At 42.5% G+C, this 144,179-nt stretch overlaps 3 protein-coding genes across 8 annotated transcripts; all 3 read left to right on the forward strand.

Moving 5' to 3' along the window:
• The first annotated feature begins 26,281 nt into the window (after positions 1-26,281).
• LOC119658286 (protein tailless-like) lies at positions 26,282-100,415 on the forward strand. Of its 5 annotated transcripts, none has more exons than XM_038065580.1 (4): positions 26,600-26,736; positions 98,920-99,150; positions 99,213-99,550; positions 99,614-100,415. In XM_038065580.1, the coding sequence occupies exons 2-4, from the start codon at positions 99,084-99,086 to the stop codon at positions 100,304-100,306; spliced, it is 1,098 nt and encodes a 365-aa protein (XP_037921508.1). In that variant the 5' UTR covers positions 26,600-26,736; positions 98,920-99,083; the 3' UTR covers positions 100,307-100,415. The 5 variants fall into 5 exon arrangements, with proteins under 5 accessions (XP_037921507.1, XP_037921508.1, XP_037921504.1 ...); XM_038065577.1 differs by lacking the exons at positions 98,920-99,150; positions 99,213-99,550; positions 99,614-100,415 and adding exons at positions 33,015-33,168; positions 40,094-40,276; positions 40,340-41,917 and having other exon boundaries at positions 26,661-26,736; XM_038065579.1 differs by lacking the exons at positions 26,600-26,736; positions 98,920-99,150; positions 99,213-99,550; positions 99,614-100,415 and adding exons at positions 26,282-26,301; positions 40,094-40,276; positions 40,340-41,917.
• On the forward strand, positions 64,599-66,121 carry LOC119658288 (protein tailless-like). Its single transcript, XM_038065581.1, has 2 exons — positions 64,599-64,873; positions 64,939-66,121. The coding sequence occupies exons 1-2, from the start codon at positions 64,807-64,809 to the stop codon at positions 66,039-66,041; spliced, it is 1,170 nt and encodes a 389-aa protein (XP_037921509.1). The 5' UTR covers positions 64,599-64,806; the 3' UTR covers positions 66,042-66,121.
• A 9,120-nt stretch (positions 100,416-109,535) lies between the features above and the next one.
• Positions 109,536-110,461, forward strand: LOC119658289 (nuclear receptor subfamily 2 group E member 1-like). 2 transcript variants are annotated; one of them, XM_038065584.1, is made up of 3 exons: positions 109,536-109,823; positions 109,887-110,108; positions 110,188-110,461. In XM_038065584.1, exons 1-3 carry the CDS (start codon positions 109,757-109,759, stop codon positions 110,190-110,192), a joined length of 294 nt encoding a protein of 97 aa, XP_037921512.1. In that variant the 5' UTR covers positions 109,536-109,756; the 3' UTR covers positions 110,193-110,461. The 2 variants fall into 2 exon arrangements, with proteins under 2 accessions (XP_037921512.1, XP_037921511.1); XM_038065583.1 differs by having other exon boundaries at positions 109,538-109,823; positions 109,887-110,461.
• Positions 110,462-144,179: the final 33,718 nt, after the last annotated feature.

Consider the following 144,179-nt stretch of genomic DNA (forward strand, 5'->3'; position numbering starts at 1 on the left):
CTTCAACGTGGTCAGGCGAGAGGTCATCGACATCACGGTGGCATCTCCTGACATCGCGGCTCTGGTCGAAGAGTGGAGAGTATCAAATGATATCACACTCTCGGATCACACACACATTGATTTCGTTATGGGCATCGATCCACCTCCACCCACACCATTTCGGAATCCGAGGAAGACAGATTGGGTGATGTATCAAATTGAATTGACCGCCCGGATCCCTGGGAAGCGCATCAAATCCATTGCTGGAATTGTGAAGACAACCCAGATGATCACAACTAGCATTAGATAAGCTTTCGAAGAAAGCTGTCCACTCAAAATGCCAAAGAAGGGTAAAACACCATGGTGGAACTCGGATTTGGCAAAACAGAGGAGAACGACAAAGATGCTCCTTAATAGTGTTCTGAAAGGTAAATCAAGCACTAGTTGCAATCGCTATAAAAAGGCACAGAACGCTCTAAAGAAGAGCATAAGATCGGCTAATCGATCATCTTGGAGACGCTTTTGCGAAGAGACTAACTCTCTTGAGGCAACCTCAAAGCTGAAGCGGATTCTGGTCAAAGAACGTAGCCTGAGTGCTCGGAACTGCGGCTCCCCCCAGTTAACTAAACTAGCTAACTAACTCCTGCCATTTGTCTTCCGACTGAAGTGTACATTCCGCCAGAAGTTGCATGCTCGGAATATTGGAATGTTAGTCCTCCACGCCGCGAAGGGACTGCAATAGAATAGTGCATGCTCTGCGTCTTCTTCCCCGCCTGGGCAGCTTGGGCATGCTGGCGAGTCACCATACACAAACCTGAGTAGATATTTGCGATACCCACCGTGATCAAATTGAAACTGCGTTAACTGGTAATTACAGGCTTCGTGGCGAGGATTGACCCACATACGAATGATCGAAATTAACTTGTGCGCTTATCGGCCTTTCTACTGATGTATTTCGGTCTGCCAGCATTCGCGAGGGTGCTGCTAGCAACAGTGCTGCCTTTTTTTCGATGCACTCTGCATGCACATTGAATTTGAGTATTTTACCGCCTCCTTCCTCCTTATAGTCCGGCTTCCAACTCGAATTTTGAAGTACTCCAGCGTCTTCCGGCTTGTTATCAATATCGCTTCAGTTTTGTGATCTGCGAGTACTAGTCCGGCAGTTTCCAGCCTACTATTGATCGAGATCGCTTCATTAGCTACTACCTCAATGTGAATGTGCTTTATAACTACAACCACAGCAATAACGTCGACAAAATTTACTCTTTTGCTCCTTGTGGTAAAAGCAAGCGGAATACTCCATCATACATGATGATCCTCAAGAGTGGGCTCAATACCTCTGAGATACGATAGTAATTTGTGCCTTTGTCACTCTCGTACTTTAGCTCCCTGTCTGCAAATGTATGTTTCGCTGGTACCGTAGAGTACTCATTCGGATGGCGGACGTTTTGATGACCGACCAGTTTACTGAGTTGAAAGCATTTTTCATTCCAACGAGACCACTGCACAGTGCTCTTTTGACCCCCATTGTCGTCTCTCACCTTCTATGGCAGTGGCAACAGTGTCTACCACCACCTTTATTGCATCGGCGGTGGATCAACCTTTCCTGAATCCTAACTGCATACCGGAAAGAGCCCTTTCATTTAAGCGCAATCTGTTGGCAATTATCCCCTCCAATATGTTCCCTTTCGTATCTAGGGTTGTTTTTTTCCTTTTAGCAGCAAAACCATACGCTGCTATTTCCATTTTTGGGAATATCCCACTGTCGGGCATTTTTACATTGCTTGTATAAACATGTCTGATTCTGTGTGGGCGGCCGCTTTCACTGCTTTGTAAGGAATACCATCAAGTCGCGGTGCTTTCTTGCCCTATATATTGGAGCAATTTATCTTCGGTGACACGTAGTATGGTATCTAAACCAGCCGCACCGATTGTTTCAATGACTGTGTTCGGTCTTTGCGGGAGCAGTGTCTTCATTATCGATGCCAGCGTTGTCGGACAAGTGATTTTCGGTGATTTCTTTGCCTTTACTTTAGACATCACCACTCTATAGGCTGTGAACCAGGGGTTTACATCAGCAACGTTGCAGAGATTTTTAAAGCTTCTGTCTTTCCTTTGTTTGATGGCTTTCTGCAAATCCATTTTGGATCTGTCAGTTTAAGATTCTGCGCCATTCTGGGCCCCTGATTTTAAACACTACCGCTTGATGATCGCTGTGGCCGAATTTTTCCCTAACCCACCACCTCATCTTGGTCAGTAGTAAAAACTGTCGAAAGTGATGTCAATGATTGAACCCATACCAGCTTTACGACATGGGTTTGCCTCACTGTTATTTGCAATTTCTAATTTCAAAGACGCAAGCGTTTCCAGTGGCCTTCGACCTCTCATGATAGTACGTTTGCTCCCCCACTATGTTGCCCACGTGTTGAAGTCAATGTCGATAACTAGTGGACCCCTGCTGTTTGCGTTTGTCGGCACATTGTTTACCATTGTCTGGATTTCTTCCATTGTCCAACTAGGTCGTACATACTAGCTGTAAAAGTTGATTTTATTTATTTTAGCCCGGATGAAACCCTCCAATCATCATCATCAACGGCACAACAACCGGTATCCGGTCTAGGCCTGCATTAATAAGAAACTCCAGACACCCCAGCTTTTAGCCGAGGTCCACCAATTCGACATCCCTAAAAGCTGTCTGGCGTCCTGACCTACGCCATCGCTCCATCTTAGGCAGGGTCTGCCTCGTCTTCTTTTTCTACCATAGATATTGCCCTTATAGACTTTCCGGGTGGGATCATCCTCATCCATACGGATCAAGTGACCCGCCCACCGTAACCCATTGAGCCGGATTTTATCCACAACCGGACGGTCATGGTATCGCTCATAGATTTCGTCATTGTGTAGGCTACGGAATCGTCCATCCTCATGTAGGGGGCCAAAAATTCTTCGGAGGATTATTCTTTTGAACGCGGCCAAGAGTTCGCAATTTTTCTTGCTAAGAACCCAAGTTTCCGAGGAATACATGACGACTCATATAGTCATATCATAGTCTCTACAATAAGAGTTTTGACCCTATGTTGAGAAGTTTCGAGCGGAACAGTTTTTATAAGCTGAAATAGGCTCTATTGGCTGACAACAACCGTGCGCGGATTTCATCATCGTAGCTGTTATTGGTTGTGATTTTCGACCCTAGATAGGAGAACTTGTCAACGGCCTCAAAGTTGTAATTCTCCTATCCTTATTCTTCCTGTGTTCGGTGTTGAAGTTACCACCATATACTTTGTCTTGCCTTCATTCATGTGCAGCCCAAGATCTCGCGCTAATCGCCTCCTGCTCGATCTGGATGAAGGCAGGTTCTTCCCATGATGTCGATATCGTCAGCATAGGAAAGCATTTGAGTGGACCTAAAACGGATCGTCCCTCTTGCATTTACCTTGGCATCAAGGATCACTCTCGAGGGCCAGGTTAGAGAGGTCGCATGATAGGGCATCCCCTTGTCGTAGACCGTTGTTGATGTCGAATGGTCTTGAGAGTGATAATGCTGTTTTTATCTGGCCTCGCACATTGGTCAGGGTCAGCCTAGTCAGTCTTATTAATTTCGTCAAGATACCGAATTGTCTCATGGCCATGTACAGTTTTATCCTGGCTGTGTTTTCATAGGCGGCTTTAAAGCCGATGAATAGATTGTGCAACTGGTGTCCATATTCCAACAGTTTTTCCGTCGCCTGCCGCAGAGAGAAAATCTGATTTGTTGCTGATTTGCCTGGAGTGAAGCCTCTTTGGTATGGGCCAATGATGTTTTGGGCGTATGGGGCTATTCGGCCTAGCAAGATAGCGGAGAATATCTTATAGATGGTACTCAGTAACGTGATACCTCTATAATTGCTGCACTGTGTGATATCTCCCTTTTTATGTATGGGACAGATAATGCCTCGTTGTCAATCTTGGTGTAACTGGTCGCCTTCATATTTAACCAATTCGGCTGTAATTCCATCGGCTCCAGGCGACTTATGATTTTTTAGCCGATGAATTGCACGGATTGTTTCTCCTAAACTTGGTGGTGGCAGTATTTTTCCGTCGTCGTCAGTTGACGGGACCTGCAACTCGCGGATGTTCTGGTTGTTCAGTAGTTCACCAAAGTACTCAAATCATCGCTCCAATATGCCCATTCTGTCGGAAATCATATTTCCCTCTTTGACTCGGCAGAATGAACATCGATTTGTGTAAGGCTTGATCCTGCCGACTTTTTGGTAAAACTTCCGCCACCACCACACACCGTCATTCGCAGCGGTCAGTAGAGCTACTTTTCAAGTTGACGGACCTGTTAGCTCTCCCAGGCTTCCCTTCTTCCGTCTGAGAAGTCGTTTCTCCGCTCGCTGCAGTTCATGATAAATCTGCGCGCGTACTCGCGTTCTTTGAGAATGCAGCATTCTTCCGTTCCATTGCTAGTTTATATTCATCTTCAAACCAGCCGTTCCGACTCTTTTTGCAGATGGGCCAAGTATGTTTGCAGCCGTATATATGATAACGTTCTCCAGGTGATTGTGAAGATCATTTGTTTATGCTTCATCTCCAGGATCTCTGTTGACTGCGGTTATGGCGGCATCCATTTCCCTCTCATAGGTGTTGCGGAAGGCTGTGTTGCGCAGGGCTGTGTTGTAGATGGCTTCAGTGTTAACTCTCACCGTTCGATCATGGCGTTCGATCAACACGTGGTCAATTTGGTTGAAAGTGATCCCATCTGGAGAGGCCCATGTATGTTTGTGGACCGCTTCCCGCGCAAACCTGCTAATTGAATGATCTGCAGTCCGTTATCACTTGTATTTTGGTGTAAGCTATGGGAGCCAAAGTATCGCCTGAATACGGGCTCCTTCCCTACTTGGCTGTTAGAATCCCCAAGTATGATTTTGATATCATATCTGGGATAGGCTTCGAGGGTTCGTTCTACTGCCTCGTAGAAGCTATCCTTCTCCGACTCTGCAGTCTCCTCTATAAGGCCGTGAACGTTAATGGGGCTTATATTCCTAAACTTGCCACGCAAGCGCAGAGTGCATAGCCGTTCGCTTATGTTTTTAAAGCCGATAACAGCAGGTTTCATTTTTTGGCTGACTAAGAAACCTACTCCGAGCACATGGTTTACTGGATGACCACCATAATATATGGTGTAGCGGCTCTTCTCCAGGAAACCGGTCCTTGTCCATCGCATCTCCTGTAACGCTGTTACATCAGCCCTATATTGGGACAGGGTATCGGCTAGCCGCTCATCAGCTTTATCTCTGTACAGGGAGCGCACGTTCCATGAGAAAATTCGCAAATCGTTATTCCGTTGTCGTTGCCGGGTTCATAAAGTCCATCCTGTCCGAGGCTCCTTTTGTAGCTCCGTAACATCGGTTTTCCGTGTAGGGCTGTCAGCCCTACCCACCCCCCAACCTGGAGGACAGTTGGTACAGTTTGTCCCGTTTTTAGGCGCGGAGACTCACCTTCATCCTTCTCCGTCTGCAGCTTTTCGTTAAGAAAGAGCTCCCAGCGGTCACCGCGTAGAGGTGGAGATATTGTTTGGTAGTAGAGCTGTTGGTGTTGGTTCAGCAGGCATTTCCCAGGTTTTATGCTCCATCGTGGGTACCAATCCACGTTTCGCCCTGGGACCTATACTACTTTTGACCACTCCCCTCCAATCGCTCGTCGATTTACAGAAATGCTTGCTCCCCGCAAATTCACATACCGGCCTTTTTGCTCTTGTCAAGAATTCACGCATTATTATCTGGTATTTTGTATAATTCACTGATTAGAACTACGACCGCTCTCCCGTATACTTCAGTTTGTGCTAGGAGATCCTGAGCCGCTTCGCGGTAAATGAGGTTTATCTGAGTTATCTTCATGTTGATTTCGCGGTATTCAAATCCCTCCCGAACACCGAACATTTATTACTGCGGGTATGTCTGCCCTTCATACAGAACATAAATGACGGTGTTTTATCGCAGTCTTTCCCTATATGACCTTCACCTCCGCATGGAAAGATCTTCCTCATTTTTATAATGTTTGGCAAAGTGTCCAAATTCTAGACATTTGAAACATTCTGTAATCCTCGCCTGGGATTTTTATGTTCAGAGTAGAGTCCGCCAGGTTTACATCCTGTCTATTATTTATTCTGGTTACCGGAGGACGCTGATGACACCTGTTTGCTGTCTCACCGGGTCATGGACCTTGGCCAAATGGCTCTGCACTTGGAAAGAGAGGGAAGTAGGGTTGGGCTGAAGATAAACACCAAAACCAAGGTTTTCTATTTGACAAATTACTATACTCTCTCTATCAGTATTAATGAGCAGGGCATCCAATGGGTCGATCCGTTTGTATATTTAGGAAGCGTGGTTTCTACAGATGGTGGCGCCGAACTGGATGTGGTCCGAGACATTAACAGCTTTCGCTGCCGTGTCAAAAATGTGGCAGTGCAATTATTTCAACATCAAGTTGAGACTGTTATGTGTTATTGTTCTTTATTTGTTGCTATATAAGAGTCACATATGCCAAGTGTACCCCACTGTATCACCCAAGTACCCTGACTAGAAATTATCTTAAACGAAGAACCTGGTCGTCACAGGGGGTGAATGGCAACCATATGCATATAAATTTTGATCCTACTGGTCAAAGTAACTTATAACAAGTCGAGAAACGCTAGACGCTTCCAGTATGAAAGGTTTTGTGTATTTCTTTTATAAAAAAATATTTGAGTGTGCATTTACCACATTAGTAGAAGCACGTAATATATGCATGTGAAAATATCCACTTTCAAATGATCTTGACATTTAAAGTCTTGAATTTGCATTTTCGTGGAATCATGCTCTATGCTGTAGCCTACACTGCTGCAAAATTTCCTGATTCTACGATGAACTTAAGGGTGGTTCTCCTGGGAATTACAAAAATTATAGTAATGTACTATTATTAACTTCATTTGAACAGATATCGATATATAGGGTATTTCGGAGTCTTGGCACCATATAGTCGATTTTTTTCAGATATTTGGGCTGGCTAGTTTCTGGGAATGGGTCCGTTAAAGAAGTGACAACTCCGCACTCCTTAACTTTCTAACAAATGTCAAGACTAAGACCGGCTTCGGAAAGTACTAATCGAGGCCTTTCATGTGATACATATGATACTCACATGACTATATTTGATGAAAAAAGTGTTCAAACCACTTTTGCATGCTTGGGGACCCCTCCTTAAGTTTGACCTAGAATGAAGTAATTCACTGTATGCGTGACCGTTCGCAATTTCCACCTTCTCACTTTTTGGTATTAATCGCTATTACCGTCTCCGAGAAAAATGCGTGTGGCACAAAGACAGACAGGCAGGAAACCGATTTTATTAAGGTTTTGTTTTACACAAAACGTTAAAAATGCAGTTTCTAATTTTTGAATACTTTATTTGACATTGCTTATAAAAAAGGCTTTCTTTCTCAAAAACACCTTTGCTTCTAAAATTTAAAACATACTTGGTGAGACATAAGTAAATGCTTTTGAAGTTGTAAATTATATAAGTAACCCAACATGTACATATGTATCTAGATGCACGGAAAATCGGGAAATCAAAAACCTGCAATGCCCAGAATTCGGTTACCAGTACTATCAATTACGTCATGTCAAAATTTAAGACGAGAGGCAGAAGTGTGAAGTAATAGCTGTGTCTTCACATGATAATGAGACAATGCTTCATTAATGCCATAATTACCGCATACATTTTCAGATGAATATATATATCTAAATGCGTTTTGCCCATTCTTCTGAAAATTTGCTGTTCAGGAGAATTTCGGCCCAATGTACTTAGCTAAAAGATTTTACGAAAGCATTCCACGCGAGTAGTAACTTATCTGTGTGGGATTGGAACATTATTTAAAAAGTATATCTTTAGTGCATACGTGCATATGTTACCGAAAGACAGTGGAATATGCGTACGTAATGTCCCATTTTAACCTAATTTTCGAAAATGTATTAATGTAATATGTTTTTATGTTGAGGAAACGTTACACCACTGCCAGCAACTCATAAATACTACATTTGTACTGAGCGTGCAGTTATGTAAACCGCGACATTACTTGTGAATATAACCAAAATTCGGTGTAAAAAGAACTGCAATGGATGTCAAGTTGTAACCTTATATCATATAATATATCACCATGCAATTAATATCCTAATAATGTTAAAATTCAACGCAATATTACGTTGATAAGTCTTTACGCGTAGAAATATATTACATTCAAGTGTAAGCGCGTAGGTGTGAGCTTCAATGGAATGGAATATTTCCAGAAAAAATCACTGTAATCTCCTTATGTTGCCAACAAGGTGAGGTGGTACGTCTTACGTGAGAATAGATGGAGTACAATTTTAACTTTAACACTTCTGAATTCATCCATAATTCGAATTTGATCGTTCAATCGACTTATGAAAAGTTAAAGTATGAATATAAACCAAATTGTACTGGATCAATAATAAAACAGCAGTAGACGCAGGCGCATCAAGGTGCAATAAAAGTGCTAATTCAGCTACTTTTCACTCGATTAAAATCCGATCATTCTTTTGTTCAAAGTTTGTTCACCAATTTGGTCATGAAGAGGAAAAGTGTTGCTAAAAGTCTTAGTTAGAAAATCTCTTTAACCTTGTACCGTAAATAGATAAATCGTATATATTTGCGGCTCTAAAATTAGCGCATACATATATTCGATACTGCCGCATCCCTGTACGAAGTCATCCGACCTTCCATCAAGGCGTCTCTTAGTACGAAAAAGTAGTGCTAAATCAAAGGAAAACACCCACCGTTGCCAAAACTACCAATGAAACGGATAAACGAGATCAGGGAAAAATGGAACTTAAATCTGGCCTGAGCCGAAATCTTATACCCATTTAAGTGGAAATCTTATCAGGTCGTCACCGATAAGTAAGAAGACACAAAACTCATCAAAATAACTAGCCTTTGATAGCAGGTATTATGATAAATTGTTCTAAATTAAGGCTTTGGAAGAGTGAAACGCCCATATGGAAACCGCATGTTAAACGGGGAGAAACTAATAAAAGGCATGGAGGCGGGCCTACTGAACCCTTATGATGTCAAAAAATTATCAAGTTGGAAAAATTCATATTGCAGTCTAAAAACTGAATAAAGGTCAGCAAAAAAAGATTCGACTGGAAATATATTATTAATTATTGTTAAGAAGTAGGATATGTCCCACGCTTATACTATCCGAAAAGTGAAAATTGATTCAGAGCTGATTGTAGAATTACTACATGAAATATGATACTGAAATTAAATAAATATATGTAGTCAATGTTAACTTCTGAGAGTGATAAGTCACCAAACTGAATAAGATTTTGACAATAGGATGAAACTGTCTAATACATGCTCGCAAAAATATCTGCTTATTTGTTAGAGAGCTGGGCTGCTGTAGCGGAAGATCGCGGTTCAAATCTCGCTGGTAGCAGACAGTTTTGTTATCATGTCCGATACCACTCGACTCAACTGCCAATGAGTACTTCAGTCAAATTAAGGTAATAATCTCTGGTGAGCGCAATGCCGACCACAATGCCTCCCACAATGTACTGTAGGGTGCGGTGCCTTTATGGTTTTGAATGAAGTGCTCTAACAAGACCAGCGACTATTACTATTATTTGAAAAATAGCTCGACCTTTTTAAGGTTTTGTGTAAACACAAAACCTTATTAAAATCGGTTTACTGTCTGTCTGTCCGTCTGTCTGTCTGTCTGTCTGTCTGTCTGTCCGTCACACGCATTTTTCTCGGAGACGGTTATAGAGATTAACACCAAATTTGGTAGAAAGGTGGGAACTGTGAACGTTCACGCATACAGTGAATTACATCCTTTTACGTCGAATTTAAGGGGGGGGGGGGGGGGGGGTCCCCATACATGCAAAAGGGGGGTGTAAAATTTTTTTTCATCAAATATAGTCATGTGGGGTATCAAATTAAAGGTCTCGATTAGTACTTTTCAAAGCCGATCTTAGTTTTGACATTCGTTGGAAGAGTGGGGAGCGCGGGGGGTTGAAAGTGATCACTTCTTTAAGAGGGCCATTCTCAGAAACTACCAAACCGAAAAATCTGAAAAAAATCAGAAGGTTGCCACTATATAGTGCCTGGGCTCCGAAATACCTTCCATGCCGATATCTGTTTAAATAAAGTTAATAATAGTATATTACTACAATTTTTTGTAATTGGTTAGAAACCCCCCTTAAGTTCATCCTAGTATCATGAAAGTCGTATAGGCCATAATATAGAGCATTATAGAGTTTGGTGGAAATCGCACTATTACTAACAAAGTTATAATACCTCAAATTTGCTGCTTCTTCGAAAATTGAAGACTATGAATGTCAATATCACCCGCAAGTAGATACTCTCACATAATATATGAATATATTACGTGCTACGTACTAAGAAATACACAAAACCTTTCGTACTTGAAGCGTCCAGCTTCCGGTTTCCCGACTTGTTTTAATTTAGTTTCATCGGTATTCCGCAGATTCGACCACTCAAGCGTTTTGTTCGACCCCCGGAGATCGCCTATTCAATGGCTTCCCGCCTACTTAATTCACAGGCCTTTGCGAATCTGAGAACCTTCTACACTTTACTAAATCCTATTTGATCACTCTTCGTGACAAGATTCAATGTCGTTGAAAACAGAAATGATCGTCAATCAACATGGTTCTGTCGAAAAAATTGTCAAGGATTCATGTCTTGATGCTAATGCCGTAAAAATCGCTCGATTTAACTCTTGCCTGCATACTCAACACAAATAGATTGATTTGATACCGAGAAAAATGCCTTATATCAGCTGTTTGGTACGAAGACCCGTAACGTGCCTGCTGATGGCTATATCGTCATTGAGGTTGACGTTAATGGTCATGTGGGTGAAAAGGCAGATGGCAACAGATTCCATGGGGTTAAAGGGTTTGTAGCACGCAATGAACGTGGTGACCGTATATTCAATTTTGTGGGTACTGTCACTGACTGCAAAGGCGTTCCCTATGAGACCTCAACATCGGCCGTTGATCGCGTCTTGCAAATCAATAATAATAATAATCGTTGGCGCAACAATCCATATTGGATTAGGGCCTTGAAGTGTGTTAGAGCACTTCATTCAAGACTGTACTCTGTAGTGTGCAATGTGGTCAGCACTGCGCTTCCTCGAGATTATCACCCTGATTTGACTCAGGTACTCATTCACAGTTGCTTCGGCTGGTATCCGACATCCAGTCACGATAGCAAATCACTCCGCCACCAGTGAGATTTGAACCGCGACCTTTCGCTACGGCAGCTCAGCGCTCTAACCACTTGAGCCGTTCGGATACACACACACACACTTGCAAATCAAGCGAACGATAAAACTGCTTTAGGAATGCACAGAAACGACGCGCATTAAATGGTGGCGATTTCGATATTAACCGGCGAAAGGCCGACCGAAACAACAGTGGCTTGATACACTAGATATGATGGGAATACCTCGCAACTTCAACCAGATTAGGCCTTTGATAAAGTAAAATGGTGCTACCGATCACGATGAGCCGACCCCGCTTCTAAACGGGGCAAAGAAGAAGATTTCGTGAAAAAAACAGGGAATAATCTCCTTTTCGCGAATACCAACCACTACGAATGTCAAAGAATTCTGGAATAAACATAATTCACAAAGCGGCGTATGCAATCCTCGGAGTCACCAAGCCTAACAAGCGGTTCTTCAATCGAGATACTGACGTTTGGAAACACGATGATGTTCGAATTAAGATCCGTGAAATACAATGCCTCTACCACAAATTTCTTCACAATAAAATCCTGGCCTACTGGCAGATTTACAAAAACACCAATCGCTGTTAGCCGAGCGTTTCATCACAAAGATGTGGACGCTCAGAACGGTGAGAAACATCTATATAGACTTGCCTAAACCCGGCAACAACTCATACGGGGTAGCATAGACATATGTTGTGTTCATAACAACAACCATGCGGGAATATATCGAGCAGAATTTAATAGGGAAATTTGCGCATCATTCACTTACACAAGCACTGCCAACATTAGGAGCAATTCCACCTGTCAGTGCCCCCGAAGCCGAGAAATAAATAACACGAATGAAATCGGGGAGAGCAACATGACTGGACGACACCGAATCTGAGCTGTGGTAAGTGAAGAGTTGGGACCCAACATTAGGACTCAGTGGGTTATTGAAAAAGGTATAGCACCATCTCAATGGTAAGACAGCATGTAGCTGTGACAGGATATACCAAAGACATTTTTTCAGATTTTTAGGTAGGATAAGCTATGAGAACGAGACCTACTACACTCTTTAGGGCAAACATTTTGAACCCTCACTCCCCTATGTTTCACCCAATATCAAAAATGTGATCAGTTTAAAAAAGTACTAATCGAGCCCTTTCATTTGATGCCCACATGACCATATTCTACGAACAAAAAAATCCACACCTCCCTATCGCATATATGGGGAAGTTCCTCTTAGACTCGGTGCAAAATACAAAATGCCATCAATTGTATGTAAAGAGATTCACAGACCACACGTTCTCACCAAATTTCGTGACAATTGGTTCATCCATTTCCAAGTAAATCGGGTGTGACAGACAGACAGACAGAGAATCGGTTGTAATGAGGTTTTGTTTCACACCAAACCTTAAAAAGAAAGGTAGTCAAGAAGAATGTTCAAATTACCGTCCAGTCTGACTTCTCTCCCATACCATGAAGACTTTTTAACGCATTCTTGGCAACCGGATTTGCAACATCGTTCAAATAACCTTGAATCAAGCCGTATTTGTCAAGAACTGCGAATTATTGACGCAGTACACGCTGCGTGAGTATTCATGGAGACACACCGTGAGAAGCATCGCTCTCTTTAGATTGCATTTCTATATCTAGGAAAGGCATTTCACCTTGTGCCACACAACCTCATTTGATATACTGTACGGTAATACCTAGTACCAGAAGAATTCGTGCGCTCGTTTAAACTGTTCTACCATGATAAGAAAAGCAAAGTACGAAGTGTGGCGGCCATATCAAAACAGTCCCGTGTGTCTGCCGATGTTGATAAAGGAAGCGCCCCTTCACCACTTCTTTTTGCTCTTATTATGGACATTGTTACACGGGACCTCCAATGTCCAACACTCTACACACAGCTTTCTGCAGATGGTGTTTTACTAGCAATCCTGAAGAAACAGGCACTATCACTGTCAGTGGCAGGGACCTACCTAGAACTGAGTAATATAAAAATTTGTTAAGAAGAAGAACTTCGTAGACATGCAAGCCAAGGATCCTTCGACATATTTATAAGAAAGCGCACCCATCAGAAACTCATCATTTTTATTTGTTATATTAAGACGAAGTTTAGAGGCAGAATATATTATCTTCTCAGATTTGTTACCCAACTTTGGGTTCCAGATGTATTGAACGTTGATGTTGAAAACGGTCATTTGACATATTTTCCAAATTAAGGTTCATTATAACTGAAATCAATTTCTGGATTTAACAGAGGGGATCAGAAAAAAAGACGAAAATGGTTTAAATAATGAAATGGATTATCTAAAGTCGCCACGGCAATTAGAAGCCCAAAAGAGCGCAATAGAACGTTTCGAGAAAGCCAAGTTGATTCAACTCCTGAGAATATCGGGGAAGAATTTATTCAATATAATGCTGAATTAAATAAAAGATTTTATAGAGCTTCTGGCGGATGCCCGTAACATAGGGCTTCCAGTTGGCACCAAAACTTATAACACCTATTCAGTCACTGTAAACAAATTGCTGGAACAACAAGTTTGCGTAATTTTCTAGGTGGACATCTTCGATTGGCTGCCCAAACATCTCAAGCCGTTTCTACTGTTCGAGCAATGCGGCTTACCTAGAAAAAGGCTCTATAATTTTTGAGGTTTTGTTGAAAACTAATAATAAGGTAGGTTCGTTGATTTATTGTCTGTCTGCCGGTCACATGCATTTTTCTCAGAAATGGTTACAACAACTGATATGAAATTTGGTAGAGAGCTTGGAATTCTTACCCCCACATATACGTTGAATTATATTGCTGTGCGTTGAACTTGAGGGGAGCACCATACACCTGAAAGGGGAATGCAAAATTGTTTTTACCGACTGAAGTAATGTTGGGTATGAAATGAAGGCCTCGAGGAGAACTTACCGAGCAGGTATTACTTTTGACATTCGTTGCGAAGGGGATGAATTCGGGGGTCCGAGAAGAGCCAATTGCATTAAGTAACCGTTCTTAGAAACTACACAAGAAGAAAAAAACCTGAAAAAAATATGGTGGTCCAGGCACATGGCAGCGTTTTTATATACGAATCCCAATCTGTTCTCCTTAGATTCAGTATTTTCTTTTCTATTTCTGAGTTCCCATATAACGAAAGGTCATCTGGAATCCTCCAGATACTGACCAGCTCACTCGTCAGAGTATTTCCCAGGGTTATGTCGACCACCTCTTGCCTAATGGTGATCACAAATATTGGTGTGTTCTCTACATTATATTGTATATTCCCACCCTTTTAGTAAGGATATATTCGATCGGTGTTGCTGCTTATCCAGATAACATTAGTGTATTGCCATTGTTGTCAAGCCAGTAGCGCGTCCCTTTCGTAGTATGACTAATTCCCAGGATTATGGAATGGAATTATTCCAGCTGCACCTTTTGTATGATGGATATTTACTTGGGTCTCTTAGTACAGGCCAGTTGTTCCAATGATGCTTGGAGCCTTTGTTCTGCTGTCCACCTTAAGCTCTAGAAAATCCATGTTTAGGACGATCTACTTCTCCTTCCCATTTCCTTGCTCGATCCCGACCTTTCACATGAAAATAGCGATGAACGTAATGAGGAATAGTCTCTATTGACCGCTATGAGTGGTGACGGTCGTGAATGCGCTGGTACTCCGATACCGAGTGAAATCCCGAGAAATTCAGCATAGTGTGCGCCGTAGTGGCGAGAGAGAATTTTCTATTGTGCTGGTCAGGAAAGCGGATGATACCGCAAAACGAATTGACCTGAGGAGTGTATACCGCACATGAAAGATCACACACATAGTGAATCTACATAAATGGCTGGAGTAGCGAAGGTGTCATCCAGGTCGTACATCTACAAAGCGTGGTTTCTGCCGACGAAGGCACCAAACTGCATGGTGTCCGACGCATTAACAGTTGTAGTGCGCTTTCGCTACCTTGCCTAAAATGCAGAAATACAGTTATCTCAATACAAAGATCAAGTTGTGACTGTTCTGTTCCAATGTTCTTTGTGCATTGCTATATGGGAGAAGCACATGGAAACTGACCCCCACTGCTACTCAAAAGCTCCATGGTGGATGTAACATGCTAGATTCGGGAGGGATTCGGATTCGGGTTCGTCAATCTTGATCCGCGGCGTTTTAATAGTATGGTCGTCTCAGTATAGGTCCCAGGGCGAAACATGGATTGGTAGCCACGATGGAGCATAAAACCTGGGAAACGCCTGCTGAACCATCAACAACCGCTCTACTACCAAACAATATCTCCACTTCCACCTGGTGACCGCTGGAAGCTCTTTCTTCACGAAAAACTGAAGACGGAGAAGGGTGAAGGCGTGTCTCCCAGGCCTAAAAACGAGAAAAAAACGCACCAACTGGTCCTCCAGATTGGGAGTTGGGTAGGACTGACAACCTTATATGGAAAACCGATGTCAGGAAGCCACAACAGGAGCCTCGAACTAGATGGATTTCAAAACGATGAACCCGCCAACGGTAACGGATTAACGAGTTGCGCATTTTCTCATGGAACGTGCGCTCCCTGTACAGATGGAATGCTGCTGAGTAGCTAGCCGATACCCTGTCCCAATATAGGGCTGACGTAACAGCGTTACAGGAGATGCGTTGAACAGGGACCGGTTTCCTGGAGAAGAGTCCCTACACCATATGTTATAGTGGTCATCCAGTGAACCATGTGCTCGGAGTAGGCTTCTTAGTCAGCCAAAAAATTAAACCTGCTGTTATCGGCTTTGAAAACATAAGCGAACGGCTATGCACACCACGCTTGCGAGGCAAGTTTAGAAATATGAGCCTCATTAACGTTCATGCCTCTACAGAGGAGACTGCAGAATCGGAGAAGGATAGCTTCTACGAGGCAGTAGAACGAACCCTCGAAGCCTGTCCCAGATATGCAATTGAAATCATACGTGGGGATTTTAACAGCCAGGTAGGGAAGGAGCCTGTATTCAGGCGATACGCTGGCTCCCATAGCTTACACACAATTACAAAATACAAATGATAACGGACTGCGAATTATTCAATTAGCAGGTTCACACGAAATGGTTGTTGGAAGTACCTGGTTTGCGCGAAAAGCGGTCCACAAACATACGTGGGCCTCTCCAGACGGGACCACTTTCAACCAAATAGACCAGGTGTTGATTGAACGCCGCCACCTCTCAGTCTTAATCAATGTCAGAACATATAAGGGGGCCAATATAGGCCCGGATCACTATCTCGTTAGCAGAGGGAAATGGATGCCGCAATAACCACAGTCAACACAGGACCTGGAGATGAAGCATCAACAAATGATCTTCACAACCACCTGAAGAACGTTATCATTGATACGGCCACAAACATACTTCGCCCCAGCCGCAAAAAGAGTCGGAACGGCTGGTTTGACGATGAATGTAAGCTAGCAATGGAACGGAAGAATGCAGCATACCGAGTAATATTGCATTCTCAAAGAACGCGGGCAAGCACGGGGACCTATCTCGAATTCCGTCAAGCGGAGAAGCGATTTCACAGACGGAAAAAGGAAGCCTGGGAGAATCAACAAGTACAGGGAACAACCGTACCAAACGCGAAAATTTTACCAACAAGTCAGCAGGATGAAGCCTTATACACCTCGATGCTCATCTTGCCAATACAAAGAGGGATATCTGATTTCCGACATATTGGAGCGATCGGTTGAATACTTTGATAAACTACTGAACAACCAGAACGTCGGCGAGTTGGAGGTCCCGCCAACTGAAGACGACGGACAAATACTGCCACCACCACTGCCACAAACAGTCCGTGCAATTCATCGGCTAAAAATCATAAGTCGCCAGGATCCGATTGAATTACAGCTGAATTGGATAAATATGGAGGCAACCAATTACACCAAGTGGTTCATCAACTTGTGCTCAAGGTAAGGGACAGCGAATCAATGCCTGACGATAGGTAACGAGGCATTATCTGTGTCATAAATAAAAAGGAAATATCACACAGTGCGGCATTTATAGAGGTATCACGTTACTGAGTACTATCTATAGGATTTTCTCCTCTACTTTGCTTGGCCGAATAGCCCCATACGCTCAGAACATCATTGGTCTATATTGGCCCCGGCGACGGCGTTCGATCAACACGTGGTCAATTTGGTTGAAAGTGGCCCCTCTTGGAGAGACCCACGTATGTGTGTGGACCGCTTTCTTCGCAAACCTGGAACAACAACCATTTCGTGTGACCCTGCTAATTGAATAATTCGCAGTTCGTTATCATTTGTATTTTCGTGTAAGCTATGGGAGAGACTTCATTCCAGACAAATTAGTAACAGATCAGAATTTCTCTCTGCGGCAAGCAATGGAAAAACTGTTGGAATATGGACAACAGTGGCAAAATCTATTCATCGAATTTAATGCCTCCTATGAGAGCATAGCCAGGGTAAAACTGTACACGGCCATGAGAGAATTCGGTATCCCGACAAAATTGATAAGACTAACTAGGCTGACCCTGACCAATGTGCGAGGCCAAATAAAAGCAGCAGGATCACTCTCAAGACCATTCGGCACCAACAACGGTCTACTACAAAGAGATGACCTATCATATCGTATAAACTACCTTCATCCAGATCGAGCAGGCGGCAACCGGCGCGAGATTTTGGGCTGCACATCAATGAAGACAAGACAAAATATAATATATGGTGAGAACATCAGCACCGAAAACCAACCAACCAACAACATCAAACCACATAGGTCAAACGGGAAGAATAAAGATAGGAAAATACAGCTTTGAGACCTTTGATAATTTCTCCTATCTAGGGTCGAAAATCACAATCGATAACAGCTACGATGATGAAATCCGCGCACGGTTGTTATCAGCCAACAGAGCCTATTTCAGCTTACAAAAACTCGTCTCACCATAGGGTCAAAACTCTTATTGTGCAAGGCAATAACCTTGCTAGCCCTCATGTATTCTTCGGAGACTTGAGTTCTTAGCAAGAAGAATTTCGAACTCTTGGCCGCGTTCGAGAGAAAAATCCTCCGAAGAATTGTTGGCCCCCTACATGAGGATGGACGATTCCGTAGCCTACATAACGACGAAATCTTTGAGCGATACCATGACCGTCAGGTTGTGGATAAAATCCGGCTCAATAGGTTACGGTTGCGGGGTTACTTAATCCGTATGAATGAGGATGATCCCACCCGGAAAGTCTATAAGGGCAATATCTATGGTAGAAAAAGAAAACGAGGCAGACCCTGCCTAAGATAGAGCTGTGGCGCGCAGGATTCGCAGCATTCGAAATTTATTTCGAATGTTGCGAATGCGGACAAATAGATGGCGCGGAGCTCTCCACTTTTTTAGAACTCGCCACGGGAGTGGAGGACTAGCGGTGAGAAAGTGCCGTTGGTTGGGACAGGAAAAGACCGCATGGAAATAAGCCGGTCTCTCCTGTCTTGACCACCAGCGTGTGCAACAGCACTTTTTCGTATTAAACAAAAAAATTCGTCCACTATCTATTCAAATTAAAGTATTCATTGAATGTGTAGTGTTTTAATAAAATCGAGTTGAAATTAAATTTAATAACTAACTAAATTCACTGAACGCATCAGGCCCCAAGAATAGTAGCGCTGCCGTGTAGTTAAAGTAGTGACCCCGACGTGATTTGAACACGCAACCTTCGAAATAAATTTCGAATGCTGCGAATCCTTCGCGCCACAGAGCTATGGCGTAGGTCAGGACGCCAGACAGCTTTTAGGGATATTGAATTGATGGACCTCGGCGCAAAACGGGGATGTCTGGAGTTCCTTATTAAGGCAGGCCTAGACCGGATACCGGTTGTTGCGCCGTTTATGATGATGATGATGGTCGTCTCGTGCAGGGTGTGGCTATCATCACTCACTAATTGCCTTTGTAGACGAAATGCTTGAGTTCCAGAGTATAATATATCAGTCAATTAATCAATTTATCCAGCAGTCCTCTTTTTAACCACTCGCCCAAGGCTGGCGGAACTGGACTATCAAAATTTTAATTACAATGCCTTCGTGTTTGGTGTTACCTGGATTGACTGTCATTTTTGGTCATCCAGGTTCTTGACGGAGTTGTCTTGAAATCGCTCATTATATCCGTGGGTTGAGGATCGATGCCAAATGGAGTTTTTGGCGGAGCGGGCAGCAGCTTCAGGCTGTTCGTCGCTTCGTCATAGTAAACTAATCCATTCTGCTATTTGTATTGAGCTCATTGGCTTTATGAAGGCTTCTTGAAGAATAAATTCATGCTATATCAGTCCATAGGAGCTAGTAAGAAAGGATTGTACAGCAGATGTTAGCAATGGCGGAGCAACTCTGAGAAAAGTTGCTTGCGAAGTCGATTTGAAAGTCAATATGCACCAGTAAAACGAGTTTATATCACTGCTCCCAACCACCCTAATGAGCGATGTTCGAGTCATCAATTAATTTGTAGACTTAGGTAGTGTTGCTCCTGCTAACAATGATGGTACTCTATTTATTAACGCCCTAAATTTTCCATTGATTCTTTATCGGCTATCTCAATGTTTTTTCCTCGAAAGCTTTCATTGAATTTTACACGTACCGTGTCATCGGAACATTTTGATCGAATCCAATCTAGAATGAAAAACCAACTGTGTGTACGGGCCAGATACTCGTAGATGTGCTGATTAAGAGGCAGAAGTGACAGTTTATAGATCACATATTGCGAAAGATACGTCATACGAAAGGCATACCCTAGAACTATATCGCGATGAACACTGACGAAGGAGGGCAAGCTGTCGACAAGTGTTGTGGGTAGATAAAAACCATGGTCAGAATCCGTCAACGCGCAATTGATATTATATGTCATATATATAATGTTGGCTTATACATCAATCTTTTTAAGAATGCTTATATCATACATGCTATGGTTTAGGTTTCGATGAAAAGGGCAGATCTTATCTATGTTTTTATATTAATTTCCTAGATCACAAACTAATAGTCAACAACTTACATACATTCAACTCATTCCCGTGGAGTCAAAACAATCAATTGCTTCAGTTTCACGTAATAGTTATAAAAATGAATGCATATAGTTCAATTTTGGTACTTCAACTCCAACGTTCCTAAGTTCATAACTGTTACGAAATCTCAGTTTTTTATTTGTTATCTTATGGTCTACTCATTATACTCTTCACTACTCCCCAATTGTTGGTGTGCTGCACGAAAGAAAGTGAATTTGAAGTAATAGCTCGTCAGATAGCAACCATGCGGATAGTTACGTTGATCGGAAGTGAGGTTAGCTATAAGTTAAGGTAAATACTTATACGGACGGTCCAATGAAGGTAAGCGCTGACCTGTAAAGCTAAATCATCTTCGGCGGACTTCCAAGCACCAACAATCGCACGAATCCATGAAATGGTTTAATTTTACATTCACTTAGAGAGGAAGAAAAGTTCGTTGCAGTTAATGATATCTTTTTTTCGAGAAATGTTGCAATCTGCATTGGTGCATGCTCATTAAGTGGGTAGAATGGTAAGTTTAGTGCACTCTTGACAATGCTGATTGAAAGGTTGACCGAAAAGGAGTCAAATGTTGCACTAGCAACATTTGGGAAAATTTGGGTGAATATGTTTACGAGATAAATCAAGAATGGAAAGAGTATTTTGCTTCGAGGAAACAATCCATCTATTCAGTTTCATCATACTAGCCGCCAGAATAAACTCCCCACTCTCATTTTTAGTACCATCTAAGTCCAAATATTTTGGTTAATTTTCAAACAAAAGGTCAAATTTATTTTCCAAGACTTCCAATTAACTTTCTGTTAATTTCAAGAAAATTTATCCAATTTAGCCCTAATCTCCTTCCTCTAGAATATATCCAACAGGCATTTCATCCTTTTGTCACCTAAGAAATAATTTATCAAAATATTACCACATTTTTACCTGTCAATCTTGCCCCTAAGCAGGTAAAATATCCTGTCATTCATATTCCTGGCTAGAACAGCAATGTATTTATGTTTGGTGATGTTTATATTTGAATGTAATATTGTGGGTATAATAATTGCTCAAAATTTCTTTCTAGTCAGGTAAGAGGCTAAGAAGCTCGTTTTATTAGGCTATGGTTTCAATTTTTGTTTTACGCCAGAGACTATACCTGAAATCGATTACGAAGTCTGATTACATCAATAAAAGGATTGACTACCATTCATAGTTAAACCAGAGGTGAAACTTCACTAGGTTTAATTGCTTATATTTAGCACCTTCGCATTGACACCTGAGACTGGCGACAGTCTTTATGACTTCAAAGGTGTTAAGTAGTGCGACTTCTGGTTTTTCCCGCACTCAAGCAATTGTTTTGTTATTTTAGGACGAGTTTCTGGAGATATCGCTTGGGTTTTGCATTAGGCGTGTTTGGATGATTGCAGGATTACATAAAAGATTTTCAAAAAATGAGGAGTGAATAAGCCTTTTGTTTATTGCACTAAATCCTGAAGAAACAAAAAATTTTCCTGCCATAACGTCATTCAGCGATGACAGACACCAAACATCAAATAATTTGAATAACGAAAATTCAAAGGAATTGTTCTTTTTGCATTACCTTTTAGAATTCTCAGCCTAACATGAACCTCAATTTGTTTTTTTAACCATTTATTGCATTATACCTGGCAAGAAGAAAATGGAAATGGATAAGGACATTTGAACGATGGCTAAGGGGAACCTGTTAGAAAAATCGAACGGGTTCCCCTCTGTAAAAGTGGAGTAAAAGTCCATGTAGTTTTTATGGCATTATTATCAGCGCCTGGAAAAGGAGCAGACGCAATAAAGTTTATGTACCGTAAAAATAGCTAATCAAGTTGACCAGAAATCTCAAAAGCATTTGCTGGGAAATGATCATTGTCGATAATTGTTTGGCATTTTATAATGCCTAAGTCCATAAGTCTATAAGGAATCTTTACTGCAGTAAATTTGCTTTCAGTTTTGCTTAGAATATGTTTTTGCTGGTACCCCATGTTCTACGTTTCACTTTAATCAACACTAGTCCTATAAAAAGATTGCCAAATACTCAGCATGCGTATTGCCCGAAATTGAACCTACTAAAACCAACCCCACTTTTCTGCATATTTTCCCGCGTAAGCACCTGCCGAGAGCTTTGATCTATACCAGAACATTTAGGTCATGAATCCGACGCATTTTCCGACTTCGTTTAAGTTCTTCGAATTTTTTTTAAGGTTTTTGTGTGCAGCTAATCCTTATTGAAATCGATTCAATGTCTATCTGTCCGCCTATCCGCGAATCCATCCTGCCCCGTGGAACCACCTTAAGGTAATATCGGGGTGGAATTAGCCCACTTTAGCTATTTCTCCTATCTTCTATGCACGACGTTCATAACAGTGCCTTCCTCACCTCTTCTGTTCTTCGCAATTTGCCCTGGATTAATGCCATGATTCAGTTGATCGCATCCAAATTCTCCTGCGATGCTAACATCCTCCTCACCATATTTTCTGGTATCAGTACTTCATCTAAAGTTTCCTCTAGGTTCCTCCTCTTGTGCATGAATCTCAGACGGTCGAAGAATACGTGTTCTCGGTCCTCCTCGCAGTTTGCCATTGTCCTCTAAGGAATTATGTTATGTTAGATGGTATTCTAGTTTTTCTGCCGTTTTCTATTCAGTTCCTTCTCGAGTGGCTCTTCGGATAGATTCACCCTACTTCTTGAGTAGCACACCTCACTCAGTGGAAGAAAGAATCTTTCCCGCAATGAGATACACTGACTAACCCGATGCTAAGCTGTAGGCACTGCACACCTTCATCGCGATTGACCGATTGAACCCACCTTCCTTCGGCTCACAACGTTATTCAATACTAAGGCCCGATAGTAGCCTCGTATACCAGGAGGAATATTCACCACCTTTGGGACAAGGGCTTATTTTGCCCCTTTGACATCATCCTTGCTTTAAATGAAAAGGCCTTCGCATCTATTTCTACCTCACAGTCCAAGTTATACTTAAAACTCAACTTCATCAATTGAATCAATCATCACCACATATATTTAATGATTGAGTTTGAGACGACTTTGTGATAATCAACCCGGATGTTAACTCAATTGTTCTTCCTGCGATTGGTAATGTGAACTGTTTTCATCCTTCCGTACACAGGTCTAGCTTTACCATTCATTACCATGATTTGATGGCATGGATGATTTCATTTACATTTAATTTCACAGTTTTCTGCAAACCAATCAACGTTGCATGTTCTATCACGCGAAGGCCAAGTACTCACAAAAAGGCTAGGGAACATCTGCTGACACAATATACTTTATTTGGATCTTCATCCGTCTCGTACCAGAGACGTCCCTCCAAACCCTTTTTACCAAACGAAAGACATTCCTGACATCTATCGTCGCTCATTCCTAGCGATAACCAGCGCAAGTCGGCTCTCAAGCCAAATCCATGACCATTGCTATCGCATCAAATGCAAAATCAGCTCACCGTAATCCATGCTGTCACCCTTTTAGACCACTCGAAAGCTCGATGAACAGAAGCAATCATTTGTATATTATCCCCTCCGACATAGTATCTAAAAGGCAACTAGGGCGATAGAAAGAAGGCATCCCAAGCCCTTTTTGGGCCTTTCGTATCAGAACTAACTCGTTCTTCTTCCACTGAGTAGGAAGCATCTCCTTCACTATGTAAGATTAAAACGTACTGAAGAACCATTCGGAGCTGGCTAACTTGAGAGTCTTCTTCGGAATCCCCTTCAATCCCGGAGCACCTCACCGGCTCGTAGTGGGATCGAGGCAAATCTGCTTGTAGAAATACCATTCGTTTCTCCATGTTAGCTTTCTTGAATTTACTTTTAAGATTCCAGTATTCTCCCTTCAACTCCCGACACTATTGTTAACATTGTAATTTCTTGGTTCAACTAGTTGTCGGGCTTTCTGTTGTGATGTAAACACCATCGAAACATTATAAAATGACAAGGTTCCACCAATACCCCATCAGTTGCCGCTTTGTCCATTTCCAATATCTCTCTCACCAAGAATTTACTGAGGCATATCAGATTAACGATCGAGTCTAACCCTCTACAGAAGGTCGGCGAACATCCAATATTGGCTAACACAGTGAGAATTCGGTCTCTGATGTTCGTCATCTGGCTTCCCTTTCTAAGACCCATCCATTGAAATCATCAGAAATTATTTTAAAACTATGATCTCTAGCGCCTAACACTGTGCTCAGAGGCGACATGGCGATGGCAAGATTGAGTGTGTACCTGAATAGAGATATTTACCACATAAACAGAATACACATAATTCTTCCTATCTCCCTATTGACTTTTTATGGTTTAACTGACACTGTTAACCACATAGCCTGGGGGTCATTTGAAACGACCATGGTCGAACGGGATCCAGTACCTTTCTAACTTTTCCAACAATATTCTGCAATAATTGAGCCAATGATCCATTACTATTGCACCTCGTCTATACTTTAGATGAAGACTCCGTTGGCGTTGGCTTCTCTTCTTAGAAGTCAACACACAACCTGGCTTATAAAAGAGCCTGCAGTGCGTCTGTTCTCTAAGCTTTTCGACGCCAAAGTTACAAAATCGCCAGATAGAGGAAACGCGCCCCTTCAGACTCAAAACAAATCTTAATACCTTGTGGTAATGCAATCCTTACAGGTAGGAGGAGTTTCATTCTAAGCTGGTATTGCGATATGAGTCCCATTTACTTCAATAGCCTTCGCTGCTAATAAAGATCTAGTCATCAGTGATCAAGTCTAATTTGCTGCCCTTTGGGTTGTTAAACTGAAATCAGGAGATCGCTGCCGCTTTGGTTTATTGTTATTCGCAGATGCTACGGGCGATCCTTTTTACCTCGACTCTAGTCCAATGGTTCGCGCGTAGGTGGTTTGTCCAAGAAGATTTTGCCAGGAAGTAAATGCTTATCCGTGGGTAGGACTTTGACCTCAGCTGGTGACGCCGACTAGGCCTAACTTCCTTGGGTTCGTTTGTTAAGGATTACTTCTCTGTTGAGTAAGGCGTAAATCGGTTAGATAGAGAACCTAAGTCTAGACATAGGCTGTTTATCGATATACTCAGGGCTATATTGTCATCCCTGATCACTCAGCTCTAGGCACAATACACATCTTTGCTTGTAGTTTGATTATCGTCTAGCTTCAAGCTTTTCCTCTACTGCACAGGGACTCTCCCTACTTAGTTCTCTCACCGCGGTAAAAGAGAGATAATTATCAAGAGAGATGTATGTGATATAAACAATAGCTCTTCCTGTTTACGATATAAGAATACCTGCTGGGGTGATTTTCGAAGACATTTGCATCTGATATGGAAGAAATCAAATGCCTGTATTTCTAGGGTATACCAGCATTTATCTAAAGCATTAGCATTGCTCAATGGAAAAAAACTGGTCTTCAACATTTGCAAAGGATGACTCACTCATCATTTAAAAAGCTCCTAGTAGAGAGGGCGAATGAGGTCTGACAACTTATGCAAGATGACAATGGAATTGAGGAGATACTTTCAAGGAAAGGCAAAAATATAAAAGATTCACAGATTCACAAAGACAAGGAAGAAGCATAGGAAAGAAAACCCATTCATGGAGTATTTTTGGGGTATTTCATTCACTCCGATGTGGACAAATCTATGTCTAACTTGGGGTTGAACAACTGTGGAACATACGAGTACTCGGAAACCGAATGGATTATTTTCCCAACACAGAACGAAGTAGTAATGACTCGAAATTAATAAAATATCCTCAAATTCGTCCTCACATTTACCGAAAATGTGGCTCGTTTCTGGCAACATTGGGACATAACATCATATGTATATATACCTGTGCGCCCGGGGCTTTCCCAAGCCGACTACCCCAAAAGTCACAATGATGTCTCAAAAATAATACATCTTCAACTTGCCCATCAGTATAAGAATGTACAAACGGGAAAATTAACGATTTCTGTGGATGGATTAAATTAAGTGAATCAGTCAAAGTAAAAAATGTCAAGCTATCGAGTCTGATTTGTAAATTCCACAATTCGTCACCTGCCTTGCTCCAGCTAAGGTCAAAAGTTGGGTAATAAAAATTGCAAAATGTCGAAGAAATCAAAGCGACAATCAAACAACCCAAATGTTAGTCCTTGGGACAATCATTTTCAAAGAAGTTACCCTAATCCCAATTATCAATATAGTGTCAAAGGGTAAAATAGTAGGTAGGACATTTTCTACGTAATATTTACCTGGTACGAATGGTTTATCACAATTCTAAACGCCCAGTTTTGAGTTGATCTGTGAAATTTAGTTGGAAGCAATTATGATGTCTGATAACGGCAATAAACCACTTGGCTACCATTCATGGCGAAGATGGTAGTAAACATTGCCATTTTGACACCAGAGAAAAGGCGGCAATCGATTTAGTGCTGGGTAAGGCGTAAAGGTGAGAAGGTACGGCTTTGCTTTCATCTGGATCGAAGTGTTGTTTTAGGATCAACGGGGCATAATCCTTCATTAGGTATTTATGGTATTTTGAATAATATTTAAAATTGCGCATTTTTCGAAAAAGTAGGCGTGAAAATGTCTGTGTTTTATTGTACCTAAATCAGTGGAAAATAGCTGCCAGTAGGTGATTTTTAGAGGCACCTACCTCATGGAGTAACTGTGCTTCTAACACGATGTTATTTTGCTTGATGATTGGAACAATGAATCGCACGAGTGATAAGAGATAACGCTATAAAATATTAGCGGGTGCAGCAGATATCTGTTATCGGAGCTCAAACTGAAAATATTGTGCATTAAACTATTGTGTATGAAACACTGGAAATATCTTTACGGCGGACTATGAGATGAACAACTACCATAGTTCCTTTCGTTTATTTTACAGAAGCGCAAGTGTATGTGTATATATAGCGGTATTTGGTCAGACCTGCCATGTAAGGCAACATGGCACTTTCCAAAAATATGCCGTGGTCAATCTGCGCCGCCGCATAAGTACATCAATAATTTGACTTATATGAACAATTCTGGATCATATAATAAGACACAGGTTTTATGCCCCATTTTTTCGGCTTCATCAAGTTTGACAGCTGAAATAACTCCTCTAGTTATTTTTCTTAGTAAACCAGGATCAAACTTATTTTCATATTGACACCGAAGACTGGCGACAACGGATTTATGATGTGCAAAATACAAAGGCAGAAGCAATTACCTCTGGTTTTCCCGTAGCTAAACAATCGATAGTGTTATTTTAGGATTAATTGCATGAACTGTTACGAAATAACTTCGTCTGGACTTTATGACACCCAGTCTCAACAAAACAACAAAAGTTATTGTCATAATGCCACTTTGTTATGTTAGACGCCAAACACAAAGGAACCCATCCAGTTTTCTTATATTTAGGAGGAAATCCATTTGGCCTACTTTATTGTGGTGCTGTTGAGACTTGAGAAGTCTCTTTGTACATAAAATTTTATTGAGTGACTTCGAGAAGGTTACCTACAATCATCCATGATAATGACATCTGCAAGCCTGTCAAGAGGGTAATATTGGAATTCCCCATGCTCGGGAGTTTTCTCGATTAGAGATACCAATTACACTAATTATGTAACTTTAGGGGGACTGTTTTTTTCTTTGTATTACCCTATTATTGCCTCTAGCCAATTAAATGGCCTTTGCAAGTGCTTGTAAATTGATTATTATTTTAGGAGGAAAGCGTAGATTGTGGTTGCAAAATGGCTTCTGAACCTTACCGCCTTGAAATTATAACTTCTTTGCGATAATTGATTAATAACACTTTTATAAATGTCAGTCTTATGGACAAAAACATGATCCTTTCATTCACTTCGGGACTCATACCACTATACTATATGATGAGAGTGGCCTACACACTATTCCCATCTACTCTTTCAATGCTAGGCAGTTAGTACCACCAGTTTTTATATATATATATATTTTCTTCATATATCGAGGTGTAAAAATCAGTTCAGCCGGACCAACGTCTGAACTAAACAGCCCGCATGTGGTGTTCGGGCCTATTGAAAACCACCTTGGGTTTCTTCAGCCCCAGGGGGATGTGTTTACTTTTAGCACTCGTACTCCAAGTCTTTTGAATTTCTTTTCTTCTTATTTCCCTGAATAGCTCGTTCTTTATTTTTGCGATTGTAAAGGAACATGGAAGCTACTTCTACTTCGATCTCAGCACCTCCACAAATAGTATATTCTCCGGACTAACGATTCCTTTCGGCGTTTGGTTCAGTTTCTTTCTCTTCGTTGCATCCTCTGGTATGTCACCACATACAAAACAATTTAGGGATTCATCTAGCCCAAAGCAGCGCAGATATTGCCTGTGGCAACCGCTGTGCCTCATGACGAACTGGGAAATGGTGTAGTTGATCTCTCCATGTTTCCTCTCAAGACACACTCTAACATTAGCAATTAGCCTGTGGAAGACTTGCCCCAACTGCATCGCCAGAGATTGAACAACTCTGACCTTGCCGCATACCTGGGTTTTGTATACTCCTCCATACGTTTTACATAGTTTTGTACCCCCATTTATCTCGCCAGAATGTCGACTGCGATCATGCCCGCTACTACCAGTAGTGGATCATCAGATGATGAAGTCCCTGCAAATACTCAGAACCATCTGTCGGTAAACCGAATTCGCCTGCTTCCTTCTCTGGGAGCTTGCAAACGCTGTTGCCCATACAGGAGACGCATAAAGCAAAACAGATCGCATCACTCCGGGTAAGAGGTGTGTTTCGACCGGCCGACATTTGGCAGGTACCAGAGTGGCACTAACCACCTTTTGGTAAGTGCTCAATTACCACCCTCATGTATTTAATAAGTGGCCTATAGACGACCACTTGCGCATTAACTTCCGCATTTGCAGTCTTTGTCTCTCTAGAGTTTGCTATGAAGTTTTAAGTTTAAGTGTTTTCTGATCGTCCAGCGTCAGCCCAGCCCTTTTCATCCAGTACACTTCCACTGCTTTAACAACTACATCCAGGCAATTCGCAAAGCCTCCTGTGGGATGGGAAGAACAAGCAGGGGTGTTAGTACTGAGCAAGCAATATCATTGCCTGTTGTTGTCATTGCCTTCATCCAACTGGTAATTCTTGACCAGATTCACGAAATGTCCGGTCAAAGCACCTTTAATTCGATGAAAACGTTCTTTACATCTAATACCAACACGGAACAGAATCCGCAAATAATTATCGCATCTTTTGCCAGATTTATCACTGTTCCTATTGCATACATTGTATGGTGGGCACCGCGAAACTCATACTGGAACTGCGACAAGCCATTACCTCTTTCGACTATGGATGAACGTCTGGTTTAGATTACTCTTTTTTCTTGAGGGGGCCTATTGTTGTTCCAGAACCTACACCAACTTGCACTTTTTCCATTGCACAAGGAATATTACTTTCTTTAAAAATGCCTTGGAAGTGTTGACGAAAAGGTTGGGCCTAATTTTCTCCGCTCGCTTCAGTTGATATACATGAAGATGATGAGATGAAATCACGGTGCAACATGACTTAGGTTCTATCACTTACTTCCATCATCTAATTCCAAGGTTCACCTTCCGTTTGCTAAATAGTATTCCACTTTCCGTCAATGTTAGCCACACCTCGACGGGTCACAGGGGCCATGCTATCAATATGACCAACGAGTGGAACTTACCACGTAACCGCGTAGTATGTGGTCCACATGACATTAGAAAATAATGGATCTAAAATATTTGCTGCTAGCTTACTAGTTGCAGTTGAGTCCGAATAGCTGAGTGGTTAGAGCGCGAGGCTGTCGTACGGAAGGTCGCGGTTCAAATCTCACTGGTGGCAGTGGAATTTGTATCGTGATTTGACGTCGGACACCAGTCGACTCAGCTGTGAATGAGTACCTGAGTCAAATCAGGGTAATAATCTCGGGCGAGCGCAATGCTGACCACATTGCCTCCTAGTGTACCGTTACGGTCTTGAATGAAGTGCTCTAACACACTTCAAGGCCCTGATCCAACATGGATTGTTGCGCCAACGATTATTATTATTATTATTACTAGTTGCAGATTAATCCCTAATTTTTCTCTGTATATCATGAGTGCAAGTTACCCCACGTGAAGTGGTATACCCCATATAGGTTGAACTATCCTATATAACAGCATAGCATTTGCTGCAATGAAAAATTCCACCGAGTGATAATCAAGACCGGCGGTTTCGTTCCGCTTACTTGCATTGATGGCAGATGTTACTTCTCTTTAAAGGAATGGTCCATATCTGCATGTAGAGGTGACTAGCTATTTCTTAAATGAGAGATGAAAGTTCAAGGGATGGTGGACGATCGAACATGATGATGAAGTGATCCTTACACCTCTCGACCTGCTCATCATCATTAATGAGGAGGCAGCGGCTGAAAGACCATTGGAAGATCTGCGAGCACCCACAAGTTTTTTCATAATGCGGTAATCCATGGCAAAATCGTTGCTTTTTGGGTAGAGTTACTGTTTGCCTATAAAGTAAAACAATAAATTTTTATTTGTCGCACCCACTTACAATGAACATCTGAGTCTTAAATTAGCTATCATCATCATTGTCATATCAACAGTATCTGGTCTGGGTCTACCTTAGCAAGAGACTCCAGACATGCCGGTTATACACCGAGATCCACCAATTTGATATCTCTAAAAGCTGTCCGGTGTGCTGGCCTTCGTCGTTGCTTCATCTTAGGCGCAGTCGCCTGTATACCTTTCGGACTAGATCATCCTCACCCATATGGATTAAGTAACCGCTGGATTTTACCTACAACCAGACAGGCATCCAAAAATTCTTTAGAAGATTCTTCTATCTCTTGCCAGTCCGGTCTACATGAAGGCAAATTGTACACTCCGAGTTGTTTTTTCCATAATGTCAATATGGTTAATATTGCCCAGTAGTTGGGCGGACTTAAAGAGGATGGTGACTCTCGTATTAAGATCACTTTTTGCAATGCCAAGTTAAAGAGGATGTATGATAAGGCATGCCCTTGTCTTAGACCATTGTTGATGGTGAACGGTTTCGATGGCGATCTTGGTGCTTTTCTCTTATCATCGGGTTCGGTATAACCTGCATATTTTACGAAAGTCTTTCACGATTTCACGCATCTTCAGTATGTGCCGACGATCTGAGCTGCGCCCCACGCGTGGCAAGGTGATGAAAGCCCCAGATATTCGCAAACCTCTCCAGGCCGCCCATTGGATTAAAATATCACATGTTGGATGTTATCGCCAAGAGGTTATTCTTAGTTCCTGTGTTCAAAAGCGAAAAAAAACGGCTTTCAATTTTTTTTTATTTCAACTACAATACCACAGCTTTACTCAAAAGCTTTATTGAGGTTTTGTTAGCTTCGCCAATTGTTTCCTTGTTGCTGAAGATATTGCTACTGCGTGTAGGGACCCTCGAATAATCTTCTTCACTTCCAGGTTAGTCTTCTCTATCGCTCTCTAGGGCGTTAGCGGACACGTTGATATGCCGACAAAATTAAGATAGGTCGTACGAATTGAACCTTTTAATGAAGGATTGGTACATCGCTTCGATATATATAGATGAACTGTACACTTTTGCGATTCGCGGCATTTTATGGAAAAATTTCTATGAGAGTGTATTTATATAACAATCTTTCATAAATGTTTGCTCGTCCATAGCCTGAAGCCTTCGCTAGTTCGTTGATATCCGAGAATACAACAATTGCTCCTATTCACTAGCTGGAGACGCACCTGATGGTGATCTGCTTATACCCTGTCCCCATCTTCTCTGTTTTCTTAAGCCTTTCGGTCGGCCTGTTAGTCATTTCCCATCGACTAATCAGACTAATCCTGACAAGTGAATTTTCATAAGTGCGAATTATGTGACCATACCGTCGAAGGTGTTTCTCATGCAATTTTTCCGCGGCCGGTGCAAACCCATTATAATCACGGAAATTCTTATTTCGAATGTGATCATGGCGTGTTTCGCCACTAGTCCAACGAAAAACATCTTCGTCTCCATTACAGCGAGGTGTCGTTCGTTGTCTTTTAATTTGGCCAACACCCAGGACTGTAGAGGATGCATATCCTGTTCCAAATTACATATTACAACAATACAAGCCATATTGAGCACAATACTGGAAAATTTGTCGTTTATCCTATTATTATTAGCAATGGTATAGTAGGACAAACTGACATTTTTGTCATTTGTGTAACGTCACTCAACAGAAACAAATAAATTAAATAAAACCACCCATTTTCATCCGCTAAGAGTTACCTGCTTCCGCTGCACCGCGTGACTTGTTATTTTAACTTCGTGTCAGCTATTTCCGTAGCAGCAGAACAAGTGAGCAGATTCAGTATATTTACGGAGTGAAGCAATACTTGTTGAGCATGTGAGATCAGCGACACGAAATTGAATGTTCCCATATTTAATTCCATAAATTGATAAGCTCGCCCGCTCGCTTTCTTTGTCATAAAATTGACGATCGAAAACTATTTTAATTGAGGATGTTCTATGGCAAGATCAGATCATTTCTCCCTCATCAGAGGGAATATTTTGGCACGACCTCCAATGAATTCAATAAAAATAGGGTTCAATTTAACTACGGACCTTCAAGCGTCTCGTAAGTACGCTTGAAGATCCGCATCTTTGAGGGTTTTTAGTAATGGCGGTATACATTAATTGTACCCAACGCTCACGGGCGTTTTCACTCTTTTTGATGATAGTTTTATAGAATTAGAAGAAATAGATTTGGAGGGTACTCGCAATTTCAATACTAATATTTCTTTCCCACCAGGGCATGTACTGTTGTTTCCTCCTTTACCTATATTTTCCACGAATTCTGTGTTCATACTTTCGATGGACACTGTTCGAATTGGCGTCTGTCACGTGGATGGTAGATTCTTACAGTGCAGGCCGAACATAATAAGTAGTACCTGAAACTTGGAATTGTAAGTATTTTATTATATCTCTCAATTCGCCATCGGATCTAATCAATCTGATTCTATTGGAATTTTTTCGGTGCACCAAGCTTCTTATTGTCCCCCAATAGATCGGAGTTCTCTCTGTTACCGAGCATAGAAGGCATGGTCAACTCTTCTACCATAACATCCTCTGGGACATTATAGATAAGCGAAATTTTTTGTCATTGCTTTCTTTCTTCCTGTTCTTGGTGCCGTTTTTGGTTAACTGGAGCTAAAGATTTGCAGAGAAATCCAGTCATTAGAAGTTAAACAGATTTTTAAAATAATTCTTCTGATTGCTAAGCGTATAATGCACTAAGCGAAATATATGGATCTAGAGTCACTATGCCAACAAATCTCTAGAGTCAGTAGTGTCATTACCATAGCTGGAAAATCAATGAAAAGACTACCCTAGGCTGGGCTATTCACTTAAAATATTCCTTTTCTTTTGGCAGATAAAGAAATATAAAGAAATAGATAGAGTCAACGAACTGGCTAAGAGGAGGTTCCGTTCTTTATTTACGCCTCCTGTCTCAATATAAAAGTCACCGGCTTGGTGAGGGCGACAAAATTACAACACTCGAATTCGGGACGGTTTATGAGCCAATAGTTAGAGGATAATAACGATCAGTGCCGGACACGGGCCAATAATATTTTAGTATTTGATGTTGGTGATGTAACATCACAGTCATGTGATATCACATTACCTACTATATGTGAGAGTGAGCCGGAGTTTACTTCTGTATATAGCAGGTATCTTGGGGATTGTGATATCAAACCAACAAGGAATTCAAAATTTCCGCATTATCGTCATGTATGGTAATCAATTAGCGGACAGTTTTTTTTGTTCGTACGCGGAGTTGGGCAATCTTAGAAGACAAGTCCGCTTCAGCTACGCAGAACAAACTTCGGAGTTAGAGCGGGTACGTGTCGGATTCGCATCTGCTAAGCAGTCCCGCGGGCACCATGTAGGTATTACTTTGCGGGATGGGCTTACTTTTAAGCACTTACAATTCTCGTCCTTTGAGCGCTTCTCCTCCAGCTGTAAACTGGTTTTTCTTAACCTCAACATCCCCCCCACTATATTCCCCAAGCTCACGTTTTCTCCTAGGCTTTGGTTCAGGTTCCTTATTTCAATTGCGATCCTCGGGCAGTGAAACATCGCACGCTATGCATCCACCGGTGCGTCACTGCATGTAGGACATATTATCCAATCCAAACCGGTGAGATACTGCCTATAGCAACCACCGTGTACCGTGCGAAACTGGCTAACGTGGTAGTTACTTTCTCCGTGTTTCTGCCCAAGACACAGGCTAACATTGAGAATGTGCCTGTGCATCCACCGGCCCCTCGAAAATACGCCCAATCTCCGTTGGCAGAGATTATGCGACCCTGACCTTGCAGCATTCCTACATTCCGTGTTCCCTCCATACATCGTGCATGATTATAGTATACTCATTTCATTCGCCAAAATGTCGACCGAAACCGAATTCACTTGCTTTCGTCTTTGAGAGTTTAAGAGCGCATTCGCCCATACAAGTGCGCGTTGAGCAGTACGGATCGCACCACTCCGAATAGAAGCAATATCATACAGTGTTTCGCCACACCGATATTTGGCAACAATTTTGCAAGTGCCGTGGTGCCGTCAACTGCCCTTTGGTATGAATACTCTAGGTGCTCCCTATCACCCCTATGTGACTAATAACCGACAACATCTCCACCGTCTTCCATTTTTACGATGTCCTTTTTTCAATGGTTCATTATTAAGGCCACTTCCGTTTTTTGTCCGCCAGGGTCCCACATCCTCTGGGTGTTTTGCTATAAAAACTACAGCCAGGTCATCGGCAAAACTTATAATCGTAACCCATTCTGGGTGGGTTATCCATCAGGCAGATCAGATGGTACGATGCGGCTTCTCCAAGTAACTCATTGGGTTTGGAAAGCAGCACCACCGGTCAAGAAATAGGTGTTGGCAAAAAGTTCGGACCTAGTCATCACTGCCAGCTTCAAAGCTGTGTTGGGGATGCCAGCCAAATCTGGAGCTTTATTGTCACCGATAATAATAACCAGTAACGCAACAATCCACATTGTATCAGGGCCTTGAAGTGTGTTAGAGCACTTCATTCAAGATCGTAATAGTACAGTACAGTACACTGTAGGAAGCAATGTGGTCAGCTTTGTGCTGGCCCGAAAGTAATACCCTGATTTCACTCAGGTACTCAGTCACAGCTGAGTCAACTGGTATCCGACATCCAGTCACGATAACAAATCTCTCTGCCACCACCACCAAAAAATAGTTGTGCGAAAGTGTAAATATAAACTCTTGGAGTGGGCCCATCAGCGTGGTAATGAAAAGACTGGGAAGATCACCTCAAGCGCCTTCTGGAAGAAATTATTACCGCTCACCACGAAAATAGCGGAAGAGAAAGGATGGTCTAGGTCAACGAGTGCATGATACCTCCAGTTACCCAGAAGGAGCTGCGGGAAATATGTGGTGGGATGACTCAAGTGGTTAAAGCGCTGGGCTGTTGTAACGGGAGATTGCAGTTCATATCTCACTGGTACCAGTGACATTTGTATCGTAATTTGACATCGGATACCAATCGACTCAGCTGTGAATAAGTACCTGAGTGAAATTAGGGTAATAATCTCGGGCGAGCGCAATGCTGACCACATTGTCTCCTACAACAGAACATAGTGTTGTAGTATACCGTTACGGTCTTGAATGAAGTGCACACTTCAAGGCACTGATCCAATTGGATTGTTGCGCCAACGATTATTAATAGTTTCCAAGTTGTCACAATCTCGGCAGATGCCGGATTTTACCTAATACTAGCACTAAGTGCCAAACATTTAGGCCTGGACGATCTTACCTACTTAAAATATAAAAGGGCGCTGGTGGTGGTGGCAGGTAGTACGTCAACGGGAGAATTCGCTGAGGACTCCTCGTAGCATCGGGCACGTATGCAAAATGGTGTACTTCTGCATAGTTTGAACCAGACTAGATGGGAGTTCGAAGACATCCCCTTCAGGGCTTCTCTGAATGGTACAAATGAACCCCTCCGTCTCCGCAAAGAGCTCCCCAGCACACAGCCATCTGTTTGACAAATGCAAATCGACAAATGGTTGCCACAAACAATTCACGCGTTTACCGTGCATTGCTTTCGACTTCCATTCATCGATCCGCTCTTGTCCGACTTCACCCCACTCAGAGGATTGAAGGATCGATCCTTCAAGTTAAATGGAGTCAGCCCACAGACTGCCTTACAGACAGCCGCATGCAGGGTACTTGCCTGCTCTTGGCTATAAAAATAAGGGCACAGCGAGTCCACTTGGTGATGATGTTGTGTCGCCATGTCAACCCCGCCTCTACCTCCGATGTCACGAGGCAGGTTCATCCGCTCCACGGCAGAGTTTGGATGATGCAGTCGGAATTTGGACATAGTTGTCCGTATCCCGTAGGCCATATTTACTGGCAAAACCAAGCGCTCTAGCATCATTCAGTAGCCATGAAAGGGGTTCAGTGTCACGCAAAACCAAAGAGGACTCAACGAATCTCCCTGAAAGATGCCCCTCCGTATACGGATGGGCTCTGAGGTATTAGCACCCTCAAATCCACGTACTAATGTAGCATGCCACCCTTCCATGACTGTCGCCAAAAACTTTATTAGTTTCGGATCAATGCGATCGATTAGTCAGGTATGCGGGACGCTATCGAAAGCCTTGGCATAGTCGATATAGTAACTGAAGAGGTTTCTTTGGCCTCTAGTTGCTTGTCCTACAACTACCCAGTCGATAATGAATTGCTCTTTGCAAACCCTTGACCCAATTCGGCAGCCCTTCTACTCCTCGGACAGTTGTTGGTCTCGAGATGCGCATTGACCCTTCCGCTAATAATGGACGTTATGAATTTGCAGAGAGTTAGCAAGCAAATAATAATAAGGTAGGTAATCCCCACAGTGAGGAAGGGTGAAAATTCCTCTGGCCGACTCATGACTTGATTTATGCTGTGTACTAACCGACTGTGTACAGTGATAAATTTCTTATACCAGAATTTCTGCACCCGATCCAAACCTCGACCCCTCCAGTTCCTCGAGCTCTTTATGGCTCGTCGAACTTCTGTAATGATAAGAATGGGATAGGAGATCAGGCCGATCATCCTGAGTGGCCGATAACGACCTAGAGGGCAGAGCTATCCCAAAAAGCTAAACAAATTGGCAAAATTGACCGTGAAGGTCCGCCCACAAAGATTGAAGCTCTATCAAAGTGCTCGATCGACACGTTCTTGCACGCCTCTGTGCTAGCCAGGCTCGGGAATGTGGGGGGGTCCTTTGAGCGCTTTGATCCCTCACGCTTCATTACTTAAAACAACGTGCCTTTTCCGATGCGTGAGTCCGCACCGGATTTTAAATTCGATTTTACAAGGAATTTCGCGACGGCTTATCGATGGACAAACAGAACGCGAGCTAAATTGGAAAATAAAAAAAAAAACCGGCTCGACCGCGCGCGTGGAGCCGTAAGTCTCCGGACCTGAGTGCCGCGATCAAGGAGGGGAAAATCCACGACGGATCACCGTATCGATTGCCGTCTCTTCCGCCTCAGATCTTGTACGAGGCGCGGCCTCTGAGGTTCGGAGACTTACGGCTCCACGCGCGCGGTCGAGTCGGTTTTTTTTTTATTTTCAAATTTAGCTCGCGTTCTGTTTGTCCATCGATAGGCCGTCGCGAAATTCCTTGTAAAATCGAATTTAAAATCCCTTGCGGACCCACGCATCGGAAAAGGCACGTTGTTTTAAGTAATGAAGCGTGAGGGATCAAAGCGCTCAAAGGACCCCCCCACATTCCCGAGCCTGGCTAGCACAGAGGCGTGCAAGAACGTGTCGATCGAGCACTTTGATAGAGCTTCAATTTTGCCAATTTCTTTAGATTTTTGGACCTGAGTGCCGCGATCAAGGAGGGGAAAATCCACGACGGATCACCGTATCGATTGCCGTCTCTTCCGCCTCAGATCTTGTACGAGGCGCGGCCTCTGAGGTTCGGAGACTTACGGCTCCACGCGCGCGGTCGAGTCGGTTTTTTTTTTATTTTCAAATTTAGCTCGCGTTCTGTTTGTCCATCGATAGGCCGTCGCGAAATTCCTTGTAAAATCGAATTTAAAATCCCTTGCGGACCCACGCATCGGAAAAGGCACGTTGTTTTAAGTAATGAAGCGTGAGGGATCAAAGCGCTCAAAGGACCCCCCCACATTCCCGAGCCTGGCTAGCACAGAGGCGTGCAAGAACGTGTCGATCGAGCACTTTGATAGAGCTTCAATTTTGCCAATTTCTTTAGATTTTTGGGATAGCTCTGCCCTCTAGGTCGTTATCGGCCACTCAGGATGATCGGCCTGATCTCCTATTCCACACTTATCATTACACTTCCTCTTCGGTAACATCCACAAAATTCATGCCAGGCATATTGGCATGGCGGGTATCGTCGGTGGTGATCCACTCAGCATGCTCAACTGAGCGGGTAACCCCCAAAGTCCACCCCCGTATTCTTTCGCTTCCGTTACCGAAAACTGCACTGTCTGGACGTTTTGTTGAGATTCGTTGAGAGATCTGGAAAAGCTCCACTGGTTCCTCGCGTATGTTGCATTCTGGACACATCTGGAGTGATTTTTGCCATACCGTCGTAGCCGATTGCATATGACAGAAAGTTTCTGCTTTAGTCTGGACACACTAATTTCAACTACAGGTGTCTTATTGGGGATGGCATAGTTTCGTGCGCGTGGTGTTGTTGATGGCGCCGCCTCTGCCCCCATCGACTCTCGGTCACCAGTTTCCGCGGTGACTTCAAGTCGAACACGCTCGCTGATCGTGGCCGGGATTGTGTCGTTGCGAGTTATAAAGCGGTACTGTTATGCGACTGGCTGCACAATCACATGCGCCATTTGCGGAAAACGTTCGATGAATCTCTGATCAAGGGCCGTAAAGATGTCGGACCCGCCTCCGCCATTATTTCGTAGTAGGAACGGATGATGAAAAGGTTCATTTCTTAAGCTCACTTCTTCCGCTACCTACGCGAACCTGCTGAAGTGGTCGCCACAGATTGTGGCAAAACAGCTGCAGTAGGCGGAGCAATGCCCCTGGTTGTCGTGGCGCCTAGACGTCGAACCGCCCCACGACTAGCGGTTTCGACGCCGAGCTATCCATAACGGGAGCTCGACCCAGTCACCAAATCAAACGACTCCCGCTGGTTATCCGTGCCGGACGTCAAATTCCTCCTTCTTCTCATTAGATGGATTTGCATTTTATACCTAACTGTCAGGTATTGGAGTAGCTTCCTCAGTGAGTAAACTGCAAGACTGAAAAGTTCCTGCACTGTGCTCATCTAGCCCTTGAGACGCTGCTGTGGCGTGCAGCCATTCAAACTGAAGCTATCCATCCCTCCTCCATTTACAACCGGGCTTAGGACCGGCTACAGGTTCCAAAAGGACCCCTCCCAAAAGGGGTTTCCAGCAAATTTCCAAACAAATATAGTAGTATACTATTATTAACTTTATTTGAAAATATATCGGTGAGGAGGATATTTTAGGACTTAGATATCTTATAGGGTCATCATCATGATTAGATTTTTCTTCTGGGAATGGGTCCTTCATTTAAATGACCTCTTTCTAACACCACCACCCCTCCACTTTGCAACGGATGTCAAAATTAAAATCCACTTGGGAAAAAAATCCGTCCTGAAAACCCGGCGATGCGATTTTACTTTCCACAAAACGTTGAAGTTATTTGTTTGATACATGGTAATTTAGAAATTTTCTTTGAGTTGATTGAGAAAACTAATTTCCACTTACTACTATTTACCAGTCCAGTTCATTCAGTTGAATACCGCTCAAAGAGAGTGATGAATGAAATATATCTTGTTTACAGTGGAGGTAACTATCGCATCGAACATCTTCAAAAGAGACCGTCCACAGACATTTCGTGATTTAGAATAGCCAATATTCTTTGTTACCAGTCACTAACGAATTCATGTAATTATGGTAAACGACAGTCCACCATCGTGCAGTTCCCCAATCATCGACATAGGATCCAATGAATGTCCTGCAAAAAGTAAGAACACTTTTTTCAATTTATCCCTTTACGCCAGTTACTCCAATCCACTTTCTTATCCAGTGCAACTCCTCACCAACATTGCTTGTGAAGTATGTTGTGACTACAGCACTGGGAAGCATTATGGAGTTTACGCTTGCGATGCATGTGCGGCTTTTTTCCAACGATCAATCCGGCAGCGTCGTCAATATGATTGTACATTAGGCAACCTTGGCAGCTGCATTGTTGATAAAGAACACCGAAATCTATGCCGAGCATGTCGACTTAGGAAGTGTTTTGAAGCTGGTATGAAACAACAAGCCGTTCAGCGTGAACGAGGGCCTCAGGCCTTCGCAATTCAGCGCCAGATCGACTTACAAAATGAAATCATCGCTTCTGAAATGGCTGCCAACCTTGATAGTGACGCTTGCGAGGTGTGTCCAGTGACTACCCGCAACAATACGGTTCCACCTCCTACTATGCAGAGGTTCATGTACCGCCGCGGCAGTGTTATTCACCGACCTTATCTTATGGAACCAGCTCCTAATGCGGATGATATAAGTATTCACGAAATAGCAGCTGAACTTCTATTCGACAACATTCGTCAATCCAAAATCGTGGGGAGGTTTAGAGAGCTCTGCATTTCAGATCAGCTCCTCCTAATCGATGGATCTTGGAAGGAGCTATTCGTTTTGTCGATGATCCAATATATGATGCCAGTAGATATGGAACAACTTCTACGTGATTACCTTGCAGAAGACAGATTCGATTTCTTTATTCATCGACTAGGGGATGATGTGAAAGCCATTAGTTCCTCTCTGCGATATATTCAGAGCTTACAACTAAATGCCCAAGAATATGACTTACTACGTCCTATTTTCCTATTTCAAAGGGTTATCATGGAGGGGTTAATAACGACTTATACCATTTGTGAGCAATTAGGTACGGAAACGAGATTGCGGGAAGGACCAAAAATATATAAAATGTTCGAAATAGCTTGGGCCAATCTTACAAATTATTTGATGTGCTTACGGCCAGATAGAAATCGCCTCAATGAAGTGATCCAAGTCATCCAACAATTGCGAAAGGTCCCTCTTTATGCAATCGAAGAATTGTTTTTTCGAAAGGTAGCAGGGACTAAACCCTTAATGCAGCTAATCTCTGACTTGTATCTGGACCACAAGATGTAGTATTTTCTCATAGTTGTATATTAAGCAACAAAGTCTGTCTGTGATAATAATAAGTACATGTAGTAATATTAACTCAAGTGTTAATTAATAGTCCAATCCTTTTTCCAAAAGATAGGCTGTTTTAGATTTCGAAAATAGGACTCAGTGGGGAGTATTTATTGGAAATATTTAAAAAAATGTATTTAACTAATCTATTCAACTGTTACCAGATAATTGTTTACGTAATAACTAAATTCGTAATTGTATACAAATTAATGTAAAAATTTACAGCAGACTCGGTTTGGTTTTTAAAAATCTAGAAAAAATGAAGCACTATCAAGATACTTTCTAAGTATGCTTTGGGACATACATACATTAAAAGCATGTTAACTAATTCTTACTATTTTTTCATAATTTTACTCACTAATTGAAAATTTGTAAACTTTTTGCTTTTAAGAAAATAAAAATAAAAAGAATGCAGTTTTTCGGTACATTGAGATACAAATTTCTTGCTGCTCGGCACTACAATGCAAACCACACCCACTGGGGATCACGTGCTTCCGGAAAACAAAAGCAGTTGTGGACTATATTGATTGATTTCGATATTATGGAGAACTTTGATAATTACTAATTGACTTCGATATTTTCAAAATGTAGTAAAGACAAAATCCTTGTGATTCCTTGTAGGCCAATAAGTTTCCTTCCTATTTTCTCAAAGTTTTTGAGCAATTGCTGCTGACGTGAATATTTCCATTCGTATCTAAAAACGGCTTCATCCCCCACCATCAGTTTGAATCTCACGAACAGCATATTGACAAAATCTATTGGATCGTCTTGGAAATTAGATCTGATCTGAAAAAGGGGAACATTTTCGCAGACTTATTCTACGACATCGCATAGCCATTCCATATGCGACATGGGTTTGGGGAGATTCATAGCCTCCGAGCACTCAGACTATAGTGGTTCATTGTACCCGACTACCCCGTCTAACGGAATGTCTCGAATTCGTTTATGTATACGAAACTACGCTCTGCAGCCGAAGCATATTAGTACAAAATACATGATGCGTCCATACGCATAGCACATATATAGAAAATATTGCGCAGATTCCACTTCCCCATTACAGTATGGATAGGAGCCATCTAGGTGAATCCCTATTCTGAAGATTGCTACTGAATTATGAACAGTCAAAATGGTCAATGGTCAGAAGAATAAATCTTGCAGTATGTTCGTCCTTTATCTTTATGGGAAGTTTATTCCCAATTTTTGATAACAGCATTTGTAAATGTTGCTGACATTCCCATGCTGGTTAATTTTCACCTACCTACGGATAATAATAATCGTTGGATTATCCATTTGGATCAGGGTCTTCAAGTATGTGTGCTATATGGTCAGCATTGCCTTCGCCCGAGATTATTACCGTGATTTGACTCGGTTACTTATTCACAACTGAGTCGACTGGTACCCGACCTCAAATCGCCATCAAATACAAGTACGTCATCCACATAAGCTTGGACTCCCATTTGCGATTTTTGCGTGCCACATAACAGTCACTCGATCAACTTATCCCAAAGAAGTGACGATAGCACACCTCCTTAGAGGCACATCTAGTCACTTTTGTTGTAGCTATGAACTTCTACTTCAATAAAAACCTCTGTGTAAGCACAGAATAGATGCACTTAAGTACCATCGATAATATACTCCCTGGCGGCATCACGAAGTATTTAGAAGTTTGCCATAGTCAAAAACTCTTCTGTGTCCACAAACGCCCTCATTACACCCTCCTCTTTTAGAGTTGCGGCCTCTAACCTGGGAACCAATTATTGAAGAGCCGACCGGTAAACGAGAGCGTAGTTTACAGTTTCTCTTGCAACACTTGGTTTCCAGATTCCATCAATTCTCTCCGGCCCAATTCAATCATCTGTTAGATAGTGTGCTTTGAATGGAGTCTGCACTGGTTAACTTTAGAGTTCATGTGTGCCATCCGGTTTAATAAGATAATGCAACTGTGCGGACTCACCACTTTTAAGGAGTCTATACATCCCTCAGGGATCGTCAACGATCCTTCATGGGTCGTTTACGATACGGGGAGTGGCGTCCCCGAGGTGCCCGAGCAAGTAGTTCTGACCCCCTAGCTGGCATAATACTTGCGTCCTAGGTAGTAGCCTCGAGAAAGTTTCTCGGTGAAGAGCGAACTGCTAATGACCGATACACGCTGGGACACACTGGGAGTCCCCGGAGCCGTCGACAACTCCCTGTCGACGTCGATGGGGTGATGTGAGCCTAGCTCTGCCAAGGTGGTAGTTGTGGCGTGTATCAGGAGCCAGCCCCTTCGGGACCCTGGTCGGGTAGTGTGCATTGAACCGGTGTTAGTAGACCGCGTTGCCCCGAGCGAGCGCTGATCCGTCCGTGAATTCCGGGATCAGCTAAGCGTAGGTCAGGCCTCAGGGAACTGGGGTAGGGGCTGTGTCCCCGAGGGTATACCCGTTCCTGACTATTGCGGCCCGCTCCCTTGCACACGATGCGCTGGTAAACAACTCAAATGGAGAAAAAAAACGAACAGAACGAGGAGATAGTGGAAATGGAGAGTGAGCTGACTGCGTTTATTCGCAGCACGAAAATGCGCCGTTCGCCCCAGCGCCCAGCGAAGGACGCAACAAGGGCTGAAATACCCGACGAGACATCGGGACGCGCAGACGGAGAGAAAGGCTCGGAAAGTGATGCAGCACCTGCAACACAGATAGGAGGAACCCAGACCATACAGCACAGTGCTGTAATTGGGGAAAGAGGCACAGTGGAAACTGCCGAAACTAATAAAATGGTTTCGAATATAAGCCGAGTGGGAGGACTGTCGATTACTCTGGCACAAGCGGAAGAGGAAAGACTTATTAAAAAATGCACAGCAATTGTGAAGCACATGCGATCTTCGACGTTCCTTCAGAAAAACGTCGGTAAGGGAGTGAAAAACGGGCTAATGGAACTGGAAGAGCTCCTGGACAGGATTTCATATTATAGGCGAACATGGAAAGTAAGACAAAATCCGCAGGAAGCAGAAACAACCGCGCTTCCCGAGGAGAACACCACGAGTACCAAACGGATCGCTGACAGCCCATTGCAGAGTGAACTTGGTAAAAAACGAAAGGAGGAAGGGACATCTGAAGGAGACTTCACTCAGGTACTCTCCAGGGCTGGAAAGAAGAAGGCGAAGAGGATCAAAAGACAACAACACGTCGCGCCATCAGAAAAACCTCTGCCTAAAACTAAAGCGGACACGAAGGATGGAGTGTCAAAAGAAAAGGTGGGGAGACGAAGGAGGACTAGACCGCCAGCTTTGCTTATTAAGCCGACGGAAGGCAAGACTTTTGCGGAAGTCCTCAGCGAAATCCGTTACAAAATCAAACCCGAAGACAACGGAGCGGAGGTGTCTTCCATACGTAAAACGAAGGGTGGTGGAGTCTTAGTCGAACTAGGCCCGAAGACTATAAATAAAGTCACGTTCTGTGAAGCAGTCAAGGGGCTTCTAGGAGAAAAAGCTTTGGTTTCTAGCCTGGAACCCACGTGTGCTTTAGAAATACGAGACCTTGACTGTCTCACGGAAAAGAACGAGGTAGAAGAGGCCATCAAACGCGAATGCCCGGAGGTAACCAATGTCCGGATTGGTATCACCTCCGCAAACTCACGAGGCCAAAAACTCGCTGTGGTGGAAGTTGCCGAGCACTACGCGAGGAAGCTTCTAAACAGCGGGAAAATAAGAATTGGTTGGGTAGTGTGTAGGATACGAATTCGGGCCGCCCCAACCAAATGTTACAGATGTTTGGATTATGGGCACACATCTGCAAACTGTCGGGGACCTGACAGAAGGGCAACATGCCGTAAATGCGGTCAGGCAGGCCATAAAGCGAACAGCTGCAATGAAAAGGAAAGCTGCGTTCTATGCAAGGACCGTGGCGCGACTGATGAGAGCATTGCGCACACTGCGGGATCGGGGCGGTGTCCAGTTTTCAGAGCAGAACTGGAAAGAGCTAGGATACGGTCAACATGATTCGCATCCTACAAATCAATATGCACCGGAGTGCAACCGCTCACGAGTTGCTAGCGCAGTTCGCTGCGGAGACCAAAGCTGATTTAGTACTCATCAGTGAGCAGTACCGAAACAAGGGCCCAGTTTCATGGCACCCAGACATATCAGGTACCGCTGCCATCTGGGTTCGGGACGGCACCCTCCTGGGGGTTCTTGCCCAAGGCCGAGGGGACGGCTTTGTTTGGATTCGGTGTTCAGGGATAACGTTTTTTAGTGTCTATCTTACGCCGAATGAGACGATGCCGGACTTTCGTCGGAGGCTTGAGGCATTGGAGGACGCTATCTTAAGCACGGATGGGCGGATCCTGGTCGGAGGTGACTTCAATGCTAGGGCACTTGAATGGGGCATGCCTCACACAGATTCCAGAGGGAAACGAATTTTGGAAATGGCGGCGAGAATAGGACTGGTAGTTCTAAACACCGGATCCACCCCAACGTTCCGGCGCCCGGGCTGCGAAGGAAGCATTCCAGACGTAACCTTCGCATCGGAATCACTGGTGTCGCTGGTGGACGGGTGGCGAGTTCTGGAAGAGTTTTCGGCCAGTGACCACCAATACATTGCTTTTGAAGTGGTGGACACAAACTCTCGGTGTGCGCCACCCCAGCGATCTTTCTGTGTATGGAACGTCGCGAAGGTGAACACCGGGAAGTTTGTCGAAACTCTGGGAACGGGTGGGGCCACGCTGAAGGGTACTCCTGGGGGCGGTGGCGCCGCTGCTGACACTGTCGTAAATTCAGTTATGAACCTGATAACGACGGTCTGCGGAGCCTCCATGCCCAGGAAGACATCGAGGCGCGGCAAACCTTCCATGTATTGGTGGACAGTGGAAATCGCAGAGCTCCGGAAGGAATGTCACAGGCTCCGCCGCTTAACACAACGTCTAGGCGACCGGGAAGAGGCATGTACCATAATGATGGAGTACAAATCAGCCAAAAGGAGACTCCGCAGCGCAATAAACAAGAGCAAAGCTCGCTGCTGGCAAGATCTGATCGACGAGGTGAACGGGGATCCGTGGGGACTCGGTTACAAACTTGTAACCCGAAAAATCGGGGCTCTGCGGAAACCCTGTTCACTTAAGGCCGAGCAGATGGACCGCATTGTGAGGGCACTCTTCCCTGCACACCCCGTATGGGATGGTGACGTCGGCGCGGAGAGCGCAGAGGACTGTCCACTTTTCTCTGTAAAAGAGTTGGAACAGGCAGTCCTCTCTATGAAAAACAAGAAGGCGCCAGGACCCGATGGTATTCCAGCAGAGGTGTACAAACTGGTATTCCAACACCGGCCAGGCCTACTGCTCGGTGCATTCAACGCTTGCCTGAAAGAGGGCATTTTCCCTGCTCGTTGGAAAGTTGCGAGGCTTGCGCTGATCCCTAAAGGGAAAGGCGATCCCGAACTGCCGTCTTCATACCGCCCGCTATGTATGCTTGATACTGCTGGGAAAGTGCTCGAAAAGCTCATCAGAAGTAGACTCGCTGAAGCGATACGCGCTGCCGGAGATTTATCTCCCCGGCAGTTTGGTTTTAGGGCAGGGAGATCGACAATTGATGCTGTCATGCAGGTCGTGGACGCCGTTCAACGAGCAGAGGCACATAGCCGCCGAACTCGACGGGTGGTGCTCCTCGTAACGCTTGACGTCAGAAACGCCTTCAATTCCGTAAGATGGAAAGACATTCTAGGCACACTAGACAATACCTTCAACGTGCCGAACTATCTCTTACGGATTTTGAGGGACTATCTGAGGAATCGCTCCCTGCTCTATGAAACACTAGAGGGTCAAAGGTGGATGGAGGTCACGTCGGGGGTAGCACAGGGATCCATCCTAGGGCCGGACCTCTGGAACGCTACCTATGACAGTCTGCTTAAACTCGACATGCCAGAAGAATCGCGCCTGGTCGGCTACGCAGATGATGTCGCAGCGCTTGTTGCTGGACGCACTGTCGAACAGGCGCAAAGCAGACTCGGCATATTGATGCGACGGGTAAGCGGATGGATGACTACTCATGGTTTCAACCTTGCACTGGAAAAAACCGAAGTAGTCATCCTGACTAAGAAGAGAATTCCGACCCTGTGTCCCATATCGTTCGGCGAGTCGATAATCGAGTCAAAATCAGCGGTAAAGTACCTCGGGTTGACTCTTGACTCAAAGATGAGCTTTTCTGAGCAAATCCAAGCAGCAGCGAACAAGGCTGCGGTTGGAGTTTCGGCGTTAAGTAGGCTAATGGCAAACATTGGGGGTCCTACGTCTAGTAGGCGACGTCTCCTGATGAGCTCAACGCAGTCTGCCCTGCTCTACGGCGCAGAGGTATGGGCTGGCGCTCTTAACAAGGAGGTATATCGTAGACGCCTCGCGCAAGTACAGAGACGGGGAGCTTTACGAGTGGCGTCTGCGTACCGCACAGTCTCTGAACCGGCCGTGATGGTGATCGCGGGAGTTATCCCCGTTGCCCTTCTTGCTAGGGAGCGTCAGGCCATATACAAGCGCAAGGGAGATGAGCCAAGGGAGGTGGTTGCTCGCGAAGAACGGCAACACACTCTAGACGAGTGGCAGCTCTCTTGGCAAAATGAAACTAGAGGCAGATGGACTGCGCGGCTCATCGGCAACCTAGGTGCGTGGCTGAATCGGAAGCATGGTGAGACTGACTATTTCCTTACCCAATTTTTAAGTGGGCATGGAAGTTTTCAGTCTTACCTGCACAAGATTGGAAAGGCGCATTCTCCGGACTGTGTGTTTTGCAATGGAGTTGTGGACGATGCCCACCACACTTTTTTTTCTTGTGGAAGGTGGGATGGGGTTCGTCAGCAGCTCTATTTAAACACAGGGGATCTCTCTCCAGACAACATTGTGGAAGAGATGCTGAGGACTGCTGACAGCTGGAACCGTGTTGCCCATTACGTTCGGGCCCTTCTCGTTGCTAAGAAGATAGAACTCGACCGGTGGAGGAGCCGGATGGCAGGGAGTTCCTTGAACTGACAGTTCCCTTCCTCCTCTCCCCTCCCGTTGGTGAAAGGAATTCCCTGATTTGAAGGCTCCGCAAGGCGGGAGAGATCGGGGGCTGGCCCGAAGTAATGTGACAAACGGTTCCAGGCTAGCTCTCTGACGATGGGGAGGTGTTTAGTTGGTAGTCCGACGATGTACCGAATCGGGAGTCCAACACTGTGTGCGTAAATGCATTCACCTACCCTACCCAAAAAAAAAAAAAAAAAAAAAAAAAAAAAAAAAAAAAAGGAGTCTATACAGCCTTCTTGCTACTCTTTCATTTTCTAGTTCCTTACAACATGTTCTAAAGGAGTCTGGTTCCGAACTTCTAATGAACCTTTCATGTCCACGCTGTGAGTTCCTAAAGTTTAACAAGTCTTCAATATTATAGCTTTCACAAGCATGAGAAGTCACCTGGTTCATTTGCTGTGTTTGCAGTTCTCGATTCCACAAGAGTTCGTTAGAGAGTAGAATTTCATTTTGTATTGCATTCTGTTCGCCCATAAATTGAGTTGTTAGAGCACCAACACAAATTGTTCACTTCTTCACTTTTTAGCCCATCTTACGTGAGACCAATCAAATAGCATTTCTCCTCTGAGTTTGCATTTGCTACTTCCCACATCAATATGTCGTCAATCGCATCACAACCTATTAAGAGTTCAAAGACATATGACTCCGCATTCGCAACTGGGCTCAAAACCGGGATGTCTGGAGTTCCTTATTAAGGCAGGCCTAGACCGGATGCCGGTTGTTGCGCCGTTGATGATGATGATATGCTACTGGGTGCCTTAATTGTTATATCAGTGAAGAATATATTGAATCATTGGGTTGGTTTATAGAAATAACTATGACACGTCACCACTCAACTATCCAATGCCATAGATTTTGTTGAATCGAAGCCATAGATCTTCTACCAGAAACATAGAAAGGCAATTCTGTACCTTCCCCATCCTTGCTGCCAGTGGATAGAAAAATATTTGGCATTCTTGATATGACTAGCCTTTAATTTCTTAGACATAGATGTGGCCTTATTCAGTGAATAGTGACGGTCTCACTGAAGTTGCCAGTTTGTTCCGTTTCCTTGTGTACGATTCCTTTGGATATTACCATACCAGGTAGGACAGCAACGCCCACAAGAAACGGCTAGAAACTTTTTGAAGCTGAAAATGTCCGACTCCCAGAGATCCATTTCTACACACGGTATTAGACCAGTTGGGTCCACATCACCAGCTTGCCTTTCTCTCGCTTTTACTGATAGATCGGGAAGAAAAAATTCGAATGTGCAGCATTTACCCTCTCATTCCCTCTCCTATGAGGTTGAAGTTTCCTTTTGCCATGTGATCCTTTTCTTTTTTCTGGAGATTTTCGCAACAATACCATGGACGAATCGACCGTAATTGGATCTCTAGTTTCTCCCGTCCCCCGGTTTCCTATTTAAGTGAAGACCGTGTTTTCAGCAGATTTCACAGTGGGACAACATGAATCGATCGCGTTTTGGTTACTCAAAATTGGCAGTAGATTCGAAATCTCTGACGTTTTAGTACTTGGAGAGCCAATATCCATAGCATCCATATTCATGTTTCGGTCAGAATTATTGTAGTAGTATGTATTGCGGTGACCTCAACACGACAATGTGGTGTCTGAGGCCTTGCATTTAAAGAAAACAAGTCGGGAAACCGGAAGCTGGACGCTTTAGGTATAAAAGATTTTGTGTATTTCTTCTTTAAAAACATTTGAGTCAACATTTGTCCCATTAATACCTAACACGAAATATGTGCACATATTGTATTATATGGGAATATCCACTTTAGGGTGATAATCACATTCAAAGCCTTGAATGTGCACAGAAACGGCAAATTCGAACTATTATAACTTTGTTAGTAATAGTGCGATTTGCACCAAACGTAGGTAGGATCATGCTGTCTGTTATAGCCTACATTGCTGCAAAATTTCATGATTCTAGAATGTACTTTGGCAGTCAATTACTAAAAATTATAATAACATACATTAATTAACTTTATTTGAACAGATATCGGTATGAATTTTATTTCAGAGCCTAAGCACCATATAATACCAGCTTTTGATTTTGTTTTCAGATTTTTCAGTTAGGTAGTTTCTGAGAATGGGTCTATGAAAGAAGTGATCATTTTCGACCCGCCACACTCCCCACTTTTCCAAAAAATGTTATAACTAAGACCGGAATCGTAAAGTGCTAGCCGAAATATACCCCCCCCCCCTCTTTAAATTCGGCGTAGAATGATGTGGCTCACTGTATGCGTGAGCGTTCCCGGTTCCCACCACCACCAAATTTAGTGTCAATCGCTGTAATCGTTTCCGAGAAAAATGCGTGTAACAGATAGAACGACAGCAATCCGATTTTTAAAAATGTTTTGTTTTACACAAAACCTTAAAAAGTTACCCCCTGGAGAAATATATTGCACAAGTAGGATATTTCCAATGTAGTACTCTGTTCAACGTTCTGCAAATCATCATCATCATCATCAACGGCGCAAGGAACTCCAAACATCCCGGTTTTGCGCCGAGGTCCACCAATTCGATATCCCTAAAATCTGTCTGGCGTCCCGGCCTACGCCATCGCTCCATCTTAAGCAGGGTCTGCCTCGTTTTCTTTTTCTACAATAGATATCGCCCTTATAGACTTTTCTGGTGGGATCATTCTGATCCATACGGATAAAGTGACCCGCCCACCGTAACCTATTCAGTCGGATTTTATCCACAACCGGACGGCCATGGTATCGCTCATAGATTTCGTCATTATGTAGGCTACGGAATCATCCATCCTCATGTAGGGGCCCAAAAATTCTTCGAAAGATTCTTCTCTCAAACGCGGCTAACAGTTCGCAATTTTTCTTGCTAAGAACCCAAGTTTCCGAGGAATACATGAGGACTGGCAAGATCATTGTCTTGCACAATAAGAGCTTTGACCCTATGGTGAGACGTTTCGAGCGGAACTGCTTTTGTAATATGAAATAGACTCTTTTGGCTGACAACAACCGTGCGCGGATTTCATCATCGTAGCTGTTATCGGTTGTGATTTTCGACCCTAGATAGGAGAAATTGTCAACGGTCTCAAAGTTGTATTCTCCTATCCTAATTCTTCTTCGCGTTTGGCCAGTGCGATTTGATGATGTTGGTTGATTCGTCTTCGGTGCTGACGTTGCCACCATATATTTTGTCTTGCCTCCATTGATGTGCAGCCCAAGATCTCGCGCCGCCTGCTCGATCTGGATGAAGGCAGTTTGTACGTCTCGGGGGGTTCTTCCCATGATGTCGATATCGTCAGCATAGGCCAGTAGTTAGGTGGACTTAAAGAGAATCGTACCTCTTGCATTTACTTCAGCACCACGGATCACTTTCTCGCGGGTCAGGTTAAAGAGGACGCATGATAGTGCATCCCCTTGCCGTAGACCGTTGTTGATGTCGAATGGTCTTGAGACTGATCCTGCTGCTTTTGTCTGACCTCGCACATTAGTCAAGGTCAACCAGTCAGTCTTATCAATTTCGTCGAGATGCCGAATTCTCTCATGGCCGTGTGCAGTTTTACTCTGGCTATGCTATCATAGGCGGCTTTAAAATCAATGAATAGATGGTGCAACTGTTGTCCATACTCGAACAGTTTTTGCATCGCTTGCCGCAGAGAGAAAATCTGATCTGTTGCTGATTTGCTTGGAATGAAGCCTCTTTGGTATGGGGCAATGATGTTCTGGGCGTATGGGGCTATCCGGCCTAGCAAGATAGTGGAGAATATCTTATAGATGGTACTCAGCAACGTGATACCTCTATAATTCCTGCACTGTCTGATATCTCCCTTTTTATGTATGAGACAGATAATGCCTCGTTGCCAATCGTCTGGCATTGATTCGCTGTCCCATACCGTCGCCTGCACATTTCACTAATTCGGCTGTAATTCCATCGGCTCCTGGCGACTTATGATTTTTTAGCCGATGAATTGCACGGACTGTTTGTCCTAAACTTGATGGTGGCAGCATTTGTCCATCGTCTCCAGTTGGCGGGACCTCCAACTCGCCGATGTTCTGGTTGTTCAGTAGCTCATCAAAGTGCTCAACTCATCGCTCCAATATGTCCATTCTGTCGGACATCCGATTTCCCTCTTTGTCTCGGCAGGATGAGAATCGAGGTATATAAGGCTTGATCCTGCTGACTTGTTGGTGAAACTTCCGCCTTCTGCGCCTGGTGCGGTTGTTTCCTGTACTTTTCTAGTTCACAGACTTGCTGGTTCTCCCAGGCTTCCTTTTTCCGTCTGTGAAGTCGCTTCTCCGCTCGACGGAGTTCGTGATAAGTCTCTGCGCGTGCCCGCGTTCTTTGAGAATGCAACATTACTCGCTATGCAGCATTCTTCCGTTCCGTTGCTAGTTTACATTCATCGTCAAACCAGCCGTTCCGGCTCCTTTTGCGGCTGGGGCCAAGTATGTTTGCGGCTGTATCCATGATGACGTTTTTCAGGTGGTTGTAAAGATCATTTGTTGATGCTTCATCTCCAGGTCTTCTGTTGACTGCGGTTATTGCGGGATCCATTTCCCTCTTATAGGTGTCGCGGAGGGCTGTGTTATGGATAGCTTCAGTGTTCACTCTCACCTGATTGTCAGAGGGGATTCTAGGTGGTATTGTTATTCGAGCTCAGAGGACCATGCCAACGAGATAGTGATCCGAGTCTATATTGGTCCCCCTATATGTTCTGACATTAATCAAGGTTGAGAGGTGGCGGCTTTCTACCAACACGTGATCAATTTGGTTGAAAGTGGTCCCGTCTGGAGAGGCCCATGTATGTTTGTGGACCGCTTTCTGCGCACATCAGGTACTTCCAAAGATCATTTCGTGTGACCCTGCTAATTGAATAATCCGCAGTCCGTTATCATTTGTATTTTCGTGTAAGCTATAGGAGCAAACGTATCCCCTGAATACGGGCTCCTTCCTTACTTGGCTGTTAAAATTCCCAAGTATGATTTTGATATAATATCTGGGACAGGCTTCGAGGGTTCGTTCTACTGCCTCGTAGAAGGTATCCTTCTCCGACTCTGCAGTCTCCTCTGTAGGGGCGTGAACGTTAATGAGGCTTATATTTCTAAAATTGCCTCGGAAGCGCAGAGTGCATAGCCGTTCGCTTATGTTTTCAAAGCCGATAACAGCAGATTTAATTTTGTGGCTGACTAAGAAACCTACTCCAAGCACATGGTTTACTGGATGACCACTATAATATATGGTGTAGCTGCAAATCTCCAGGAAACCGGTCCCTGTCCAACGCATCTCCTGTAACGCTGTTACATCAGCCCTATATTGGGACAGGGTATCGGCTAGCTGCTTATCAGCTTCATCTCTGTACAGGGAGTGCACGTTCCATGAGAAAATTCACAAATCATTATTCCGTTGTCGTTGCCGGGTTCGTCATTGTAAAATCCGTTCAGTCCGAGGTTCCTGTTGTGGCTTCGTTACAAATTGTTTTCCGTGTATGGTTGTCAGCCCTACCCAACCCCCAACCTGGAGGACCAGTTGATACAATTTGTCCCGTTTTTAGGCGCGGGAAACTCGCCTTCGTCCTTCTCCGTCTGCCGCTTTTCGTTAAGAAAGAACTCCCAGCGGTCACCACGTGGAGGTGGAGATTGGGTTTGGTAGTATACCTGTTGGTTCAGCGGGCAATTCCCAGGTTTTATGCTCCATTGTGGGTACCAATCCACGTTTCGCCCTGGGACCTAGACTACCGTTTGACCATCTACAAATATGTTTCATTTTTAATTCAGACGTGTCTCTAGTAATGAACGTCAACGTTCAGGCCAGATATACATTGATAAATTTTTGAATTAGGATTTAGAGGTGGCAGAGAATAGTGTGATGATAGTGAAACTGGTGCACAATCTGACTGTGTGGGTGCCCTATACTCCAACGAGCAGTGAACAGGAAACACTAGAAAATAGTTCTTTATTTAAAAGGGTGTGATATTCCCTGCTATTATACTACTATCTCAGAATGTTCCTCGAGAACATAGAGGAGTCCAGGCGTCTTGGGAAGAAAATTAACATTGAAGGGTTCGATTTTACTTGGCCCGAGATATTACAAAATTGCTTCTCACTATAGGAATTTATTGAAGCAACTAGTCTTCACAACTAAGGTAATCTGATTACTTGGCATCTTCGTGTGCTGGACTCCTCTAAACATGTATTGTTTAAATTTGCCGTAACAACCACGAAAACTTGACTTTAAAAATAAGCTTAGGTGCATTCTACAGGGCTGCCTCCCTGGGAGCCCAATTAGCACTGTGGTACGACGTTTTGAAGTTAAAAATTCCTAAGACTCTCCCTGCTGTAGTAAGAATAAGGGGGGCATCTTCAAAGCCAGGGCGAGCAACTTTCTTATCATTCAATTAGAGATCTTTCTGAGGTCGTCAAAGAATTTTGTGCCTAGTGTCAGTAGCACGATTATAGCTAAGGCATGGAAATCGCAAAGGAGGTGCCTGAGGGTTTCTCTCTCCTCTCCGTAGCTTCAGTAATACGAATCGTAGAATATGCCGAGTGTGGCGGCAAATTCTTCTTGACTTGCCGCAGGTGAACCTTCTTCATCTGAAGTCAACAGCTGCTAGTAGTGCGAGGATATTCAGCTGTTGACAGTCGCCAGCGTGTCTCTTCCAGAAAATGGTTGGATGGGAAAATAATAGAACGGGGATTCTTGATAGATAGCGAACGATAAATATAATTCTTTTATTATTCCAATTCCTTCAATTACCTTCACTTCTAACTACTTTGAAGTTACATAAGTCGATTTCCCGATCCAGCAGCAATGAGACATTATGCATAATAAACGCCTTTTTCGATACTCCTGTCAAGGGCATTATAAATATGTTTCTCAACTACGATGATTGGCAGCCTAAAAGGGGAAAATCATCATAACATTTGCTCTAACCGACAGTGGGTATCACTCGATACATTAGCTGCACCTAGTCTGCCTTCATTATTAAATCGGAAAATACAACTATTTCAACCGGAACAACAAGTTGAATTTGTGTTGCGCAATTATTCCCCTTGGGTGGCACATGGAAGGGATCCGTCGCTGTCACTAGGTAGGTTCAAACTGATATCAAGTCCATCCTTGTCGCTACGCTTTTATCGACCCTTTATGATCGGGTTATCGAAGCACCCTCGCTTGAGGCAATATCAAACACGGAACTATATGGGGATAGAGGGAAGATATTTGTAGATATTTTGATTAGAAAGCTAAATAGATAGTGGATAGGTCACATTCTGAAGAAGTTCAATCCAGTATTCCAGGATCTCCAACAAGTGGATCTTTTTAAACATTCAACGATGTCATGAAACTATGGCTGATGGACAACAAATGGCGGACCAGACCAGTTGAAAAGCAACATAGTTCCTCGGTTGTAGTCCACGGAGCCCTCATCCTTAGGCAAGCACCCATGTTGCAAAAAATGTGACTTGCGGTTTCGTCTAGCACAGAGGCAACTCATAACCTGCCTAACTTCTGTCTTGGTAGCAGCGTGGTCAAAGTGGTTACAAGTTGGCATTTGCTCCCTTATATTAATTCAAAAACATTACATGACATGAATTAATATAAGGGAGCAAATGCCAACTTGTAATCACGCTGCTTCCAGGGCAGAAGTGCGTCTTATGAGTTGCCTCTGCCCTGGACGAAACTACAAGTCATACATTTAAAGCTTTCCATAAAATTCCTCCATTTTCCAGATATTTTTCTGACACTCACACCAACCAAACTATATACCATTTTACAGCTCTAACTCTCCCCAAAAACCAGTAATCACAAATTGCACCACCTTTTCCCAAATTCTGAATATTACCTGAGATACAAGCGTTTAAAGTTTTCCATAAAATTCCTCCATTTTCCCGCAATTTTCCTGGCACCTAGGCCCCCCCAACTTATATATCATTTTGCAGCGCTAACTCTCCCCTAAACCCAGCGATCATCATCCTCGAAAAGCTCGATATTAACGAAAATAGAAAGCTTTCCACAAGATTCCATCATTTTTCACCAATTTTCTTGGCACCCAGTCCCCAAACTTTTATACAAGCGTTAAATAGTGCGACAATGCTGCAGGAGTATTTCTCTGGTGCTAGAGCTATGGGTTTGATCTAACAAAATTTATAGTATTAGATCAGTAAAGGGGGTAGCAAAGAGCTAGACTATGGTAGGTGTCTAGCACTGGACCCCAAGCATGATATCGCTCTTGAAGATTGAGAGGGCTTATTGGGATTTTCTCTTTCTTTTGGGCTTGGCGAACTTAATTGTTGAGATGGAGTCGGTAATCCTTTTTAGGACAATTAGGTGCTGAAATAAACCAAATTCGTTTTGAGAATGAAGAGGGGTCCTAAGTCCGCATCAACTTAATGCAGGACCGGACCAATTGAGGAGCAACTTACTCCTTCTTTTCTGGTCCACGGACCCCTCGCTGGGCCTGCACCCAAACTTTTTTTAAAAAAAGTGAAGTGACGGCGGCTTTACGGTTTCTTACCAGGACAGAGGCAAATCGTCAGACGCTGCCTCACCTCTGCCCTGGGAGCAGCGTGACCGTAGCGGCTCGCAGATGTTGAATGCTCATTTATATAATTCGTAAAACACGACATGCCTACGAATTATATTGAGCGCAAATCCGCCTTGCTGACCAAAGCTGGCCATGGCTGAAATATTCGTTTTGAGAATGAAGAGGGGTCCTAAGTCCGCATCAACTTAATGCAGGACCGGACCAATTGAGGAGCAACTTACTCCTTCTTTTCTGGTCCACGGACCCCTCGCTGGGCCTGCACCCAAACTTTTTTTAAAAAAAGTGAAGTGACGGCGGCTTTACGGTTTCTTACCAGGACAGAGGCAAATCGTCAGACGCTGCCTCACCTCTGCCCTGGGAGCAGCGTGACCGTAGCGGCTCGCAGATGTTGAATGCTCATTTATATAATTCGTAAAACACGACATGCCTACGAATTATATTGAGCGCAAATCCGCCTTGCTGACCAAAGCTGGCCATGGCTGAAATATTCGTTTTGAGAATGAAGAGGGGTCCTAAGTCCGCATCAACTTAATGCAGGACCGGACCAATTGAGGAGCAACTTACTCCTTCTTTTCTGGTCCACGGACCCCTCGCTGGGCCTGCACCCAAACTTTTTTTAAAAAAAGTGAAGTGACGGCGGCTTTACGGTTTCTTACCAGGACAGAGGCAAATCGTCAGACGCTGCCTCACCTCTGCCCTGGGAGCAGCGTGACCGTAGCGGCTCGCAGATGTTGAATGCTCATTTATATAATTCGTAAAACACGACATGCCTACGAATTATATTGAGCGCAAATCCGCCTTGCTGACCAAAGCTGGCCATGGCTGAAATATTCGTTTTGAGAATGAAGAGGGGTCCTAAGTCCGCATCAACTTAATGCAGGACCGGACCAATTGAGGAGCAACTTACTCCTTCTTTTCTGGTCCACGGACCCCTCGCTGGGCCTGCACCCAAACTTTTTTTAAAAAAAGTGAAGTGACGGCGGCTTTACGGTTTCTTACCAGGACAGAGGCAAATCGTCAGACGCTGCCTCACCTCTGCCCTGGGAGCAGCGTGACCGTAGCGGCTCGCAGATGTTGAATGCTCATTTATATAATTCGTAAAACACGACATGCCTACGAATTATATTGAGCGCAAATCCGCCTTGCTGACCAAAGCTGGCCATGGCTGAAATATTCGTTTTGAGAATGAAGAGGGGTCCTAAGTCCGCATCAACTTAATGCAGGACCGGACCAATTGAGGAGCAACTTACTCCTTCTTTTCTGGTCCACGGACCCCTCGCTGGGCCTGCACCCAAACTTTTTTTAAAAAAAGTGAAGTGACGGCGGCTTTACGGTTTCTTACCAGGACAGAGGCAAATCGTCAGACGCTGCCTCACCTCTGCCCTGGGAGCAGCGTGACCGTAGCGGCTCGCAGATGTTGAATGCTCATTTATATAATTCGTAAAACACGACATGCCTACGAATTATATTGAGCGCAAATCCGCCTTGCTGACCAAAGCTGGCCATGGCTGAAATATTCGTTTTGAGAATGAAGAGGGGTCCTAAGTCCGCATCAACTTAATGCAGGACCGGACCAATTGAGGAGCAACTTACTCCTTCTTTTCTGGTCCACGGACCCCTCGCTGGGCCTGCACCCAAACTTTTTTTAAAAAAAGTGAAGTGACGGCGGCTTTACGGTTTCTTACCAGGACAGAGGCAAATCGTCAGACGCTGCCTCACCTCTGCCCTGGGAGCAGCGTGACCGTAGCGGCTCGCAGATGTTGAATGCTCATTTATATAATTCGTAAAACACGACATGCCTACGAATTATATTGAGCGCAAATCCGCCTTGCTGACCAAAGCTGGCCATGGCTGAAATATTCGTTTTGAGAATGAAGAGGGGTCCTAAGTCCGCATCAACTTAATGCAGGACCGGACCAATTGAGGAGCAACTTACTCCTTCTTTTCTGGTCCACGGACCCCTCGCTGGGCCTGCACCCAAACTTTTTTTAAAAAAAGTGAAGTGACGGCGGCTTTACGGTTTCTTACCAGGACAGAGGCAAATCGTCAGACGCTGCCTCACCTCTGCCCTGGGAGCAGCGTGACCGTAGCGGCTCGCAGATGTTGAATGCTCATTTATATAATTCGTAAAACACGACATGCCTACGAATTATATTGAGCGCAAATCCGCCTTGCTGACCAAAGCTGGCCATGGCTGAAATATTCGTTTTGAGAATGAAGAGGGGTCCTAAGTCCGCATCAACTTAATGCAGGACCGGACCAATTGAGGAGCAACTTACTCCTTCTTTTCTGGTCCACGGACCCCTCGCTGGGCCTGCACCCAAACTTTTTTTAAAAAAAGTGAAGTGACGGCGGCTTTACGGTTTCTTACCAGGACAGAGGCAAATCGTCAGACGCTGCCTCACCTCTGCCCTGGGAGCAGCGTGACCGTAGCGGCTCGCAGATGTTGAATGCTCATTTATATAATTCGTAAAACACGACATGCCTACGAATTATATTGAGCGCAAATCCGCCTTGCTGACCAAAGCTGGCCATGGCTGAAATATTCGTTTTGAGAATGAAGAGGGGTCCTAAGTCCGCATCAACTTAATGCAGGACCGGACCAATTGAGGAGCAACTTACTCCTTCTTTTCTGGTCCACGGACCCCTCGCTGGGCCTGCACCCAAACTTTTTTTAAAAAAAGTGAAGTGACGGCGGCTTTACGGTTTCTTACCAGGACAGAGGCAAATCGTCAGACGCTGCCTCACCTCTGCCCTGGGAGCAGCGTGACCGTAGCGGCTCGCAGATGTTGAATGCTCATTTATATAATTCGTAAAACACGACATGCCTACGAATTATATTGAGCGCAAATCCGCCTTGCTGACCAAAGCTGGCCATGGCTGAAATATTCGTTTTGAGAATGAAGAGGGGTCCTAAGTCCGCATCAACTTAATGCAGGACCGGACCAATTGAGGAGCAACTTACTCCTTCTTTTCTGGTCCACGGACCCCTCGCTGGGCCTGCACCCAAACTTTTTTTAAAAAAAGTGAAGTGACGGCGGCTTTACGGTTTCTTACCAGGACAGAGGCAAATCGTCAGACGCTGCCTCACCTCTGCCCTGGGAGCAGCGTGACCGTAGCGGCTCGCAGATGTTGAATGCTCATTTATATAATTCGTAAAACACGACATGCCTACGAATTATATTGAGCGCAAATCCGCCTTGCTGACCAAAGCTGGCCATGGCTGAAATATTCGTTTTGAGAATGAAGAGGGGTCCTAAGTCCGCATCAACTTAATGCAGGACCGGACCAATTGAGGAGCAACTTACTCCTTCTTTTCTGGTCCACGGACCCCTCGCTGGGCCTGCACCCAAACTTTTTTTAAAAAAAGTGAAGTGACGGCGGCTTTACGGTTTCTTACCAGGACAGAGGCAAATCGTCAGACGCTGCCTCACCTCTGCCCTGGGAGCAGCGTGACCGTAGCGGCTCGCAGATGTTGAATGCTCATTTATATAATTCGTAAAACACGACATGCCTACGAATTATATTGAGCGCAAATCCGCCTTGCTGACCAAAGCTGGCCATGGCTGAAATATTCGTTTTGAGAATGAAGAGGGGTCCTAAGTCCGCATCAACTTAATGCAGGACCGGACCAATTGAGGAGCAACTTACTCCTTCTTTTCTGGTCCACGGACCCCTCGCTGGGCCTGCACCCAAACTTTTTTTAAAAAAAGTGAAGTGACGGCGGCTTTACGGTTTCTTACCAGGAATACGAATATTTCAGCCATGGCCAGCTTTGGTCAGCAAGGCGGATTTGCGCTCAATATAATTCGTAGGCATGTCGTGTTTTACGAATTATATAAATGAGCATTCAACATCTGCGAGCCGCTACGGTCACGCTGCTCCCAGGGCAGAGGTGAGGCAGCGTCTGACGATTTGCCTCTGTCCTGGTAAGAAACCGTAAAGCCGCCGTCACTTCACTTTTTTTAAAAAAAAGTTTGGGTGCAGGCCCAGCGAGGGGTCCGTGGACCAGAAAAGAAGGAGTAAGTTGCTCCTCAATTGGTCCGGTCCTGCATTAAGTTGATGCGGACTTAGGACCCCTCTTCATTCTCAAAACGAATATTTCAGCCATGGCCAGCTTTGGTCAGCAAGGCGGATTTGCGCTCAATATAATTCGTAGGCATGTCGTGTTTTACGAATTATATAAATGAGCATTCAACATCTGCGAGCCGCTACGGTCACGCTGCTCCCAGGGCAGAGGTGAGGCAGCGTCTGACGATTTGCCTCTGTCCTGGTAAGAAACCGTAAAGCCGCCGTCACTTCACTTTTTTTAAACCAAATTGTTATTTGGGAGAACTATTTTCGAATTGTGCTTATCGGAACAATTTGAGATCGTCTCTAGGTAATATTGAATTCGATAATTCCAACATCCAAGTTTGGATGCCAAAATGCTGAACATTATCATAAATTGCTGCGGTTAATTGGGGGGTGCTTCCGGAGTAGATGAGATTGAGTCACCCCACCGGTATGAAAGGCCCGCTTTTGGGCTTTCCTCTTTGCCATTGTTCTGACGAAATTAGGACACTTGTCGTAGTTCTGGGGTTGGTCGCTTGCCTTGCAATTATGAATTTGGGACTTTAATTAGGCGACTAAGGATAATCAGCTGGCCGATATTTTTCTGCACATTTGACGCAGCAAAATTCAGGAAGGCAGTTTGGTACCTCATGACCGTTTCGCTCGTAGTTTTTGCACGACAGAACCTGTTTATTCAGCGTCAAAACTGACTATTTATATTATCATTCCATGCCCCTCTCCTTCATCTTTTTGGTGAAGAAGGGTCTTACGGAAAGCATATTAAAAATATTTTGGATTTTCAGATCCTCAATAACCTCTTATGCAAAGCAAGTGTGACTTAGGCCATAAACTCTAAAAGATATGGTTTTCACTGCGTTGTCCTCTTTATTCTTAAGCATGTTTGATAATCTGAACTTCCCGACTTTTAACGAGGGATTCCTTCGTTGCAGAAGCTTTCCGTAACCAATTGGAGGAATTCCAATACTCACCTATTTCTTGAGAGGTAGCTAAGGTGGTTGCCGCTGTAGTTTAGATTACGTTGGAGCCCACTGTTTGTTGCCAGATTTGGCTAAAGCAGTGGCATAGGATATCTGCTCCCATAGGACTGATGTCGGCTAATTGACATGGCTGGGCCTGCGTCCACAGTATGTTGATTTGATGAGGCAGCAGACAATCATCCCCCGTAAACTGCAACTGAGGTCCACGGACTTACTCTCATTGAGAACTTCTTATAATTTACTAAGAAGAATCACGTTTTATTTCCTTAAAGAAATAATTTCCTCGCTTACTGGCTCGTTTTTCATGGTGCTAACGGGGTTGTCTGCGTTGGATTCCAAACGTGAAGTAATTGATCTAAAACGTTACGCTTCAAATATGTTATAATTGACGAGAAACTGCTAGAGTAAGGCGAAGTAGCATAGACAGCCTACTGTTATTTAAATTCAGTTAGATTTCAGTTTCAAATTACTACGGGCAAACAGACTATACCACAAAGGCAGCTATGGACGTTTTCGGGAAAAGAAGCTCAATTGGAAGAGGCTTGTCTTATTATCCGAGGTCAATGCAATAGAGCAGTTCCCTGATGAAACCAAAAGCTGCAATTCAGGAAATCAAACCGACCACTTCTAAACCATGCTTGTTACAATAATAACAATGGAAACTAGTCAAACTACGGGCACTCCAATCGTGAATATAATTCCACACGTAACTACTTTAGAACATTCTGGGAGGAACTGTAAGGTAAAGAAGAAATTTAAGAGCATCCTGGGCCTTTCAATGGAATAGGGAAGCAAAGTTGAAACCCCTTAGAAACCCAACTGGTACTTTAACAAACTACAAAAGGCAGAGCAGGCTCCCTTGCAAGTACATCATTGGGGAGAAGGTATTTGACCGGGTGGAAATGAGCTGCCTGTGATAACGACTATTTGCAAGATAAACTAGAAAAAAGTTTTTTGTTATACTGTCCTTTGAGGATTTTTGCGGACGGCAACAATCTAACCAGCACTTTGGCTTTTAAAATGACTCCTGGGAAAAATATTTCTGGCAAGTCTTGCTCTGGTCTGGTGGTCTTTATATCAAAACCTGACTATTCAAACACAGGCAAAAATGCGTGGCATACCGATCGCTTAAACATAGAACCAACTTATAGAACAGAGGTCCACCTATTGAAGGAAGCTAGAAGTTGGTCTATTTTTGGGACAGTCTGAGTCTTTCCGACTGAGATATAAAAAGAGCGATAACCTGATTGAGAAACCGGCGCATCAAGCTTGAAGGCGTTCAAGAGTTCTTAAATGCTTTCAACAGCTGCAAACAGGTTATCCCTTAGCACAAGCACAGAGCCAAAATGCCGAAGGATTAATCAAATTTTGCTTGTTTGAAGCAATCAAGCACACTGCAAAGTCTGTCCTGTTGAGAAGGAGGAAGCTATACGGAACTACTGTCGATATTTTGCATGGCCATTGCCCACTAGCTGCACATACTATGTTTAGAATGAGAGGGTTACAGGATGATACATATTGGTGTTCCTCAAGTGGATGCGCTAAGCGCAATGTAGAGCTATGGTCTGAGTGGCCAGAGGCTGTGCTTCTCCGCCACGCTGTACACGCAAAAAGGAGACAGTACCGAAAACCGCGAATTACAATCAGAGATCCGCGGAAGAAAACTTCCAACATAAAATTTGATACAGAAAGAGTCGTGGATTTGGAAAAACATTTTAAAGCACATGTGGATCCGAATTGACGCTAATAACATTCAATATATTCACAAACTTCATTTCCCAACAAAACGGTTCTGGCTTAGGCATAAAATCAAGGAAGAGAGGATGAACATGATAACTGTTCAACAGAAGTTTCGCATATAGAGGGCGAGGATAGTTTTTGTCAGTAATTTTACACAATCTGCCTAACAATGGAAGTATGGCCATATTAGGGCATTTAGACATACTCAAACTGATTCTTCCTGACCGATAGATAATAGTTTCAAATGGGGCCATAAAGTAGACTTTTGTTTATGCTACCAATAATGTTATTCGCTAATTTAATAGGGTAGATTTGAATATAAATAAAGTTCTTTTAGAAAATAACGCAATAAATGCAAAATAAAGAAAAGGCAAAACGAAACATAAAAGTACTTAGTTGTCATATGATATAAAATAGTATCACTATCCAAATATCCTGACTTTGAGATCAACCCGTATGTGTTACGCGAAAACACGAATCTTTAAGTTATCAAGAAAAATTTTAATATGATAGTTATGAAATATTATCCAACAAAAAGTGATGAATTATGAAAATTTCTTCTAACTACGCTATCACTCAAATTAAGTTACGCCAGACACATCACTTATTTTGGCAATTAATTTACAGACGTCCTTTCAGTCCATTGAGACAACAGGTAGTCATACAAGAAATGTCAGTTTTCTTGAATTGTGTCTTATCACTTTTCATTGATTATTTACGAAATCATACATATTAGGTAATCCCCATTTCAGGCGAGACAGAGCAATAAAATGTCGCTCAAACAGAAAAATTCATGAATGAATGATTTCATCCTTTGCAATTCAGGTATCTCGTACAGATTTTCCAAATGGTATATTAACCAATGCACTCACGAGACAATTGCATTAAGCAGTTTGCTTTCAAAGGAGTGAGTCCTCAAGAATTTACCGCGTTAGAGCACCTAATCTTAGTTGTGTTTCTTTGATACAAAAAATCGAAATTTTTAAAATGGAAGTTCTAAGTTGTCCCAGTTCTCCAATAATCGACGTAGGATCCAATGAATTTCCTGCAAAAAGTAAGTCTCTCCTCATTTGATCTCAAGTCTGTGTATCTATTTCTAAAATTCATTTTCTTTTTTAGATCGAATCCTTGACATTCCTTGTGTGGTATGCCGGGACTATAGCTCTGGCAAACATTATGGCATTTATGCTTGCGATGGTTGCGCGGGTTTTTTCAAACGATCAATCCGACAAGATCGTCAATATATTTGTAAGTTAGGCAACCCTGGCAGATGCGTTGTTGATAAAACACACCGAAATCAATGCCGTGCATGTCGGCTTCGGAAGTGCTTTGAGGTTGGTATGAACCAACAAGCCGTTCAGCATGAACGTGGTCCGAGGGCCTCCACACTGCTCCGTCAAATCAGCTTACAAAACGAAGTCATCGGTGCTGAAATTGCTGCAAACGCTAATAGGATCGCTTTTAGCGTAATTCCATTCGTCACCAACAACAATACGCTACCTTACTCTACCATGCAGAGAACCGTATATCACCAGCCCAAAGTTATTCACCAACCTTGCGTTGTACAGCCAGCCCCAAGTGTCGGTGAGACAAGTATTCAGGGAATAGCAGCTGAACACCTATTCTTCAACATTCGTCAGTGCAGATCCATGGGAAGGTTTAGCGAACTCTGCATATCAGATCAACTCCTCTTAATCGATGGATCCTGGAAGGAACTTCTCGTTTTGTCCATGGTCCAACATATGATGCCAGTTCCTCTAGTTCAACTTCTGCGTGAATATACTGCAGAAGAAAGATATAACCACTTCATGCATCGACTAGCAGATGATGTGCAAACTCTTACTTGCACTCTGCATTACATTCAGAGTTTGCATTTCAATCCTCAAGAATATGATTTGCTACGTCCTGTTTTCCTATTCCAAAGGGCTTGTATGGAAGGGCTAACAGCGACTTACATGATTAGCCAAGACTCCCGTATAGAAACGAAATTGCGGGAAGGGCCAAAAATATATGAAATGTACGAAATAGCTTGTGCTAATCTATTGAATTTTTCAAGCCGTATTCGTCCAAATGGAGTGCGCATCAGCGAGATATCGCATGTCATCCAACATTTACGGGTGTCACCCCTCTATGTGATTGAAGAATTGTTCTTCCGGAAGGTAGTGGGTAACAATCCTTTAATGAGGTTAATCGCGGAACTTTATCTTGATAAGAGATTGTAACAATATTGTACTGTTGTGAATTTAGCATTAAGTCTTAAGGAATTCAAATCTGTGATAATAATAATGAACATTACAAACAACCCAAGTCTTTTTTCCATAAATAGGTCATATCAAACGTTGACAACACCAATCCTTAAATTAAATTTTCCGCTCTGAATTCCAGGAAACCTCGATGTGAGTTGGCAAGAAATTTTAAATAGCTTGGTGCATTGTTAAATTCATGACTCATTCTTAATAATTCCTTATCCGGACAAATTATCATGATACCCCTAAACAGCAAGTCTGAGAAGGTTGACTATATCACAGTATATCAACATACTTGAAACCACCTTTAACTTTGCCTTAAATGTGCGAATTTTGACTATAATGAGAGTGCGCCATATACACTCTGGCATGCCTGTTAGTGAAACCTAACAAGTCCGTAGCCAACCGACGACCGGAGCATTTGCCGGATGCGGCTGGCCTGTCAGTTTCGACTGTAGAGGGGTGTCATGATCCACTGAAAGTTATTCGGGATTAAAGGCTTGAAAGGAGATCAACCAAACCGGTAAGAGTGTGAATTCTATACATGTATCAACTTTACGTTTTAACGCCTTTCACGTTCAGAGTTGAACTGATGGTGCCGTCCGGCTTTCCTGTACGTGTATGGTGTGCCCAGTCAGGGCGTAAGAGATACCCTACACGATCAACATTTCATCAGTCTGACATATGTCGCCCTTTTTTTCGCTTACTATCCACTACGATGTTCAGACCAATCTTAGCAAGTGAATGGATGTCCCGTGGGGCAATGCCCATAACAAGAATAAATAAGAGATGCAAGAGATCGCTTCCTAGATAAAAACCAACAAAGATGCGAGACAATTTTGGTACACCCGCCACACTTTGCACTGTAGCTACAGAGCATACCAGACGGGCTCCTGTGGTGCACTGTCAAATGCTTTCTCCACGAGTAACCGCGCAACGTGTATTGCGTTCAGCAGTTCTTGGCAAACCTGGCTTGATACACCGGTTTTTAAACGTTTTCCCGAATGCAATTGTCAAGAATGTTCAAAAATCTCGACGGTATGGGACAGCAACCGGATTGGACGATAATTTGAACATTGTCATATTGGAAAAGTCGTGCTTTCTTGCTAGCCAGATGTTGTTCTACGTTCCTTAATAATCCGGTTGGAGAGTTCACCGAGTCGCAGTGTTGGGTCCCAGCTGTTTGGGATGCTTAGGGTGTTCAATTTGCCATTGTTTTCAACAAGCAAATATATAATCGAATGTCTGTAGGTAGCATGTCAGGTTTCGAGGGTAGTACCAGCTTTTCTTTTTTCCACTGAACAGGAAATATTTCATTCAGACAAGTGAAGTGTATGAGCGAATAAAGACTTGAAACTGTGTTGGGATAGTCAACGGAAAGCAAGATACCAACTTTCTTTTCGAATCAAGTGGGTTTTATCTCGACAGTTCTTTTGTTAGTACTGTGTAACTCACCCCAGGGATCGATGCGGGGGGGGGGGGGATTTCCGCTCTAATATTTATATGTTGCATCGCAAAAAACCTAGATGTCACGTTGATTTGACACGTGACCCGCGCAACGATTTTGAATTTCAATAAGGTAAAAAACTGCTGTTGCTGCGGAATTTCAGTCAATAGAATTTGTCTTCAAAGCAAAATTCCGCTTTTCTGGATTTCTGTTCTGAATTTTTGCAGACGCTTCGTCATCAGTTTACCTTAATAAAAGTAAGGTGTATTGTTTTTCGAGTGCTCAGTAGTTCAGCCCGTCAATAGCCTTGTCAGACACAGAGGTGTCTAGATTCTTGTGTTTCGCAATTAGGTACTTTTTGTAATTAAGTGCTTATTATAATTAAGTACTCTTCGTAATTGTTAATTAACAAATAAAAAAGTAATTACTTAAAAGAATGCAAGTCTTTTAAAACACTTCGCTGGAACTAGTTACAAAAAGGTTAGTTCCACCAAAAATGTTCCTCTCGTGCTTGGACTCTCCTTTTTTCCTCCATCAGGATTATAGACACTTGAAGATAACCAACAAGGAGACGAACAGCAATTGTTAGAGAAAGTTGGCCGACTTCTCGTAACATATATATATATGGTCACCCTTCACCGCTTGGTGGAGTATCGTACATCAACTATATCTACCCACCACCGTTCGGAGGCGGGAAAATTATAGTATTAGTAGCTTTTAGTCAAGCTACTAAAGGGTACACTTTTATGGGCATACTTAGGTTCAAAAGTTAAAGAGGAAAGATTGTTACCTCTACTGCTCTTGTATTTTGTGGCATACTGATGTGTATTGTGTAACGTGGCTCTCCTTCATCTCCCCCTACGACTTCCGGAATCGCTCGCACTTTTCATTGTCGCTCCTCCTTAATGTGTGAACTATCCACTGCCACGTCCTCCAACCTCAGCGGGTACGAGTGCCAGGCCCGCACGCCTACCAAGTTCTTCGTTTAAGATAGTGTCGGGTCAACGTACTCCGCTGGGGTCAACGTACTCCACTGTTGTGGAGTTCACTTTTCATGTGCTACTTCCATATAGCAACACAAAAAGAGCACTAGCACAGAACAGTTTCAACTTGATCTTGGTATTGAAACAACTGCATCTACAGATTTTAGACAGGGCAGCGAAAGCATATCTAGCGCTATTAATGCATCGGACAACATCCAGCAGTTTTGCACAGTGCCACCGTCAGCAGAAACTACGCTTCCTAGATATATAAATTGATCGATGACGTCGATGCCTTGGACACTGATATACCTGCATTAGATCAGATAGAACAATGACTGAGAACCTGAGTTCTTAGTGTAACTATGCGGTATTTCTAGCGATTAAATTATTAGAAATAATAAACACTTGTTTTTTCCTACTCATCATCATCATCATCAACGGCGCAACAACCGGTATCCGGTTTAGGCCTGCCTTAATAAGGAACTCCAGACATCCCGGCTTTCTACCGAGGTCCACCAATTCGATATTCCTAAAAGCTGTCTGGCGTCCTCACCTACGCCATCGCTCCATCTCAGGCGGGGTTTGCCTCGTCTCCTTTTCCTGCCATAGATATTGCCCTTATTGACCTCCCGGGCTGGACCTGCTCGCAGTAACCTATTGGGACAGATTTTATCCACATAGATAGACAGATTTCGTCATTGTGTAGGCTACGGAATCGTCCATCCTCATGTAGGGGGCCAAAAATTCTTCGGAGGATTCTTCTCTCGAACGCGGCCAAGAGTTCGCAATTTTTCTTCTTAAGAACCCAAGTTTCCGAGGAATACATGAGGACTGACAAGATCATAGTCTTATACAGTAAGAGCTTTGACCCTATGGTGAGACGTTTCGAGCGGAACAGTTTTTGTAAGCTGAAATAGGCTCTGTTGGCTAACAACAATCGTGCGCGGATTTCATCATCGTAGTTGTTATCGGTTGTTATTTTCGACCCTAGATACGAGAAATTATCAACGGTCTCAAAGTTGTACTGTCCTATCTTTATTCTTCCCGTTTGACCAGTGAGGTTTGATGTTGCTGGTTGGTTGGTTTTCGGTGTTGACGTTGCCACCATATATTTTGTCTTGCCTTCATTGATGTGCAGCCCAAAATCTCGCGCTAATTACCGCCTGCTCGATCTGGATGAAGGCAGTTTGTACGTCTCGGGTGGTTCTTCCCACAATGTCGATATTGTCAGCATAGGCCAGTAGTTGGGTGGACTTAAAGAGGATCGTACCTCTTGCACCTCAGCATCACGGATCATTTTCTCAAGGACCAGGTTAAAGAGGACGCATGATAGGGCATCCCCTTGTCGTAGACCGTTGTTGATGTCGAATGGCGTTGAGCGTGATCCTGATGCTTTTATCTGGCCTCGCACATTGGTCAGGATCAGCCAAGTTAGCCATACCAATTTCGTGGGGATACCGAATTCTCTCTTGCCGTGTACAGTTTTACCCCGACTATGCTATAATAGGCGGTTTTAAAGTCGATGAAGGATGGTGCAACTGATGATATTCCAGCAGTTTCTCCATCGGTTACCACAGATGTGAATTTATTGGTCTTGCAAAAACCGATATTTTGGGAACTACTTGTTCTATTCATCAGTGCAAACAAAAGCAAGAGACTTGTAAGCACTGATGCAAGACCAATAAGTTAACACTAGCGAATAGGAAAAAACAACTTTTTATTATTTCTAATGAGAATCTTAGTTTAGTTGGAGTTTATCTTGAGTCCAACTCTACTTGCCTCTCTTACCAAATCCAGAGCCAGGACTTCGCTTCGGACCTCAAAATCCTCCGAGATTTCACCTCGGTGCACTACGTGACAATATGCGCCTGCATATGGCGCTCTGATAATAGCTATTGTTGACGCTACCGAAAGCTTTCTCGAAATTGATGAAGAGCAGGTGCAGCGAACATCTAAATTCCGCGCACTGATCCTACATGATCCGCAGGGTGCTGATCTTTTCAATGCATTAGATTCTGGAGCGGAAGCCAGTCTGCTCTCTATTGATAAACCAGTTCGTTGCGTTCCAGAATTATTTTAGCTATCAACTTAGCGACGACAGGGAGCATGTAAATGCGCCTCCAATTGTCACATTCAAAGCGGGTCCCTCTCTTTTGGATCACGACAATCATCGGCTTCTTCCGCCCTCTGAGGAAGGTTTCGACTATCCAAGATTTCCATATGAGTGGCAGCAGTAGATCTGCAGTAACTGCAAGTGCAGCGATAAATAACTCTGGAGGCAGACCGTCAAGCCCAGCTTTACTCCGTTTGAGTGCACGATGGCCGAAATGATTTCTCTTCTGCTTGGAGGAACATTCCGTCTCTAGGCTCCGCATAAAGTCGCCATGCCACCCAGAATATTGCGACATAATTATCCGATCGATAATTGAGCTGGTTACACAGGACTCATTGCATTATCGGAACGACGTTTCATTTTCTCATACTGTTTCAGAGACACCTTAACAGCCTTTTCGGTCTATTAGAGCGGCGCACTCCCCTTATGCGAAAGATCTCTTTGTACTCGATTCCCTTTTGATCCCCTTGTGGTTCCTGTAACTCACTAACATACCAAACGATTTTTCTGTCTCAGGCTCAAACTGGAACCGTGTACAGTGGGGCAGAAAACGAAAGTTGACGCTTTACTCACCGCTGCCATCGCTGTCCCACTATACATGAAACATTATCCCTTGGAATGGATATTACCTCTACCCTTTTTCGGCTACCCGTTAAAAAGAAAACGTGTTGAAGTCCGCCCCTAGAATTTTCGGGCCAAATTCTTCCGCGTTCAGCATCAGCGCTTTCAACATTTTCTCAGATTGGGAAGTGTAACGTTAGCAGAAGCATAGCAAATGTCACCATAATGAATCAAAATAACCAATGTTCCATTACCTCTTGAAAGGAGTACTTTCACAAACTTGGAACATTGCTGAACCTCAGTAAGCTTCACCTCGTCTTGCATTGATTGAGATTGTTTTGTTACAACCATTTGCGATTTGCGTTAAGGATTTTGCTGTATCCCCCTCACAGCAATGAGCGGCCTCCACTAGTAGGCTATTGATAGCGGGCTGTGTACCCTCGTAGGTTTCGAACGAACTGCCTGCCGGGCTATTACAAGCATATTTTCAAATAGTTGAACCTATTAGAATGACATTTAGTGGACATGTAGGAACTATAAATTCCTGCTCATGCGGTACATTTAAAGGGAGGTCAGAAGGAGAATACTAAATGATAAAGAAATACAGAGTTGAAACGATATGACAGCCATTCTCAGGAACTATAATAGTTATACCACTGAAAAATCAGTGAAAATTTAAAGTGTTGCCCCAATAAAAAATGTTGGCCAGAAATCCCATTAGAGCATTAACTGAATAAAGTGAATAATATTATATCACTCCTTCTCTTCAGCATTCTAGGAGAACAAGAAAATGCAGCATAAATCACATAAAGCATAAATGTATGACAGTAAAATTTGGTGCAGATTGTACCATTGTCAATATCCTACATTTCGTATATATTTGACCTTATTACACCTTAAAGCATAGAGCATAGCTTAAAATGTCAGCAACGCATCATAGTGAACATTCGGATATACTAAGACCCAGTCAAATATCGTCATAAAAGCACCTGGGCTATTGCCAATACGGTGTTTGTTTCAAAAAATGCTAAATAATTAAAGATTTGACAGCAAAAACCCAGAAAGATGCTTCGGAATTACAACTAGTTTTCAATTGTTTTCATGATTCATATGAATCCATAATAGCATCATCGATTGTAAAAATATTACACACATTACCATCAGGGGCTTTCTAGGCACGTAATTCGGGTGTTACACAAAAAATATATTTGTCTTAATATATCTTTCAAGCGGTCCAAAAAAACATTGGCCCCAGGTGGAGTCAGGACTTTTCCTTTCAGGGAATTTTCATAGAAACTCTCTATTGACTGCAGAATGTTAAAAATGCAATAATAATCATGTGAAATCTTTTTGAAAGAATCCGAGGTTAATTAATCACTGCTATTTTTTAAAGTCAGTTCGGCTTGTTAATGCTCCCCGTTAAAAGTCATATCATAATAATTACGGGCCCCGCAGTTTTCCTAAATGTGAATTAGAATATTTCTGAGTAGTATATCCAAAATTGGCTACAAATTTTATTCGAAGGTGGGGGTTCTAAGTGTTTCATCCGATATCCACCAGCCAGTTTTGTTTTATTCTAGAGTCTGTATCAGCAAATGATTTTTTCAATGGATAACCGAGGAAAAACAAGGATTTGTCTTGAAAACGCATTTTGGTTGAATACGCCTCGGCTAAAACTATCTAAAATATAATAGTTTAGTCTTTTAGCATAGCAAAAAACTCACTTTCCCATGATAAAGATACTAGATTGGCACTAGCATGATTCGTGCAACAAGCACCCCTTTATAACGATGCCCAAAATTTACTAAGGTATGCTTGGTAGTTTTCCTAGGTATTATCTTCTTTTTCTTCAGCTTTTGTCCCGCTCACAAGCGGGGTTGGCTCGTCGCGACCATCCTTGCCATTTGATTCTATCAAAAGCCTGATCTGGATTTTTAGGTATTATTTAACTAAAAAAGATATTCTGTCACTGTCATGACCTAGTGCTGTTATAAGCAGCTAATGAGAAGTAGGCGTTTTAGGCGTGAACATTTTTGCGTCGGTTCGTGTTCTGTTAGTCCTTGAATTTTGTATTTGGCACAGCTTTATTAACATGAAAGTATTAATAGAAGTAAAAAAAAGAATTGACGAAAAAATCCAACAAAATCGACCATTCACTAAATTTGGCGCTATCTACTAAGTACCTACCTAGAGATGCCTAACCCACCCAACCCGAAACAAAAGTCGAAAGCTGAAAGCTGAGCGCTTCAGGGATGAAAGGATGTGTGTATTCCATCTGAAAGAAAATTTAAGTAAAGAACTGTTAAAGTCAGCGTCAAAATACTATTCACCTTAGTGTAGTTGTATGAACTTACGGAGAATTTTCATTCACTTTCCTCAAAGCAACGTAACATTCAATTATTAACTTCATTTGCACAGATATCGGTATGAGGGTACTTAAACATTGATGTCGTTTAGGAGCAGCTTAGAGACTTTTTTAAATTTTTAGATTATTTGGTACTTTTTGAGAGTAACCCCGTGAAATAACTGATTTCCTTCTATCTATCGTATTCTCCAATTTTCAACTGATGTTAAAACTCAGTCTTAGTTTGGGCAAGTCGTAAATCGGGGCCTTCCCTTTAATAATGATAGTAATGTATTGTGGTGCAGATACAGCTGTCAAATTGCACGGTCAGAAGATTCGCTTTCACGTTATTGGTTTGAATGAATAAAGAGATCCACAATGGAAAATTCGTCTGAAACGTCGACTTGGAAGAATAAGACAGGACATTGCTCGGATAATTCAAATCAGCACTAGCAATCCCAGCAGACGGGTGCAGATGGTTTTCAAGAACTATGAGTTGAAATTCTGGACTAAAGGAGAAACTTTCTGTCGTATGCATTCGGTAAAGTACGCGAGGAAATAGTGTATTTTTTTCAGATTATTCAACGAATTCCAACAGAGCGTCCAGATTGTACAGTTTTCGGTGACAGAAGCGAAAGAAAGCGAAGAAAGCGAGTGGAAGGGTCAATGTGCATTTCAAGGCCAATAACATTCTGTCCGAGGAACAGAAGGGCTGCTGAATTAGGTAAAGAGCAATTCATTATCGACTCGGTAGTTGTAGGACAAGCAACTAGAGGCCAAAGAAATCTCTCCAGTTGCAATATCGATTATGCCAAGGCTACTGGATACCGTATACCTGGCTAATCGATGTTCTACGTCTGTACCGCATTGGTCCCAAACTAATGATGCTTTTGGCGACAGTCATGGAAAGCTAGCGTGCTTTCTTATCAGTGCATGCACCCGAGGGTGCCAATACCTCAGAACGTATCCATACACAAAGAAGCATCTTCCAGGCACTGCACCCCTTCTCATGGGAAATGAATGATGCTGGAGGGCATGGTTTTGCAATAAAATATGGCCTACGTACTAAGTGCGAACTGACACACTTGATGTACTTAGATGGCATTAAGCTGTATGGTCTGACGTACTGACGACCACCTTAGAAGTCTTTTGCGAATAGCAGACATATGCAGGCGTGATATTCGGATGGAATTTGGATTAGACAAGAGTCGAATCTAAGCCATCCGCAAAGCATCAAGACGAGCCGCATGCCGGACATTGGTGACCTCCACATCGAAGCTATGACCGAGACACACTTCTCCAAATACCTAGAAATTCTGCAAGGAACCCATGCTCGAGTTGGTGATCTGAAGAATGCTCTGCTCTCCGAATTCCGGCGGCTTAACTGGCTTATGCATTCGGAATATTGCCGTGGACGAAAACCGATTTGGAGAACGTCCACCGGCGGATACTACTATGTCCAAGTTCCGAATGCATCATCCAAACTCTGCCGTGGAGCGGATGAACCTGCCTCGTGACATGTGGGGAACATGGTTGACGTGGGGTTAGAAACGTTGGACCATCTTATTTCTGGCAGGACTATTATGGCACCGGTACAATACATTACCATGCGTAATGCTGTATGTTGTACGCTGTATGCAAAAGCTTGTATACAAGCATGGGCTGATCACGGGAACTTGGCCAGTTTACCGATATGAGCCGCAGGCAGTCTTTGATGGTTCTGGTACCAACAGCATTTTGGGACCGGCAAGTTCTAACTGATCGTCACATACCACACAACAAGACTGACATACCGTTAGTTGACAAGACGGGCCGCTCCGTGTATATTGTTGATGTTGCTATTCCCCATAATAGCAAGATTGAACGAAAATACGGGAAATGAAACAAATTTGGCGTCTCGAGAAAGTGGTTGTAGTTCTCTTAATGTCTTCAGCTACAGGTATTGTATCTAAATTCCTCACTGGTTCCCTTGATGTCCTGGGACTCTCATACAGTTTGGTTCAAACCATGCAGAAATACACCATTCTGCATACTTGTTCAATATTGTGGGAAGTTCGCGACGAATTCTCTCACTTACCAACTTAACAACGGCCACCACCACTGGAGCGTTTCTTTTAACTGGGATCATATTAGTCTTAGTCTTAACATTTAGTGCCTCTTCTAAGAAACTGCACAATCGGAAACTCTGAAATGTAAGGTTGTCTCTGTATGATAAGTCGGCCCCAAAACACCTTTCGTAGCGATATCTGATCATATAAAGTTAATAATAGCGTATTATAGTATTTTGGAAATTAAATGGCAATTTCCTCAAGTTCACCGCGAGTCCCAAAATTTGGTGAAAAACCGACTACATTTTGTTTAGAGAGTTAAAAAAGTCAAAGATCTCAAAGAATCAACATGCAACCGGAAGCTCGGTGCTATAAAAGTAAAGGTTCTGTAAAGTTAATATGTACGAAAATGTGAGTGCACGACGATTCATTTTTGCATAGCTTGTAGTGCCGGACAATGGGGCTTAATGCGATGGTGACGTTAGTAATAGTAAGGTAAAAGTCTCTATAGAATCAATCGAAATTTTGTGTTCCATATTACGTCGTAAAAGCTGAACCTGAGAAATCTGCCTGAACATTTTTATAACTACATTCCCAAGGGGCGTCACAGTATCTGGCCGACTGCGGAATCATGCCAGCGAATCGAGGAATGGAAGGGACTGAAGGCTTCATTAACTGCCGTGACTCATGGCGCGCGTAACGCGGTTGAGCTGCAATACTGCCCAAACTCGGAGGAAGGTCAGGGTAGTGTGCACTATGAGCTTGCATCTGGGCGCAAATCCACAAATCTATCAGGGAGAATATTTCACCAAGGTTCACATCCGCTCACCTGCCGCCTCTCCTACATAAATGAAATAGCTAGCCGCTGTAACATGCGGATAAGGGCTATTGCTCAAACGAGGAAAGAAATCATTGCGCCTATCAATGCACCCAAATGGAGTAAATCCGCTGCTCATCATTGCTTCTGTAGTTTCTTCAATGTTGTTATCCCTACTACAGAAACGCTGTGGATTCGGAACTTTTCCCAAAAAGTCGAAAAAGGCGATGGTGACAACTTCAGAAGTGTCTGCGTACTCTGACGTTGCAAAGATATAAGGCGCAAATCAAACATCTCGAAAGCGAAGTCGAAAGAGAACAAGCTGGTTTCCTTTCTAGATCCTCCAGCATTCACCACATCAACACCCTGCGGAGCGCATCATCGATTTTGAGAAGATTTTTGACAGCGGCGGCAAAGTGTTTACTAAAACTTTCATTTGATGTTCCACGTGACTATATTTGTTGAAAAAAAAAATACTGTCATTTGTACCTAAATTCAACGTGGAAAGATGTTATTCAAAGTTTCAACCGTTTTACTAGATTTCGGGCCAATCGGTTTACCCGTTTCCAAGAAAGTGCGTGTGGAAAACAGACATTAAACATGTTCAGATAAAATTTTTTTTTGCAAAACCTTCAAAGGGGGAACAAACTTCTTGTTACTTCTCCGCTTCATTCTTCAACCGTCGCAAAAGCTAATTTTGTTTTTAAACTTTTTTCCATTTACACCGCTCGCAGCCAAATTATAGGACTAGAGCAAGCACGTATAGAATTTGCCTACTATAGTCTACCCACCCTTCCCTAGTGAGAGCACCATTCATTTATTAATCCACGGGGCGATTTTTCTATTTGGTCCACATAGTTCCAACCTTTTTAACTTTTTTCTTCTTTCTAAGCAGTTTGCCTTGAGTCATTGAAATTGCACATTTTAATGACCTCCCTTCATTTACAGCGCCTCAGTAAAACTGTGGCAGTGAAGCATTACTTGTTCTGAACATTTTGGAATGCGATCACATTCATTCAGGCGATACGTTGACTGCCTTAGGTTACATCAAAATACAAATGATAACGGACTGTGGATTATTCAATTAGCAGTGTCACACGAAATGGTACCTGGTCGGCGCGGAAAGCGGTCCACGAACATACGTGGACCTCTCCAGACGGGACCACTTTCAACCAAATTGACCACTTGTTGGTCGAACGCTGCCACCTCTCAGCTTTGATTAATGTCAGAACATATAAGGGGGACAATGCCGACTCGGATCGCTATCTCATTGGCATGGTGCTCTGAGCTCGAATAACAACACCACCCAGAATCCCCTCTGAGAATCAGGTGACAGTTAACACTGAAGCCATCCACAACACAGCCCTCCGCGAAAGGAGATGAGGAGAAGCATCAACAAATGATCTTCACAATCACTTCAAGAACGTTATCATAAATACGGCCACAAACATACTTGGCCCCAGCCGCAAAAAGAGTCGGAACGGCTAGTTTGACGATGAATGTAAGCTAGCAATGGAACGGAAGAATGCTGCATACCGAGTAATGTTGCATTCTCAAAGAATGCACACACGCGCGGAGACTTATGACGAACTCCTGCGAGGGGAGAAACGACTTCACAGACGGAAAAAAAGCCTGGGAGAACCAACAGGCCTTTAAAAAGGACAGTGAGCAACCGCACCAGGCACCGGAAGTTTTACCAACAAGTCAGTAGGATGAAGCCTTATACACCTCGATGCTCATCCTGCCGAGACAAAGAAGGAAATCTGATTTCCGACAGAATGGGCATATTGGAGGGAAGGGTTGAATACTTTGATGAACTACTGAACAACCAGAACATTGGCGAGTTGGAGGTCCCGCCAGCTGAAAACGACGGACAAATACTGCCACCACCAAGCATCGAAGAAACAGTTCATGCAATTCATCGGCTCAAAAATCATAAGTCGCCAGGAGCCGATGGAATTACAGCCGAATCGGTTAAATACGGAGGCGACCAATTACACCAAGTGGTCGATCAACTTGTGCTCAGCCTGCTTGACGAATGGCAAAGAGGCATTATCTGTCTCATACATAAAAAGAAGATATCGGACAGTGCAGTAATTAAAGAGGCTGGGCCCGACAGGCCCTTATGCTCAGAATAATTGGACCTTACCAAAGAGGCTTCTCTCCAGGCAAATCAGCAACAAATTAGATTTTCTCCCTTCGGCAAGTGATGGAAAAACTGTTGGAATATGGACATCAGTTGCACCATCTATTCATCGACTTTAAGGCCACCTATGATAGCATTGCCAGGGTGAAACTGCACACGGCCATGAGAAAATTCGGTATCTCGACGAAATGGATAAGACTGATTAGGCTGACCCTGACCAACGTGCGAGGCCGATAAAAGCAGCAGGATCACTCCCAACACAATACATCAACAACGGTCTACGACAAGGGGATGCCCTATCATCCTCTTTAACCTGGCCGTAACGTGATCCGCGATGCTGCGGTAAATGCGAAGGGTATGATTCTCTTTAAGTTCACCCAACTACTGGTCTGTGCTGACGATATCGACATTATGGGAAGAACGACTCGAGACGCACAAACTGCCTTCATCCAGATGGAGCAGGCAGCGCGAGATCTTGGGTTGCACATCAATGAAGGCAAGACAAAGTATATGGGGGGAGCGTCAGCACCGAAAACCAATCAACCAACAAATCAAACCGCACTGATCAAACGGAAAGAATAAAGATAGGAAAATACAACTTTGCGATTGTTGATAATTTCTCCTATCTAGGGTCGAAAATCACAACCGATAACAGCTATGACGATGAAATCCGCGCACGGTTGTTGGCAGCCAACAGAGCCTATTTCAGCTTACAAAAATTATTCCGCTCGAAACGTCTCATGATAGGGTCAAATCTCTTACTGTACAAGACTATAATCTTGTCAGTCCTCATGTATTCCTCGGAAACTTGGGTTCTTAGCAAGAAGAATTGTGAACTGTTGGCTATGTTCAAGAGAAGAATCCTCCGAAGAAGGGCAATATCTATGGTAGAAAAAGAAGTCGAGGGTGAGATGGAGCGATGGTGTAGGTCGGGATGCCAGACAGTTTTTAGGGATATCGAATTGGTGGACCTCGGCGCAAAATCGGGATATCTGGAGTTTCTTATTAAGGCAGACCTAAACCGGATACCGGTTGTTGCTCCGTTGATGATGATGATGATGATGATGATCGCATCCTATACATTTCCACCGGAACGTAACCACCATGTCTGTAAAAAACTTTGGGAACTTTTTCACTTGCAAGCGTTTATGTGATTCTCGAGAATTCCAGTAGAATGAGATCAGGCCGCTGTCACCGGTATTACCTCATCCCATGTGGTTCTAGGAGGAGCCATGACACGGTAAACCTCATTTCTGCTAATTTTCCAAAACTCCCACTCGCACTGTAAATACCACTAAGATATGAGCAATATCCGATTGTGTTTCGTCGTTTTTGATGAAAGTTTTATCAATAATTTAGTAACGCCACATGCCTTTTGACAAGTATACATTAAATACCCGTAACATTTAGATTGTCATAAAATATCCCTGTGGGTGGTACTTGATATCTGTTTTTATATGTATGGTTCACGATTCACTCGCTATCTTCATTGTCTCACCAGCGATGGTGAGGTTGGCCGTTCCCAGCCAGGACCCCATCGTTCTCACTACTTCCACCCCGTAGGCCTCTATATTGACTACGTGATTTCTGTAAAAACTACCACCAATTTATAGCAGTCGATTGTAATTTTTTTTGGTTGAACCTTGCAAATATTCCCGGCGGTTGATTTCCAGCAATTGAAGGTATTACGCACTTTTCGAGCTAGATAATATTTTCATTTTTTGTGGTGGGGAAGCAGAATGGCAACAACTCCTTTGAGAAAAAGCAGCCACGTCATCTGTGGTGATTTTCACCTTCACAGCCTCTTCATCAGTAGTCTATAATCCCACTCCAGGACTTTTTATCGGCATCTTCTGAAAGCTGTTTTATTCGCTCGATTGTTGCCACTGGAATTCTCCGCTCGAGCAGTGGTTTGACTGTATACCGGGGAGCAACAACCTGTATAATTCATCGTGTGCTATCAAAATGCATTGTATAATCTAAATACCGTTTCACTTCGCAGCACCGTTTCAGAGATGCTGGTATACAGACCCGCTTGAGTCCTCTTCGGTCTCAATGCAGGCTCCTTGGCGATCTTAGTGAATCGTACTCACGACTCTTTCGATTAAGAGTTCACATTCCACTCAATTCCACTATGTAACTTAGATCTGTTCCTTAAAGGGCATATGAGCTTCCCGAACAAGACATGTTGCTTGCATTTGTTATTCGGTCACCAACGCGTTAATATCACTCGTTCGGTTTCGTTCACTCGTTCGATTTTCGGGCCATATCTCCCCGCATTCGGCACACTAAACAGTACACTAGGTACGCTAACCTCTGGCCCAAGCCCGCTACCATGATTCCGATATAGTTCGCTAGGTATGGCCATATGCATGTCTTATTCTCTGATGGGCTGGGAGTGCTTTGCATTTGTTGAGGTTAATTTCTACCAAACGGATTTGCGTAGAGAGTTCATCTGTTCTCCGGGCACGTACTCCTACCTACATTCCCCCAATTATCCACAATATCCTTCCGCTAGCATAACGTACTATTTGTTTGCCACTTCCATCGATAGACAAATGATAATGAGGAGTGTACTACTAAACAAACTCCTCGTCGGACTACCACAAAGATATTTGGAAGGGTTTATACCTATTAGAACAACGAAAAAATCATAATAGAAGCCACGATACTAAATAAATTTATGCAAATCGAACTATTCACAACAAACTTACAGTAGGCCATTTTTCCACTGTTGGTATGTGGTACTTGAATGCACACTTAAAGCCCATATGCGAAGTAGGCACCACATTAGAGGAAAAACATGGTCTGACATTCTAAGACCCATGTCTGAACGTCCAACATAGCATTATACATACATTTAAAAATATATATTAATTCAGGAGCCATATATCGGGAAAGTCTAGGGCCGCCTATTTCGCAATCATACGAAAAAGATTCTTTCCTTAATGTGTTTGATTCTGGCCCTCCCAAAAACTATATGCTCGAGGCGAATTACGACTTTTCACTTATCCTCGCAACGGATATGGTTAATATATTATATAATCAGAAGGAATATAATATCTTAATAATGAAAGAAACAATCTCCTTCCCAATTTCATGTCTGAAATATTCCATGAAACATGACTGAAAAATGGCCAAAGTCCCTATTGACTGCAGTTAATAATAATAATCAAAGAGGATACCTTCTTTGACGGAATTCCTGTTAATTAATCACTGCCATTTTTTAAAGCAAATTCGGCTTGTTAACGCTCCCCGTTAAAAGTCATAGCATGGTAATTAAGAGTGGCGCCATGCTTCCCGAATGAGAATTAGAATATTTCTGAGTAGCATATACAAAATTGACTCCAAATTTTATCGAAGGACTAAGTGTTTCGTCTGGAATCCACCAGAAACAGTTTTGTTTTATTCTAGAGTCTGTATCTGTAAATGTTTTTTTTAATGGACAACCGAAGAAAAACCAGGTTCTTTCTTGAAAATGAATCTTTAGCTGAAAATGTCTTGGCTGGAAAACTATCTAAAATAATTGAGTGTTTTAGCATGGCAAACAACTTGCTTTCCCCATGATATAGAGGAGTCGAGTTTCGCGCTACGATAGCTCAACGAGAGCCCTTTAATAACATTCTCTCAAATGTACAAGGTTGAATCTTGATAGTTTTCCCAAAGTATTGTCTAAAGAAATTAGCTTACCACTAGCATAGCCCTGGTTAAAGCTACCTTTTGAATTGCCTAACCTAAAAATATATTCTAAATGCAGCTATTGTAAGTTAGGTGCTTTATGTCTGAAGAGTATTGTAGTTTTTTAATCAAGTATGTGCTACTAACATAGTTGCTTTTGGGGTGGGTGCTTTTATAGACACAAACTGTTCCAGTATTCTTCTGGACACAAATGACGCACTGAGAATACCCAGGTCCTAGGCATACGGAATGCGATATACATATGCATGTCTGTTGAGGCGTAGAGTTCATATAGAACTTTGCGATTTTATCAACTTTTCAGGTGGATAGGTTCTCAAACAAAACTTGTTACGTTTTATGAAACCTACACTTTCGGGTCTAACTTCCCCACTTCCCATCTGAATGAGTAATTTCATTCGTTATTATCCCCATTTGACATATATGGTGAACCCCCTTAACGTAGCACCAAATTCCGGGAGGATAGCTGCAGTCGTTTCCGAATAAATCAGAAATGCAAGCTGGTAGGCTGGCGCACATTGAATCGATTTTAATACGGGTTTGCTTTACACGAATCCTTAAAATCTAGTTACTCACTCGTGTCATTGTAACTAGTAATGCATTTTTGCATTTTTCTTTGCGACTTGCATTGCGTAAAACAGAATCTAAAGCACACCGTAATTCCAAATGAGATGTTAACTAAAAAACAAAAAAAATCAATTTTTCCTTTTCCTTTCAATATCTAGCGTTTAACTTCGCTTTATCCAACCTCTGACAAGTTGGATCTATCTAGAGCTTATCTAAACTATTTAAACTAGAATGAAAAACGGGAACGAAGTTGTTAACTGAAGCCTTGAAATTGAATTGATTTTGATGCATTTAAACTCCTAAATTGCGTCAAATCTCCGAAAATGCGACTAAAGGAAATTTATTATCACGTTGGTCACGAGAACCGCTTCACTATGATTCTCACTGGTATAACTTCCGGCGAAGTTTCACCCCTTGTGTATGAATTGGCCAGTCATCCTAACATGGGAACATAAACTGCCCAAGTTCCCAAGTGAAAGGGACATTATCCTGGCTGACAATGCACTTAGTGGGAGAAAGCCGTTGAACTCGACGAATTCATATCATGCTGTTTTAGCGCAAAGTTGTTACTTCCGCCCATTTTTATATCCTGGTAATTTGAGATCTGGGGATGGCGGTTAAGACTCCGATAAAAACGCAGTATTTAGCGCGACAATTGAGGAAGTGTTGGCAGGCTTTCTTCCATCGAAAAATAACCCTCTAACGCATCAGAAAACACAGTAACCACATTGTATCATTCTGAAGGTGTGTGCGGAGTTCAGACCACCGCTTGACGTGCTCTTCATTGACTTGCGGCAGCCTTAACAGGGAGTGTACTCTGCGCAGGTGGGGTATTGTGGAGAAACTAAACCTATAATATTATCAAACGGACATACTATAGTGGAAAATATCATGTACTGCATAGAGGCTAAACCGCAAAAAAGTTATGTCCAAAGCAAATTTCAGCAGGGTAACGTTCAGTCGCCAATACCATTCGTTCCCGTGGTTAATTATATCCTACATGTGGCCTTATCCGAAGGTCGTAGAGGACTTCAATGGACTATGATATCTCTTATCCGACACCTCGACTATGCTGATGACATCTATATATTTTCTCTATTTTGTTTGTTATTATTTCGTTTGTTAAAGAAGGAGAAGCAGAAGAAGAAGAAGGCGCAGAACAGTGGAGAAAACATTTGCGCTTCTGGAGCAAATATATAATTTTACAAATCGACAGCAGTTCCGTCTGGTATGGTTAATGTGCTATTCCCTAATTAGAATATATGGTAACCATGTAAACAGGTGCGGATCAGCGGAGTGTAATTCGAAGGAACTGTGTTTCTATTTAATATACTAATTTCAAGCCCTTATCATCTTCAATGGCGGATCGGCTCATTTAGATCGAGTGAAGTCGAGATTATCTTAAATTTCTACCTGTTACATCAATCCATCAGAAAAGTAATTTCTCATGTAGTTTTAGCAATATCACGAATACGTTTTCAAGAACGCTTTCAAAATACTTGACGATTTCCTATAACGTGAGCACGCGTAAGTCGAGCTTCACAAGAAACTCTGCTGTAGACTTTCCAACCAGGACAAGGTGGACGACCGGCAAGGTGTTACAAGGTTATGACACAGCATTTCTCGAATACACACTCTGTAGCCGAGGCGTACGGTCAGGATTCACTAGTGTATTCCAAGCGATGATCTGTCGATGACCGGGATCTGAACATCTAGCGCAACATCGCCATTCTCACCGACAGCCAAGCTGTCATTAAGGCTTTGTACTCAGTGGCGACACCTTCCAAGCTGGTGGGGCAATGCAGGGATGCGTTGAGCAGTCTGGACAACTCGTTTAAAGTCACCCATTCTCTGGGTTCCGGGTTATAGGAGCTTACAGAGGTATGAGCGAGCTGACGGTCTAGCCAAGTTGGCTCTGCTTTTGGCAGTCCCTCGGTGGGCACAATCTGTGTCTCACCGGTGACTGTTAAGGGTGGAATCTACATAACAGCCGTGGACTTCAGATGGTTAAGGCTCGCCTATAGCAAAACTCGATCACAGGAGCTCTTGGGCTAGATGCGTGCAAATATGCACAAAACCGCGGTCGTCTGCACTAGGTACTGGTACAAGGGACCGCTGGGCTCAACATATCCTACAACTCAATTTTCAATTCTATCCTACAAAACCATTCTTTAAGGGCCTCAAAAAGACCTCTTGTTGCAAGGTAGGAGAGTTGCTGAAAATCTGAAATGACTGGGCTCTGTAGCTCTTGGTCTTACCACAGCAGTTGGATTTAGTAGTAGGTTTAAGTAGCTTATGGCATCAAAACGACACCCCACGGCATTAAATGTTACATATAACTTGAAGTATGTCCAATGTAATCAAACACTACCGCAAATGATTCCCAGCAATAGCATGGAGTCATGAAAGTATGTTATTTACCAGTATTAGAAGATGACAACTATTTGGAGTTCCCTATGTTTAGTCATATGATGATCGCTTGCCGTCATTTACGTGTCGCTGTTGCGTCTTCTCCCAGGGAAATAGAGGGATTGGATCGTCTCCGCGATTTAAATTTGGTCCAGTAGCAGGAAAACTTGTTTGTTATACAAGCGACATAAACTCTTAGCACTCCGCCCGAGAAGAAGACTGCGGGCGCGTGGAAGTAGATCGTCGAACGTAATTCGAGCTTTATTATACTGAAAGGGAACGAGAATTTCAATACAGTTTGTGCCGTGACAAAGGGCTATGACGGTCAAGATGATTTAAGCCAGCCTCTTCATCTCGTTACCCGGGTGCGAATACTGATTATTTTGAATATTTGTGTTCGTATTTATTTAAATTGTCCCACAGTAAACTTATTACTTGCACAGCAGTAAGTGTGATGATAGTGAAATTCAAGCACAGTTTCATTGAAACCTGACGTTATGTGGATGTCCTCTACCCAAAATCCACGATAACGAGTAGTTAAAGAGGTAGAAGAAGCATTTCATCACGATTCTAATCCGTATAACATCCGATGAAGTTCCACTTCTTGTGAATGATATGATAAGCCCAAATTTCCTTTGCCATCAATGCATTCGAACAGAGTGCAGAGTGGAGTCTCTATAGAGTTAATACTTTTACTCTATTGAAGATGGAAGCTCTCCGCGAGTCCGACACCTGGAGCGATATTTATGCACTTTTGCGGCAGCGACAATATTAACTAAAATCGTCCAGTAACCTATCAGGAAACACCTCAAAAATGTTATGCTTGATCGATAGAAGCAGACTGGTTTCCGTTCTAGATGCATCTGTACTTAGCACATTAACACCCTTCGAATCAAAGGGGAATGACTTACTTTCTCGAATTTTTAAAAGTTGCCTATAGCTTGAGCAGGAAATATATGTGAAATACTGTAATCACGAGAGGGATTCCTAAGAAACTAATAGCTATTATCAGATTCGCTGTGATGGTGCAAGGTTCAATGATGGAATCTCTCAGAAGAATTTAATAGCCAAAGTGAAGTCCGACAAGGTCAATGATACTTTTCCTGCTCGTTATCGGGACGTTCTTCATGCTAATGTACTTGGAGAATGGTTTAATGGATTATGTTATCACTGACGATATTGAAATTGCGCCCTTATCACGTAACTTTGTCAATCAGGGATTAGAAAAAGAGCCGTACTGAAGAAGATTGCTGAAGAAAATCAATATAGTCTATCTCACTGGTCACTATTCTTATTTGCATTAATGGACCGAACATTGAGGCCCAGTGCTAGGGTTAAAACCTTAAGGCGAGCGACAGGTGCTCGCCTAAATATGCATTTTTTCATTTCCACTCGGAAAATAAGACTGACTAGGCTGACCCTGACCAATGTGCGAGGCCACATAAAAGCAGCAGGATCACTCTCAAGACCATTCGACATCAACAACGGTCCTCTTTAACCTGGCCCTCGAGAAAGTGATCCGTGATGTTGAGGTAAATGCAAGAGGTACAATCCTCTTCAAGTCCACCCAACTACTGGCCTATGCTGACGATATCGACATCATGGGAAGAACCACCCGAGACGTACAAACTGCCTTCATCCAGATCGAGCAGGCGGCGCGAGATCTTGGGCTGCACATCAATGAAGGCAAGGCAAAATATATGGTGGCAACGTCAGCACCGAAGACGAATCAACCAACAACATCAAACCGCACTGGTCAAACACAAACACGAAGAAGAATAAGGATAGGAGAATACAACTTTGAGACCGTTGACAATTTCTCCTATCTAGGGTCGAAAATCACAACCGATTACAAATACGATGATGAAATCCGCGCACGGTTGTTGTCAGCCAAAAGAGCCTATTTCAGCTTACAAAGACTGTTCCGCTCGAAACGTCTCACCATAGGGTCAAAGCTCTTACTGTACAAGACTATGATCTTGCCAGTCCTCATGTATTCCTCGGAAACTTGGGTTCTTAGCAAGAAAAATTGCGAACTCTTGGCCGCGTTCGAGAGAAGAATCCTCCGAAGAATTTTTTGGCCCCCTACATGAGGATGGACGATTCCGTAGCCTACACAATGACGAAACCTATGAGCGATACCACGACCGTCCGGTTGTGGATAAAATCCGGCTTAATAGGTTACGGTGGGCGGGTCACTTAATCCATTGGATGAAGATGATCCCACCCGGAAAGTCTATAAGGGCAATATCTATGGTAGAAAAAGAAGACGAGGCAGACCCTGCCTAAGATGGAGCGATGGCGTAGGTCAGGACGCCAGACATCTTTTAGGGATATCGAATTGGTGGACCTCGGCGGAGTTCCTTATTAAGGCAAGCCTAGACCGGATACCAGTTGTTGTGCCGTTGATGATAATGATGATGATGACTCGGAAAATAATTTTACACCCAATTCAATTAGAAATTACCAAGGTATTCACCCTCATCTGCTAAAACGCACCTCACTCACGGCTAAAAATATTGGTCGTATCTTCAGAGAATTCGATCCTAAAATGGAACGCGACCACGGCTCATTAGAAGCAAAATGGTCAAAAAGTTCCCTTTTAATCCCATTATCCACGTGATGACACGTATTTGCTACTTCCCGAATATGCGGACAACTTCAACTTCAACGGTCGCAAAAACAGGAAAGGTTCATTCGTAATCGAAATCCTTCGAATAATAGCAAACATCGCCACACTGTCCTATGCAGATCCTCATTTCGAGTGTATCAGGAAACGTCTACTATGCTTCTTAGGGCTTTGTTTCGGGAAGTTTGTACGACTTTAATGCGTTACTTTCATATATACTGTATGTCCATGTGGCCTTTAAAATCTGCTTGTAAATTGTAGCTCTGTTGTGTTGTGTTGGCTGTTGCTCTTTTCTCAGAAACGGTTACAACTATTCACGCAAACTTCGATAGAAAGGTTGCAACTGTGAACCGCCATGCATGCGATGAAATGCATAGCTGTGCATTGATTTTAAGGGAGTCTCAAACATCTAAAAGAATGGTGCTAAATTTTTCCCACCGAATATAACCATGAGCCAGTCTCAAATAGATAAAAGATAAACAGTATTTTCGAAATTATGTCTAAGTTTTGGCATTGGTAATAATAATATATTATCATATTCTGAAAAATTATTCTGAAAAATTACTGCGAACCCCCGTTAAATTCATCCTAGATGCGCAAATGCAATAATATAGGTTAGGTCAGTGCTCTAACCACTTGAGCCATCCGGACACAGTTAACAAAGTTATATTAGGTCAAAACTGCCTCTTCTGCTTCAAATTACTACTTCTTTTGCAAGAAAATATGTTTTACTTTTCACAGAACCAAGCCTATTTCATAGGTGGAATTTATTGTCTCTATAATGCGTAGCCAGGGTCTTTTTGCTATCAAATTTGAAATATATTGAAGAACTCGTTCTAATATTTATTTAGTAAGACTTAGCTTGTTTCACTGATGTGCAGCCTAAGATCTCGAGCCGCCTGCTTGATCTGGATGAAGGCAGTTTGTACATCTCGGGTGGTTCTTCCCATGATGTCGATATCGTCAGCATAGACCAGTAGTTGGGTGGACTTAAAGAGGATCGCACCTCTTGCACTTACCTCAGCATCACGGATCACTTTCTTGAGGGCCAAGTTAAAGAAGACGCATGATAGGACACCTTTCGTCGTAGACCGGTGATGATGTCGAATGATCTTGAGAGTGATCCTGCTGCTTCTATCTGGCCTCGCACATTGGTCAGGGTCAGCCTAGTCAGTCTCATCAACTTCGTCGGGATACCAAATTCTCTCATGCCCGTGTACAGTTTTACCCTGGCTATGCTACCATAGGCGACTTTAAAGTCGATGAATAGATGGTGCAACTGGTGTCCATATTCCAACAGTTTTTCCATCGCTTGCTGCATAGAGAAAATCTGATCTGTTGCTGATTTGCCTGGAGTGAAGCCTCTTTGGTATGGGCCAATGATGTTCTGGGCGTATGGGGTTATCCGCCAATATAGAGGAGAATATCTTATAGATGGTACTCAGCAACGTGATACCTCTATAATTGTTGCACTGTGTGACATCTACCTTTTTATGTATGAGACAAATAATGCCTCGTTGCCAATCGTCAGGCATTAATTCGCTGTCCCATACCTTGAGCGCAAGTTGGTGAGCCACTTGGTGTAACTGGTCGCCTCTATATTTAACTAAATCGGCTGTAATTCCATCGGCTCCTGGCGACTTATGATTTTTTAGCCTATGAATTGCCTGGACTGTTACTGTGGTGGCAATATTTGTCCGTGGTCTTCAGTTGGCGGAGCCTCCAAATCGCCTATGTTCTGGTTGCTTAGTAGTTCATCGAAGTACTCAACCCACCGCTCCAATGTACCCATTCTGTCGAAAATCAGATTTCCCTCTATGTCTCGGCAGGATGAGCATCGAGGTGTATAAGACTGACTTGTTGGTCAAACTGCTCCCTGCACTTTTCGAGTTCACAGACTTACTGATTCTCCCAGGCTTCCTTTTCCGTCTGTGAAGTCGCTCTCCACTCGGCGGAGTTCGTGATAAGTCTCTGCGCGTTCTTTGAGAATGCAACATTACTCGGTAAGCAGCATTCTTTCGTTCCGTTGCTAGTTTACATTCATCGTCAAACCAATCATTCCGACTCATTTTGCGGCTGGGGCCAAGTATGTTTGTAGCGTATCCATGATAATGTTCTTCAGGTGGTTGTGAAGATTGATTCTTCATATCCAGGTCCTCTGTTAACTGCGGTTATTACTGCATCCATTTCCCTCTGGTGTGAATGGCTTCTGTGTTAACTCTCCCCTGATTGTCAGAGGGGATTCTGGGTGGTGTTGTTTTTCGAGCTCGGAGCACCGTGACAATGAGATAATGATCCGAGTCTATATTGGCCTCCCTATATGTTGTGACATTCATCAAGGCTGAGAAGTGGCGGCGTTCGATCAACACGTGTTCAATTTGGTTGAAAGTAGTCCCGTCTGGAGAGGCCCATGTATGTTTGTGGACTGCTTTCTGCGCAAACCAGGTACTTCCAACAATCATTTCGTGTGACACTGCTAATTGAATAATCCGCAGTCCGTTATCATTTCTATTTTGGTGTAAGCTATGGGAGCCAACGTATCGCCTGAATACGGGCTCCTTCTCTACTTGGCTGTTAAAATCCACAAGTATGATTTTGATATCATATCTGGGATAGACTTCGAGGGTTCGTTCAGCCTGAAAATATGTCTTGAAGTATTCCTTAGAAATTGACTAGAAACTCCCCTTAAGTTTATTCTCGAATGAGTGAATATTGCAAAACAAGAGAGGAGTGCGCGGGTTGCAAAGCGGTCACTTTCTTAAAGGCCCCATTTCCAAAACTAACCTTAAGAAAATCCCAAAAAATCGTTCCTTCCCTCCTTTTGATTCACAATTTCATTTATGATTGTTGTTCTGAACTAGCAATACGTGATAAAATCTTATGAGTTAAGGAACCTATAAATTTCTCCTCAGTGTTTGGAATTTTACATTAATATACGTTTTGTGGGAGCGGAATTCTAAGGTGCAATTTACGAAAGTTCCATGAATTATGGCATGTCTATGAGGGGTAGAAGCGATCGACATCCAAAAACATTGGAAGTTGAAGGATTCATGGTTAATTGGGTATATAATATAATTAACCGGGTTGAAATTCCACAGTCTCTACGCTTTACTGAAACCAGAGCAGAAAAAGCCAAAAAGGGCGAGACGCACAAAATCTACAACTTGAAATATATCTTCTATCGCAGAATTCTGGTTGAAGAACCTCATATGAGAAATGTGTCCGTGCAATGCCAGAACTGCCAAGAATACATACAAAAGCATATTGCAAATTACCGAGTGTTTGAGTAATCTGCGGGGATTTACACAACACAGTTCCCTACACAAACGCAGGCTGGACCCAACTACAGAGGTTGTTCATTATACATGAATATCATCTTTCAAAACTGTACAGATGGTAGTGACAACAATCAGCGCGCCGTTAACTATACAGAGTGAAGCACCAGTGGACCCAGCTTTGCAAAGTTTAGAGGTACTTCTCATGACGTTGATGCAAACTATAGGATAATTCATGTCATCAATGCAAACTATGCTCCGGGAGATGGTGCATAACCATTCACAAATTCTAGAAGTCCTAATGGGTAAGAACTGATCGAGCTGAAAATCTGTGATTGCAATGCTAATCGCGCGCTGTAGACGTTTTTCTGATCTCCAAAACGCATCTTACACAAAAAGGGACCACTTCGAGGAGCAAGGATACACATTCTATGACACCAAGCATCCAGACGACAAGGCTCACTGTGGAACTAGTGGTTTAATCAAATCCCGGTTCAGACACTTTGCTCTGTAAGGAATATCTTCACGCTACATCTTTCCGCCTAAGAGAATCTAGCGACTTAATCACCCTTTCAGCCGTATATTGTTCTCCAAGGTCCAAAACGAGAGTTTATTGATTTTTGCAGCACTCTTGAAAAAAAGATTAACGGCCGGTGGCTATAATGCCCAGCGCATCCACTAGGGATCAACAATAATCTCTCCGAAAAGTAATCCGTTCAACATCATAAGCAAGTCCAACAGGGTTGATGTTATTTTTTCAGGACAGCCTTATCTTATCGATTTTGGGGTTACAAAAACATCCGTCGAGATCAAATTTGTGCCACATCCAACCTGGACTTATCTTTGGATACCCTCCTCCCGTGTTATCATCACCATCAGCAGCGAAGCGAAGCGAAGAAAAAGAAATACATCAGCACTCATCTCCATGTCAGAGTTCCATTGAAAACTTGCTGCTGCTGTCGAACAATTCTGTCAATGAAGCGTTGCCGCAGCTGGATACTCTTCTTCAACGCTGAACAGTAGTGGTGGGTTCAGGATAAGGTGATAAGGAGCAAACGAAATTTAAGGCGGGAGTGGCAGGAACATTGACCTCGAGACTGAAGTAGTAGTTCGTAAAAGCTACCAAGAAGCTAAGAAATGCATAAACAGAGCGTGACGTCCAGCACTTTACGAGCACTCTCAGTTCCTATCGCAGCAACGACTACTCTCTCCGGGGCAACCAAAAAGCCGAAGCGGTAGGTACAGACTGAGGCACCACTAAGGCTTGCTAATAGAAACTGGGCGAGGAGAAATGCTGATAAGGAAGCAGTGTTTGCAACTTATCCGTTTGGTGATTTTCAACCAAATTCTTCGGGCAATGACCCACTTTATCCGAATTAACCCCTGTTAGGCTGGTAAGCAGGTTTTGCATAAGAACGAAAACCGCCCTCAATTACGGACTGTAGAAAGTCAATCCCTCCTCGCATTGACAATATTACCACTGATCAAGTATTTCACCCAGTTATTCAATTGGACTATTCAGCTCGGTTACTTCCTCAGGAGCTGGAAAACATCCCTGGCCACAATGATCTCCAGGGCAGGCAAGTCTGCAACGTTAGCAAGTTGATTCCATCCAGTGAGTTTGCTATCCGTAGTGTCAAAGATTATCGAGAGCCTCCACCTCGCAAAACTCTCACCTTTCCTTCCCGACGGAAAAATAATTCCTCAACATAAATTTGGCTTCCATTAAATGCATATCACCACGGAGCAAGTTCACGGACTTGTAGCGGAAATTAGCGGAGCATTCCCGGACGTAGCACAACTACTTGATAGAATATAGCGCATCTGCGTGTTACATTTAAATCAGATAGTGGATTGGCTAACTACCTGGAAGATCAAAGTCAATAAATTGAAATACACTCATATAACATTCACCCTCCGTCGGGGAACCTGCTCCAAATCAACTTAAATGGAACCTAAGTTCCCCAATCTAGTAGTGTCAAATACCGGATAATGTACTTCAACAGGCGGCTTACGTGGAAAAAATTCATTTATAAAAGAAAATAGTTAAAAAAAATGCCTATGAAGATTATCCAATAATTACCGAAGCTAGGGTGTCCGGATAGCTGAGTGGTTAGAGCACAAGGCTGTCGTACGGAAGGCCGCGGTTCAAATCTCACTGGTGGCAGTGGGATTTGTATCGTGATTTGACGTCGGATATCAGTCGACTCAGCTGTGAATAAGTACCTGAGCCAAATCAGGGTAATAATCTCGGGCGAGCGCAATGCTGACCACATTGCCTCCTACAGTCTACTGTGGTGTACCGTTACGGTCTTCAATGAAGTGCTCTAACACACTCCAAGGCCCTGATCCATTATAAGTTGTAAAAAAGTGCCGTGGCCCCAAAACAAGCAATCTCGGCCCCGGAAAAATATTACAGGGGGTGAAACGAGCGCTTAAACCAAAAATAATGACGAACATAACCAAATACTGAAAACTACTTTAGATAAATTTGATATTTGAAATAAAAGGCTTACCGAACGACAGATAGTAACCAAATAAATGTTTGTCAAACTAAAGGAGTTTATCCTTCAGCGAAAAAAGTATTACAAAAAAAAAAACAAATTATAAATGTCATAATTTGAAATGCAAATGGATGACCTCAGCACCTAGAAGATAAGCATAGGCCTTCCCTCAGAATCCGTGACTTTTGCAACAGATCCAAGTCAGCTAGCTAGATAGGGAACTAAAATATTTGTGAAAAAGATATCAGACACCACCTGGAACAGAAAATTAAAGACAACCAAATGCACGTGGTGACTATTGGTGTGCAACTATTTAACAACAATATGAATATACTATCCGCTCCGGTCTAATGTAGGAAGGAAGATTTACTTAGCTCGTAACGTTTATGCATTTGGTTTGTCAGTCTGTTTACTTTAGTGTGTTTCTGACGTTCAAAATGTTAGATTGCATTAAATTTGCACAAGAGACATTTTTGACCTTTATGAACCCACTATATTCTGTTAGAAATAATACCACCGGGTGTCAGACCCTCGTTCTGCTTCCGCTGCTCCTCTATCTCAATTTTTGCAGCAAATCTGGCACTATCGCTTACTCTGAGTTTATAACATGAAAACACATATATCTACAAAGAATATCTCCATTCGACTACAGTATCCCCAGAGTTGAACCCATATTAAGGGAAGAGATTGCCTAAAGTACATAATTTACAGAAATTTTCACGCTGTCAGGACATTTATCATCATAATCACCATCAAATATGACATTGTTGAGATCATTATGGAAACGATAATCTGACGATCAATATGCAGAAAAAAATCATTCAGTTTACAATCGTCCCTTTTCCACCAAACTTGGTATTATGCTCAATAGTATGTCCTTATCGACATCTTTCCTTTAATATGACATATGACTGTATTCGCAGAAGAAAAATGTACAGTTTCCTTTTTCATTTATAGGATCACTTACAACCTAGAATTCAGTGTATCTATGAAAGTTGGCAGTTCAAATGTTTTAACCAAGTTTGGGGTGACTATTTACACCAATTTCTGTGACGAAACTGCATATAACAGACAGCCAGACAGTACATCGATTTAACCAGTTTTTTTTTACGCATACTTATGCATTTCATTGAAAATAAAAGTACAAATTAGGAACAAGCTTTATTTTCAAACTAAAGGTCATGATGGTGGATCCCTATCGAGACGTACAAAATAGTTGCGCTTTTATTATATTGAAATAAATTCTTTGATGGAAGGACATAAACTTGTCTAAAAGGGAAATCAATGAAAATATAAAACCACAGTCTTCTTATCTGAATCTGGTACTTGGAGCTGTGATGAACCTAGAGCTGGTGTTCGACACCTTTGCTCCCCTTTTCTCTGTGGACATTGTTGTCCATCTTTACTCGGGTTTGTTATCGTTCTTCTGTTTTTTTTTTGGTCAAACGTTATAATACTTATGGTCTTATACCACTTATAAATTACTTACAATACTTACAATAATAATAATTTTATCTTATCCCACACTACCATCTTAACTAACAATATTAACAATATTACATTATCCTATAATACTAATTACCTTATAATACTATATATTCTTTCAATACTAGTGCCCTTACGCTAGGATAGGTTTCATTTTTTTGATTTTCTATTTTTAAAATATTTAGGGTTTTATTCTTGTGGGAATCAATTTTTTTGAACAATTTCAGGGCTTTATCTTTAATATACTTATCTATAGGTCTAATCTTAGATCGCTATGTATGTCTAGATTTCTTATATAATGCGGGACATTAAAAATTTTTCTTACAGCTATATTCTGACATATTTGCAGTTGTTTTTTATATGTCTTACACGTTTGGTAAAAAATACTGCTCCCGTATAGCAGAGATGAGCGAATTAATTGTTTATAAATTAAAAGTATATTCTTAATGTTTAGTTTCTTAGATCTAATTAAAGGGTAAAGGGAATTCAACGTACCTGTGCATGTCGTCCGCGTATAAGGAGATCTCTGTGAAGCGGTTGAATTGTCTTGGAATGTCCGCCGTAAATACTGTGTATAACAGCGGTGAAAGCGGCGATCCTTGAGGTACTCCTGTCTCTATTCTTCTTTCTGTTGATTGGTACCCCTCCAGTGCCACCCTAAAACTTCGATCTGTAATAAAGGATTGGATTAGTCCTAGACAATTTAAATTTCCTTTCTGCAATTTTTCCAGTTGTTGGAAGTAGGATGATTGGTCTCCAGTTCTGTGGGAAGGTTGGGTTCTTTCCCGGTTTCGGCAGAAGGATGATGATGGATTTTTTTCCATGCTTTTGGATATGTTCTGAGACGGAGTACTGCATTTATTACTGCGGTGATTGATTCGGCGATGTTATTCGGTGCGTTCTTGATGCACTCGTTTGTAAGCATATCCCATCCTGGGGCTTTTTTGCTGCTTAGTCCATGGATGATGGTTTGGACTTCCAGTTGGTCTGTTTGCAGTTCCCAGTCTTCTCTTTGTGTTGAGTCATCTTGTGCCTCTGTTTCTGACTCGTAATCTTCTTCAGATTCATCGTCCGATGCGGTGTTCTCCCTGAACTGGAGTTCGAGTGAGTCCGCGAACGCTTGGGCCTTTCACTCCTTATAGAATTCAAGGCCATTGGGACCATGAATTGTAGGCATTTGCCTTCTGGAGCCTCTTTTAAAATATTTGCTGAGCCGCCAGAAGTTGATGTTTCCCGGCTCTAAATTTTGTTTATTGTTGGTCGTTTGCTTCTGTCTCCGTTGAGCTCTCCTGCTTGGCTGAAGTTAGTTGGGCGGTTAGGTTTTGAATCTCTGTCTCTGCCTGTTCCGATGTTTCCAGTTTTGACGTTGTGGTGTATTGTCTTAGAATGTGGCGGTAGGTGTCCCAGTTGGTGCTTTTTATCATTTTCGGCGGATTTTCAATATATATGTTGTATATTGAAAATAGCACCGGTTTGTGATCCGACGAGAGGTCGTCCAACACGTTGATTGTGATGTGGTTGTTGTAATTCTTTGTTAGAGCCACATCGATTATGGTGCCGGTCGTGCTGCGTCCATAATGTGTTGGTTCCTCTGGTGCGTGAATAGTTGCTCCGTTTCCGTTTAGGAAAGTGAGCAGTTCTCTCCCCGCTTTGGTGTTTCGGGTTGCTCCCCAGTCTCAATGACGCGCGTTCAGATCCCCGGCGAGAAAAGTCGGTTTGTCCTCGTTAAGTAGCAGTTGAAGGTCCTCTGAAAAATTATCTGCTGATGGTGGACGACGGTAAGCTGATATAATTTTTACATCAGCTGGTCCTGTCTTTGCCTCGATGACTGTAGCTTCCATTCCAGTGATGAGTGGTGTTTCCAGGAGGTGATGCTCGATGCTTCTCTTGATGAGAACTGTGGTTCCTCCTCCATGGCCAGTAAGTCGGTCGTTTCTATATATTTCATAGTTGGGTACTTTAAGTGGGTCTGTTGGTTTGAGGAACGTTTCCTGGATGAGTAGTATGTCTACTTTTTCCTCGTAAAAGAATTCTTTCAATTCTCCCATTTTTCCTTTTACAGAATTTGCGTTCCACGAGATAATGTTAAGCTTAATGCTTACCATGTTGGTTCTTAGTTGGGTTGCCTAGAGGGATCTGCGAGCTAAACAGGCTTTTAATCATTTTGGTCATCATTGACTCCATCATGTTTTGGATCTGTGCTTGCATGCTGCTCAGCACTTGATCCATTTGAAAGAGCTTCGGGTTCGCTGTGGAAGAGGGAGCTTTCGGTGCTGTTGGAGTTTTTCCTGCCGGTTTGTTGATTGGTTATGTTACCTGTGATACCTGTGGAGAAGGGTTAGATTTCGCCATCTGGGCGAAGGTTTTCTTAATATTTTTAGGATTTTTTGGACATCCGCTGTAGCTGGCTGGATGATCCCCTTTGCAGTTGGTGCAGGTTGCCTTCTGCTCCTGCTTCCTCACGCATTTTGAAAAGTGATGCGATCCCTCGCATTTAACGCAACGTGCGTCGGCGAAACCGTTGTTCGCAAAGTGTTCAAACTGCTGACAGTTATGGCACTGCGATTGCGAAGTCCTCGGTTTTTGGGACTCGATTTTCACAATCAAGTGGCAGATCGATTTGACATTGTATATGTCGGTTTCGTTTTTCGGCATTAACACCTTTAATAGTCTGGAGGGTCCGTTCTTCATTTTTATGAAGAAACACTCTATAGGATGGAAACCCTGATCCTCAAGGTCTTCTTTCACATCTTCAGGCGCTATTCCCTCGAGCCCCCGGATTATAATGTTAATGTTCTTCTCTTCTGGGAGAAGATATGTGTGGAATTGAATTCCACTTTCTCTAAAAAATTTGGTGATCTTCCGGTGGTCGCTCAGCTGCTCTGGAGTTATTCTCACTCCCAGGTGTATCCTCCTCGCGTGAAGGATATTAATTTTCCTTTTTCTCAATTCTTTCTCAATGGCTGGCCATTTTGATGGCTGCCTTAAAATCACGGGTACCGTACCCTTTTCAGCTTCTTTAGCCTTAGGACTTTCCTGTCCTGAAGGCTTTGACTTTTCCGGTGACTTCACTACTGCTTTTTTAAAAATCGGCGGAAGAGTTGGCACTGGTTTCGGTGGCGGCAGAGGTGGAAAGTCCACATCTTGCTCCTCCTCGGTGGCGGTGTTGTCCGTGTTGTCCGTGTTATCGGTGGACATCTCCTCTTCCGATGAGGAGTTACTTTCCGACACTTGTGGCCTCTCGATACGCAAACGCTTGCCGTTTTCCTTCTTCTCCCGGTTTTGCAGGTCTATTGACTCCTGCAAGCTTTTGATGAGGGCTGTCAGACCCTCGTTCTGCTTCCGCTGCTCCTCTATCTCAATTTTTGCAACAAATCTGGTACTATCGCTTACTCTGAGTTTATAACATGAAAACACATATACCTACAAAGAATATCTCCATTCGACTACAGTATCCCCAGAGTTGAACCCACTATATTAAGGGAAGAGATTGCCTAAAGTACATAATTTACAGAAATTTTCACGCTGTCAGGACATTTATCATCATAATCACCATCAAATATGACATTGTTGAGATCATTATGGAAACGATAATCTGACGATCAATATGCAGAAAAAAATCATTCAGTTTACAATCGTCCTTTCATTTCATTGAGAAAACCAGTTCCCATAAATGAATGCCATTTTCTTCGAATGACGTGTTATCACATTTCAGTGATAGTTTGCCAAAATATGCATATTTGGAAATTCCCACCATAGGCGAGACAGGGGCAATTAAATGTCTCTCGAACAAAACCGATGAAAGACTGATTTCACCCTTTACAATACAGGTAACTCTGACAGATTTCGCAAATGGTATATTAACCGGAGCAATCCTGAGGTGATTGCATTCAAAAGTTTGCTTTGAAAGTAATCACTCCTCAAGAATTAAACATTTGTGAATAGTCAGCATTCTTCACTTTCAACTGATACACAAGTTTGAATAACTTTGAAAATGAAAGATCTAAGTTGCCCAAGCTCTCCAATAATCGACGTAGGATCCAACGAATTCCCCGCAAAAAGTAAGTACCTTTTTTTCATTCAACCCTTTTAAACTATTGTAACAATTTCTTCCCTTTTGTAGATCGAATCCTCGTAGATATTCCTTGCGAGGTATGCCGCGATTACAGTTCTGGCAAACATTACGGAATTTATGCCTGCGATGGTTGCGCGGGTTTTTTTAAACGATCAATCCGGCAGGATCGTGTATATGTTTGTAGATTAGGCAACCCTGGCAGATGCACCGTTGATAAGGCACACCGAAACCAATGTCGTGCATGCCGGCTTCGGAAGTGTTTAGAAGTTGGCATGAACCAACAAGCTGTTCAGCATGAACGAGGTCCCAGGGCCTCCACCCTACTTCGCCAAATCAGCTTACAGAATGAAGTTATCGGTACTGAGATGGTTGTTCAGCAAAGTTGGGTTGGTTTCAGCATAAATCAATTCGCTATTTCCAATACTATATTATCAAATCCTACCATGCAGAGACTTCTGTTCCACCACCCTACGGTAAATCGCCCACCTTACTTTGCGCGACCAACGCCCGTCGAGGATACAAGCATTCAAGCAATTGCCTCTGAACATCTGTTCCACAACATTCGTCAGTTCAAAACTATGGGCAGGTTCAGCGAACTCTGCATGTCAGATCAGCTTCTCTTAATCGATGCATCTTGGAAGGAGCTCTTCGTTTTGTCGATTGTTCAATATATGATGCCAATGCATCTGGGACAACTTCTACGTGAATACCTTACAGATGAAAGATACAATTTTTTCCTTCATGGACTAGCGGATGATGTGAAGGCCATCAGTTCCACTCTGCAATTTATTCAAAGCTTGCAACTGAATGCCCGCGAGTATGACTTACTACGTCCTATTTTCCTATTTCAAAGGGCTACCATGGAAAGAGTGCTAGCGGCCCACATGGTTTGTGACCATCCCCGCATGGAAAAGAGATTGCGGGAAACAATGAAAATATGCAAAATGTTCGAAATAGCTTGCACCAACTATGTGAACTACGTCCGACCAAATAGTCTGCGCTTCCACGAGGTATTTCGAGTCATCCATCGTTTGCGTGTGGCCCCTCTTTATGCAATCGAAGAATTATTTTTCCGGAAGTTGATTGGGGGTAATCCTTTAATGGTTTTAATCGCAGATCTGTATGTCCAAAAGCAAATATAGCCCTTACGAATTTCCGTGGATTTAGGAGTAATTAAGTAGAACATTCAAATATTTGATAATAATTGCAAGATAATAATAATTAATAAAGAACGGAAAAGAAGGAGTTAAATGCCTTTTTTTAATGGACCGATTTGTCCCATGAAAACAGGATTTACCCAGTTGGTTACCTTCAATGGACAGTAGATCAGGTTTCACTTTTCAATCACAATGCAATTTCTTTTGAAGTTAACAAAGTTGCATAATGACAGGCAGTCCACATGAATCCACTGAACATTGGCCGTGAGGCACTTCATTTCTAGGCCATAAGAACACGAGGGGCAGAGTGGTAAGTATTGCGCTGGTCCGGGATAATTCCTCTAATTCGACTCAAGCATTCATTCTCGTTAAAGTGGAGTCATATATTACATACAGCTCCTTCCCCGACCCCTCGTCGAGTAAACCCTTCGACTAGTAACCTTACTGGGACTGATCACACTCTGACCACTAAGGTATCTGGAATTTAAACCTAGAAACTATTATTGATAAAGTTATATTTGATAAAAAAATAAAATCCCCTTCTTAGATCGTTGTTGATGTTGAATGGTTTCGAGAGGGATCCTGTTGCTTTTCTCTAGACTCGCACATTGGTCAGGATCAGCCTAATCAGTCTTATCAATATTGTCGGCATACCGAATTCTCATGGCCGTGTACAGTTTGACCGTAGCTATGCTCTCTTAGGCAATCTTAAAAGTCGATGAAAAGATGGTTCAACTGATGGCCAGATTCCATCGCCTGCTGCACAGAGAAAATCTGATCTGCTGCTGATTTTCCTGGAGTGGAGCCTCTTTGGTATGGACGAATAATGCTGTGGGCGTGTGGGGCTATCTGACCTAGCAAGATAGCGAAGAATATCTTAGAGATGGTACTGACCAGTGTGATACATCTATAATTGCTGCACTGTGTGATATCTCCCGTTTTATGTATGATATAGATAATGCCATATTGCCAATCGTCAGGCATTGATTCGCTATCCCACACCTTGAGCATAGGTTAGTGAACCACTCGGTGAAATTGGTCGCCAGGAGCTGAACTGGTTAAAAATGGCAGTTCAGCTCCTGGCGACTTATGATTTTTGAGTCGATGAACGAACTGTTTCACCCATGCTCAGTGGTGGCAGCCGATATTGTGGTTGTTAAGCAGTTCATCAAAATACTTAACCCATCGCTCCAATATACCCCTTCTGGAATTCACGGACTTGTTCCCAGGCTTCATTTTTCGGTCCGACTTCATAGCTTCTCCACTCGGCGGAATTCGTGATAGGCGCGTGACCGCGTTCTTTGAAAGTGCAGCATTGCCCAGTAAACAGCATTTTTCCGTTCCGTTGCTAGCTTACGTTAATCGGCGAACCAACCGTTCCGTTTGTGGCCATATTAATGATAACGTTCTTCAGGTGATTGTGAATATCATTTGTTAATGCTTCATCTCCAAGATCTATGTTAGCTGCGGTTATTGCGGCATTCATTTCCCCCTGTTAGGTGTTACGAACGGCCGTGTTGTGGATGACTTCAGTATTCACTCTCACCTGATTGTCAGAAGGGATTGTAAGACAGTGTTGGAAATCGGACGCAGCAATATGCTAACAAGATAGTGATCCGAGTGGGTATCAACCAACGTTTCGCCCTGGGACCTATACTACCTTGGAACACTTCAGGTACATAGGTTTGGCATATTTGATATATGAAAATATTTCGCTGCCTGAAAGTTCAGCAAGTGCCGATCGATTTTGGGTTGGTGGTGGGATGGGGTGGAGAGGGTATGCCTGAGGGCTGCAAGATGCGGAGTCGACAGAAATCAGACATAAAACCAACATAGAACGAAGCTAATGATATTTATCATCAAACCAAGGGTATCTCAATTCCTAATTCCATGGCTAAATGAAGATAGATTTGCTCTTTCTTCGTCTTCTTCTTCAGCCTTTATCCCGTTCAAGAGCAGTGTTGACTCGTTGTGATTCTATCAAATCGCTGATCTGGATGCAATCAGAAAGCTTTTAAATTCCCACCCATGGTCACTGGACGTTGGATCCATAACAGGAACAAAGAGCAGTGGCGAGAGAGCGCTACCTTCATGAACACCGACAGAGACACGAAGCAGTTTTGATACACCCGCCACACTTCGAACTTAATTTTCGGAGCAATTGAACCCATCGCGCGAGTTTTTCTGGCACTAAATGTTGTCGTGGAGTATACTAGATGAGTTCGTGTGGCACACAGGCACACGCTTTCTCTAGATCCAAAAATGAAATGTAAAGAGGACGATGTTTCTCACGGTGTTTCTCTATGAGTAACGGCGTAGCGTATATTGCGTCAGTAGTTCCGCAGTTCTTGACCAACCTGGCTTGATTCAGGGTTATTTCAACGATTGCGAATAAGGTTGTCAAGAATGCGTTCAAAAATCTTCATAGTATGGAAAGTCACAGTATGGGACGGTAATTTGAAAATTTTGTTGGACAACCTTTCTTTTTTTGCCAGTCAGATGGTGCTCTACTTTTCTTTCTTCTTTCTCCAATGTGAAATACCTGGGTGTGATGCTGGATCTTCAGTTAAGTGAACCAATACATGCTGTAGTATGCCGTGCAGTCAAACTGCGTGAGTCCGAATGTTAAACAGCGAAACCCTACTGCGTTAATAACATCCTAGATGGATTACTTCAGGAACGCCGAGCATTCGCAACGGATTATGTTATACACAAGTCGAGCTTTACGAGTAACTTTGCTACTTTCCAGCGAGGGCGAAGTGGAAGTTCGGCGACCTATTACAAGGTTATGATAGAACATTCTTCACCGACAGATCAAAGATGGTTTATGGAATCGGTGCGGAGGTTTTCCAAGATACACACAAGACTAGATCGCGAGAACTCTTGGTTCTGACGGTTACAAATGCGTGCGGGATTATGGCGGTCTGCACGGAGCACAGACCTATAGGAGACGATGCCGTCAGACTTAGTGTAACCTACAATTCACATTGCCGAAGTTGCGGAGAGAATGAAGAAACCATCTGGCACTTCCTTTACGATAGACTATTGACTGTGGACGCTAGGTGACCAATGCTTTGGGGATCTCAAAGAGATCTCTTATGCAACGTAGAGGAGCTACTGCTCGTGAGTGTTATGGCGTACTTCTGAAAATCTGGGCCAACTGAATTCTGGTTCAAACAGCAGCCATATTTTAAAAGTGTGTGTGGCATTAAAATGGCGCACTAAAGCGCTAATTGGGCTTCTCGGAATAACCACTGATACCTGCTTACCCTGCAGAGGGATCGACGGGCAAGGACATGTTCTATGAAGCATTGCCCTGTGAATTGGGGCTTACGAATACACGCGAAACCTTCCCTGCTCATAGTAAAAGGCGACTAACAGGGATAGAAATTGTGGGCTAGCAACCTGCAAATTTTGAAACTCTACTACTACCGAAACGTCAACAATGCCTTGGCTAGGAACCCACTTCGCTTTCTCCAACTTGACCGGGAATTCCAGCGATATAAGCTCGACATTCTGGGCCTAAGCGAAATAAAATGGTGGGACCCCGGAGAGTACTCCTATCTCTCTTCGGCAATATGCTTTTGTATTCTGGAAAGCCAAGTGGTAGCAGACACCAATCCGGTGTCGGGTTGCTTTTGACGGCTACTGCAAGATGCGTTCTCTTGACCTGGGAGCCGCTTTCTGACAGACTTCTTACTGTTAGAATTCGGTTCAGGTAATGCACACGAGAATATCGATGATAATTGTGCCCCCATCAAAAATGCTCTTTTCTCGGGTCCTGCCCAGGTCGTCGGCCATGCCCCGGGCCGTCATAAAATCTACCTGACTGCGGGCTCCTAGAAGAGGATCGATGAACGGAAGGGGTTGAAGGCTCTACTGACTGCTGTGAGTGATGGTGGTCGTGGCGTGCTCTAACTCCAATGGCAAAATGGCGGAAAGTTCAGCGACAGACAAGAGAGAATTTGCTATTGCGCTAGTCATAGGGATGCGGAAGATTCCCCAGATCACAAAGACTTTAGAACTGTATATTGCATTGCAAAAGAGCTCGCATGTGGTTGCAAGTCTTTCGATGGTCCTGTGAAGGACGTCAACGGTGGACTTTTCATCCATGATGATGAACAACTGAAGAGGTCCGATCCGGTGAGCTTCTGCCTCTTATGGATGAAATGGCTAATTACCGTAACATGCGGATCCAAGCGGAAAAGAAATCTTTTCAGCATTCAAATGGAGTAAAGCCGCTGAATTTGACGATCTCCTCGAAGAATTATTTATCGCTGCACCTGTAGTTACTGCGAATCTGTTGCTTCCACTTGTACGGAAATCTTGGGAATCCGAGACCTTTCCAAGAGAGTGGAAGAGGAGGATGATCGTTAAAATTCTAAAATAGGCACACGTTTTGAGTGTGCCAACTAGGGGATTATCTGCGTGTTCCCCGCCGTCACGAAGATAATCGCTAAAATAATCCTGGAACACATCAAAGAACATCTCGAAAGCTATTGGACTATTGATTTCGAGAAAGTTTTGGATAGCGTGAACAGGGAGTGTATCTGGAATGCTCTATGTAGGAGGGGCATTCCGATGAAAGGAATGTCAGAGCGACACATGATGGCGCAAAATATCACGTGTTGCAACGAGGCAAAATCTCGGAGAATTTTGAAGTGCAAAGTGGAGCATGCCAAGGTCCCATCCTGTCGCCGATATTATTTCTTTTTATTATTGTTGACGTTCTTCATTCTGCCCCTACCTGCAGAGCATGGAGGAAATCAATGCACTATGACATCTTTCCCTAAACACCTCGACTACGCTGATGGCATCTGTTTGCTCTCTGAAAGGTAGACAAGTGAAGCGGAACTGAAGATATACACCAAGAAAATCAAGGTTTTTCGTCTGACGAGTCATCGTACCCTCACTATTTATATTAATGGACAAAGCATCGAAGACGTCGATCAAATTGTATATCTAGAAAGCGTGGTTTCTGCCTACGGCGACACCGAAATAGATGTTGCCCGATGATTAACACACAATAGCTTCGCTGTTACTGCCCTGTCTCAAATCTGTAAATGCAGTTATCTCAACACTAAAATCGAGGTGAGATTGTTCTGTGCTAATGTTCTTTCTGTGTTGCTATATGGAAGTAACACAGGGAGAGTGAACTCCACTGTTACTCAAAGCTCCAAGTTTTCGTCACGACCTGTCTTCGTTGTATTAACGGAGTACGCTGCCCTGACACTATCTCAAATGAGAAACTTGGTCGGGGTACTTGGTGCAGAACAGTAGAGGAGGAGTCTGAGAGTCTCTTCCCGAGACTGTAGGGAGAGCTGAATTTCAGGTAACCGGAAGCGATGGCGCTTAGATGTGGTTGACGCGCTATATACCACCAAGGAGTGAAAGGCAACCATATTGGAAGTCCGCCACGCAAAAATAGGTTGAAATCAATGAAAATATGAAATTACAATTTTTAAAAAATCTCAATTTTTTTCTACCTATAATCGAAAATTGCAACGGTACAGATACGATAACGAAATCCCCGTATTGTCGTTGGCAGCCAACTTCTTTGACGTGAACTCCTACACTCGGAACAACTCACCGTAAATTTCGAAGAGAAAACTGAACAATGTTTTATGATTTACATGTACGGGGGATTCGAGTGTAATTCCAAAGTCCCATATATGAAAAAGCTGCTTTTCTCCAGTGCTTTTTACCGTTTTGTGTAAAACAAAACCTTATTAAGTAGAATCGAGATTTTTTGTAGAGAACGGACGTGTCTACAAATTGATATTATTAATAAAAATAATTTAAAATTGAAATTAAATTAACTTTTATCAAGAATATAAAAGGATATTTATATTACTTAATTAATAATATATAATTTAAAACTTAATTGAAACTAATTTACTTTTGAGTTATTATCTAAGTTACTTTTCCTTAAAAAGTTTTGAGAAAAACTTCGTTTTTTTGGCTTGGCGGGAATGAGCGGCGAGCCGCCGGCGGGTGGCCGACCAGACCGGCCCCCCACCATAAGGCCTAGGGGCACTCGGATCGGTCGTGGAGTCCGCAACGAGGAGGATCCAGACTTGAAAATAGCCAAAGTGAGGATAGCCAATCTTGAAAGAAGAAATGGCGAGCTGGCGAAGACACTCGAAGATTTGAAAAAGCAAATGACAACATTGATAAAAAAAACGAAAAGCTTACAGAGCAGCTAATGGCTGGGGAGGCGGGCCCGCCGTCTCCAAAGGTAGCCAGAAAAAAGGTTAAGCTATCTTCGACTACTTTTGCAATCATGGAGGAACCGGGCTGCTTTGAGGGCGAACAAGTTCTCGACAGCGAATCTGTCCGTATGGAGGACATAGAGAGCAGTAAAGCAGACGATACGAGAGTCGGCGACAACGGTGGCGATGGAAATGTCCCAGAAGAGGATGCTAACCAGGCAAGTTGCAATAGTGAAGATGGAAAATTGGGTGAGTTTATGGTCTATGTTTCCAAAAAATTAAAGAAAAAAAACAAAACTCAAGAAAAAATGTTAAATAATGTTAAAAATAATGCAAGTATGAGTGAAAATTTAAAAAATGGTCCGACTGGGGGTACATTTAGCACCCGAAATAAAGAAAGGGGGGAAAGGGTGCCCCCCATTAATGTTTATAAATTAGGTGGTAGAGATTTAGCCACTCTACTTAATAGGAGCGCGGGGCTCTCAAATTTTGTTATTAAAAAGATGGGGGCCTAGAGAGCCCAAGTCAAATGCAATAAATTTGCAGATTACAAAAAAGCACGGGAGGTCCTCGAGCGAGTGAAGGCTCCTCACTTCACCTACACTCCAAAGGACGAGAAGGTGCAAACCTTCCTTCTGAAAGGCTTGGATGCGGAGGAAGAGCCTGATGAGGTGCTCAAAATGCTCCGGGAGACGGGAACTGAGGTTAAGTTCCTCTCAGTGTCACGGTTTAGTACGAGGAGGTCCGTTTTGGAAAAACGAATCCTGCCGCACTTCCTCGTGCAGATAAGCCCGGAGAGCCGGGGAAGCGATCTGATCGGCATCAGGTCGCTTAATTACCAGGCCATTCGTTTTGAGCGCCTGCTAAGGGGCAAAATAGTCCAGTGTCGAAGATGCCAGCGCTATGGTCACTCGGCAGTGAACTGTCAAATGACCTTACGATGTGTAAAGTGCGGGAAAGACCATACCGCAGCTGACTGAAGCAGATGGCAAGGAAAAAACTTTCTGTGTTAACTGCGGAAGCGGAGGGCATCCGGCTTCGTACCGTGGATGTCCTGCATACCGCAATGTTAAGGTCACAGGGCAGCAGGCACCGAGATCGGCCCAAAGAACGAAGGTGTCAGCGGCGTTGAACGGTACCGTCCCTTCGGCACCAATCGTCTCGGGGATCCCATTTGCAGAAGTAGTTCGACAAGGGGGAGCTAAGAAGCCCCAACAAGATGCAAGTGGCGGGATGAACACTATCCTCAATAAAATACTAACCATGTGTGAAAACATGCAGCATACTCTACACGTACACAATACAAAAATAAATAGCATAACAGAATATTTACACAAACAGCATGTCCGCTGCTAGGTCTGGAGTCACAGCGGTACCACTGGATGGTCTCCGGATCATCGCGATTAATGTGAATTCCATCGTAGGAATCCATCGAAGAGCGGAGCTCCTTGATTTCGCTGCCAGACAGCAGCCTGACATAGTCTTGATTTCAGAAACCCACCTCAATCCGAGGCATTCGATAACATTCAAGGATTTTGAATTCGTGTGGAACGATAGACGAAATTGTGATGGGGGAGGTGGTACCGGAATACTTGTGGGTCGCCATTACCGTTTCAGGCATATTAATAGGCCTGAATTTGAAACCTTTGAGTGTATCGAAGTCTCATGTATTCTTTTTTCACTGCCTAGAGGAGGGAATTTATACATTCTGTCAGCCTATGCAGTGGGAAACAACCGAGCCAAGTTCAAGGAGGAATTCCATTCTCTGTTTACGATACTGGAACTGAATAGGTTGCATAATTACTATATTATAGCTGGCGACTTGAATGCTAAGCATACCTCGAGGCTAAACGCCACAAACAATCCCAGAGGGGTATTCCTCAAATCTTGGATAGAGCAATATCAGATAGAGTATAAATGCGAATTATATGGGTCAGAGAGTCCAACCTGGCCCAGGGTAAATTCCTATCTGGATTTGTGCATTGCTGACGCGCGCTTGAACTTTAATTTTAGGAATCCTCAACGGAAACTACAGACTCTTCCTTACGATAGCGACCATAACGCTATTCTTATTGAAGTTCTGTTTGATGGACGAAGAGTTCGCCTTCTGCCGATGGACAGTGGCATCCACAGGCTGAACTTTAAACAAACAAATTGGAAGAAATTCCAAGAGAAGTTTATTCGGGGATATCGAGAGGAATGCCCACCTCTTGATGGGGAAAACGATAGTACAATTGCACCAGGTGACAGGAACTTGAGCAACGAGGAAATACTTCAGTATCTTCTCAAGCTGGAGAACTTGACGCTGGAAACAATTGAACAAGTCGTCCCTAAGATTAAACCTCGCAATAATATGGAAGGATATGAAACTGCAGCCATAAAACGGTTGAAAAAAGTGAAAAGCCTTCTGCTCACTCGCGTCAACAAAATCTATCGGAGATATGGGGACTATCAACATCACATATTGGTTGAGTTCAAATCACTTCTAAAGATCGCGCGGGATCTTATCCGTCAACATTACGTAAATGAAGTGAACTTCCAATGGCGGGAGAAGTTAAAGGGTATTTCACCAAGCGATCCAGATTCCATGTTTACTAAGATAAATACGTTATTCCGGAAGAAGTCACGAATAACTGTGCCGAGAATTAAAGTCGGTGGCAGCGAGATACAACACCAACAACAATTTTCCGACTTCTGCAGCTTCCACCATCTCGTTCTTTTGGCATATTGTCTTGAAGGGCCATCATAAGATATGCCTGACAACGGACTCGTGGAAGCACATCGATATACGAAAGAGGTTCTAATGACCCCTGCGATAAATTAAAATAATATATTTGGAATTATTAAATATTATAATTATTATAATACCTTATTATTGATTTAAAAATATCCTTTCAATCCATTAACAAAGTCGATAGCCTTAAAAGTTTTTCATGAATGGTGTCTGATTACTTTCATCCATCATTTACCAGAATAACAATAAATACTACCAAGGGGATCTCAGACAAGAGATCAATCAAATATCGTCCAACAGAAACTTTTAGGAATCTTAAGTTTAACCCTTTGGGATGTAGGCAACTTTTATCAGATGGTATATAAATCGGAGTTATTTGGAGCTTTCACATTGAACAGTTTGGTTTGAAAGGAATCAGCCGTCAAGATTTAAATGCTCATTTAACATTATTCGTCTTCTGTTGATACACAAATTCGAAGAAAATTCAAAATGGAAGCTCCAAACTATTCCGTCCTTCCAATCATCGATCTAGAATACAACCCATCCCCAGCAGGAGGTAAGTACAATTTTTTCAGTTAAATTCGTTGCATCTATTATTTAAATTGTTTTTCTTATTCAGATCGACTTCTCCTCAACTCTCCTTGTGAAGTGTGTGGCGATCACAGCTCGGGCAAACATTATGGAAATTACGCTTGTGATGGCTGTGCCGCATTTTTCAAGCGGTCAATCAGGCTAGATCGCCACTATGTTTGTAAGCGAGGCAACCCTGGTGCATGCCCTATTGATAAAGTACTCCAGAATCAATGTCGCGCATGTCGTCTTCGGAAGTGTTTTGAAGTTGGTATGAAGCAAGAAGCTGTCCATCCAAGTTTGTCCATTGCTGATGTCGATCAGTTATTGGCATTGAAATGGCTACCCAGCCTAACTGATATAGTTTTACCATAAATATGTTCGCAAAAACAACGCTACATACTTTCTTATCCAACTAGCCAGGAAGCTCACAGTTCACATAACCAACCTCCAATAATGATGTCCTAAGAATGCTGAAAATACTACATTCTCTTAATCAATGTAGCCTCATCTTTCTTGACAGCGAATTATGACATTTGTAATTTTAGCGATAAGACAGCACCAAATTGAGAATTATAATAATAATAAATAAAAATCGTCAATAAATAGCAATTATATTGAAAATGGTATTTTTATCTTTTGTGTGACACCAAAAACGAGGATCATCTCAACGGATGGCACGAACTGTTATTTTCTGAATTCTTGTTGAAGCTTGCAATGCAGACTATACACGTTTAGCATTTGCTACCAACTCCGAATCTTCATAATTTTTTGACATAATTATTTGGGGATCATCACCGAACTCAAAGGCTGGCTTGCGTGAGTATCAGCGGGGCAATGAGGACATGCCCAACGACATCCCTGGAGGTCCTCTCCATCTGCACATAGAGGTGCAGGCAAGGAGAGCAATATTCTGGATGGCCGGTAGTATGAGTGAGGGGGGAGCTGCCTAAATCGAAGGAAGGTTGATATTCTTTCTAGGCGGTATCCCGAATTACCGATACCAGCGGATAACATGACGACGATATTTCACTTCAATAAGAAGTTTGAAACACATTGGAGTAACAAGGCAAACTGGGAGAGCGTGGCTGCGACATACGGCTTAAACCAGCAGCTGATTACTTGGTACACTGACGGATCCTCTGCCAGACTCCGTTAACATAGTGAAAAAGGCTTTGGCTGAATACAAACCCATTATTAAGAAAGCAGCTGAACTGAGAGTGCCTAACGCATCGCTGCCTAGAATCAAATGCCTCCCCAAAATACACAACAAAGTCAACGACGTCAGAGAGATAATTGCAGCAAGGACTTTACTGACCCAAAATATTGCGAAGTGGCCTTTGGAAAAAGTCAAAAGGTTACGCCTTAAGATAGTCTTTGTCAATTCTGCAACCATTTTCTCAAATAGAAAATAGGCCCTACCTTTAGATGCTTCTCTGTGAGTTGCGGCTTACGAATACACTCAAAGTCTTCCTTGCTTGTCGTAAGAGACGTAATTTATAGACAACGCCTCTGATAAGGACTGACCTGACGCCGAAAACCTTTGGCTATCGAAAGCGGACCATAATTGATTTGTGGAATGTGTGCACGCTCTTTTACAATGGTAGCGAGGGTCTTCAGAAAGCTGCTTGGGGTTTAAGAATACACTCAAAGTCTTCGCTGCTTGTCAAAACTTTATTGCTACTGAAACGTCAAAAACGCCTCCAAATGAGGCTGACCTCACGGCACGACCTTTAACTTTTAAAAACGGACTATGAGCTTGCATTCTCCGACTACAGCATGGATTCCAACGGTTAATGACTTCCAGGTTAAAGACTATCACAGCTGTACAGTGCTACTTACCAACGGAAATTTCCAATACAATAGAGAAGGATGCTTTCTACGAGGAATTACACGCAGTTCAGGAGAGGTTTCCTATAGGCGACATTGTGATCATGATGGGTAATCTGAATGCTAAGGTGGGGTTTGACAATACCTTATTCGGATATGTAATGGAGAAATAAAGCCTTGGCAACCGCAATGGTAATGGTTGCACTGCTTCGTCATTCCGACCATATCGTCAGTTGGGCTCCAATTAGCCGACGCCTTACGAGCAAACAAATCGACTACTTCGCGATAGTCGATATATTGAATAACTCGCTTGAGAATATAGATGATTATTGGGCATGTCATCAAAAATGCTCTTTCCTTGGGTGCTGCACAGGTCATCGCCCACATTCCGAAGGACGTCATAAGATCTGGCCGACTGAGGAATCGTCGGAGCAGATCGAAGAACGGAAGGGGTTGAAGGCTCTACGGCCCATTCAAACTCCGATACCGAGCGAAATTCGGAGAAGTTCAGCGTAATATACGCCGTAATAAAAAAGAATTTGCTATTGTACTGGTCAAGAAAGCGAAAGATGCCTCAGATGACAATGATTTCCGAACTGTATACCGCATCACGAAAGAGCTTGCATGTGGTCGCCAACTTTCAATGGTGCTGCGAAGGACGTAACCGTCAACTTCTCATCCACGATGACGAACAAGGAAGGTGGAAAAAACACTTATTACATCTGGTGGTGTTCCTCCCCTTATGGATGAAATGGCTAGTGACCGTAGCATCCGAATGCGGACTTTTCCCCCCAAGCAGAAGAGAAATCACTTTACCCATCAATGCACTCAAATGAGGCAAAATGACTAGTCTTGGTGGTCACCCTGCAAATTATTTTATCGCCACACCTGCAGTTTCTGCTGATCTGCTTTCGATAGTGTGAACAGCGAGTGTATCTGACGTGCTTTACGCAAGAATTCTTGAGAAACTATTATCAAAACGATACATGACGGTGCAAAATAGCACATGCTGCACCACACTCGATGCAATAACAGCGCTAGATTCGCTTTCGCTGTCTCCTCTAAAGTCTAGAAATACAGTTATATCAACACCAAGTTGAGACTGTTATGCACTAGTGTTCTTTCTGTCTCACTATGTGGTAGTAGCACATGGGAAATGATACCTACTGTCACTCGGAGATTCCAACCCTTCCTGAACACCTATCTGTATCGAATCATCGGAGTACGCTGGCCTGACACAATCACAAATGAAGAACTTGGTGGGCACACAGGCCTGTGATGGGAAGACGGAAGTGGCAGTGGAAAGGTCAAACATTAAGGTTACACCCTGCAATGGAATCCACTTTCCCAAGATGGCCGACGAGTGGGCCAGTCCAAGTGCACTTGGAAAGCCCGGGTATGCATGCTGAAGGGCATTTCAGCCACGAACGATGGCGCGTAGATGTAGTTGACGCACTATACTCCACCAAGGAGTAAATGGCACCCATATTATTATTATTTTTAGACCTGCACCAAATTCTAAGAAGTTCTTTTTTATCTACATATAATGTGGTCACTGTAGTGTTCCAATTATAGTCTGTTAACTTGAACTATAATACCAGCGTTTTTTAATATTTTGCTTATATACGCAATGATTTTACATCTGCCTTTTTTCATCGAAAACTACTGAGCTGCTCTTTCTTCTGATAAGTGTAATAAATGAGCATTCCACATTTCGAATTGATAGCTTTTATCAAATAAGATGTCATTTTTCGTGATTAAGGGGGTCATCCCGTGTGAAGGTGGTTTTTTTTTCAGTCCGATAGCACAGTCCATTATTGAAATACTGAGCAATTTATACACCCATCTCCAAAAAACTCGAAAAATTACTAGCTAATACTCTGTATGATGCCCTCTAGCATAATTTTTTTCTCAATATCGATTTACATATTTGCATATATACTCCTCCACAAAAGCCAAATTACCCACGTCATTTGCCGCCCAACGTCCCCACAACATAAAACTTTCTCCGCCGTATTTTAATGTGCTGTTTAGATTTTCAGGCTTAAGTTCTTCGCGAGGCTTTCTCCCGGCTCTCCCATTTTTGGAGGATACATTAAATTTAGATTCGTCAGAAAAGAGTTTTTCACGCCAAAACGTTTGATTTTCAAAAAGGTAGTTCTGAGTAAATTCAAATCGCTTTACTTGATTGACTTTATTAACGTTAGTGTTATTTTAGGCAATACCTGAATTGTACGGCAAGAGAAACGCGATGGTGGGCGTCTGTTACGGAGCGCACAGAGTAGGTAATTTAGTATTTGTTACGTTTTAGTCATTATCATCGTCAACGGCGCAACAACCGGTATCCGGTCTAGGCCTGCCTTAATAGGGAACTCCAGACATCTCGGTTTTGCGCCGAGGTCCACCAATTCGATATCCCTAAAAGCTGTCTGTCATCTTAGGCAGGGTCTGCTTCGTCTTCCTTTTCTACCATAGGTATTGTCCTTATATACTTTCCGGGTGGGATCATTCTCATCCATACGGAATAAGTGACCCGCCCACCGTAACCTATTGAGCCGGATTTTATCCACACCCGTACGGTCATGGTATCGCTCATAGGTTTCGTCATTGTAGGCTAAGGAATCGTCCATCCTCATGTAGGGGGCCAACAATTCTTCGGAGGATTCTTCTCTCGAACGCCGCCAAGAGTTCGCAATTCTTCTTGCTAAGAACCCAAGTTTCCGAGGAATTCATGAGGACTGGCATGATCATTGTCTTGTACAGTAAGAGCTTTGGCCCTATGGTGAGACGTTTCGAACGGAATAGTTGAAATAGACACTGTTGGCTGACAACAACCGTGCGTAAATTTCATCATCGTAGTTGTTATCGGTTGTGATTTTCGACCCTAGATAGGAGAAATTGTCAACGGTCTCCAAGTTGTATTCTCCTATCCTTATTCTTCCTGTTTGACCAATGCGGTTTGATGTTGTTCGTTGGTTGGTCTTCGGTGCTGACGTTGCCACCATACATTTTGTCTTGCCTTCATTGATGTGCAGCCCAAGATCTCGCCTCAATCGCCGCCTGCTCGATGTGGATGAAGGCAGATTGTACGTCTCGGGTGGTTCTTCCCATGATGTCGATATCGTCAGCATAGGCCAGTAGTTGGGTGGACTTAAAGAGGATCGTACCTCTCGCATTTACATCAGCATCATGGATCACTTTTGCGAGGGCCAGATTAAAAAGGACGCATGATATGGCATCCCATTTGCGTGAGGGGAGTGATCCTGCTGCTTTTATCTGGCCTCGCACATTGGTCAGGGTCAGCCTAATCAGTCTTATTAGTTTCGTGGGGATACCGAATTCTCTCATGGCCGTGTAAAGTTTTACCCTGGCTATGCTATCATAGGTGGCTTTAAAGTCGATGAACAGATGGTGCAACTGTTGTCCATATTCCAACAGTTTTTCCATCGCTTGCCGCAGAGAGAAAATCTGGTCTGTTGCTGATTTGCCTGGAGTGAAGCCTCTTTGGTATGGGCCAATGATGTTCTCGGCGTATGGAGCTATCCGGCCTAGCAAAATAGCGGAGAATATCTTATAGATGGTCCTCAACAACGTGATACCTCTATAATTGCTGCACTGTATGATATCTCCCTTTTTATGTATGAGACAGATAATGCCTCGTTGCCAATCGTCAGGCATTGATTCGCTGCCCCATACTTTGAGCACAACTTGATGAACCATTTAGTGTAACTGAATTGCACGGACTGTTTCTCCTAAACTTGGTGGTGGCAGTATTTGTCCGTCGTCTTCAATTGGCAGACCTCCAACTCGCCGATGTTCTGGTTGTTCAGTAGCTCATCAAAGTAGTCAACCCATCGCTCCAATATGCTTCATTCTGTCGGAAGTCAGATTTCCCTCTTTGTCTCGACAGGATGAGCATCGAGGTGTATAAGGCTTCATCCTACTGACTTGTTGGTAAAACTTCCACGCCTAGTGCGGTTGTTCCCTGTACTTTTCGAGTTCACAGACTTGTTGGTTCTCCTGGGCTTCCTTTTTCCGTCTGTGAAGTCGCTTCTTCGCTCGGCAGAGTTCATGATAAGTTTCTGCGCGTGCCCGCGTTCTTTGAAAATGCAACATTACTGGGTATGCGGCATTCTTCTGTTCCGTTGCTAGCTTACATTCATCTTCAAACCAGCCGTTCCGACTCCTTTTGCTTCTGGGGCCAAGTATCTTTGTGGCCGTATCCATTATAACGTTCTTCAGGTGGTTGTGAAGATCATTTGTTGATGCTTCATCTCCAGGTCCTCTGTTGACTGCGGTTATTTCGGGATCCATTTCCCTCTTATAGGTGTCGCGGAGGGCTGTGTTGTGGATGGCTTCAGTGTTCACTCTCACCTGATTGTCAGAGGGGATTCTAGGTGGTATTGTTATTCGAACTCGGAGCACCATGCCAACGAAATAGTGATCCGAGTCTATATTGGCCCCCCTATATGTTCTGACATTCATCAATGCTGAGAGGCGACGGCGTTCGAACAACACGTGGTCAATTTGGTTGAAAGTGGTCCCGTCTGGAGAAGCCCACGTATGTTTGTGGACCAGTTTGCGCGCAAACCAGGTACTTCCAACAACCATTTCGTCTGACCCTGCTAATTGAATAATCCGCAGTCCGTTATCATTTGTTTTTTCGTGTAAGTTATGAGAGGCAGTGTATCGCCTGAATACGGGCTTCTTCCCTACTTGGCTGTTAAAATCCCCAAATATGATTTTGATATCATATCTGGGACAGGCTTCGAGAGTTCGTTCTATTGCCTCGTAGAAGGTATCCTTCTCCGACTCTGCAGTCTCCTCTGTAGGGGTGTGAACGTTAATGGGGCTTATATTTCTAAATTTGCCTCGCAAACGCAGAGTGCATAGCCGTTCGCTTATGTTTTCTCAGCCGATAACAGCAGGTTTCATTTTTTGGCTTACTAAGAAACCTACTACGAGCACATGGTTTACTGGATGGCCACTATAATATATGGTGCAGCGGCTCTTCTCCAGGAAACTGAACGCATCTCCTGTGACGCTGCTACATCAGCCCTATATTGGGACAGGGTATCGGCTAGCTGCTTATCAGCTTCATCTCTGTACAGGGAGTGCACGTTCCATGAGAAAATGCGCAAATCGTTATTCCGTTGTCGTTGCTGGGTTCGTCCGTCCAGTCCGAAGCTCTTGTTGTGGCTTCGTAACAAGTTGTTTGCTCTGATTTCAATTTCGCTCACTGTACATATTTCTACTCGTAAGATAAACACATTTATTTAGCTGGAACTACATCTAGGACACATTTTCTTAGAACCAATCGTGTCCTAAGTAAAGTTATTCCTATGTTTTTCCCAGGTTTCGGTAGTTATTTGGAGTCCTAATTATATTCGTCATTTGGGAAGCATTGTGGATGATTGTGTATCTAAACAAATGGGTAAGATCTAGAATACGCGCCGGCTCAGTCAAAGATGTAACATATTTTCGAGGTAATCTACATATTATACATTTGGCATTATTCCATACACAAACCGTAGGAAATATTTATAGTGTACGTTCCAGGCTAGTCACCGCTAGATGTCACTCTAGAGACACAGAATTATAGTTATTTGATATGTACCCACTCTTGGTGGATTCTGCACAAAGCGGAGGTGTAATTATGGATCTGATACTAAACAACAACCAGATCTGACGAAGTCTCAGTTCACATAGGTCTTGATTCCTTCTATCATCTCTCTGTATTTAGATGAAAAATTTTTAAATTTGGCGGAAATCCTCCAGCGTTTTCGTTGCAGTTGAATAAATTGAATAAAAATCGTGGAAAATGGTTTGAAACACTCGAAACGGGTGATTCACTGCCGATGCTTTAACTTCGCATTGTCGAACATGTTCATTTCTCATATTTGCTTGTAAGAGGGCAATTAATATCCTCACCCCGTTATCAAACAGAATAAGGCTTGTAACCGGTTAATGAATTTTCGCGAATATTCCCCGCATCACTGATCGCCGGCCGCTGATTAAGACACGAGCGGAAATTAAGTGATACTGCTTGGGATTAACAGATAATTCGAATTCTACCTCAAGGTACTTGGGCATGTTGAAATGATCGCGATTGCACGGTGAAAACCATTGACTCATTGCACCAGTTGTTATCAAAGAAAATGAGGTTCCCAGTGACGGAAATGTCAACTTTTAAACTTTCGTTGGATATTGCGTTAAATTGTTATTTTTGCTTTACAGAAAACCCCCTGATATTAGATCCGTAATTTGGAAAGAACAAAGGAAAGTTCCACCAAATTGCAATTGCATTGTTAACACGAAAAATATAAATACCATAATATTGCAGTTGGGGGTTTCCTGGGAAATCACGAGAATATGCGCTTCATATTACAGATTACCTAACGAATATGTATAAGGGATTAGGCTGTAATCTTGAATGTTGCTGAATGTAGGGGACGGCAGGGCAGGACGGAGTATCTAACATTTACAGGGCAATAAAACTAAAATCATTGCACTTAGATAGTTTGTTTTAAAAATATTAGTTGAAGATGGCTTTACAGTTTCTTACCAGGGCACAGGAAAATTTTCAAACGCTGCCCTTTAAAAGTTAGGGTGGTAAACCCTAAACGAGGGGTCCGTGGACCAAGAAAAGAGGGAGTAAGTTGTCCCCATTTGGTCCGGTCCGACATCAAGTCAATGCATAGTTAGGCCCCGCAATCCTTAAATAAAAAGATAATTTCTTTAATTTTCATAATCTTGCTTGGTAAGTAATCTTAAAAGTTTCTATGATTTGAGGAACAGTTACAGCATAATTATAATTTGTGAAGTACAAAATTAAAAAAAGTCGCACCACGCGTCTGGTCACTGGTAAGGGTAAGATGGGGTACAGCATTGCAGCTTCTGTTGTTTGTAGTATTCACAGGTGAACTTTGCTTCGTTCTCCTCTTCATCCACACCAGCTCAGGAGCAATGTGACCAATCGCAATATATGGAATATCCAGCCCAACCTTCATTAGAATCCAAAAAAAGACCGCAAATATAATTTGTGTATTCTACGTCAATGTAAGAGGGGAAGGGGTCGCCATACATGCAATAGAGGGATGTACATTTTTTTCTCACCAAATATAGTCATGTGGGGTTTCAAATGAAAAGTCTTGGTTAGTACTTTCCGAAGTCAGTCTTAGTTTCGTCATTTTCTGTAGAGGTGGAGAGTACGAGGGGCGAAAGTGATAATTTCTTTAACGGCCCATTCTCAAAAACTACTCAACCGAAAAATCTTAAAAAAAATCAGGAGGCTGCCACTATATAGCACCTAGGCTCCGAAATATTCTACATACCAATATCTGTTCAAATAAAGTTAATAATAATATATTACCATAATTTTTATTAGTGACTGCAAAATCCCCCTGAAGATCTTCCTAGCAGCAATGTAGGCTATAGCATAGGGCATGATCCTGCCAAGTTTAGTGGAAATCGCACTATTATAATAGGCCAAATTTGTCGCTTCTGGATATTCTCACATAATATATGCATATATTATGTAGTTGGTATGGTCCCATCAATGCAAACTCAAAGGTTTTTATAAAAGAAATACACAAAACCTTTCATACTTGAAGCTGAAGCATCCTGTTTTCCGACTTGTTTATTTACTAGGATCATTTTTTAACAAATGTGGGCAACTCATTTGTAATATGATATCCAACTCAGGTAATTCGATAATAGGCTGTGTTTCTATTTTGGCAAATACTAACATTGACGTAGGTATCATAATAATGACATTACTGATAGCTGATACTGCTGACGCAGATTCGTTGATTGGGTCTGCTTGTATGATATTCGACATTGTAAGTTTAGATCACGCTTTAACAACAGCAGGTTCGTTGTTTATTGCTCCAGTTGCTGTGGTTCATGGTTGAGTGCGAGATATATTGGTCACCAGAGAAGGAGCAAAGTCGCTTTATGAGAAGACCGTGGGATCATAAGACCAAAATACGCATTGCCTGAAGCAAAGACTTTTCTAAAAATTTCCGCGTGTTTTAATAATCATCCCTTGATTACTACGAAACCAGGCCGTAATTTGCCGGTCATATTAATTGCTCAAAATCAGCAACTTGAAAACGATAAATAGTATGCGTGGAAAAACATTATATTATATTATAACCCCGTGGAGGGCATCTACTACACAGTAGTAGAGTATGGATTGGAGCTTTCGAGTAACAGTGTAATCACTATGGTTATTGTTCCGATGCTTGTAGTTCTTCTAAATGACGCTCTACAGCTTTTCCTACTACAATATATTTTTATTACTCGTATATACGTATTTCGGGAGCTACTTACTACCTTTTGCAGTACTTTGGCTACTAAATTATTGCGAAGTTTAATTGTTGAAGTTTATCTTTGTTAAGTGGTAAGTGCAGAGACGGTGAACCATTGAATTGTAGGCAATTGTTGTGTTACTTTATGAGCCGAAGTTGCTATTATCGTTCTTTGGGTCGCCGTTGGTTTTCTATATTCCTCGAATTCGAGCTTCCCACTGTTGTTCATTATTCGTAGGTCCAAGAATGGTGGCGGTCCGTGTTATTCCCTTTCCATTGTAAATTGCATACTCGGATGTATCCTGTTAATTTCTGCTAGCGTGTTGTCGACCGTACCCTTTTCCACTATGGCAAATGCATCGCCGTTATATCTGAACCATATTCTCAGCATTATTCCCTTTTCTTCAATAACTGGTTGAACATATGCCATACATATTTTCGTCACAAGTGGTGACATTGGGTTGGCCATCGAGACTTCTGCTGTTGCTTTGTAGAATATCCCACGGAATGCAAAATAATTTTCGCTCATACACAGTGACGCCAATTTTGTGTATATTCCCACTTTTGACCTCCAATCTGATGTGTTATTAAGTTCAGCTAAAATTCTAGTTGATAAATATCTAGTTTAACCGATGTAATTAACAAGCTATTTACCAGCTAGAAGTTGGGCTGGAGAAACTGCACATACTCCGTAACCAAGCCAACACTCTGGTCGAAAAACGACGAGCGGAAAAGACGAGGAATTACCACGGTACGATCATCGGTAGCTCTACCCGTCATCGAGAAGGGGGATACAAGGTCATCGAGAAGGGGAACGAGGGCAAATCTAGAGGTGGTACGGCAAGTGAATATTTCGCACACCTGGGACTCATGGGAGAGCCTCGAAATATTGCGCGAGGATTCGACAAAATTGATAAACCCAAACGAGGGGAAGTGTCCACTGAGACTTATTAGAGAGCTTGCCTACAAACATAGGAACGGTACAACCCACTTATTACTGGTAACTGACGGTCATTAACTCAAAAAATAAAAATAAATAAATAAATAAATTAAGTGCGATCACTCCTATGTGTTATGACATGCGCTAGCTCAGAGAGAAAATGTCGGGATATCTGTATCTGAAGCCTTTAATCAAAACAATGAAGACTCTGCTAACGCTAAAGATGCATCGCCACTCGGAGCAGAAAAAAGGCCACCAACATGACAAATCTATCGAAGATAGAAAAAGCTTGATGATCGAACTGAGAATCTTGGCTTTGATGGTCTTTGTCTTCAGCTCAACATTGATTGCCTTTTCAAGTGAATCTAGAGCTACATATTTGGCCAAGGTGGCTTGGCTTAGTGATAATGACAGTAAGCAAATATCATCCCAGTAGTCCAAGTGTCATGATCCACTGAAGGCATTCACTTCACCGATAACAAAAAGTAATAATATCATCAAACGAATCCACCTCTGTTGAACTCCACTTGGACTGTTAATTCCTCTGAGATTTTGCCTCTGCACAGCACTCATATTTTGTGCAGCCACACCATATGTCGGTCCGATAGTAACCGCTAGTTTATTCTGAATGGTCCCCCTGCAAAGAGCACTGCATATACATTCCCTGTTGACGCTGTTGAAAGTCTTCTCCAATTCGATGAAGAGTAGTTGGAATGGCAATGTGATCTCTGCACATTGTCCCATAACGATGAGGAAGGTGAATCCGAAGCATAATTAAAATTCAGGAATTGCAGCTCACAAATCTTTATACCTTTTAATCACTTTTTACAAGTGGAAAATACTTCGGATGACTACCTATGGGTTTGACAGTAAATATTATTGGCTTGAACTACACTCCATACCCTCTGAGGCGGCTAGGTAACTCTTTTCTGCTCTGGTCAAATGCACCTGGGACCATATAATGCGAAGATTTAGTGTAAGTTAGTTATTTGGAGATACATCTTGATTAATTTGTGAAATATTGTGGTCATTATCAGTAAATGAACGAATCTATACCATCCTTGAACAGATAGCGATTCATGGTCGCATGGATGACTAAGTGTTGCATAAGGTCACCATCATAATTTCTCTCATATTTTTTGGTTGGCATAAGTCTAGCCTCACGTTACTTCTACCCATTTTTGAACTCCACACCTTTACTTTCCAGTCCATCTCAAAATTAAGACCTGTACATCCATATCATTCGGCGAATCGATAATCGAGTCAAAACCAGCGGTAAAGTACCTCGGGTTGACTTTTGACTCAAAGATGAGCTGTTTTGAGAAAATCGAAGCAACAGCAAACAAGCCTGCAACTGGAGTTAAGTAGGCTAATGGCAAATATTTGGAGTCCTACGTCTAGCAGGCGACGTCTCCTGATGAGTTCAACGCAATCTGTCCTGCTCTACGGCGCAGAGGTATGGACTGACGCGCTTGGCAAGGAGGTATATCGGTTTTGTTTAAGCGTCTCGCGCAAGTACAGAGACGGGGAGCTTTGTGGGTGGCGTCTGCGTACCGCACTGTCCCTGAACCGGCCGTGATGGTGATCGTGGGAGTGATCCCCATTGCCCTTCTTGCTAAGGAGCGTCAATCCATATACAAGCGCAAAGGAGAAGAGCCAAGGGAGGTGGTTGCTCGTGAAGAATGGCAACGCACTCTAGACCAGTGGCAGCTCTCTTGGCAAAATAAAACTAGAGGCAGATGAACTGCGCAACTCATCGGCAACTTGGGTGCGTGGCTGAATCGGAAGCATGATGAGACTGACTATTTCCTTACCCAATTTCTAGGTGGGCATCGATATTTTCAGTCTTACCTGCACAATGGACAAATAGTTCTAGGCTAGCTCTTTGATGACGGGGAGGTGTTTAGTTGGTAGTCCGACGATGTACTGAACCGGGAGAAAAATCAGTAAATGAACGAATCTATACCATCCTTGAACATGTGGTGATTCATGGTCGCATGGATGATTAATTTTTGCATCGGGTCACCATCATAATTTCTTTCATATTTTTTTGGTTGCCATAAGTCTAGCCTCACGTTACTTCTACCCATTTTTGAGCTCCACACCTTTACTTTGCAGTCTATCTCAAAATTAAGACCTGTTTCAAGAAGTACTAATCAACGTATATAGATATATATTGTATATTTGAAAAAGAAAAACAAAAAAAATATACCCTTTGATCAGAACCCCCCGCGAACTTCACATACAGAAATATACGTGAGAATTTACGTGAGATGCAGCCATAAAAAAGGAAAATGAGCGTGAATGTGACAGTAAACCAATTTTAATAAGGTTTTGTTGAATATATGAAACATAGAGTATGATATGATCATTATGTGGTATGATGAAAATTCTTTTGACTCAAGAGAAATATCTGGATGTGAAAGAGAATACAAGACCAATTGTTTCTGAGAGTAGTGAAACTAGCATTGGTCGAAAGAGAAAAACTTGAAAAATTATTTTTTAAACAAAATTACTGCAAAATTAATAACGAGGAACGAAAGAAATTTGAATTTAAAATCAGATAATTTTGCATATGTATCTCAAGTATGAAAACGGGCCACTACGAACATAAAAAATTTAAATAACAGAAACCCAAATTCATCAGCGATAATCATATGACTTTTTAGGTAGGAATCCTGGGAGCAAAAACTCAGATCAATAACGACGCCAGCAGCAGGTCGTTGATACATATCACGTGAAGTATGAATATTATCGTTATAAATGTGTCGAATGTTTATTCGATATTCCTCAAGAGCGGCACGAGTTCATATTGGACCCTCTCGAACTTCGTGTGGCAGACTCTCCGCCGAGTTCTTAAATCAAACACGAACGACACTTTTTTGTAGAAGCTTCGTACCACACGCTCGATCTTTAGTACGTTTGTATCTTTCTTGGCAACAGAAGTGCTTTCAATGCAGGTTCTGCTCGCTTTTATCTGTTTTTCAGACATTTGCCCAAATAAAAACGATAGATAAATAAAAGCACCTGAAGCCAGCCACTAGGATGGCATCGAAAAATTAAGTTTCCATTGTATGTAAGAAAACACGCACGAATCAGATGTAAATTCAATCAAACAAGATTCTCGTCTGGGTCAAGAGGCTGCCACTAGAGACACTCGGTAAGATTTCACCTCAGTAGGAACTACACCCTATTTATAACACTTCAGCACGTTATTTAATGGTAAAGGTGATGTCGTATGTAACGGTAAGTCGGGGATTCCCAACCTGCAGTTCATTCAAGCAGTAGAATCAAAGATAAGAAAAGAATCCGTATATTTACATATACATATATATACGTCACTTTCGGGTTATGACAAAGAGAACATTGTGTAATGCTATTAGTTTCCAGCTGCTGGGTTAATCTCGAAATGAACAGTAGACTATTGTAGAAAAGCTTATTTTCATTAGAATCAATTCCCATAGAATGTTCACGTATCTATCTATATATGACTCCTGCAATTGACCCAATTAATCGAACATTGGAATTATAACTAAAATAAAATTCCGGTTTAACGTATACATACCCAAAATTGTTAATATCAATTTATTAAACTAAAAATCTCGGCTTCCTGTCGATCAAGCTATCGAGATGTTCTTTGATTCTCTCCAATTGTCACACTCAAAACGGGTGTCCTTTGGAATCCTAACGGTCATCTTTTTATTCCACTCTCTGGGAACGGCCTCACATTCCGATGATTTCTGTACGAGTGGAACTAACATATCTGCAGTAACTGCATGTGCATTTATTGCCGCACTCTGTAAATCTGCAGGGAGATCATCGAACCCAGGAACTTTACTTTAAGTGCATTATAATAATAATAATCGTCGGCGCAACAATCCAGTTGGATCAGGGCCTTAAAGTGCGTTAGAACACTTCATTCGAAACCGTAACGGTACACTACAGGATAGCCTGTAGGAATCAATGTGGTCAGCGCTGCGCTCGCCCGAGTTTCATTCACAGCTGAGTCGACTGGTATCCGGCATCAATTCACGATACAAATTCCACTGCACCAGTGAGATTTGAACCACTACCTTCCGTACGACAGCCTTCTGCTCTAACCACTCAGCTATCCGGACACCGACTGAGTGCGTTGGTAGACGAAATAATTTCTCTTCTGCTTGGATGAATAGTCTGTATCTGCATGAAACGGTGATTAGCTATTTCATCCACAAGAAGAGGAGCTTTATCGATGTGATACGTGATGAAGTGTCCTCTCCACCTCTTCAGTTGTTTTCATGGTGGATGAAAAGATTTGCGACCATATGGAAGATTTTCGTGGTGCGGTATACACTTCCGAAATTATTGCCTTCTGTGGCATCTTCCGCTTCCCTCACCAGCGCAATAACTAGTTCTATCTTAACACGGCGTACACTACGCTGAACATCTCGGAATTTCAGACAGTATCGGAGTTCGGACCCGTCACGCCCGGTACAGTTCGCAGCGGTCAATAGAGCCTTCAACCCCTTTCGCTCAACGATCCACTTCCACGCGTCCGCAGTCAGCCAGATCTTATGATGCTTCTTCGGAATATTTTCGAAGATCTGTTTAGTATCCGAGAAAAAAGCATTTTTGCTGGCAGTCAAATCCTCGTCGATATTCTCAGGTGAGTTACTCAGCCTCCAATTAATAAGATAGTCCCACTGTACATGGGCCGTTGGATCATATAAGTGGTCGATGTAGAACTTGGGGGATCGAAACTCCCCAAAAATTACTATGTGGTCGAACAGCTTCTTACTAATGATACGGTTATGGAAGTTGTAGAAATCCATGAACTTCCTAGGAACAGGAAACTCAGTTCATATCGTTGGTATTTCCGCTCAAGTTGGAGAAAGCGAACATTCTAAGGACACTTAAGGGGGTCATCCCGTGTGTCGGGTTGGAGAAATCGATTCTTTTTTTTGCATGAATTGTATCTATATATAGTGGAGAATATGTGGGCAAAGGGATTTTCCGATATTCCGAGTCCTTCAGAAATTACAGGGTTAAACAGGTAAGGAGTTTGCAGCCGCGGCTAGAGTACTCGATGAGAAAGAGCATCGAATCTTTTTTTACCTGTTAGTTTTTTACCTGAGCCTTATCAATTTGAACACAGGTATAAATATAAAAAGATAAAAAACCCATCAATTGTCTAAACTTATTTGCTGTTTGGAATAAAAAGGATAATTCAGTCTAGAGTGAGCACTGAAAGGCGTTCAAGCCATACTCAGTTATATTTTGTTGTAAGTATTGTCCTGTTTGTGTGTTCAGTGATTTTTTTAAATGGATCGTACGAAGGGAGTTCGTTTTAACGTTCAACGTCATGCTCGCACTAAAAAACGAGTATTTCATGGGAATCGATACTTATCAGAGAAGAAAAAGGACTTCGCATCAACATCAGCAAAGAAACTTTTAGCAAGCATGAACATGGATGTTCCAATTGCGACAAGTTTTGTATATCGTATAATATATTGGATTTTGCTGGAGTTTTCTCCGGTATTTCTGGAAATTTCTGGAAATAATAAAATATACGTAGTAGTAAAAAAGGAATACGTAGGACATGTCGAGAAAAGAATGGGAACGCGGCTTAGAAATGCAAAGAAGAATCACAAAGGCATTGGTGGAAAAGGGGCTGGAAAACTTACTGATAAGGACCTCACTACAATTTCTGGGCTAGCTATTCGTCGACACGCGAATTCGAAAGAAGGAATGAAGCAAGAAATTTGGGCAACTTTCTTCCATAAATGTTCTACAGACGAAAATCCTCAGCATCAAAATTGTCCAGCAGGCGAGGACAGTTGGTGCAAATGGCGCAAAGCGGAAGCTAAAGGAGAGCTGGATAGTTTTCACCACGAGAAGGCACCTTTGATTGAAGAAGTTCAAACAGTCATCAAACCAAACTACGGAGATTTGTCACGAGATGGTCTCTTAAACAGATGTTTAGGAGCAGAGACCCAGAATAACAATGAGTCGTTAAATGCATTGATCTGAACTTTCGCTCCTAAATACCTTCATTCTGGGGCCAAGGTCGTAGAAATAGCCACTTTTCTGTAATTATTTTCAATGAAGAATTCAATGGCATTCTCAAAATCCTAGTGACAATGGGATGTCAAGTTGGTCACATATGTCAGGTTTATGCCGACCGCCGTAATGAAGCGCGAATTTGGCGGTCCGAACGACGATCGACTGACTTCGCTAAAAGAGCCACAATTGACACCAGAGAGAAACAAGTGGCCTTACCAGACTTTTCTGAAGAAGCGGAGAGTGCTCTCTATGGACCAGGTATAGCAGATTAATGGTGAGCTAAAATTTTACTGTTGATAATCACATTTAAATTTTCAAATGCGTTTTTCTCGAAACTGCATCTTGAAAATCGGCTGCCACCATAGCTCAAAATCTATCCAACCAAATTCTTTGAAATTTTCACGGCTTCTTTGATACATATTTCTACGGTCCACAAACTAGGATAGTTGCAATCGGATGGGTCGTTTTTTTTTATTCATAAAAAAAGCCGTAAAAAAACACCAAAATCCAAAAAATTAAGTTTAAAAGCCCACCAAAAATTTACCTTCTAATATTTTCTAATTATCCTAGTTTGCGGACCGTGGAATATTGTCCACATTAAAATGCCGTTTAGTTTTTTTCCCTCAGATGTACACAGCGCCCTCCAGCGTGGCAGCAGAAAAACGCCTTTTTTTGGAGATGGGTGCATAAATTGACACGTATTCTAAAAACTAGCTACGAAATCAAGCTGAAAAATTTATCGCATATACTAGAGATATCAGTAAATATATGGTGAAAAAATCATGCTTCTATCTTTATCCAGTCCTTCAAAATAATTTTTCAAAGAAAGGAAAAAAAAAACGGCCTTCACACGGGATGACCCCCTTAATACCGTTGTTACGATAAGCAGAGAAGACTTTGAGTGTATTCTATGGCACCAGCGCTCAGAGCCACAGGGCAATGGTGTTTCTAATTTTACTCTGTCGTTTTTCCCTTCATGAGTACAATTCCACAACCGTAAGATATGTTGTAACTACGACCAATGTTATCTTTAGAAACTTAACGATTCTACTAGAAATTTTTGATTATTGGGATTATTTCTATTATTTCACAACTCTTTTGTCACTATCATGACAACTTTCCCCTTGATGAGGAAAGAACCTCTAAATAATCATGAAATTGCTTGAGTTTTAACGTGACTACCTGCTGTGTAAGTATCATCCCATGGTCCTCTTCCGACGCGGATGGCCTTGAAGATCACAATCAGAGCCCCACCGTGATCCGCACAGCGATTTTGACTTGGTTATTTTGCCACATTTCCACATTTTCCACATTCATGTTTCATGCTTCAAATATATAATTATTCATCAAACCAAAGTATTTAATACATAAATGTTAATCAAAACGATAAATGTTGCAGAAAAGACAATAAGAACAATATATTGAACCAACAGACAAATGTTACAAAAAAACCTTAACGAGTATCGGAGTATGGATGTCCACTCCTCCTTCATTTCTACACTGACACCGAAAAGCAGTTTTCCCTGTCAAAATTGTTTTCGATGTCATGGCCACCGTGACTCGTATTTGCGTGCGTTCGACTGGTAGGTTGCGCGTTCCGCCCCAATAATAGTACTTAATACTGAACGTGGGCTCAGCTTTTATACCAGTGGATGCGAGGCCGCCACCTTTGCTGCAACTAAGGGGTATGGTACCTAAGTTGTACGACGCAAGTGCACGCTTGAACCCACAAAGAGTTGAGTCCGCGATGTGGGAACAACCGCAACCATGGAACTCTCATAAGGGGGCCAACTGCAAATTGTCGTGCCCAGGGTAGATACTTTCCCATACAATTCTTCTGCGGTCCCACTGCAGGCTCGAGTCTGATCGCTTTCCTTGAGTACGTGTGAACGGAACTCCTCAACGGCTTGACTGAAATCAGCCCGGTGCAGAAAATCGCAACGAAATCTCTCCACTAGTCAACTATCGCTCTGCATATTATACAACACATTGGACATCACAAAATAACACTAACACAAAAGACAAGGAGCTGTTAGCTGTTCACTACGGCCACTATGATCATTCATCCATCATACTGCAGACGAAGCAGCGTCGAGTAACTCCCTCCGTCGTGAAAAGGCAGCACGCCTATATGCATTGGCGCATTAAAGTGTATCACTACTAGCAAGGCACTGAACGCTCATAGCGTCTAGATTGCGTATACCGCCCACACAAACGAGAAGAGAAGCTAATTCAGGCTAACATATCCTGTCAAAAGGAGACCCATCTCAAATCCAAAGCCCAAGATAGAACTTCCCTTGGTAAACACACATTTTATGTACTACAACCCAACCTTTGCCACAGTCATTCCATCCAACTTACCACTTCGATGTTACATTCTCGTTTAATAGCTTTCTGACCGAAAGCGTTCTAACTCCGCCAAATGACAGCTACCAATTGAATTTGTTTGCAACAAAGGTACGCCGCTGTTAATCCTGTAGGCCGTCGCACGCTAGTTTACGTTAAGATCAGGGTCACTCAACAATTTATGGCGTCGTCCAAAACCTTGTGCAATGCCTAGAGTAGTTTCCTGTCCTGCACCGTCATCGCAAAATCATACAACAGAGGAGACCCTACTTAAAAGATGCACACTTATGGATGTAGCAACCTTTCTACTTAGACCCTATTCATACCTCATCACACATATGGACATATGTACATACCAATTTAGTTGAACTGGACCTGAATTCGAACAGGTGCGGGCGCAGTTCCGCGATTATGTATGTTACTGTATATCAAATTCGCTCTGTTAAGCTTGGCGGACGACGTAAGTTTCCTTTCATCGGTATCGCGATGGTCGGCTATTCCCTCAACAAAAATGAGGAGCAACACATTCAACCACTGAATTAACCCCACCCAATAGATTCATCAACAAATTACATATAAATGGGTCTGCGATAGATCTGTGTGGGAAGCCGCGTTCTACAAGACACGCTGACTGAACCTTTGGACGAATGATTTTTTACCACAAAAGTAGTTCCCTACAGAGGTAATTCCTGGCAACCACGTTCATGAAGCTTCAACAATACAGATGACCAACTTAGGTAGTCAAATGCACCTTTAAAATCAAGAAAGATTCACGACATGACAATTCAGAAGCCAGCTTGCCCGACGCCAGATGAGATGTTTTCGCCACCAATCGGTGCACCATAATCCCCCCAGTAGACTCCCAAGGCAACTAGTCCTTCTCTAGCGACTACTGGAGTTCAAAAAACTTACAATCTTCCAGAACGCCGAGAAATAACCCCAACACTGGAAATGAAATGAGATTGTGGCGCGGCAGGATTCGCAGCATTCGAAATTTATTTCGAATGTTGCGAATGCGAACGAATAGATGGCGCGGATCTATCCACTTTGCGGAGCTCGCCACGGGAGTGGAGGACCGGCGAGAAAAGTGTGCCATGAGTTAGGGGCAGAAAAGAAACACATTTCGCAAGGAAGTGTTCCACGCAGTTCACGACTTGGCGCATCCCGGCATCAGGACAACAAACCGGTTAGTCACCGGAAAATACTTCTGGCCCTCCATGAACAAGGATATCAATTCCTGGGTCAGAGAGTGCATCGCATGCCAAAAGTGTAAAGTCTCCAGGCATGTAAGGAAAGAAGTGGGCTCATTCCCCCGCACTACCAAGCGTTTCCACACGATACACCTCGACATAGTAGGGCCTTTGCGAGACTCGCACGGTTATAGGTATTGTCTCACAATCATCGACAGGTTTACGCGGTGGCCTGAGGCAATACCTCTGAAAGACATTACGGCGCAATCATGTGCTGAAGCCCTCTGTCGAGAGTGGATACCTCGCTTTGGCGTCCCTGCAGTGGTCATCACTGACCAGGGAATGCAATTTGAGTCCACCCTTTTCTCCGAGTTAGGCAAACTCCTTGGTTTTAAACGCCAGCGGACTACTGCATACCACCCGCAATCCAATGGGATGCTAGAACGTTGGCACCGGACGCTGAAAGCCGCCATTATGGCACGTGACGATCCGTCCTGGTCCCAAGTCTTGCCTCTCGTCCTACTCGGCCTGCGTACAACCCGACGAGAGGAATTTGCTGCCAGCCCCGCAGAGCTGGTATACGGGGAGAACCCAAGACTCCCAAGCGATCCGGTCTTCGACAAGAGATCGGGTCTCACGGAGTCGGGGTTGGTGCGTCTGCTGAGGGACAATCTCCGACGCATCAAAGCACCACCACCCACTCGACACTCGTCCATACCTGCTTGTTCGCCCAAGGAACTGGACACATGCACGCACGTGCTGATCAGGACGGATGCCGTCCGGAAGCCGCTGCAGCCTCCATATGAGGGCCCGTACCGCGTTCTCGAGCGTGGAGAACATTTCTTCCAGCTCGAGATCGGTGGACGCAGGAAGGCGGTCTCTCTGTTCAGGCTGAAACCCGTGTCCGCCCCGAAGCAGCATCCGTTTTGTGGATTGACGGCGAACGAAGTTCCGGGATCAGTCGCCGAAACCCCTAGGTTTCATCTGGGGGCGGAGTGATGTGGCGCGGCAGGATTCGCAGCATTCGAAATTTATTTCGAATGTTGCGAATGCGAACGAATAGATGGCGCGGATCTATCCACTTTGCGGAGCTCGCCACGGGAGTGGAGGACCGGCGAGAAAAGTGTGCCATGAGTTAGGGGCAGAAAAGAAACACATGAAGCGAGACTCTCTTCTGCCTCTAACGAGCATACGGTGACACAAAATATTAAAGTTAAAATACAAAAGTCTAAATATTACGCGCATGCAAATGATCAAAGTTCACTTAAAGAAATTCTATTAAAATGATTCATGTTCACAATGTTTGGCTTAATAATTCTCATAGAAATTAACTGTAAAGAAAGTTAAAAGATGTCCCGCCAAATGGCCCCACATATCTGTACAGTTATCCTATCCCAACCAGGTGGCTTTACCAAGTAAAATACGATATTTTGGAGTTATGGCAGCACTTAGCTCAATCTCCTTTACCTAAATTCCCAATTCCTACTTTGAAAGGTTGGGAAACACTATATAGGCTAGTCTCTAAAAATCTATCACAACTCCTAGGAACATCACGCATATTTTGAATCGTTGTCCAAAGTCCAAGTTACAAAATCAACCTGAAGTTATATATAGGACTTCGCCTCCATTTCAGCGGCTTTGCTCAAAACAAGATGATATTGATACAGGTGAAAAAACTTTCATTCAGTCACCTTAAGAAATTCTGAAGGAATTAAATAAAATTTAAATTTCGCCCATTTATAACGACAAATTTTTTTTTCAATTCTTTATCATTATCTGATGAATATTTCATAAGTGTTATGGAAAATTACAAAAGGGAACCAGTTTCGTTTTTAAGAATATTTAGTTTAATATTTCTAGGCCGTTCCGGTAACTTAAGCCGACAACAATTTGATAAGCCCATCATAAAAATAAAACTCAATTGTTTCACTACCTCATTCACTCTTTGGCTATCTGCAAATCTAAAACGGAATTTTTGCTTCAGATAAAGATTGATAGAACATCTCGAATTATAGGTCAGAATTTTGAGGCTGGTCAATTCTCAATTAGTAATTTTTGGAGGTCAATTATCAATTCACTGCTCATGTCCCAGAAGGTATCTGTTCTCAAGAGTGCTATATTTCTATTTTAACTTCATAATGGAACTTCTTCCTTTAGTTTTTACAAAATGGATGAATTACCACCAAAACTTGGCAAAAAGTCAACGTTTTATTGGGCGGCATTTTACTACAATTGAAGCAAATGCACCAAAGTGGGCAACGGGTTGCCCACAATATAAGAAACGAATCTTATATGGAAACCTAGCATCCGTGTTCTTATAGAATAAACTCTCTTTACTTTATAAGGATGAACTTTCAACGAATCAAAGGAAGGAAACATTCGACAAATATCAGTGGAACTAAATGTAGGTCACCTGTTATTGTGAAGAATTCTTACCAGTTCTTTAAGGCGAACCATACTCCAAATTCAAAACGCTATTGACGACTACTGGGGCCGCACACACGTATTGGGGAAGGAGGGGATAATAATTTAGATTTTGAATAATGGCACTCGTCTTGAGTGCGATGATTGACGAGATATTTGTGTGTTTTCCGCTATCGCACAGGTAACTACTAAAATGATACAGATCAAAGAACATCTTAGAAACCTACTCGATAAAGAGCAGCTGGCTCTTCCTACCTCCAGGCTACATCTACATCCTGCGTATCAGAGTGGCGCATTATAAGGAGTTCATGTTTCCGCTTCATCTGTTTCGAGAAAGCTTTCGGCGTGGAGAACAGCAAATATATGTAGAATACCTTATGCAGGAGGGAGGAGAGAGAAACGAATACCTATTATATGAGAGAAATTTGAAGTACAAAGCGAAATTCGCCAGGGTTCCATTTTGTCACTGATATTTTTTGTCTTGTCGTTATACACCTAAGTGAAATCCTTCATGGTACATCGGCGGGAAGATGTGGAGGGCTTCAATAGACGATTAAGATGGGTACGTGATGTATATAATATATCACAAAAGCGAAATCACCTTAAAATGTAACATCACAGAGCTCAATCTAAACACCACAACATCACTTAACGAACTTATCACCACAGCCTCGCAGATATGATATTTCAATACAAAACATCACTCAGTAATATTGTAATGCATTATTCCATATATCACAATGTCTTACCTGTGAAATGTCGGGTGCTAAACCGATGCTGATTATCACTTGCGAATTTGTTAGTTTATGATTCTCTGTTCTGTTGTCTGACTTTTACCTAAAAAAAAGATTTTGAGGTTTATTTATGATAACTTTTAGCTATAGGGATTCGTTTCAATGCCGATCAAAACAATAGGAAGTCCATATATTTGTAAGTAATAATTAATGCCCGCTCACAAAAGTCGTGATTCCCAGTCCTATGCATGTCAAAATATCTTACTATAGTATATGGGATTCTTTTGCTTTTTTTATTCTCTTGAATGATATTTCATCCATTCCCATTTGGCGTTGACGCTACAGATGTGAAAATGCAAGTAATATTTGGTAATATTGGCTGCCGTAATATGTGGCGTTGGTGATATAAGATTAGAAGAACATGTATGGTTACGGTAACTGAAAATGATGTTTCTGACATTATTTTGTAATTTTATATTATATTTATATTAACGATAATTTATAATTGCGATATTATTGTGATATTATATTGTATCACCTTTCTCAAAAAGTGATATGATATCACATTGCCTACTATGGTGACGTTTTACTGATCTCGCTCATAGACGACGCCGCGCATCTCTAATAAGCAAAGCCTCCAACGTTGATGGCTCTTGGCGAAATGGCTCTTGATTTAAAAAGGAGGCAAACAGAGTCGGAATCTAACTACCGCATTGGAAGGTAAATATCGAGAAAGTTAGGCATATGCAATGTATGGAACCCTTCTTTCGTTAGTCAACGTGTTCAACGGACTACAATTACTAGTCTAATGTAGGTTCTAATAGCTCTAATTGAAGTATTTAAAGCTGAACAAAATTTCAGTTAGTATATTTGGGTGACTTACCAGCCTTATTTTGTGTCTGTCCATTACATTATCGCAGACACTTAGAATATTTAAGTCATCGCATATCTCCGAGTTCTTCACTATGAATAGGAACGAGATATTGTTCGCCATATTCTTTATTGATTTCGTTGTGGTAGCCAATTTTTTTAGATATTTGCAGAGAGAATGAGAGTGAGTTATGCTCCATAGGTTCGGATTAGTTTCAAAGTAGAGTATGGGTTTTTACTCTAGTTTCCTTTTGAGACTTTTGTGAAAAAATTTTCTCGCTTGGAAATTAAGTTGTAATTTTATAGCTTTGATGTGTTTCTTCAATGCCACATATCGATCGAAATGCAACTCGACGTATTTGATATAGTTGACTTGGAGGTCAGGTACTTTGGGCAATATATGTACATAATTAAAAAGGCCCACTAACCCTCTTCCCGGCTAGCCCCATATCACAGCGCTGATGCGTTTCAACAGGCGGGATGTGCAACCATCCGAAAATGTATTGCTACATCTTCGACCTATGCAAACACTTCAATCAATGACACGGTAATTCTAACCTGCAGGGACATATAGTATAAACATTAAATGGAAGACAGTAAGACTGGATCAAGATTGGAGCTCCCTAGGCCGGATTACTACAGAACAAGGCCTCTTTCAGCGCCATTACACTCTCCATTCTATGATCATGTTCTACGATATGCCGGACGATTCCAGAGTAAATATGTGTTTTTCTGCCCCATTTTATTACCTCAGCTTCTTTTAATGTTCCTTGACCCGAGTGTTGACAAGCCGCTTGGTTGGTATTTGGAAAAGTAAAATAATATTCAGACAAACATATCGTCGCTAGTTTGGTATGTAGTTTGACCTCTCTTTTATGCTTCGGAGTGCTGTCGTACTGTTCGATCCTTTCTTCTAGCGTACGTAGGGCTTCTTTCACCGGAATACTCGGAAATAGTGCCTTTACATAGTATGAGACCAAGATTTCGTCGTTCTCTATACAGCACTCCTTCAATCTCTAAACGACTTCTGCTGTTTTTCTTAATGTTGTGGTGTTGTAAATACTACCAATTTTCTGAATTCACAAATCACCCATTTGGCTATGTTGTACGATGGGGAGTTCGTATCTGCTATTATCTCCCTCATTCCTTCCCCTTTTGCCATGTTTGGTATAATTGATTTGCCTTTTGCACTCATCGAATCGGGCAATAGATTGGTTCTTTATTCGAAATACCCTCCAGATTTTTTTGTCATATTCCTGTTTGTTCATGATTACTAATGCATTACCTTTGTCCGCTTTTAAATAGTAGCTTCAAACACTTGCGCAGAAACCGTCTGACTGCTCCAGATCGAGGTTACTTTCCTGACCTGAGTTGCTGAGATTTTTCTCAAACCCCCTATGGTGATAGAAGAACACATCTGCGTACTCTTGATGATGAATTTCCAGGAAGCGCTTGCGTGATGCGGCTAATCCCCTTTCTCAACTTGCCGATTTTTTGTTGGTTCGAAACACCCAGAACGGTAAAGTGCTTCTGCGCATACTTCTATTATTTGCTCCAAGACATTGATTATTGAGATTTATAACCATGGCAGCTGAAACGTAGACTAGGTCATGAATCTCTACGGCAGTCATCTCGCTAGTTAAACGATGAGTCAAAATTGTGTTGTTGCCGAAGTGACCTTAAGTTTTGGGATCTTTGGCCTAGCGTCTGGGAGAATCTGAACATCATCTGGGAATGTGACCTGGAATGCATCAAAGCCTCATTAGAAATATAGTCAGTTACAAAGCTTTTTTTCACTGCTGAGTTGATGAGTATCTTGAAGGCAGAGTATTCAAGATGTTCCTTTGTTCATTCCGGCTTGTTAAAAACTCCACACCGAGCTCAACTGAAACTTCGTGGAAAATTTGTGCAATTGTTCCCAGAATTGATTGACAAGTTTCTATTCCGTTGGGCTATGAAAATGCAGTGGAGCTAATATGTGCAACCTGGTGGATTCTGTTCCGAATCTATAACACGGTAATAGGTGTGGACTATAAATTCGTTCAATTGGGTCACACAAACCATACGATGCCTAGGTTTTTCATTCCTGGTGGTTGACGGTATAACTGTCAAAACTTCCAAAACTGAAAAGCTAATCTGGTCTTGTTGAGCGACTCTCAATCGTGTTGGGTACCGTCTTCCTATCCGCGGATAAATTTAAAGAAATGTCCCCCATTTTATTTCCATGAGTAATGGGTAATCAGTCAGGCTTGCAACAGAGCCCCAATGTTCCTATGCCCCATGGTTTCTTTCAGAAGTAGGGAAAGGAAGCCGCTCAAATATAATGTAATGTCATACTTCATCCGATATGCCCATCAATTCGTTCACCCTGAATTGAGGTTTTTGGGAGGTTTACTCTCTATATATAATTTTTGTTTTCATTTATTCGTCCTTTTGACGCTTTTAGCCACTGCTTAATCCTTCTGAGATGAACGTTAAATATATCTGTTGCAGTTTGTGGAGGAGGTACGAGCTAAGTATGGTTGATATGTCATACGTTGAAAAACAGCGACAACTGCATCATTTCATGCAATGGAATCCATTAATCTAAGAAGGGGATGATGGAACGTCCTAGAGCTACGCGGGATAGAATGGTGAAGGATGAGGGGAAGTACCTCATGGGAGAAGATAAAGCACAGCATCGAGGACATCGCCTACGTGTGGTTGACGAGCTTCGCCGTACATTATTACGCGATTTTGTCTTCATTTTGAATATGAGGTGATCTGGAAGGTGTCCTTACACTGTTGAAATAGTAATAATAGTAATAAAAGGATATACTAAATAGATACTAAGCCATAAAAATGGGATTTGACTTTAAGTTAATATACTAGCTTACAATGTAAAAACTATCCATTGCATGTAGCCCGTTATGTTATAACTCTGGGATAAACTTAAAAGGGGTTTCTACTTAATTTCCCCAAAAATATGGTAATATACTATTATTAACTTAATTTGAACAGATATCGATATGGAGAGTATTTTGAGCCCTGGACATCATATACAAGCAGCTTCATAATTTTGTTCAGATTTTTTGGCTGGGTAATTTCTGAGAATGGGTCCGTGAAAAAAATCATCATTTTCTGCATTCCCACTCTCCACTTCGAAAAGTTCTAATCGAAACTTTTCATTTGATTTCCAAACCACCAAACTGGTTTTTGAATTAGCCAGAAAAGTCTACGACGAAGGAAAATATTGCGCACTGATGACTCTTGACATCAAGAACGCATTCAATTCTGCCAAATGGAACCATATCAGCTTTCAAAAAAACGGCGACTATCAGATCTACACTAGCAAGGATGCTTTCAAATGTAGGCGGCCCGAAGCACAGTCGACGATTACTTTTATCGCGAGTCGTCAGCTCTGTTCTTTTATACGCAGGATCAGTGTGGGCTTCGGCGATAAAAATCGGAGAAAATCGCAGACAGCTTCAAGCTGCATATCAATTAAGCACTCTTCGAACATGTTGCGCCTACCGAACAACATCTTATGAGGCGGCATGCGTGATTGCGGGGATGATCCCAGTAGATATTCTAACCGATGAGGCAAGTCGTCTGTACGAGAATCAGGAAGCGAGCCTAAACAAGCAAAGTGAGCGTATGCGGTCATTGGCTGCATGGCAAACAGCATGGGAGAATGGCTTATCCCAGACATAAGCATGTGTAATATACGAAACCACGATGAAATGAGTTGTGATCTGACTCAGTTCTTAACCGGACACGGCGGATACAGGAGTTACCTCTATAGGTTCGGTCTAGATGAATCGCCGATTTCCTAGGTGTGAAGGTACAGCCGAAAATGCAGAACACGTTTTCTTCGCCTGCCTTAGATTTTAAAGCTCAAGGAGAAAGTCTGCAACAGAGCTAAATACCCGTTTAACGGTGGAATATCTGATAAGGTACATGGTGCAATCAAACCCAGCATGGGACGCGGTAGTTGTAATTGTGAAACGGATCCACCAGCAGCTAAAAGCAGTAGAAGTACAGAGGAGACATAGCAGGGAAGCTACTACAATTAACACCACGCAAAGCGATAGCAGCTCGTTTAGAGTGAACAGCTAAGAACTGAACAGCCCCGCGAAGCAATACCGAAACGGTGCTCCCGCGGGAAGAGTGTGGAGAAAATATGGCAGGTTTTAGTCGGTAAGAGTCTGGCATGCGTGTCCTAGATTGCAGATGCGTATGCATGATGGATTTTCCCAACCCAAAAAAAAGACAAACAGACAGACGAACAGACAGTAATCCGATTTTAATAAAGTTTTGTTTTTTTGTTTAACAAACAAAACCGTAAAAAGAAACAAATAATTATAATCCTTCACTTTAAATGGCATTTGGCTTTTAATTATAACAACCGCAACATACACAGCACTTTCGACTGTATATGTTTTCAAGCAGAGAAGCTTTCATTTTCAATGCTTTGGTAGATTAGCGCATGAGGCACTACATACATACATTTGTATATGCAAACAACCTGATTGATTAATGCATCTAATTGTTTTTATATGTTTCAACATATCCGCGTCGACTGTCAATATGCAGAATTGTCATAACCAATAGAAATTACTGCACAGGTTACAAAATTTACAGTTTTGAGCTTTTGAAATTCACATCCTCCTCTACCACTACTGATACTCTTTTATGGGATATTCTACATAAATATTGAACAAAAATATGATAATATCTACGTTTCCTATATTAGATATTATAGTTATGCGCCCCTCGAATGCAAGCAAAAAAATTGTTTCTTAGCAACTCATAGTATAAACATCCAAGAAATATATATAATTTACGAAGCTGCATCCAAAGACTTTATAAATATGTAACATAGATACTCGTATGCATATCTCGGGCCAATGACTGACTGATTGGCTAGAAAGATGGTTATCTTCTCGTACTGATTCTTCGGCCACTCCAAGAGCATTTTGTGTGGTTAAGGTCACGGTCGGATATTCTGATCAGATATCAATCTGTTCAGATGAGTCGTTCTTTAACTATCTGGATACAGTAATCAAAAATCATCGAAATTAATTTTCTTGATACATTGATACACGTTCTATCGATTAGTAATTCATGCACAAGATTTCTTATCGAATAAACCAGTATATCCTTTACTTATACACATGAATGCAAAATTCGTGAAAATGGGAGCCAATTCTTTGCCACAGTCGATTAAAATTTCTGTTTGTACATTTATGTATTTTTTATTGACCTTCATTTCAATAACTCCATTTTATTTATTGAAGACATTTACTCCGCACAGACTGAATTAAAATTACAATTTAAATGTTGGTAACAGTGAAAACGACGCCATTAAAGCAAATCGGGAAAATGATTCCATTCTTATAGTTATTTCTGGATGTTAAACAGAATTAAAAATAGAAAATGTTTACCGCTGCTCGAAATTATTCAAAATAAGTTAATAAGATTTTTTCAATTATCAAAACTGTTTTCGTCGTAGCCAAACAAAAGAGAAGGGTGGTAAAATAAACGAACAAAGAGAATATCTAAAACTCAAGGTAGTCAAGAATAAGTTCGCGACCCCAGCCTGCCCATTTCAGGTACGAAATATTTCCTTGGTATGCACAAGTTAATCGACAGTCGTTGAAAAACAAAATACCGGATTCGAGTTTGGCTTTAATTTATTCTAATTCATTCCGATCCAGTACATATCATAATTCTAAATTTATGAGATTAAAATGTTGGATGGCGGTTTCTAGCCGTTAATTTGAAAAGACGAGAAACCAAGCCGGTAGGATTTACATCAAAGAATAATTTATGACAGCAGGAATATTGAGATTGAGGGGATCCAATGTACATATGTATATACTTCATCCCTACCAGGATCTCTCGAAGAGCAATATGGTCCTTACCACAACTCGACTTTTCGTTCCAGTGTGTGTCAGGCTATAGTAGGCCGATGATGTTATGCTGAGTTCTGAAAACTTCATTGGCTTAAATGTAAATATTTAGATGAATTCTTTTTCGGTATATATTTACTGAAAATTTAAACCTGACTTCAGAGAAACTGAATTTACAATACGAGCGATGGCGGTGCACTTCTTACGAATATTTTTTTTGGGGATGGTTAAAAAAGCTTTCAGCGGGTCTTTTTACGAAATTATTTGTACAGCATTTCACCGTCATTTTTGACATTTCACTCGCAAAATTGATTTTGACATTTTGAGGTTTTAATGAACAACTGCCAGTTGCCGTTATATTGCAGTTTGTTGATGCAACTTGAAACGTCACATGCACTGAAGTAGGCTTTACATTAAATTTGGTTGAAGTTTAAACTGCTGATAATTTTTCAAAAACGGTCTTTAATAATTTTGTTAGAATTCAACATAGAAGTGATTTCGGGCATTAGGCACCCAGGGTCCCAGAACATCCACAAAAGTCGTAAGAGATTTAGGAACAATACTGGTGGCTGGAAACATTATGGGAACTACTACTCTCGAGATGCCAAAATTTCTTTGATTTCCTAGGTCAGCGGCTCATAGTTCACCTTCTTCTCTATGTATTTTTGTTCAATGTTCCTATTTTGGGGGATGCCCGCTCAGCATGCTTTTTGCTTAACCGGCAGAAAGTTTCTGCTTTAGTGTGTCCAGAATTTCAACTAAGGGTGTTTCACTAGGGATTATATTGTTACGGTAAACCCTGTGCTGATTTGAGCCATCCTAGAAATGTCTTAAAGATTCACCCCGACGAAGATCTCTTGTTCTCATCACTGATTCGAAATAGAATTGCCGGAGTCGTTAGAGATGCATAGAACCTGAGAATACCTGGCCTAAGTAAAGGATCTGTTTCTGAAAGTTCTATATACGCTCTTTCGAGTTTGTCCCGAACCTGAGCGCAAACTTCAGCCGGGCAGTGAAGACCAGTGCTTAGGTGAAACTGCTGCCAGCAGTGCGACGTGAAGTTGTTGATGACCCGCCTCTGCCCCTATCGATTTTTGGTCACCAGCTTCCATGATGAACTCAAATCGAACACGCTCCCTAACGACAGCGGAGATGGTGTCATTGTGAGTAATAAAGCAGTACTAGTCTGCAACTCATTGAACACGACATATCCTCGCCCCCCCCGCCCTTGCTATTTCGTAATAGGAATGGATGATAAAGAGGTTCACATTGCTAACCCATTTCATCGCTGCTTACGCGAAACTGCTAAAGTTCTCCGACTTTTCAATCTCTCGGTTTCAGACAGTTTATGCAACTGATGTTTCGAAATTCATTTCGTAAGCGGAAAGTATATAGGTGTTTGTAATGTAAGCGATTGCGACAGGTTTTTTTAGAAAATATAATCATAGGGTTTACTGGATGGCCGTGATAATATATAGTTAACTTAGTCTTCCAAAGAAAATTGTTCTTTGTACAGTGCCCTTCTTTTGCGGGTACTGTCGTTCTATGCGAATTGTGAAAGGTAGTCATTCCAGGCAAGGTTATCAGTCCTACACCAATCTCCAAACAGCAGAACAGCTGGCTTCAGTTTTCCCGCTTTAAATGTGGGAGGAATATTTTCATCTTGCTACATCTGCAGTTTTTCGTAAAGAGTGAACTTGTCGTTGTTTTCGCAGAGTCTCTGAGGATTTTTTGCCTTTCGTGGGCACCAATCCGCGCTTTCACCCTGGGACCTATGCTGCACTTTGACCAGCAAAATACGGTTCGGAAACTAATAATGGTTTATGTATGAACTTAAGATGTTTAATCAACAATTTTTCATTAGTGGATCAACTTATGAGCTAGTAACTGGGCAGACAAACTTGAGTTACCTATCCACTCACTCACGAACGTTGAACAACAAGGCTTAATCGTAATTTTCAAACAATTTCATAGGATTCAGGTTGGACACCAAAAATCTTTCTTTGCGAAGCAGCTCCATCGATAAGTCTTAATTGCATTTTCGGCAGTGCACGTCGAGCCTATGATATGATCCCCAAAAAAAGATTCGTCGCAGAAAATAGATTACTGCAGCCATGATTTACGTTTTCATGTGCCCATATGAGTTTCTCGGGCCAAAGTTGTTTTTGATGAACTTCCCCATTTCAAATTAATTGTACATATATACACGAACAGCAACATGCGATATATCCAGCGCTTTCTCCATCAATTTTAGCTGTAATCACTTCTCGTCAAATGCCCTTTGTTTTGCGTAAACACTAATGCGTATTGAAATCGGTTTCCGGTCTGTCTGTCTATTAGTCTAAGAGCTGGCGACATGAAAATGAATAATTTTAACCGTAAATGGTTGGAATGTTTTCGATGAAGCAACAGCCGGACAGTCAGAAGGCCTACTGGAAGACTAAGAGGTGGACGGTCTCTCAAGCCTGTGAAATTTCGGGCAGAAGGAAACTGGCAATAGTTGCAAAAAACTGTGCAAAAATTGTGCTTTCCTCCCCCGAAATTTTGCTGTTTAACCTTATTTTCCTGGAATTTTAACATACACAATGTACTAAATGTACCAAAAATAATCTTCGTTTCACCATGATAAAATCATTTCATCTTAGTTACACAATTAATGGCAATTACGGGCCTGGAAATGTCAACCGAAAAAATGAGAATTGTATTTCGAAAAATAAAAAAGAATTTTACTTTCAACGGACAAAATAAGATAACGGACACTTTGATGAATGAAAATTAAAGGAGGTTGTATTCTAAGTTTTTTCATTTAATCTTTTCTATGAACATGGTCGAAGAAACTATCCTTCACTGTTAAACAGTAACTGAACTGTTTTGAAAAACATTCCGGGTGATATCTTTTCAACAGCACTACTTATTTTAGAGAGAAACTTCTTTTAAGCGCCTTAGGGTGTCCTTATAAACCGATCCTTTTAAATACTCTATCAAAAAGTGGTCCAGTGCATTGAAATCGGAGGATTTTCCAAGGCATTTTACCGGCCCATAACGGTCTTTCCAGCATTAACGATATTTTTGGTTAAGAAAGGAGTAACATCCCTGAAATTAAGTGGAAATGCCCCATACTGGTCAAACCACATCTTGCTCTTTCTAAGTGGAACATTTTATAATAAATCGAGCGGGACATCCCACAAAGAAAGATTTACACCCTTCACCTCGCGGTTTGGGAGAATATCAAACGCTGGAAGTTGGTCTACAATAATTCCGGTCTAAGCTTTTAAATTCGATCCATTCCGATAATATGCTTTACGATTCAATTCACCGGTGGCCTTACCTATGGTAATTGAAATTCTTTCCTCGGGTAAAAATACATTCCTCGGGAAACGAAATATTTTTAGTGGCTTGAAATGGTTTGAACTAGCTTTGATTGATGATTTTAGTAAGTTAGAGTTTCAATTAGAATAGCAGCCGAATTTATTGATAATTTGTTTCTCTTAATTTAATTTTTCAAATGCTCCTACGAAAGCACCAGTAATTGAAAACCAAATACACTGAAGTGTCAATGGATCAAGGTTAACGAAATTCAATTATGCCCATGAACAAGCAGTTATTAAAGGTTATTACCTATTTTTTGCTTTGGGCTCAAGTGATTGGTGTTTCTTTTCAATGAGTGGATTTCGATTTAACCTATTATAACTACCACTGATTGAGCAATTGTATCCAAAAATTCAGCCGTGTAAGATTCAGTTTGTTTCTGACCCAAATT

The sequence above is a fragment of the Hermetia illucens genome, chromosome 5, assembly GCF_905115235.1.
Source record: "Hermetia illucens chromosome 5, iHerIll2.2.curated.20191125, whole genome shotgun sequence".
NCBI classification, from domain to species: domain Eukaryota; kingdom Metazoa; phylum Arthropoda; class Insecta; order Diptera; family Stratiomyidae; genus Hermetia; species Hermetia illucens.

What these genes read in the sequence shown, in the direction of transcription:
- LOC119658286 (XM_038065579.1), top strand. Translation starts at nt 40,204, where the DNA reads ATGGTAAACGACAGTCCACCATCGTGCAGTTCCCCAATCATCGACATA. An exon ending in CAATGAATGTCCTGCAAAAA is followed by an intron (nt 40,277 to 40,339) that starts GTAAGAACACTT and finishes TTTCTTATCCAG; the next exon opens with TGCAACTCCTCACCAACATT.
- LOC119658288 (XM_038065581.1), top strand. Translation starts at nt 64,807, where the DNA reads ATGGAAGTTCTAAGTTGTCCCAGTTCTCCAATAATCGACGTAGGATCC. An exon ending in CAATGAATTTCCTGCAAAAA is followed by an intron (nt 64,874 to 64,938) that starts GTAAGTCTCTCC and finishes TTTCTTTTTTAG; the next exon opens with ATCGAATCCTTGACATTCCT.
- LOC119658289 (XM_038065583.1), top strand. Translation starts at nt 109,757, where the DNA reads ATGGAAGCTCCAAACTATTCCGTCCTTCCAATCATCGATCTAGAATAC. An exon ending in CAACCCATCCCCAGCAGGAG is followed by an intron (nt 109,824 to 109,886) that starts GTAAGTACAATT and finishes TTTCTTATTCAG; the next exon opens with ATCGACTTCTCCTCAACTCT.